This window comes from Anomaloglossus baeobatrachus, chromosome 4, assembly GCF_048569485.1.
Source record: "Anomaloglossus baeobatrachus isolate aAnoBae1 chromosome 4, aAnoBae1.hap1, whole genome shotgun sequence".
In the NCBI taxonomy this organism is placed as follows: domain Eukaryota; kingdom Metazoa; phylum Chordata; class Amphibia; order Anura; family Aromobatidae; genus Anomaloglossus; species Anomaloglossus baeobatrachus.
In genome coordinates, this window is record NC_134356.1 from 342232099 (window position 1) to 342376277 (window position 144179).

Here is a 144179-nt window from a genome sequence, read left to right on the forward strand (position 1 = left end):
AAATCAACAGTAGGGTAACATTTTAAACTAGACGTTTAGTAAACTTTTATTTTTAAAGTGTATAACACAACATTTTCATTCTGTAATTATTATCCCGTTATATATATTTTTTTTGCAATTAAAGGTTTTGTCCCAGTAACCAAGATGTCTTTAATCAATAGATTTTGAAATAAAAATATGTTTTACAACCAAATATGTTAAAAAAAAATGTTCCTGTGCTGAGATATTCTTATAAATGTGTCCCTGCTGTATACTGTTAGCCCTTGCGGGCAGGGACCTCTATCCTCCTGTACCTGTCTGTGCCTTGTATTGTTTATGATTATTGTACTTGTCCCTATTATGTATACCCCTTTAACATGTAAAGCGCCATGGAATAAATTGTGCTATAATAATAATTAATAATAATAATAATAATAATAATAATAATAATACTGTGTAATGGCCGTGTGTCATGACTCAGGACTTTGTTTGGTGAACTTTGTGCTGCATGGTCCATTAACTTACTTGCTGAGCCACTGCCTGGTCAATTCCCTGTCCAAAAGCTGATATTTATTTACTTTAACCCTTGCTTTTCTTCCTATGTTGTCTGGTTATCCCCTGTTTTCTATTGTTCATTGTCACTGGACTTTCACATTCCCGGAGGGGAAACTTATACTCTCCTTATCCAATCTTGTCTACTGGCTATATTCATTCATAAGTGGATTCTGCTAAGGAGAGCCAGCCCTGCTGCAAGAGATTTGCCTGTTAAGCTGGTGTCACACACAGCGACAACGACGTCGCTGCTACGTCACCATTTTCTGTGACGTTGCAGCGACGTCCCGTCGCTGTCGCTGTGTGTGACATCCAGCAACGACCTGGCCCCTGCTGTGAGGTCGCCGGTCGTTGCTGAATGTCCAGCTTCATTTTTTGGTCGTCACTCTCCCGCTGTGACACACACATCGCTGTGTGTGACAGCGAGAGAGCGACGAAATGAAGTGAGCAGGGAGCAGGAGCCGGCGTCTGGCAGCTGCGGTAAGCTGTAACCAGCGTAAACATCGGGTAACCAAGGGAAGACCTTTCCCTGGTTACCCGATATTTACCTTCGTTACCAGCCTCCGCCCTTGCTGCCAGTGCCGGCTCCTGCTCTGTGCACATGTGGCTGCAGTACACATCAGGTAATTAACCCGATGTATACTGTAGCAAGGAGAGCAAGGAGCCAGCGCTAAGCAGTGCGCGCGGATCCCTGCTCTCTGCACTGTGACATGTAGCTGCAGCACACATCGGGTTAATTAACCCAATGTGTACTGTACCTAGGAGAGCAAGGAGCCAGCACTAAGCGCGGCTCCCTGCTCTCTGCACATGTAGCACAGCGACGTTATGATCGCTGCTGCGTCGCTGTGTTTGACAGCTAAGCAGCGATCATAACAGCGACTAACAAAGTCGCTGTTACGTCACCGAAAATGGTGACGTAATAGCGACGTCGTTGTCGCTGCCGCTTAGTGTGAACCCAGCTTAAGACAGAGAACAGTTTTGCATTTTCACTGTGCTTTCTCGTTTATCTTACCTTCACCTTTCTTATGTTTTATGTTAACTGGTATGAGATTACTCTTGCTTTGCATTTATTATTTTCCTGTTCTTATTCGTGTATGTGTCGCCCTGGCCTATCAGGTCATCATAGGACATTGTGCAATCTGCCCTTCTGCATGGTGTCCATCTCGTCCTTGGTTACGGGTCCCTGGTCTTTGGTGTTGCTAAGAACAAGCCAATCGAAATCCTACACCACACCCACCAGACACACCAATGGGTAGCCTTAAAAGAATAGGGCCGCCTTCTTGGTGGGTTGGTTAGGGAGGGTCAGGAGTGTCAGGAGTAAGTCAGTCGAGTGGTGACTCTCGAGAGGAGAGGTCACAAGTAGTTGGAGGAGGTTAGGACCTGGGCTCCTCAAATACTAGGTAGTATACATTGGTCTGGGCCTGGTAGGAGCTGGAACCCCAGTCGCAGGGGATCATGTCAAGGGGCACGGAACTGCTGAGCAGGGCAGCCGGCAGCCTTGAGCCATCTCCGGGCAGGGGCCAGGGCACGGCGGGGTACATAGACCCTAGGCTGGGAAGTAGCTTCAAGCGTCCTGGTAATTTACCTGACGAGGGCAAAGACTTCCTGATTCATCCTCCACCCGCTCTAAAATCGGGATACTAGCGCAATGAGGGGGATAGGACTTTCTTATTACACAGTCCAAAAAAATCCCAAGCGTGAACCCTGAGAGCAAGCTCACTCCGTTAGCCATACGGGTGAGCGGGACCCAACTAGTTTTATACTACAGGGGCCAATCAGTAAAGAAAGTGCCAAGGAAAAGGTCACAGGCTAATAAGCAACACCATTGGGCATGGGAACCCAGCATGCTCCCTTGCTGCTACAGTGGTGCAAAGAATTCCAGTTTACAAGTTGTCGGTGTCAGCTTTATTGGACTGAGGGAGTATTCAGTGACCCTTTGCTACCTAACAGAGCTCCTCTCTCACCACCACCAAGCCCCGGGCACTCTCCCCCTACCCATGGAGGGGTTAAACACCTAGCTGCCATACCATCGCCACCAGGCGCTCTCCACAGCAGCGGTGGTATTACACCTTACCACACACCGTGGGTGGCGTCACGAACTCTAATGACAAAACCCCTTGTAAATACCCCCCTTTTATTTCGGGTGTCCGCGCGGCCCCTCCGGGGTCCGGAGATCCCTCGAGCCACCGCGGATACGGATCTGAGCAGCAGCCCGGCTGCTGGGGCGGTACATGTACATGTTTTATCTTTCCTCACGTTGGGTTCTTGCCTATCTCTACACACTTGCTTCATCTTTGGCACTGGGGTGGTACACCTCGAAATTTCTGCCGTCACGAACAGGATACGAGCAGGACCCACTTACCTGGGTGACGTGCGCCTTGAAGCCGAAGACCGTGAGTCAAAATTCCTCTTCCCGCTGATTCCGCTATTTTCCGCCATCTTTTCGTGCCAAAACACCATCTTCCCCGAGAAAGCGCACAAAGTTTAAGCCCTGCCCTTCGCCTTGTGTGTAAGGCCGGAAACGGAAGTTCCTAGAGGGCCACAGCACGCAAAAAAGTGCTGAGTGAAAACCAAGGGGGTGCGCGAAGATGTTGGCGCCAGATGATGGAAGTGTGGCGGGGTTGCCTCCACCCGACCAGGGTAACTCTGGTGCCGTGGACGCCGCTCCAGCTGCAGGAGCAGCGGCACCAGGACACAAAGCGTTTGTTAAAACAATGCCGATAACCTTGCCTATTTACCGGGCGCTGCCTGGCTTCCACAGTATGATGGCCTACCAGACGTGCTACAGGGATTCAAGATTAAAATTTGCAACGTTTTTGAGATGTACGCGTTTAACGGACGGCAGCGGGTGTCGGTGGTGCTCGGGCAGTTGACTGGCGCTGCCGAATTGTAAGTGGAGACATAGACTAAAGCGGATCAGACATCTATAGCCACCATTTTCAGGAGACTAGGAGCTGCGTTTGAGACCCACACTGAAACGGAACTGAGGATGAGATTTTACAGCTGCAAGCAACGGCCCCAGGACAGCATCAGAGATTACGCCTTAAAGCTGCAGCGCTGCGAACCCTAAGGCTGACTAATGATAACAGAGAGCTGGAAGGGAACATGATGCTGGTGGAGCAGTTCCTGGAAGGCCTGGGGTCAGTGGAGGACCGAAAACAGCTCCGGCTGTGGGCCCTAAACATCCTGCTTTGGACTTTGCTGTCCTGAAGGAACGGGCAATCAAGGCCCTGCAGCCCCCGAAGGCCCCCGACTCTCCACTCCCAACTTGGCAAGCGAGGATATCCCCAATGCAAGTGAAGCCCCCTGCTCTGGCACTGCTGAAACCTGTTCCTGAATTAACGTCCAGAACCGGAACAAGCGATTTGTCTACCCAAGTGCAACAATTAAGTAAAGATGTCACCCGGATTCTAGAGGTAATGCAGCTCAAGTCCAAGACTACTTCATCAAGGGAGATCCAACTGGCTGACTGCCTTGAGGACGTCCCCTGGATGAGAAAGTGGACCGCGGCATACAGAGGAAGGAGCAGCGACCGGTATGGGCCACCTGTCTGCTACAAGTGCAACAAGACCGGCCACTACGCAAGAAGCTGTCCTTTAAACGGGCAACCCCTTGGGGCCAAGGGACAATCCCCAGGAATAAATTGCCAAGGCCCAGTGGACTGGAGAGAGCGGTATGTAGGGGGACAGGGGATCGTTTCCATCACCTTGGATGGGATCCCGACCTCTGCGCTTCTTGATACCGGCTCCCAGGTAACGACTATTCCTTATATACTGTATAAGAAATTCTGGCATGATGATGATCTGACCCCACCGGATGACAGCCTGACCATCTATGCTGTCAACGGGTTACCAGTGACTCAAATTGGGTTCAAGGAGGTGACCATTAAGGTGGTCCGGGTAGAATTGCTGAGGCAAGGCCTCATAATAGTCCAAAATGACCCTAGTGATCGGAACCCGAAATCGTTTTAGGCACAAATGTTATTGAGAATTGTATGGGGGAAGTACTGTTTTTGCTTCAAAAGCTGTCTGAGACTGCAGGAGTGGGGCAACAGAGAGTCCTGAAATGTGAGATCCGAGCCCTCCTGCAGTGGCAACAGGTAAATCTCTCTGGAGGAGAGATAGGTGGTGTATGGGTAATGGATGTAGCCCCTCTGATAGTGCCCCCACGAAGTGAGATGTTGATATGGTGCAGGGCAGCTGTAGGATCCCGGGGACAGGATTACCAGGCAGTGGTAGAGCCCCTACCCTCAGAGCATTGGCCCACCGTGTTCACGGCCAGGGCAGTAGTTGATGTCCAGAAGGGGAGAGTGCCTGTGCGAGTACTAAACTGTGGGGAGCAGGAAGTTACACTTTCCAGATATGCCACCATAGCCAAGCTGTTCACAGTAAATGCAGATGACATCCATACAACAGGCTCTTCAGACAAACATAGCCAGTTTCCTAGGACTAGCACCCAAGGCCCGGTAGAAAAGTGGTGTCAGGAGTTACACATGGGCACCGACTCTACACCTACACATCACAAACAAGGGGTCTACAGGGTTGTCAGGGAGTACGAGAAGGTCTTTAGCAAACACCCATTGGACTTTGGGCGGATTAAAGGGGTACAACATCACATACCCAGAGGCACTCACCCACCTATCAAAGAGAGGTATAGGCCCATACCACCTGCCCATTACCAATGTGCTAAAGATATGCTCAGAAGCATGAAAGAAGCCGGAGTGATCCGTGATAGCTGCAGTCCCTGGGTCGCCCCACTGGTACTTGTAAGGAATAAGGATGGAACAATGAGGATGTGTGTAGACTACCAACAGATTAACAAAATCACACACAAAGACGCCTACCCTCTTCCCCGAATTGAAGAATCGCTGGCCGCTTTAAAGTCTGCTACTTACTTTTCCATCCTTGATCTCACCAGCGGATACTGGCAGGTGGCAGTCGCTGAGGAAGACCAGGAGAAGACCGTGTTCGCTACTCCGATGGGTCTATGTGAGTTTAATAGCATGCCATTCGGGCTGTGCAACGCACCCGGGACGTTCCAGAGGTTGATGGAGTGTTGCCTGGGCCATTGCAACTTTGAGACCATTTTGTTGTATCTGGACGACGTCATCGTCTACTCCAAGACCTATGAAGCACACCTGGAGCACCTGGCTGAGGTGTTTGACACTCTGTCTAAATACGGAATGAAGCTCAAGCCATCCAAGTGCCACTTACTGAAACCGAAGTTGCAGTACTTAGGGCATGTGGTGAGTGCTGAAGGTGTGGCACCGGACCCACGAAAAGATCACAGCCATACAGAATTGGCCGCGGCCCACTACTGTCAGAGAACTCTGGCAGTTCCTGGGCCTGATGGGGTACTACCGGAGGTTTGTCAAGGGGTACACCCAAATGGCAGCCCCCTTGCAGGACCTTCTGGTGGGTAAGACTGGACACGGCAAATCTTCAGGGCCCCCATTCAAATGGGGCCAGGAACAAGAAGACTCCTTTGAACGGATGAAGTCTGTCCTAACCGGGGACAAAACCTAGCTTATCCCGATTACGGTCTCCTGTTCGTGTTGTATACAGTTGCCAGTAATGTGGGATTGGGAGCCGTCTTGTCACAGGTGCAGAAGGGCAAGGAGAAGGGGATCACCTATGCCAGCCGTAAGTTAAGACCTACAGACAGGAACCCAGAAAATTATAGCTCCTTCAAGTTTGAGTTTCTGGCACTCGTCTGGGCTGTGACAGAAAGATTCATGCACTACCTTGCCACCGCCAAGTTCACGGTGTACACAGACAATAATCCATTGACTCACTTGGATAGGGCGAAGCTGGGAGCCCTGGAGCAATGATGGGTCGCATGGTTAGCCAATTATGATTTTATTATCAAATACAGGGCTGGCCGCTAGAACACTAACGCAGATGCACTGTCCAGGATGCCCCATTTGTTCAACGATGGGAGGGATGAAGATGACCTGGAAGAAGTGGAGCTACATGCGTTCCATCAGCCCCTGCCTGAAGAGCGGTCCAGAACCAGTGTTCACCAGCAGGAGATGACATGTAACCCGTTGCCTCATCATGGCTGGCAAGAAGCCCAGGATTGAGACTCTGCGATCAAATTGGTCAAAGTTTTGCTGGCCAGAGCTGATGCCAGTCTTGGACCAGGCGCCTCAGAGGAGGCCAGAACATTGTGACAAGACCGAAGTCGACTTTACCTGCACCAAGGCAAGCTATGCAGAAGCTTGACCAACCCCAAGACTCACAAGAGAATCTGCCATATCGTGGTTCCCAAGTCGTACGTCCCAGTGGTGCTAGAGGCAGATCATGATGGAGCCGGGCACTTTGGGTGGAAGAAGCTAGAGTTGTTGCTAAGGAGTCGCTTCTACTGGATAGGAATGAGAGACTCCATAGAGGCCTGGTTTAGGAATTGTGGCCCCTGTGCCTTGAGGAGGCAAGATGGCACTAGTCAACGAGCACCACTTGAGCCGATTGTCACCAAGCAGCCCCTGGAGATCGTGGCTCTGGACCATGTCAAGCTAACACCCAGCCGAAGAAGTGGGTACACGTATGCGCTCACGATGGTTGACCACTACTCATGCGCTCACGATGGTTGACCACTACTCACGGTTCCTGGTGGTGGTGCCTGTTAAAGATTTGACTGCCAGTACTGTGGCAAAAGTGTTCCAGGCCCACTTCTGTAGGTCGCATGGGTACCCCGACCGAGTTCTCATGCATCAGGGCCCTGCAATTAAAGCTGAGATCTTTCAGGAGTTCTGCAGTCTGTATGGTTGCAAGAAGATCCGCACTACACCCTACCATGCGCAGACGAAAGGGATGTGCGAGAAGATGAAACACCTGGTGATCAGCTGAGAACCCTTCCCCTGGAAGAGCGGAAACAGTGGCCTGAAAAACTGCCAGACCTGGTAGACATCTACAACAACATCCTGGTGGGATCCACCAAGTGTACCCCAGCCTACCTGATGAGAGCTCGACCTGGAAGTCTCCCAGTAGACTTAGAGATGGAGGTTGAATTGCCTGAAGCCTGCGCACCCGGAGAAGATTGGGACTCACGTCGCCAAGCTCAGTACAAGCAGATTCAGAAGTGTGTTGAGGAAAGTTTGAATCAAACCCGGGAACGGCAAGAAAGGAACTTTAACAAACAAGCGAAAGCAGCTCCCTTCGCCCCTGGTGAAATCGTGTTAAACAGAAAGAGTTAGCAACACAAGTTGGATGACCAGTGGGAGAAGGAGCCGTATATAATACAGCCGTCTAATTTCGACAATCAAAAGGCCTGCAAGGATCACGGGAGAACCACGGCTACGGTATCTCTGGATCATTTGATCATTTTTCCTTCTGTGAACATAGAGCTGATGTGCCCTGCCAAAAGTTCCATTTGTGTCTCATCTATCCATAGGACATTCTCCCAGAAACTTTGTGGCTTGTCAATATGTAGTTTGGCAAACTCCAGTCTGTTTTTTTATGATTTTTTTTTTCAACAATGGTGTCTTCCTTGGTCATCTCCCATGAAGCCCACTTTGGCTCAAACAATGACAGATGGTGCAATCTGACACTAATGTTCCTTGAGCTTGAAATTCACCTTTAATCTCTTTAGACGCTTTTCAGAGCTGTTTTGTTAACATTTATATTATCCATCTCTTTGATTTGTCATCGATTTTCCTCCTGCGGCCACATCCAGGGAGGTTGCCTACAGTCCCATGGATCTTAAATCTCTGAATAATATGTGCAACTTTAGTCACAAGAAGATCAAGCTGCTTGGAGATGGTCTTGTAACCTTTATCTTTAACATGCTTATCTATAATTTTCTTTCTAATCTCCTGAGACAACTCTTTCCTTTACTTCCTCTTGTCCATGTTGAGTGTAGTACACACCAGGTTACCAAACAGCATAGTGAGCATCTGTAGCCCTATAGACAGGCCCACTGACTGATTACAAGATTGTAGATACTTATGATGCTAATTAGTGGACACATCTTAATTTAACATGTCCCTCTTGTCACATTATTTTCAGAGGTACCATCATTTCTGTCCAGGCGTATCTCATGAGTTCTCTTTTCTTTTTTTTTTTTTTTTAAATTCTGGGGAAGCATGGTTGAAAAGCAATGTCTGAATTTCAGTTGTTCATATTCATAGATTTTTTATTTATTATTACTTTTGTCAGATTAAAGTTATTTCTGTGACCATTGTGTGTTTTTCTTTAAATGAGGGGTAAAAACAGTTTTGACCTTGTGTGCATATAAGATTATCTCGGAAAAAAATCTTCTTTTTTCTCTTCCATATAAGATTATCTCAGCACAGGAAAAAAAAATGAAAACATCTATTTGTCAAACCTATTTTTATTTTAAGAGCTATTATTTAAAAAGTACTTTGTTTGTGGGAAAAACCCCATAAGCAACAAAAAAACATAGAAACCTGCTTCTATGTGGTTCCCAGTTAAAAAAAAATAAATAACTTTTGCATATTTTCATGCTTCCCTGTCCCCAAATGACAATTATATTTTGGAATGCACTCTAATGTGCCCAATGAGCCAGGTAGTTAAAAAAATGTTTCTGAAGAATGTCCCAAATCATATTTGAATCACCAAATATTGTAAAAAATTTAGGTGATGTTTTTAGTGAAAAAAATATGTTACGAAAAGGGCTTGCATGAACGCAGAGATACAATTTACCTACACAGCCCCAATCAAAATCCACAAATAGCAAATGCCTTTTCAAAATTTTCCAATGAGCGCTAAAAGTTGGATCATACACTATAACTAATCTCCCCTAAAGATATGACTTACACATCTTAGGATACATTTACCATTGACTTCTTAGTAGCCAAAGTAACCAAAGAGAGTATAAAATGTCATATTATACTTGGATTATTTGAAGATTTATCAGCAAAGGGTTTAAGTGACATATAATGCTTATTTAATATCCGAAGAAAAGGATTATATGGTTTTCTAAGTAAATGTACAAGTTAAGAGAAAATTTGGTAACAGATCTATTTTAACCTTAAGATGTTGTTGACTTCATTTACATAAGTATGAGAAAAGGTTAATGTTACCTGCATTCATGTGAATACCAATAAGCTGAAAAATGGGCTAAATGACACTTTTCTATTGTTGGTGACCTAGAATCTTAATATTCTTAAATTTAAAAATCAGTTTCTTAAAGTCTGTTTTTACTGTTCCTCACTTTCAATATAAACTGCTATTGAAGCCAATGTGCTATGTGTCAAGCTTATCAAATTTCTCAGGGACCAAGAAAATGAATGTAATTGCTTCCTCCCCATGATATACGTCTCATAATTGGCTTTCCACAACAAAGCAGCTGGAATGTGTTTGCCATTTATAAAAGAAACTAATTTTAGCTTGTCAATCAGACAATGTACCATAGATCCTCTTTATGGAAAAACCATAGACTCTCATTAAAATATTTAAGCTTTTTTTCATGAATTTCTACAGAGTGTTATAGTCAGGTTAGTGTAGAGCGCTATTAGGAAAAAAAACCAAAACATCAAAAGTAATAAAGTTTCAGCTCACAGAATGAATAATATGACTCAGTAAATATAACAGGTCTTCTATCATCACCCACCTTTAATACTGGAATATGGCTCCGTCACTTTAGAATGAAAAACTATTGCACCCATGAGACATGAATTATGCTCGATTTATGGATGGATCCATCACTATACTTTTACTTATGAAGAATGTAGACGGTCTGGAAACAATATTAAAGGTTGTCTTTAATTTTGTATTCCTTTTCAGTAGGAGCTCATTAATGCAAATGGCTCTCTCATTATTCTGGAGACAGTCTGTTGGTTAATGTGCTTACATATTACCTTTTACAAGTATTACTAGATCTCTCTTACAATCCGCAAACCTGTAAGTCATTTACATATACATGAGAGATAATTTTTAGTGACTTCAGCAGCCCATGACTAAAATGAACATACAAAAATAATAATTTATTGGTAGGTTGGTAGGAACTTTGTCCTACTAACTGCGGTTCTCTGTACAGTTATGGGTTGAGAATGGTTAAGAAGCTGGTCAGACCCCCACAGTCAGCATGTGATAGCATTACCTAGCAATATGTCACTTACCGAAATGTGAAAACAGCCGAAATAATAGAAAGTACATTTATCAAAAAGCCTCTAAATGATGATAAAGTTTTGTGTGACACCGTTTTATTTACAGTTGAAACCTTTAGTTTACATCGACTATCTAAAAAGACACATTTCCATGTTTTTCTCACTATCTGAAATGAAATCAGAATAAACCTTTCCTGTTTTAGGTCAATTAGGAACCAAAATTATTTATATTTGTGAAATGCCAGAATAATGAGAGAGAGAATGTTTTAAGGCATTTGTATCACTTTCTGCAAATTCAAAGATATGCCTTTAAACAATATGGGACAGCCCATATGATGATGTTATGACTTTGGAAGCTTCTGACAGGTTTATCGGCAACATTTGAGTTATTAGAGGCACACCTGTGGATGCATTTTAATGCACTAAAACACACTGCTTCTTTGTGTAGCATCATGAGAAAGTCAAAATAAATCAGCCAAGATCTCAGGAAGAGAATTCTGGACTTGCACAAGTCTGGCTCATCTTTGGATGCAATGTCCAGATACCTGAAGGTGCCTCATTAATCTGTACAAACAATTATATTTAAGTACAAACAAGATGGAACTGTTCAGACATCATACAACTCAGGAAGGAGACAGATTCTGTGTATCAGAGATGAACGTGCTTTTGTCAGACATGTGCATATCAATCCAAAAGCAAAAGCAAAAGACCTTGTGAAAATGCTGGCGGAAGTTGGTAACATTATCCACAGTGAAACAAGTAATGTATCAATATGGGCTGAAAGGCCACTCTGTCAGGAAGAAGCCATTACTCCAAAACAAACAAATAAAGGTCAGAATAATGTTTACAAATGCACACAGGAACAAAGAGCTTAATTTTTGAAAATACGGCATGTTGTCTGACGAAAAAGAGAGAAGCTTTAAAGCCTAAGGACACCATCCCAACAGTGAAACACGGGGGTGGCAGCATCATGTTGTGGGGTTGTTTTGCTGCAGGAGGGACTGGTGCACTTCACAAAATAGATGGCATCATGAGGAAAGAAAATTATGTGGCAATACTGAAGCAACATCTCAAGACATCAGTGAGGAACTTAACGCTTTGGCAGAAATGGGTCTTCCAAATGGACAATGACCCAAAGCATACTGCCAAACTAGTTACAAAGTGACTTAAGGATAACAAAGTCAATGTTTTAGAGTGGCCATTACAAAGCCCTGATCTCAACCCTATTGAAAATTTATGAGCAAAGCTGAAAATGCCAATGCGAGCAAGGCAACCTACAAACATGTCTCAGGTACATCAGTTCTGTCAGGAGAAATGGGCCCAAATTCCTACCAACTATTGTGAGATGCTTGTGAAAGAATATCCAAAATGTTTCACCCAAGTCATACAATTTCAGGGCAATGGAACCAAATACTAAGGGAATGCATATAAACGTTTGACTTTGCAGAAATTAATAAAAATGCATTAAACATTCTCTCTTTCTTATTCTGGCATGTGGAAAATATGAATAATTTTGGTTCCTAATTGTCCTCAAACGGAAAAGGTTAATTCTGATTTCATGTAAAATAGTGAGGAAAAACATGCAGATGTGTCCTTTTACATAGTGTATGTAAACCTCTGGTTAAAACAAACTGTAGCTGCAGCAAGGTGGCCAAGACAATGCAGTGGTTTAACAAGACAAAGATGTGCTGCCACCATTGCTGCAGAGGTTAAAGGGGTGAGAGGGTCTATATTGTATTACTGAAAAACTTATATGCCTTTATGAAAAGCATGTGTTTAATTGGATTTCTCAGCGTAACATGTTCTTTTTATGGTGTCTGATGGGTTTCTATGTAGGAATGAATACATCGTATCCCGTAAATTCTGAGGAATGGGGGTGAGCCCCCATGGATTCTTTTTTTTTATCCTATTAGGCAAAGGATATAATATTTTTTTGTGTTGTTTTGACTAACAGTAATAGGGATTATAGATGAGCAGGTTTGAAGAAATTCGAATTTGCTAAATCTCTTTGATTTCAAAAATTCAATATGCAGAAAATGTATTCTTTTTTAATTAAAAGTCCTTTATTATGCTCTGTAGTCGGGAAATACCCCAAACATAATAAAGTTAAGCTGTTGAAAAAAACTACAACTAATACCCTTCTTACAGCTCACCTCTGATGTTCACTGTCCCTTTACAGTCCTCAGTGCTCACTGCCACCGGGCACTGCAGCTTCACACTAGGCCAGGATCTTGGACGATCCTGCATATGTGCTTGGTTGTCCCAGGCCTAGTCCCAGCTGGAAGTCTTGGTCTAGAGTTTCCTTCATAAGGTTGTGGTGCATGTCCTGGCGATGTGTCATGATATCACTATGACCTTCTGATGTGCATGCATAGAGACATCTCATGAGTGGTTCTGCACTCTAGGCATGACTTCCAGCTTCCAGGGTCATCCTGTGCCTTGTTGCAGCTGGATTTGTGGCCTAGTGTGAAGATGTATCATTCGGCAGCAGTGGCCAGAAAGGTGAGCTTTTGTGTTTTTTTAAACTTTTTTTGACACTCTATAGTTCAGTAAAATGGCAGTCAGCAGGTCAGCTATTACGCTTAATTTGTCCTGAGCAAATTACAAAAACTCAGCATTCTGAATAGAGATGAGTGGTGTTCGAATTGAACTGTTCGCCAATCTCAAATTCGACCTGTTTTAGGCGAACGCGAACAATTAGCTTCAAGTTCAATAGTTCGAGGTTATGTTCGATAATGGTTTGATCACCAAAAGCATAACTGGCTTTTCACAGTAATACTGTCATTCAATGTTAATACAGTTGAACCTTGGTTAACGAGAACAATAAGTTCTGGGAGTGTGTTTGTTAACCAAGTTACTCATTCAACAAAGCAAGATGTCCCATAGGAAATCATTGCAATGCAGGCAATTAGTTCCACAACTTATTAAATGTCCCATCCTGGTCCCAATTGTGCCATTCCACGAATGCACAAACACGCACAAACACGTACAAACACACACAAACACACACAAACATACATTGGCATCGGTCGCGATGGTTACCCAATACACATCCTGTAGCAGCGAACTACGTGTATCGGGTAACCATCGCAACGAGTGAGGAACCTTTGACGTCAGCGCTCTGGCAGTGGAAGTTCCTCCCTCGTCATGATGGTAACCCGATACACAGCCCGTACCGGAGAACAGCAAGTCCCAGGAGACCGGTGATGGAACGGAAGGTAAGGTGAGCATAATATGTGCGTGCGCGTGCGTGCTTGTGTGTTTGTGTGTGTTTGTTTGTGTATGTTTGTGTGTGTTTGTACATGTTTGTACGTGTTTGTGCATGTGTGGAATGACACAATAGGGGACCAGGATAGGAAATTTAACAAGTTGTGGAATGAATTGTCTGCATTGCAATGATTTCCTATGGTAAATCTTGCTTTGCTGAATGAGTAACTTGGTTAACAAGCACACTCCCAGAATGGATTGTTCTCATTAACCAAGGTTCCACTGTATTTGTTTGAAGGCATCTCATAGGAGACTGTGAGTTTTGCTAGACACAGCAGTTCTGTGATATAGCCGTATAGCGAAAGCTATAGTGATAGGGGTCTATGAGACCCTACCATCCTACTAATCCTATAAGTAAAAAGAAATAAACACAAACACAGAGAAAAATCCTTTATTTGGAATTAAATACAAAAAACACCCTCTTTCACCACTTTATTACCCCAAAACACCCTTGCAGGTCCAATGTAATCCACACAAGTTTCCACAATGATCCTAGCTCTGCTACATCTGAGTCACAGCACTTGGCCATTGAGCATGACTGTCCGCTGTGAGTGTAGACAGACAAAGACTGAGCCGCGGTGAGCAATCACGTCACTCAGGTGATTTGTGGTCACAGGTGGAGGTTTCCACCTGTAACCGCAAATAACCGGAGTGATATCTTTGCTCATTGTGGCTAAGTCATTGTCTGTTTGCACCCACAGCAGCCAGTAATGCTCTATGGCCGCTCACTGCGACTGAGCTGTAGCAGAGATAAATCACCGTGGAACCTTGTGTGGATTATGGCGAACCTGCAGGTATGTTTAGGGGGTTAATAAAGTGGTGTAAAGGGGTGTTTTTTGTATTTTATTCCAAATAAAGGATTTTTTTGATGTTGTGCTTATTTACTTTCATTTATAGGTTAGAGATGGGGGTGTCTCATAGATGCCTCCCATTACTAATGTTGGACTTAGTGGCAGCTCTGGGCTGCCATTAACTCCTTATTACCTCGATTGCCACTGCACCAAGGCAATCAGGAAGACCCTGGTAAAGCGCCGGCTTGTCACATCTAATAGATTTGACAATCTCGGGTGACTGCAGATTGCTTTTTTAGTCTGGAGGCGGCCAATAACCATGACCCTCCCCAGTCTGAGAATACTAGCCCCCAGCTGTCGGGATTTATTCTGGCTGGGTATCAAAATTGTGAGGGACCGCACGCCGTTTTTTTAAATTATTTATTTAATTTTTTTATTTATTTTTTTTTACAAAAAGCAGCATGTGGTTACTCTTATTTTGATACACAGCCAAGATGAGCGCAGAGCTGTGGGATTTATCTGTGTTGGGTATCATAATATGGGGGGACCCTATGTTAATTTATTTATTTATGTATTTTTCTGTACGGGTAGAGTCACACTGACATATGACTTGCACGAGTGCAATGCGAGAAAATCTCGCATTTCACTCGGCTCCATTTAAGACAATACAGCAGTTCACATCTTCAAGATTTTCCTCAGCCCTTATCAGACTGAGGAAAAAATTGTAGCAAGCTGCAATTGTCTGCGAGTCTTTTATCACTTGCACCCATACAAATCTATGGGTGTGAGAGAAACATTGGACTGCACTGGAATGACATCCAAGTGCAGTCCGATATAGGCAAAGGCTGACAATGGAGGAGATGGGGAGATTAATTTCTCCCTCTCCTCCACAGCTCCCGCCCTCTCCTCCGCACCTCATGCCCGCAGAAGAGCCTGAGCTGAGGTTCATTAGCATATTGCATCCGATGCTCTTGCATCGAATGCCTTACACCAGTGTGACCCCAGCCTACAATATAGATGCACATAGCGCCTGTGATTGGAATCAGTCAGCTTACTCACTGGCACTCAGATTGGGGGTGCACCTGACTGCAGCTAATCACAGGCGCTGGTGGGTGGAGAAAGCAGTGCATATTCAATGAAGGTAATGTACAGCCCAGGAAGTGAATGAGTGACCTGGAAGCAGCGTATAGCCATGCCAGAGCCTCTGTAAGTATAACGCACGCACTCCTATCCACCTATCCCTTCTACCAACATTATTAATCTCCAGATTCTGATACCAATAGACTTATATGGGGACCAGATTCTGGACCAGAACAGGGTTTTTTAAAAAAAGATAACACAGACCCGCTGGACACGGTTATCTGTGAGTCCGCTTATCACCAGCGGTGACTCTAAGCACAAAGCAATGGGGAGAGCTTGCACTAAGCATCTTGTGTGTGAAATTCATCCCAAGTGTGTGAAATCACACTTGGGATGAATCTAATATGAGTAACTTTCCAAGGTTTTACCACAATTTTTTAATTTTCTTTATTTAACAGGAACCAAGCATACATAGGATGCAATAATGGATCCTGAAGGCCCAACTGCACATACAATGTAACGCGACACATCAGACAATAAAAAGCAAAGCAATGTCATGTGAAGTTTGCAATTGTCCGATCTGTCTTATACCATCTAAATTATGGAGATTCCAACGAAATTTTGCCATGTTTTAGAAGTCAAGAAACAAAAGAGTATAGAATAAAAGAAATAGAAAGCAGAAGAGAGAGAGAGCGGTGAGAAAGAGCCCCTGCCAGCAAGAAAAGAGAATAGCAGAGGGGGGATGGGGATGGGGGGAGGTGGGATGTGAGAGAGACCACAGAGTTATTCCATTTTCGGAGGCTCAAATGTGCATGCCCACCATGTTTTACCAAAATTAATTGTGGTGGGAAAGGTGTTAGAGAGCAGCCTATGACTAGCCTATTTGAGTAAATGGCACTAAATGACAGTCGTAAATTAAACCTATGGTAGGAAGCTGTAAGGAAAGAAGCTGCAGCTGCTACAAGGACCTTAAAGAGGTGTTGCAGGATTATGACACCCTGGAATTCAAGTTGGTAAATGCCACAAGTGTGTTATATTGCCTGAGAATGGTTAGTATTTGATGTGAAGATTATACCTTTTTTGCAGTAAGCCTATAACTGTTGGCATGTAGCCTACATCAATGTTGATATAAAGCATTGACATTCTGTATGGTGAACTGTCATTAAAAGTACTGTGCCTCTCAACTGTTTTTCCAACGCCACTAAAGTTGCTTCAGAGTCAAACCTCCATACTGATTGCTCAGCTTAGTTCTCCATCCCAATCCCAGATTTCCTGAGATGTGCAGTCGCAATGCCTGTGGTCACTGGCGTCCTATGGTCACTGCTGTGCAGGGAATAGCCACATAGCTTCATTTAAGTCAATGAGGCAAGTACATTTCGTCTATATACCTTATATATCATGAACTACTAGTTGGTGAGGTGATGCATGGATTACTAAAGCTCATTGTCCTCATATTTTTAATCATAAAGAAAAGATGGATTTCATAACCCATCTATATTAATGGGTCAACTTCTCTTCTAGAAGCACAGAATCATCACTTTAAGTATTGTATGCATGTTTTGAAACACATAATTGCTGCACTAAAACCTTGTAATATATTGCTGAGAAACTACAAAGCTACACCTAAGGGTTCAATTTTATTTATAATACCATGGGAGATGAAATGCACTATGGCTCGAGCTGATAATTATAATTACAGTTTCCTGAAAACTTTATGAGTTTGCAATATATGTTCATCCTCCTTTTAAAGTTAAGGTACATACATGTATATTTATTGATAAACGTTGAAATAATGAAGAAATAAAATAAATTGTAACAGGAGCAAAATTAATGATATAATTTAAACTATTGTGCAAATAAATATATATATATATATATATATATGCACGAAATGACACATTATGTATACCGTTAATATGTTCAATGCTGGGCATAAATAAGTAAAATGCCAAGAGATTTGTCAGAAAACCTTTAGTTTCCTTTCAGAATCCACATTTTCTATGGAATGCTATATTATAAAATATTCCTTCAAATATAGTCAAATGGTTGCAAATGAGATTTATTTTGCACATCCAAAAAAGCAATTTTCCTAACATATTAGATCAAGACCATGTTGCAAAAATAAGTACAGCTCAATTAGCCCCTTCACATTCTAGGTCATATATATAAGTCCTAGGTCGCCTCCCCCCTGTTACTACGGGCTCCTGCGGTAAGCCCAAGGTCATCCCTTCACTTGTCCGCCGATCTGATCAGCAGACATGTGCAGCTAACAGGTGCAGGTGGATCCATGAAAAACGTATCTCCTAAAGACCATGTACAAAATAGAGCACCTGCAATTTAACAGAGCCTATGCTGAAAAAAGTAAGGCTACTGGGTACCAACTCTATTTTCTGGAGTCATGAGACCAAAATAAATGTTTTTGGAACTGATGGCTTCAAAACTGTATGATGCTGCAAAGGTGAACAGTACAAAAAAAATGCATGGTTCCTGCAGTGAAACATGGTGGTGGCAGTGTCCTTATCAGGGGCAGCATAAGTGCAGCTGGTGTCTGGAAGCTACAGATGGTATCATGATGACTTTGACTGTGCGAGTCTTGCATTGGTATCACCTGGCATGGCACACACTCTCCTTACAGGATCGGGTTGGCTGCATGCAATTCCATGCAGCTGAGGATCTCCTGTCAGGAGAGTGTGCGCCGTGCCGGGTGATACCGATGCGAGACTCACAGGAGTCATACACAAGCCTCAGCTATGCACTCGGGTGAAGTCTGACAGCTCTCAGATCAGTTTGTGTGAGTAGACCTGTGTTTGTCTTCTCGCACAGATGTAGCAGAGCCGAAGATGTTCGCCTGCCCTTGGACTACGTCGGAGGGGAATTTTTGGGGTAATAAATATGGAGTCCTAAATGTCTTCTGTTTTATTTTTAATAAAATATTTTTTTCTCTGTGTTGATGTTGTTTTATTTTACTGTTAAAATAACAGACAATCACAGATGCTGTCACAGAGTGGGCGTCTGTGATTGGATGCTGAGTAACCTGAAACCAGCCCATATATTCTAGAATATATGGGCAGATTCCAAGTTACTCCAACAGCCAATCACAGATGCCCATTCTGCGTGACAGCATCTGAGATTGGCGTTGGGTCCCTCACACCTATAAAGTAGTAGTGTAAAAATAAATAAATAATTAAACAAAATGGCGTAGCACTCCACGGTATTATTTATTCTCAGTGCAGATAAAGCGGATGGCTAAGGGCTGCCAACCCCATCTGTCTGGCTTTACCTTGGCTTGCAATCAAAATGCAGGGAAGCCCATTATTTTTTTTTAATTATTTAAAAAAATAAAAAAATGCATGGGCACCTGCTGTATTTTGATCACCAGTCAGGTAAAACCAGGCAGCTGGGGGCTGTGATTCTCTACAGCCTGAAGTGAATACCACCGGAAGTTAAAGTTCACGTTATCTCAGAACTAAAACTTTACAAAAGATCGGGCGAGTCTCCCGAACACGAACATCGGGGGGTTCGCCCATCACAAATTGTCATTCCATGCCTAGAAGACTTGATGCTGTCCTCAGAAGTCATGAAGGTCATACAAACTACTAGATGTAGTTTATGATTTGGGGTGTATTTATGCTTGCATTAACTAATTTGAGTAAAACTGAAGATTTTGCTATTAAAGAAAAAAAATGTTCTATGAAACTCTGTGAAACTGTTTTTGTGTCTATTGAGATATTGATTAAGATCTTACTTTTCTTTTAAAAGAGCTGTACTCATTTGTTATGAGCATATATATATATATATATATATATATATATACATCCCTGTGCGGGTGGCTGCCTCTCTGTGCAGGTGGCCGGATGGCTGCCTCTCTGTGTGGGTGGCCATCTGGCTGACTCTCTGTGTGGTTGGCCGGCTAGCTGCCTCTCTGTGCGGGCGGCTAGCTGTCTGTGCAGCCAGCTGTTTCTCTGTGTGGGTGGCCGGCTTCCTCTCTGTGTGGGCGGCTGGCTGCTTTTCTGTGCGGACAGCTGGCTGCCTCTCAGTGTGGGTGGCCGGCTGTCTGACTCTCTGTGTGGGCAGTTGGCTGGCTGCCTTTCTGTGGGTATGGCTAGCTGCCTCTCTGTGTGGGTGGCCGGCTGTCTGACTCTCTGTGTGGGCAGCTCTGTCTGTGCAGCGAGCCTTTTTTTCTGTGTGGGTGGCCGCTTGCCTCTCTGTGTTGGCGGCTGGCTGCCTTTCTGTGTGGACGGCTGGCTGCCTCTCCGTGTGCACGGCCGGCTGCCTCTCTGTGCAAGCGTACAGTTTTTTTCTCTGTCTGTCTGTGTGGCCTGCAATGGCTGTGTGGACCAGAGCTATGCGGCAGATGTTCCAGATGCTCTGGCTTTAAATGATGGTGTCCGAAGTTGGTGGGTGTGCAGATGGAGCTCTCAGCTCAAGATCTTGTCATTGAGCTAAGGGATCAATATGCGCACGTGTTTCTACGTGCGCCATTGCTTTGAAGTCCGTATCACCGACAGTGCATCTGGGAAACCTGCCACACTGGCTTGCTCCACACAGCCAGCACAACTTCCGCTGCCAGCACAGCCGGACTGCTGCAAGACCCCACCGCTGCCAGCACAGCCCCCACCAGCACTGCCTCTGCCTCCTGTGACTCTGCTCCACCACCACTGCAGCCCCCCTCCAGAAAGACAACACTGGAGTATAAGACAGACCCCATTTTTTTTTACATTTTATTATCTCTAAATTTATATATATATACAGGGCCGTATTTACCATTAGGCACCCTTGGTCCCGTGCCTGGGGCGGCAGGATGCAGGGGGGCGGCACCTTCTAGCAGTAAAAAAAAAAAATTTTTTTTACACATTCATTAAATCCGCTGTATTTTCGGAGGGGGGAGGGGGGAGAGGCGCACCTTTATTTATTTGTATCCGCGTCAATTAAGACGCGAATGCAGACAAACTGCAGTGGCCGTGCACAGAGAGCTGATTGACCCCGGAACTGCCGGCGCCTGCACTTCCGGGGTCACAGGCGCGCCAGTCAGCTCCTTCCTCTGTGCTGCGTCCAATGCTGTGTGGATTTCACATGCAGAGCTCACAGCAGGATGCCGCAGGGGACGCCGCGATGGAAGCCGGCGTCAGAAGAGGATACTCACATGAGCCAGGAAGAAGAAGCGGGCCCTAGAGCAGGTAAGTGCTCGCAGAGCTGAAGATTCATAAGGAGCGTGGGGGTGTCTCTAATGCAGACTGGAGATCTGCGTATGGGGTGGGAGGAGAGAGGCTGATACTGGGGCAGACTTGGGGGAAGAGAAGCTGATAATGGGGGAGGCTGGGAGGAGAGAGTCTGATGCTGGGGGAGGCTGGGGGGAGAGAGGCTGATGCTGGGGGAGGCTGATGCTGGGGGAGGCTGGGAGGAGAGAGGCTGATGCTGGGGGAGGCTGGGGGGAGAGAGGCTGAAGCTGGGGGAGGCTGGGGGGAGAGAGGCTGATGCTGGGGGATGCTGGGGGAAGAGAGGTTGATGCTGGGGGGGCTGGGGGGAGAGAGGCTGATGCTGGGGGAGAGGCTGCTGGTGAAGGCAGGGGAGAGCAGCTGCTGCTGGGGGAATGGGAGAGAGGGGCCAATCCTAGAGACAGAGGACAAGGGTTGAGGGATAGTGCAATGACAAAATCGATGGGGGGGGAGTGTAAGGACTCAGAATGAGAGGGGGCAGCATTGGGAGCTCATTATGGAGAAGGGGCAGCATGTGTGGGCTCAGTATGGAGTGGAGAAATGTAGGGGAGTCAATATCAAGAGTGGGGTAGTGTGTGTGTGTGGGAGGGGTGTCTCAGCATAAGCATTAGTGTGGTGGTCTTAGTATGATGAATGGGGCAGCATGGAGGTGTCATTATGGAAAAGAGGAAGGCAGCATTAGGAGCTCATGGAGAGGGGCAGCATGCATGGTACATTGTGAGGAGGGAACAGCATGCATGGGAAACTGTGAGGAGGGAGCAGCATGCATGGGATACTGTGAGGAGGGGTCAGCATGCATGGGACATTGTGAGGAGGGGGAAGCATGCATGGGACATTGTGAGGAGGGAGCAGCATGCATGGGACACTGTGAGGAGGGGGAAGCATGCATGGGACACTGTGAGGAGGGGGAAGCATGCATGGGACATTGTGAGGGGGCAGCATGCATGGGACATTTTGAGGAGGGGGCAGCATGCATGGGACACTGTGAGGAGGGGGCAGCATGCATGGGACATTGGGAGGAGGGGGCAGCATGCATGGGACATTGTGAGGAAGGGGAAGCATGCATGGGACATTGTAAGGAGGGGGAAGCATGAATGGGACATTGTGAGGAGGGGGCAGCATGCATGGGACATTGTGAGGATGGGGAAGCATGCATGGGACATTGTGAGGAGGGGAAGCATGCATGGGACATTGTGAGGAGGGGGCAGCATGCATGGGACATTGTGAGGAGGGGGCAGCACACATGGGACATTCTGAGGAGGGGGCAGCATGCATGGGACATTGTGAGGATGGGGCAGCATGCATGGGAAACTGTGAGGAGGGAGCAGCATGCATGGGACATTGGGAGGAGGGGCAGCATGCATGGGACATTGTGAGGAGGAGGCAGCATGCATGGGACATTGTGAGGAGGGTGCAGCATGCATGGGACATTGTGAGGAGGGGGCAGCATCATATTTCATAATTGAGGAAGGTGTGGTCGGTATAATTTATAAGGGAGGGCAGTGTGTAGTTTATTAGGGGCAGTGTGACAGTCGCAGTATATAATGGGGGGATGGTGTGGTGGGAATATTTCATACTCATGCTATGTTTTGATGTGCCCGTGGTGATCCCCATTGGGGGGGGTTAGTGCCCTTCGTTTCTCATTGATACTTTTTCAAGTGTTTTACAGAGTAGATCTGCCTTAAACAGATGTCGTGTGCGAAAACTCAGTGTTACATTGTCACTAAGGGGCGCGACCACTTAAAGTGCCTAGGGCAGCATGAAGGCAAAATACAGCCCTGTATATATATATATATATATATATATATATATATATATAAAATTGTACTTGCCATTCTACTTGTATACAAATATATAGTTTTAAAATGTCAAGCTGTGTATGATACATCAATGTTACATGTAGTTCTTTCGCTTATTTATTTCACTATATACTGTGTTCATGTAGATTTTAAGATGGTATACTTATGCCACTTCTGCACAAATAGGCTTCATGTTAAATCTCTATCATCTGCCATTAGATTGTGCTCTTTGGATAGAGTGAAGGTGATAAAACACTTTCTATTGAAATCAGTCAGCTTAGTAACTGCGTTTTTGTCTGCAATGCATGGACTTTTTAGAGTAATTGTACCAAAATATGAATTAATCATCTACTTAAAAGATAGGCTTCATTTATCTGCTGTGTTTAACCCATCTTTCCAGCCAGTATCAATGGTATATACAGGGTGGTCCAAAAGTACGTGGACAGAATGTGTAATTGGGTTATGAAGGGGGAGATATATCAAACATGGTGTAAAGTGAAACTGACTCAGTTGCCCTTAGCAACCAATCAGATTCTACTTTTCATTCTTCACAGACTCTTTGGAAAATGAAAGGTGGAATCTGATTGATTGGTTGCTAAAGGCAACTGAGTCAGTTTCACAGATCCAGTTTTCACAGATAAATCTCCCCCAAATCTGTTTTCTTTTCAGATAGTTCAGATAACCCATAGTAGCAAATAATTTAAATACAGATCAAAGAAAATGGATTTTAAGAGTATTGGACATCTCAAAATGCTGAAACCGTTAGAGAAAATTGGGTTTAAACATTTGGTGCTCAAGCCCCAAAGAGACAAACCATTTACTGCATTCATGGCAAAGTCAATGCCACTAACTCAATCCTTAAAACCTTAATGCTCCAAAATTTGGTCGACCCAAAACTGCCTGTGCAGAAAATAATAAACAACTTGTTGCTGAAACATTTGTTCAGAGTCCAAAAAAGTCCACCAGAAGAGTCTCTTTAGAATTGGGAATTTCCCAAGCTTCTATCATGCGAATCCTGATATCTATAAGGGGGAAAGCTTATCATCTAATTCATGGCTTATTGGAGGATGATCCAGACAGGCGGCTATATTTTAGTGAGATTATGCTGAACGAAATTGAAGAAAATCCAGTCATTTTAGATAACATTATGTGGAGTGATGAAGCTTCTTTCAAATTATCTGTCCATATTAATAGACATAATTGTATTTACTGGTATAATGAGAACATGCATTTAACATTAGAGCGACAACTAAATGAGCCTGGTGTCAATGTTTGGGGTTGGTATTTCAAGTTTTGGTGTTTTAGGACCAATATTTTTTGATGGAACAGTCACAGGAGATAAGTATCTCGAAATTCTAATGGATCAAATTGTTCCCCAGTTACAGCAACAGCCTAATTCAAATGACCTTTATTTCCAACAAGATGGGGCTCCTCCACATTATTCAAGAGTAGTCCGCGAGTATCTTGATGAAACATTTCCTAATAAATGGATTGGCCGAAGAGGCACACTTGATTGGCCAGCACGCTCACCAGACTTGACCCCAATGGATTTTTTCTTTTGGGGAGGACTCAAGGACAAAGTTTATAGTCGAAAACCAAAAAGTGTCAGTGATTTTAAAAATTACATAAGAGATGCATTTCAAGAAATTAATACCCAAAGAGACTTTTGCAAAAATGTTTGTCGAGGCGTAAGGGGCAGACTTCAAAGCTGTGCAAATTGTAATGGAAAACTGTTTGAGCACCTGCATTGATAACATTTAAGGGCTTCTGTATTATTGTTCAGAATAAAATTTATGCTTGTGTTAGTAAATATAATTTTATATATAAATCAAAATAAATGTTATTATTTTCTGATCCACTACTTTTGGATCACCCTGTATTTTAATAATCTGCTGTAATTAAACCATCTTTCCAGCCTGAATCAATGGTATATCTTTCATTCAACTTACTGAGTTTGTTCCCTGATGTTTTAAAGTCATCATAACTTTTTAAAAGATTTTATGATCCCTATAGGCCTGCAAGCTTGTTTGCTGTGTTTGAACCTTATTGCCTCCTGCTGTCTTAAATTTGTTGATTGATTATTAACGAGTTAAATTAGACCTGGATCTAAGCGCATGCTCTGTGCACTCCATCAGTCCCTTTCTCCTCCCCTCACCTTTGTACTGCTGTCATGCTTTTTTTACATTCTTATATCACAAAGATCCATTTTCTCCCACCGTACAACTCAAGAGATGCTCTCACAAATCAATTAACCATCTGTCACAGCATTCAAAATAGTGGATATCATTAAAACATTAAATTTGCTTCACTGACTTGAAAAATCTGGAGTTTATATAAAATATAACTTTAATCAAAATTTTAAAATTATTTTTGAAAATTGTCCACCTATAGTACTCTATGTTGGACACCAATAATAAAGCTATGCCATGCATGCCTTTTCGTGACCTAGAATGCACATGAAATTCAGATGGTTAGTGACGATAGACCCCAACAAATAAAATATTGATTGTAAACAGTATAAAAAAACCAGTCAATTAATCTCTTGAGTGGTAGATATCTATCTCATCCCCTGTTGATATTGTTATATATCAGACCTCCCATCGCAAAATAGCTCAACCTCTACTCTGAGATAAGCCACCAGTGAAACAGATGACCTACACCCACAGCTCCTCACAAGTCACTCTCTTTGACCCCTAGTCCATCAATGTAGCTCAGCAACTCTCTAATCTCATCCTCATAGCCAAGTTGTCACTCCCAGAGACAAAGCCATTGGCCTATCTTTTAATCAGACTACATATATAATGTAAATTCCAACATAAACTGGAAACTCCACCTCATGTTACCAAAGCTCTTCTAGCCCACTTCTACCAGTATGGTGGTACACTGTATATAAGTCACTATGCTCCGTCCTGACAGCAAAACAAGGCTGTTATTTGATGCAGCTGGGAAAATGCACTTCCTTTCATTTGGATTGCCACCCAGAACTATATGTGGTCCATTCGTCTGCAGCTCAGTGAAGCAAGAACACATGTACATTGCAACAGGAACAATATACAGTGACAAGCAAAAGGGTAGCAATGTGACTTTCAGGCTCAATATCTCACCATCTACTACATCTTTAAGCATCAGACTACCTTTATTTTGTAATAAAACATCTTGGCTATCTCATTAATAAATTTGACTTTAAACTATTTAGCATATGATTAGTTATGGAGATTCTTGTCATGTTACTGCATTGTTACTGTTTTGTTTCTTGCGTTAGAATTTTTTTGTCTTCCTGTATACTACATATTACAACCTATTCTCCCATTCCCTAATAGCTCACTGTTTTTTAGGTTGACTCCCAAGTGAAAGGTAACTGGCTTGAATCAAGAAGCAGCCATGAAGATTTCCCAATAAAAGAGAAACAGCATCATCCAGCTCATAGATAGCCATGTCTCAGCCAAGAAAATTGCCAACCTGTATCATGTGAGTGCCATGAAACTTGGAAAGATATGAAATAAAATCCATCCAAAAATTCAAAAACCAAGAGGTGGATGACCAGGCAAAATATCAGAGTCAACACATCGGCTCATGACAAAGTCTATTAGTTGTACACACAAGTCTGGAATTGTGGCCTCAAAAAAGGTGAAGAAGCCTTGACTTCAGTATCATCATAAGAAGCATCGGCTCAAGTTTGCAAAGCAGTACAAAAAGTGAACAGTAGAAGATTGGAAACAGGTGATTTGGAGCAAAGAGACAAAAATGAATTAGACTAGCCTCTCATGGGTGCAAATGGGTCTGGAATAAACAAGGGAAAAGGGGCTAAAACATCTAGAAATTGAAGGAATTATCAAGTTAGTTGAAAGAAACCTCACCATGGGGGTTGTTTCTCAGTTAAAGGCATTGGATACTTGACTAGGATTGATGGTGGTCTCCATGTTGAGCTATATCTGAGTATCCTACAAAATGAGTTACTTCTTACACTCAAGTCATATGGGTATAAAAAGGACGATATAGTGTTCCAACAGGACAACAGCCCAAAGCATATGTCAAGATTGGTAAAGAAATGGTTCAATGACAATAAAGTAGAGTTGATGGATTGGCTCTCACAGTCCCAGACCTCAACCCAATCAAACGCTTTAAACACAGAAAAAAGTTGGCCATACAGAAATAGGTATATCGCCGGGGAATCGCTAAATAGCGATCCCTCGGTGGGTATATTCTTTGAATAACATGGAAAACCGGAGGAGGAAAGAACAAAACCAGGAGGAGAGGTAGTAATGTGATATAAATACTTTATTTATTATAGTGAGAACAGTTTTTTACATAAAAACATAGATCAGAAAAAAGAGAATGGGATAAAATATCAGGAAGTCAACTGCACAAATGACAATAATGATAAAAGGACCCCTCTCCTGCGTGGAGCGACCCGGTATATTGGGGACAAAGGTGGAAGGAAAACTGATGGGGGAGAGTAATGGTGTACTGGAGAACAAATGCGCTTTAATCTGGCAGTGGCTACAGTAAAGGAACACATGGGCCGGGAATCCAACCATCCACAATGCGGTAAAGAGAGAGGTTTCCTTGTTGAGCAGCTAGATTGCCAGTCCATGTGTTAAAAGTACCAGTGGGGACTGGGGCATAAACATGTAGACCGTGCAAATAAGCAGGATGTCTCCTCTGTACAAATGTCACCACTGCAGAGGGTAATGTACAAGTAAACCAAAATTAATAACAAAGGCGCTTTGATCTAGCAGTGGCTGCAGTAAAGGAGCACATGGGCCGGGAATCCAACCCACTACAATGCGGTATAAAGAAATGTTTGTCTATTAAGTGGTTAGATTGCCAGTCTATGCACTATCAATACCAATGGGGACTGAAGTATAAATATGCAGACCGTGCAAGTAAGCAGGATGTCCCCTCTGCATGAATGTCACCACTGCAGAAGATAACGCACAGGTAAACCAAAAATGAGTATCAGGGGTGTAAACCTCAGAGAAAATACCTGTCTGTAGATGGAGGGTCGCCAAGGGCAGGTGAGGGGTCCCCCTAACGATCGTTTCGCTATGGGAGCGCTTTTTCCAGGGGCAGTATACATGTGAAAGGGATAGTGCTACTTAAATAGTGTTGGCAAAAAGGAGGTAGATCACACAACTGCACACAGGTGCAGCGCACGCGCCGATCGCCGAGGGGCAGGGGGCGGGGAGGCCACAAGCGTCGTCACTCGGGCGCACGCCCAGGAGGCAGGGACGCGTCACCATAACTCCCAGGCACGCGCACACGGCGACGCAGGGCATCCCCACAGCCCACCCGTCGGCAGGTCCGCGCGCGCGCACTGATGTAAGCAGGAGATCTCCTTTGACAAGACATGTAAGCACTATGAGCACGAATGTAGAATAAATGAGGATACTAAGATGGGACACATAAATAAGAAACCAAGAAAAGGTACAATAGATGTAAAATTCCATATTTTAGTGTATTCCAAAAGAAGATCGGAAGAGGTAATTTAATGGAGACATGGATCCCAAGGCATAATTTCATATTCATAAAAACTCTTAAGGAAGGACCTAGAGAACAGAACAAGTAAAACAAAGGAGAAATTTTAATACAACATATATAAAGGTAAATAGATAATCAGTGTGTTTACCAACATCCAGTGATATGAATACATAATAAGCACAAAATTACATTATTAGCACAGGCTGTCAGAGTCTATGCATGATAGGAGCATGTCAAGAAGTGTATATTGCTCCAAAAAGGGAGGAAGTTCATGTATCACAAAGGTATAAATATACACTACGAATTAGTGAGTCATTAAAGAATAATGATTAATTGAGGGCGAGACTGCGAAGAACCATAGCAAAAATCTATGGCATATGGGGAACAGAGTAAGGTAAGGGACCCAGGGTGAGGAGCCAGCAATCGGCCACAAGAAAACCTCAAAGTTCCAATAGTAGAAAGATATATATCAGAAGGCGTTGAAAAAAGATTTCAGAATAGAGATAATATCTCAACAATTGTGGAAGAATAAGATGACAGAATCAAACGCTTGTGGGAAATTTGAAGAAAAAGCTGAATACATACCCAAGTGAGTCGACCAGTATGGACCAACATTGGAATCATGTAGAAGAGACCTGGGATCAAATTTTGGTCAAGACATGCTTTAATCTGCCCAGAAAAATTAAGGCAGAGTTGAAAATCAAAGGTGGATTTACAAAATACTAACAAAATAATAAACATAAAAATTTAGATTTTTAGGAGCAAAACTGTAACAATGCATAACTAATCTTATGTTAAATAGTTGCATGTCAAGTTTATGTATTAGCCATGAAGATTGTCTATAATATGAAAGTAGTCTCACTCTCAATGCTGTAGTGGATGGTGAGAAATAAAGTTCGAAATTTGAAAGTTCAAAACATTGTTATCTTTTTGCTAGGTCACTGAACAAATAAAACTAGAGCAGTTTCTAGGAAAACTTTAGTATTTTATGGGACATGCAATGAAAAAAGGTTACACAGCAGTCTATAACATGCAACCTATTGGGACTTCATTCATTAGGGACCAAACTAGCTTCCCACACTTAAGGGTGCTTTACACGCTGCAATAGCTAGCGATGTCGTGCGCGATAGCACCCACCCCTGTCGTTCATGCGACATTTGGTGATCGCTGCCGTAGCGAACATTATCGCTACGGCAGCGTCACACGCACATACCTTTTCAGTGACGTTGCTGTGACCGCCGAACAATCCCTCTTTCAAGGGGGAGGTGCGTTCGGCGTCATAGCAACATCACTGTGGCTTCACTAAGCGGCCGCCCAATAGCAGAGGAGGGGCAAAGATGCGCGGCCGGAACATGCCGCCCACCTTCTTCCTTCCTCATTGCCGGTGGACGCAGGTAAGCAGATGTTCGTCGTTCCTGCGGTGTCAGACATAGCAACGATATTATGAAAAGGAGCGACGTGTCAACGATCAATGATTTTTGACGTTTTTGCGATCGTTGATCGTCGCTCCTTGGTGTCACACGTTGTGATGTCGCTAGGGCGCTGGATGTTCAGCACAAACAACATGACCCTGACGATATATCATTAGCGATGTTGCAGCGTGTAAAGCACCCTTTACAGTTTATGCCTCTATTTGCCAGTACCCAGATCCATAATACACGAGCACGCTAAGAGATCAGCATAAAGACGTAATGTGGCTATCATAACTTTAAAGATTCTATAATCTTTCTAAATTTCAAGTCCAGGCAATGTGTTGTGTTTGTTTTGCTCATAATCATGGCCATAGGAATTTAATTTTTCATCATACTGCACATATCCACTCCCCATTAAAGTGAATGAGGCTGAAATGCAATACCAGATGAAGCCCATGAAGAGATGTTCTGTTTCTGAATTGAAAACATATGCCTTTTCTAATGCTGTAATAATACAAAAATAATAATCTGATTTAAAAAAAAACAAAACAAAAAAAACAAACTTGCACTAAAATTCTCCATTCTTAATACTATTTTAAGTATTTTTCTGCTGCATGTCTGATCTATGTTCGTGTCACCTTAATCATTTATTTCAGTCTATTTGAGAACTTACTATTTTCAGACAAGTGGAAACTTTGCAATCTGCAACGATTGTTAGACATCTTGTGTGGAGGTTGTTCTTCGTCCTGGCATGAATCATCGAAAAAATCTGAAAGATCATTTTTATAAGATGGTTATTTCTTTTTTCTCTCTTATTTATAATTTCACTTTCTCATTGTAAACATTTTTTTTTAAAGTTAAGAACCCACATACTTCTGTGTTAATTTGCTGTACATATGTCATATATTTAATACATTGTATACATTGCTATGCATAGTTTAATACACATTAATGTCAGATAAAAATGACGAAGGCCACGACAATAGCGAAAGATAACATGATAGCTTTACGCAGAACCTAAAAACTAGCAAAAGAAGGTCATGCAATTGTGGAAAGAATGCAAGAAACACTTTATAAATCTGTAATTCCAAATATTAAAAACCATGAAAATATATTATTACATTTTACCTAAAGTAATCGTAACACCTTAAGTACTGTCTAGACTTTACTTCTGACAATGACATGCCCTATCAGATCTAATGGATAATATTTCATGCCGGTGAGTGGGTTAATATCTCATGCGAAGCCAAATTCACATAACAATATGTAAAATTTCCCATTTTTTGTCCAGAATAAAACTGACGTTTTGTGTTTCATATTTCTGTATTTCATACCTGTTTCTTATGTCCATGTATGTGTGTAGATCTATATTGTACATGCGTATGGCATACAGTTTTTACATGAACAACTTAACAAGTAATAAAGGTTAAATAAAGTTTCCTATCTTAATTGTAAAAGATCCATGGAAAATACATGGTATGAGTATGGGATCCATATCTTTCACATCCATTGACTTAATGAGGAACATAGATCAAAGTAGTGCACACGCCTATGTTTTGCACCCAGATCATCAGTCCGACTACAACATTGACTCACATCAGTCTTTTTGTTGTTCGAATGCTACCTGTTTTGTGTAAGGACAGCACATGGACATTTAATTTGCTCATCTGAATGAGTTCTAATGGTAAATTAAACTGCTAGATGTTGAATTGCATAGTAATATTTTAGTATTTAGAGGGTATTCATTTATTTTATTCACTTGTATAGCACAATTTTTTCCACAGCGCTTTACATACATCAGCATCAATGTCCCCATTGGGGCTCACAGTCTAAATTCCCTATCAGTCTTTAGAGTATGGGAGGAAACTGGTTTCCCCAAAGGAAATCCATACAAGCACGGGGAAAACAAACACCTTGCAAATATTGTAATTGGTGGGATCTGAACCCATGACGCAGCACTGCAAGGCAACAGTGCAAACTACTGAGCCAACATGCTGTCCAGAGGGTACAAGTAGGTTATTGTTCTTGATAATGCAGGGATGTCCAACTCATAGCCTTACATGGTTTGCTGGCCCCTTGTGTGTTGCTCATGTCTTCTTGCTAGGTCAGTGCATTATAGCCAAAGAATAGAGACATACTAAAAAGAAAGAAGAAAAGCAATAAATAAAAAGAATGAACATAATAACTTATGGGTCCAATATTATGGAGACGTGTATGCATCTTAAACATGGAATGAACATGAAATATATGTAGATAACACAGGAATGAACACATATCCAATATAGACAGGTGAATATAATATTCCCTGTGCTTCTTAGATAGGGAATGAACATAGAATATACACTGTGTGCAGAATTATTAGGCAAGTTGTATTTTAGAGGATTTTTTTATCATTGATCAACAACTATGTTCTCAATCAACCCAAAAGACATAAATATCAAAGTTTAATATTTATGGAAGTTGGAGTGTTTTTTTTTTAGTTTTGGCTGTCTTAGGAGGATATCTGTTTGTGCAGGTAACTATTACTGTGCAGAATTATTAGGCAACTTAATAAAAAAACATATTTCCATCTCACTTGTTTATTTTCACCAGGTAAAGCAATATAACTGCACAAAGTTTAGAAATAAACATTTCTGACATGCAAAAACAAACCCAAAAAAAAATAGTGACCACTATAGCCACCTTTCTTTATGATGACACTCAACAGCCTACCATCCATAGATTCTGTCAGTTGCTTGATCTGTTTACAATCAACATTGTGTGCAGCAGCCACCACAGCCTTCCAGACACTGTTCCGAGAGGTGTACTGTTTTCCCTCCCTGTAGATATCACATTTTATGAGGGACCAAAGGTTCTCTTTGGGGTTCAGATTAGGTGAACAAGGGAGTCATGTCATTATTTTTTCATCTTTTAGACTGTTACTGGCCAGCTACGCTGCGGAGTAGTTGAATGCATGTGATGGAGCATTGTCCTGCATGAAAATCATGTTTTTCTTGAACGATACCGACTTTTTTCTGTACCACTGCTTGAAGAAGTTGTCTTCCAGAAACTGGCAGTAGGTCTGGGAGTTGAGCTTCACTCCGTCCTCAACCCAAAAAGGTCCCACAAGTTCATCTTTGATGATACCAGCCCATACCAGTACCCCACCTCCACCTTGCAGGCGTCTAAGTCGGAGTTGAGCTCTCTGCCCTTTACTGATTCAGCCTCTGGCCCATCAATCTGGCCCATCAAGAGTCACTCTCATTTCATCAGTCCATAAAACCCTTGAAAAATCAGTCTTAAGATATTTTTTGGCCCAGTCTTGACTTTTATCTTATGTTTCTTGTTCAAAGATGGTCATTTTTCAGCCTTCCTTACCTTGGCCATGTCCCTGAGTACGGTATACCTTGTGCTGTTTGATACACCAGTAACGTTGCAGCTCTGAAATATGGCCAAACTGGTGTCAATTGGCATCTTGGCAGCTTCACGCTTGATTTTCCTCAATTGATGGGCAGTTATTTTGAGCCTTTTTTACCCAACACGCTTCTTGCAAAACTGTTGGCTATTTGCCATGAAATGCTTGATTGTTCGGTGATCACGCTTTAAAAGTTTGGCAATTTCAAGACTGCTGCATCCCTCTGCAAGACATCTCACAATTTTGGACTTTTCAGAGCCTGTCAAATCTCTCTTTTGACCCATTTTGCCAAAGGAAAGGAAGTTGCCTAATAATTAAGCACACCTTATATAGGTGTGACGCCCTGGACTAGCCAGGTAGTCACAGGTAGGCCCTTGCATAACACCCATCCCCCTAAAAAGGTAACAGCAGCCAACCACACTAAAACCCTAGTCACCTCCCTCAGAGCTTGATGGACACACCTGGAGGCGGAGCCAGGCAGTTGGCTACGCCCACCGAGGAGTTCAGAGGGCCTGAGGCAGGAAACTGTAAGGCAGTTGTTAGTTGTCAGTGAAGTGAAGTGGAGTAGAGAGGAGTGTGCAGCAGGCCTGTGGTGACAGGTCTGCAGCGGAAACTGACAGGTGCCAGGGTCATAGCCCTGGTACCTTGGCTAGGAGGTAGGCGGTGGCCTGGCCTGCAGGAGCCGGGAAGACGGCCTGGTGGAACCATAAGGGACCGGGACAGGGTAGTAGCCCGCCGGTACCGAACCAGGGAACCGACTGGAAACCGGAGAGCACAAGGGGGGTACTAAGACCCAGAACGAGGCCCAGAAACCACTGGACCACTTCAAATTCCCTGATTGAGGTCTGGACCTTAGGTCCTTTCCCATCCCAAGACCCAAAAGAAGGCAACAGCCCACCGAGGGGGATAGAAAGCCACCGCACAGGCAGAGAGATCCCACAGGCCAGTGCCTGCGGGCAAACGGACTCCACCGGTACATACACAGCCGGGGAGCAGACTCCCACTGCTAAGGCACAGGCAGTCTACACAAACATAACAAGGTGCAGGAAGAAGGCCAGGACCATAAACTCAGGTGGAGACAAGACGCAGCCAGCTGCGGGCACCGACCACCATCAACTTTGTTCATCAGAGACTTGTGTGTGTCAGTAATCGTGAGTACAACAGTGCCATCCGGCCACGCACCGCCCTGCACCGTCCAATCGCCAATCTCCACAAGCGGGTCCCGGGGCCACCATCCCTGCCCATGGAGGGGTTAACATCTTGCTGCACTACCATCTCCCCCGGGTGCCCCGTAACTTCAGCGGTAGTGTCTACCTTCACCACATCCCGTGGGTGACGTCACGAACTCAAACATGGCTCTGGCCGTACACCTACCTAACCACCCCCATTGAGATCGCCAGCATCCCCTTGCAGAGTGACGTGACCCTCGGGTCTGGAGGCGCTCGAGCCACCCATCAAACGAGCCCGGACCCGAGCGGCTCGGCTGCAGCTGAGCACGGGGCAGTACATAGGGTGTTGATGTCATTACACCACACTCCTCCTCATTACAGAGATGCACATCACCTTATTTACTTAATTGGTAGTTGGCTCTCAAGCCTGTACAGCTTGGAGTTGGACAACATATATAAAAATTACCATGTGATCAAAATACTCATTTGTCTAATAATTCTGCACACAGTGCATGTAGATAATAGGGAAATTAACACATATCCCAAATAAACAGGTAAAAATAATATTCCCTGTGCTTCCTAGGTGGGGAATGAACATATATAATATATGTAGATAATAGGGACATAACCACACATCCCATATAAACAGGTGTATATTGTATTTCCTGTGCTTCTTAGGTGGGGAATAAATAAGAATTATATAGAGATAATAGGGAAATTAACACATGTACCATATAAAAACGTGTATAGTATATTCACTTTGCTTCTAAGGTGGAAAATGAAAAATCCTAGACTATTAACATAAGAAATATTGAGATGGATGAATGACAGGTATAGACCTGGCGGGTTTGGGGCCCTGATACTTTATGCACAAGCGCAAACTGCTTTACTGCTAAGCCACACTAAGGTGGCTGCAATAATAGCTTCATAGACATTTACTGATAGACACATTTAAGGATAGTAAGAGAGCTAGATGAGTGAAAATTAGCTGCATGCCTGCCAGTCTTGGAGTCTTACTGCTGCAGGCCACACACAACAAGAAAACCCAACTACAAGTCCCCATCCCCATTTCCAAAAATTTGTTTCATCAATTGCCCGCCCCAGAGTACCCAAAGTGTTTTTTTGGCCACGCAGTGAGGCATTGGCCATGCACCAGACAGGGTCTGTCCCAGAATTTACAGCTTTCAAATGAAGATATGGATAAATGACAAGTGTAGGCCTGTTCCTATGAGCCTCCAGTCACTACAGACAAGACATAACTTGGACATCAAACAAGTAGTCACCAAATTTTCAAAAATTAGGTGCAAAAATGAGGACAGCGGTAGCCCCAGACTACCCATAGTGAGGCCCAGCAGTGAGGCATGTGAGGCATGGGCCATGCACCAGATATGGTCTGGCCCAGAATTTACAGCTTTCAAATGAAGAGGTGGAGGAGTGCATGAGTTGGCCTGTTCCTCTGAGACTCCAGCCGCTACAGACAAGAAATAATTTGGACACCCAACTTTCAGTCTCCACATTTCCAAAAATTAGGGGCAGACACAAGGGCTGTGGCATCAATTGCCCCACAGTACCCATAGTGAATTTGCATAAAAGTGAGTCATGGGTAGAGTTGAGCGCGGTTCGCGGTTCTCCAGTTCGCGGTTCGAGTGATTTTGGGGGCTGTTCTAGATCGAACTAGAACTCGAGCTTTTTGCTAAAGTTCGATAGTTCTAGTTCCGTTCGAGAACGGTTCTAGCATCAAAAAGCAGGGCTTTTTACAGCTACAGTGTGCAGGGAGCCATCGCTGGCAGCCTGCCAGAAGCTGGTAACCAAGATAAACATCGGGTATCCAAGCAAAGCGCTTTGGTTAGTAATCCGATATTTATCCTAGTTACGTGTACAGGGAGCCGACACTTCCCCGCTCAGCTCGCTCCGCCCCCTCCTGCACGCGGCATGCACACACACACACACACACACACACACTCACACTCACCTGTCCCAAGCCATGCAGTCCATGACACTGACGTCCTCAGCGCCACATGACCCCGCTAGGCTCCACCCACTTCACACTCCGCCGCCCGCACACATGGCCTGCTAGGTTCCACCCACTTCGCACTCCGCCGCCAGCACGGCATGGCCCTGCTAGGCTCCGCCCACCTGGCACTCTGCACACATGGTCCTGTTAGGCTCCACCCAACTGACACTCTGCACACATGGTCCCGCTAGGCTCCGCCCACCTGACACTCTGCACACATGGCGCTGCTAGGCTCTGCCCACCTAGCACTCTGCACACATGGTCCCGCTAGGCTCCGCCCACCTGGCACTCTGCACACATGGTCCCGCTAGACTCCGCCCACCTGGCACTCTGCACACATTACCCCGCTAGTCTCCGCCCACCTGGCACTCTGCACACATTACCCCGCTAGGCTTCGCCCTCCTGGCACTCTGCACACATGGTCCCGCTAGGCTCCGCCCACTTAGCACTCTGCACACATGGTCCCGCTAGGCTCCGCCCACTTGGAACTGTGCACACATTACCCCGCTAGGCTCCACCCACCTGGCACTCTGCACACGTGGTCCCACTAGGCTCCACCCACCTGGCACTCTCCACATATTACCCCGCTAGGCTCCACCCACCTGGCACTCTGCACACATTACCCCGCTAGGCTCCGCCCACCTGTCACTCTGCACACGTTACCCCGCTAGGCTCCGCCCACCTGGCACTCTGCACACATGGTCCCGCTAGGCTCCGCCCACCTGGCACTCTGCACACATTACCCCGCTAGGCTCCGCCCACCTGGCACTCTGCACACATGGTCCCACTAGGCTCTGCCCACCTGCACTCTGCACACATGGTCCCGCTAGGCTCCACCCACCTGGCACTCCGCACACATGGCCCCGCTCGGCTTACCTACGGTGATGAAGTCCCGACCTCCCGACCTCAGCGCTGTCACTGTCCTCCATGGCCGCTTGTCACACCACCTTCTCTCGCTTCCGACCCGAGACTGACTAGCGGTGACATCACGGCCCGCTTGCGATACTTAGCTGTGAAGGCGGCGGTCATTGAAGTCAGTGACAGGTGCTGTCAGCAGTGCAGGAGATCAGCGCAGGTAATGTACCTCGCTCCTGACAGCAGCACTTGTCATCCCCTGCAGTGACCTGGGCTGACCCATTGATGTTAGCTCAGGTCACTGCATTCCTCTCCCAGACAATGGAGAACATCCTGCTCTTCATTGACTGGGACAGTGTGGAGGGAATGTATTGGGGAGTGTTTTTTCAAATAAAAATGTGTTTGTCGTCTATTTTTTTTATTACTGACTGGGTTGGTGATGTCAGGTATCTGATAGACGCCTGACCTCACCAACCCCAGGGCTTGATGCCAGGTGACATTACACATCTGGTATTAACCCCATATATTATCCCGTTTGCCACTGCACCAGGGCACGGGATGAGCTGGGGCGAAGCACCAGGATTGGCGCATCTAATGGATGCGCCACTTCTGGGGCGGCTGCGGCCTGCTATTTTTAGGCTGGGGAGAGTCCAATAAACATGGACCTCCCTAGTCTGAGAATATCAGACCCCAGCTGTCTGCTTTACCTTGGCTGGTGATCCATTTTTGGGGGGACTCCCACGTGGTTTTTTTTTTAAATTATTTATCTAATTTAAAATAACAGCGTGGGGTGCCCTCAGTTTTGGATTACCAGCCAAGGTGAAGCTGCCAGCTGTGGTCTGCAGGCTGCAGCCGTCTGCTTTACCCTAGCTGGCTACAAAAATAGGGGGAACCCCACGCCATTTTTTTTTCATTTTGTTGGCTAAATACAAAGCTAAGCACCCCTTAGTGCCACATGAAAGGCACCAAAGGGTGCACTAGAAAATCACCAGAGCGCTCTACGCTGTGAAAAGCAGTAGAAAATGGCACTGGAGTGAACATGTGACTGCCTCATGTAGGTTGAAGCTATGGATCCTGGGTAAATTTATTTATTTTCCCTCCTTCAGTTTTTTTGCAGTACGCAAAAAAACGGAAGGCACATGGATGACAAACAGATGACATACGGACCGTCTACAGAACGGAAACGGATGCCACATGGATGCACCCGTGAAAAAAACGGACTGTTTTTTGCAGACCGCAATGGATCGGTCGTGTTAATGTAGCCTTATTCTGATCTGCCGTTTATAAACAGCAGGCAGAAATAAGTGAATAGCGCCCCTCAGTGTCAGAAAATCTCCGGGGTTTTAGGAGTAGCTGAGACCCTGGAGATCATGATTCAGGATGTTTTTTCCGGTCCACGCTCACGTGATCACAGGTATACACCATATACCGATGATCACATTATAGTAAATGACAGCGTCGGTAAAAAATTATTTATCTCCTATCTGGCATGAACAAACATGATAAATCTCCTCCCCGGTCCCCTCCGGTCCCCCGGTGTCGCCAAAGTGCCCCCCCTGAGCCCCTCCCAGAAATCCAAGATGGCCGCGTGCACAGCAGCGCGCCGGCCGCATTCACCCTACTCCTCTGATTTCTGTCGCATGTGCCATGACACATGCGACAGATAACTCCTCCCCAGGCCCTGCCAGGTCACCCCCTATAACCCCACCGGTGTTCCCCGGTGTCCCACGGTACCTGTGCAGCGTTGATCCCCCGCGGCCCTCTCCTTCACAATAGACGCTGCCACATGCACAGAGCGGCTGTCAGCTCAGCTTCCTGTGTTCAGACATAGTGAGTGGTGGTTATGCATCTGTAAACTAAATGGGCGACATGGTGGCTCATTGGTTAGCACTGCAGTCTTGCAGTGCTGAGGTCCTGGGTTCAATTCCCACCAAGGACACCATCTGCAAGGAGTTTGTATGTTCCACCTGTGTTTGCGTGGGTTTCCTCCGGGTACTCTGGTTTCCTCCCACACTCCAAAGACATACAGATAGGGAATTTAGATTGTGAGCCCCAATAGGGACAGTGTTCCCAATGTATGCAAAGCGCTATGGAATTAATAACGCTATATAAATGAATAAATTATTATTATTACTGCAATGCCCTGCTCATGAGGTAAGGAACATAATTGATCAGGAGAGCTATATACTACATTTCCAAATGGCGGGATTTGCTTTAATAGTTTCCCTGCTGAACGACTACCAAACATGAGAGTCCGTTATACGCCACAAGAAAACACATCTAAATAGCGAGCTCTGTTGTTAAGTATTCATTTAGCTGGATAACTGGACTTAAAGGGGTATTTCCATCTCCAAGATCCTATCCCCAATATATAGTAGGTGGAATAGAAATAATATCAGCAAATACAGTGGTACCTTGCTTAACGAGAACAATCCGTTCTGGGACTGTGCTTGTTAAACAAGGTTCTCGTTCAGCAAAGCAAGATTTCCCATAGGAAATCATTGCAGTGCTGACGATCCGTTCCACAACGGGTTAAATGTCCCATCCTGGTCCCCTATTCTGTCATTCCACACATGCACAAACACACACAAACATGTACAAACACACACAAACTCACACAAACACACATGCACACACGCACATACTACATGCTCACCTTACATTCCGCTCCATCGCCGGTCTCCTGGGACTTGCTGTTCACCAGTTCGGGGCCGGGCCGTGTATCGCGTTTCCATAACGACGAGGCAGGAACTTCCCTGCTAGAGCGCTGACATCAAGGCAGAGCTGCTTGCCTCTGATTGGCCAGCGCTCTGCCATTCAGCAGCAGTGACAGGAAGTTCCTCCCTCGTCGCTATGGAGGCAGAATCCCAGCATGGAACGGAGTGGAGCGGCGCACTACAGCACCCAGGAGGCCGGCGATAAAACGTAAGGTACACTATGTTATATGCTCACCTTACCTTCCGTTCCACCGCCGGCCTCCTGGGTCTTGTAGTTCACCGCGAGGATGACGCGATGCACCCGGGAACTACAAGATCCATGAGACCGGCGGTGGAACGGAAGGTAAGGTGAGCATAAGACTGTATGTGAGTGCATGCGTGTGTGTTTGTGCGTACATGTGTGTGCTTGTGTGGACTGCAAGTGCGGGTCAGAGTGTGGTGGATGGACGAAACCGGAAGTGTGTGAGGTGAGAATTTCGCTCGTACAGCAAAGCTTTCTCGTAAAGCGAGTTACAAATTTACAGAAAGCTTTGCTTGTATAGCGAAAATCTCGTTATGTGGGTTACTCGTTAAGCGAGGTACCACTGTACCAATATTTGGAAATGTAGAATAGTTCTCCTGATTAGGCAAGTCCTTACCTCATGAGCAGGGCATTGCAGCTTTGGTATCAACCGTTACGACATGGACTCTGCTGCTGTGGACCCGGGGAGAGTGAGTGCAGATTCATTGCACCCACACTCCTCACATGAAGGGTCTGTACTCCTAGAAAATGGGGGATACGTTCCCTGAGTGTCTCCCCCCATATTCTAGATGGTCCAGAGTCGTCGTGAGACCCCTTTATTTTTTTCCTTACAATACATTGGTGAAAGAGGGAATGTTTTGGGGACTGTTTTTTTCAAATATTTTTTTTTTGTCGATTTTTTTTGTTTGTACTGACAGTTTATGATGTTGGGTATCTAATAGACGCCATGACATCACAAACTGCGGGGCTTGATGTCTGGTGACTTTACAGCAAGTATCAACCCGATTTATTACCCCATTTGCCACTGCACCAGGGCAGGGATGAGCTGGGGTGAAGCGCCAGGATTGGCACATCTAGTGGATGCGCCACGTCTGGGGTGCCTGCGGCCTGCTATTTTTAGGCTGTGAAGGCCCAATAACTATGGACCTTCCCACCTTGAGAATACCAGACCACAGCTGTCCGCTTTACCTTGGCTGGTGATCCAATTTGGGGGGACCCTACTTTTTTTTGTAATTATTAATATTTATAAAATAATTATAAAAAAGGAGCCTGGGGTGACCTCCACATTGGATCCCCAACCACGGTAAAGCTGCCAGCTGTGGTTTTCAGGCTAAAGTGGTCTGCTTTACCCTAGCTGGCTATCAAAAATGGGGGGACGCAAAGTCATTTTTTTTTAACTATTTTTTAGTTCCCTGTATTTTGATTGTCAGCCAAGGTAACGCCAGGCGGATGGGGGTGGCAACCCGTAGCTGTCTGCTTTATCTGCACTGAGAAACAAAAATACCGCGGAGCGCTACGTCATTTTTTTTAAAGATTTATTTTTACAGCACTGTGATGTCCAGCAATTAAAATACAGGGAAGCCCATTTTGTTTTTAGTTATTTAAATAAATAATTAAAAAAAATATATATATGGGCTCCCGCTGCATTTTTTGTATTGCTAGCTAAGGGTAATCCAAACAGCTACTGGCTGCTAACCCCCACTGCTTGGTGTTACCTTCACTGGCAATGGAAAATCCAGGGAAGCATTTTTTATCTTTTTTGTCAAAAAACTACAAAAAAAAGGACGTGACCTTCGCCATATTTTTGTATGCTAGCCGGGTACAGCAGGCAGGTACGGGCTGCCCCCAACCCCCAGCTGCCTATTTGTACCCGGCTGGGAACTAAAAATATAGGGAAGCCCTTTTTTTAATTATTTCATGAATTTCATGAAATAATTAAAAAAAAAAAAATGATGTAAGCTTCGCCCCATTTTTGTGTCTAGCCGGGTACAACTAGGCAGCTGGGGATTGGATCCGCAGCACAGATTAGCCCGAGCTTTCTGGGCCCCTCTGCTGCGAATTGCAGTCCGCAGTCGCCCCAGAAAATGGCGCTCTCCTGGAAGCGCCATCATCTGGCGCTGTATCCAACTCTTCCAGCTGCCCTGATGCCGGTGGCTCGCTAGGTATTAATAATTTCACCCTTCACCAGGTCAGCTGGAAGAGTTGGATACAGCGCCAGAATATGGCGCTTCTATGAAAGTGCCATTTTCGAAAGGCGGCTGCAGACTGCATTTCGCAGCAGAGGGGCCCAGAAAGCTCAGGCCAACCTGTGCTGCGGATTCCAATCCCCAGCTGCCTAGTTGTACCTGGCTGGACACAAAAATGGGGCGAAGTCTACGTCATTTGTTTTCTAATTATTTCATGAAATTCATGAAATAATAGAAAAAGGACTTCCCTTTATTTTTGGTTCCCAGCCGGGTACAAATAGGCAGCTGGGGGTTGGGGGTAGCCCGTAGCTGCCTGCTGTACCTGGCTAGCATACAAAAAATATGGTGAAGCCACCATTATTTTTTCAGGGGGCAAAATACTCCTGCACACAGTCCTGGATGGAGTATGCTGAGCCTTGTAGTTCTGCAGCTGCTGTCTGTCTGTATGGAGGAGAGCATACAGCAGCTGCAGAACGACAGTGCTCAGAATGCTCCATTCACTAGTGTATGCAGGAGAGCAGACAGCAGCTGCAGAACTACAAGGCTCAGCATACTCCATACAGGACTGTATGCAGGAGTTTTTTTGCCCACCAAAAAAATGACGTGGGCTTCGCCATATTTTTGTGTGCTAGCCAGGTACAGCAGGCAGGTACGGCTGCCCCCAACCCCCAGTTGCCTATTTGTACCCGGCTGGGAACCAAAAATATAGGGAAGCCCGTTTTTTTTAATTATTTCACTTAGTTCATGAAATAATTAAAAAACAAATGATGTGGGCTTTGCCCCATTTTTGTGTCCAGCCAGGTACAACTAGGCAGCTGGGGATTGCACAGGTTAGCCTGAGTTTTTTGGGCGCCTCTGCTGTGAATTGCAGTCCGCAGCCGCCCCAGAAAATGGCGCTTTCAAGAAGCGCCATTATCTGGCGCTGTATCCAACTCTTTCAACAGCCCTGGTGACGGTGGCTTTGCTGGGTAATAATGAGTTAATACTGGCTTTGTTTTACTAGCTAGTATTAAGCCAGAGATTCTTAATGTCAGGCACGTTTGACCCGGCCATTAGGAATCTCCAATAAATGGTTAAAAAAAAGACACCGCACAGAGAAAAAATACTTTAATAGAAAGAAATACACAGACACATTAGAGACTCCATGTTTATTACTCACTGTCAGCCCTCCACGATCTATGGTCTGCTGTCTTTCTCGTTCAACAAATGCAGCTCTGCTCCATCACTGCTGCACGGGGGAAGACGCTGCTTCCCGTGCAGCCTTCACTCTGTGAGTGATCAGTGCTGCTGGCTGTTAGCGGTAACAGCGGTAATGCTGACAGACGCGTTACCATAGCAACGATCATGTGATTCCCAGAGCCACGGTTAGCGGTGACGTCACCGCTAACTGCGTTGCTATGGCAACAGTGATCTCCGTTAATGACCGGCTGTGTCAGCCGGTCCCTAACGGAACGGGGAATCAGGACGGGGAGTCGACTGTGTGCTAGAGCATGTCGCCGGTACACGACGATACACAAACATGCACCGTGTACCGGAGAGTGCAATGACAGGACCTAGGACAGGACATGACGTCAAAGCCATGAGACCAGTCTGTAGCCAATGAGATAATAGCCATGTGACTGGTCACATGGCTATTTTGACGACGTCACGGAAGGTCCTGTCAGTGCTGGTTATCGGGAGGACGCAGCGATCATCGGAAGGAATAGTGACAGGAGACAGAGTGCAGGACGCATCGCGGGCACCAGTAAGTGTTATGGCAATGTTTATTAACTGTATGTGTACATTTATAATGCGTTTTTATGTGTTTGTGATTGCCTCCCATTGTTTCCTATTGGTTCGAGTGGTTCGCTGAATCGGTTCGCCGAACCGAACTCAAACGGGACCTCGATTCGGCAAACCGAGCTCGAGCCGAACCGCGGCTGGTTCGCTCATCTCTAGTCATGGTCAATGCACTAGACAAGGCTTGTCATGTCTCAGGAGGAAGGAAAAGGAGGAGGATTAGGAGGAATATCACGTGCTTCATACATATCAAAAAGCCAAATTGTAAATGTAACAGATGTCGACACACTGTTTGACTGTTGCACCACCAAAACATTTGTTAGTAACATCATCAGCAGTAGCAGCTACACAAGCCACAAGAAAGGGGTCACATATTGAAATACTGTAATGTGAGATCAATGCAGCACTCTGAAAACTACTCCATCGCCTATTCTGCACAGTCTGCGACGACTGAAGTGGAAAAGTCATTGGAGATCCATGACTTGTACATCTTCATGAAAATTAGACAATCTACACTTTCAGGGGATATCCGGGTGAGTTTACCTGTCAGGACACCACCAGCAGCACTCAAGACACGTTCTTAGAGATCGCTTGCTACCATTCATGACAAAACCTCAAAGGAGTGACTGGTGAGCTCAGGCCACTCTTCCATTTTTGAAGACCAAAACATAAAAGGATCGAACTCCACGATGTCATCAATATTGAGGTCTAGATACTCCAGCACCATCTTATTCAGTGGTTCACTATGTGCTAGACTTGTACTATGTTCTGCTGGTGCACAGGATTGTCTAAAATATATGTGCCACAACTCACAGAAATTGCTTCTGCCACTTAAACTGCTGCTAATGTTTCTGCGATGATGACATGACGTTCCTGGGTTTGTAAGTCTAGAAAAGTGATGCACACTTGGTATCTAATTGCTGTCTTAAAGAAAACCACTCTTAAGATTGTGTGTAAATTGTTTTCGATACTGCAGCATGTGCGTGTCCCTTTACAGGAGGAAAAGCATCTGGCAAAATTTACTCTTGTACCATGGATCTAACAGAGTGTCAACCGAGTAGTCAGCAATATTCCTAATCCTAACAATTCGGGAATCATGTTGCAGATAGTGCAGCAAGAAGGCACTCATGTGTTGCACACTTCCATGAAGTCCAAGTCCATGGCGTGTTGCTGGCGGGGTAACACCCAAATTTGCTTCCTCCATCCCTCCCCAGCAACCACAGACAACAGAGAGGAGATCAATATATTCTTCATCCTCTGAGTGTTGCATGCCCGTCACCTCTTCCTCCTTGTCCCCCACCATCTGTTCCTTAGCTCCTGCATCTTCACTAACAGTTTGTCTGGTAATATGAGCCCCCCTCGCTTGCTGTACTCCACTCTCCCATGTTATCTGCCTTTGTGACGACAGTCTGGACCTAAGAGATATTAATATCCCTTTCTCATCTTCCTCTGCTTCCTTCTATTTCGTTGGGACCACCACCTCCTCCACACAGACTATTTAAAGTCTGCTCCAGCATGTAGATCACCGGAATAGTGATGCTGATTATTCCATCATCAGCACTAAGCATCTTAGTTAGTGCAAAACTCTGAAGAAGGTTGCAGTGGTCATCCGTGCCTATTACATGTGTGAGTTGCCAGACTGCATTGGCCCAGGCTTTGCATCATGATATATTGCAACAGGGATCGTCACCGCTGACACAGTTGCTGCAACATGTGCAGAATGAACTTTCCCTGTGTTGGCACATCGCATATCAACCAGTTAACAAGGAGACCGAATTACAGTACCTCTGTAACATTGCAGATCGATTAGTCGAGTTGTACAAAGGGTGGAAGTGAGCACGCTTGTCTCTCATTCACTTTAATATTTCTTATAGTATATCAACCGTCTAGGAATTTAATGGCTATGCCAAAACAGTGGGGCTGCAATGTAAAACATATTTCTGCTGTTTTGGAAGCTTTTTCACCCCCCTAAAGGTGTTTTCTCTGCCTTAGGTTTGGCCTCCCATTGAATTCAATAGCGTTCAAAAGGGTTCGTCAAACAGTTCAGTAAATACAGTGTTTGTTTGGTAAGGCTCGGCGAACCAAACTTTGAAAGGTTCGCTCAGCTCTATTCTGCACCATTCCATAGGGTCTCCCACACCTTTCACTGTTTTATAATATCTACGACACTGCGTTTTTCATGTTTCCTAAAGCCTGCACCACTCCATAATATTCCCCACATTCTTCACCACTCCATAATGTCTCCATCATCCTGCTCCACTTCATAATGTCCCCCACACCCTGCTCCTCTCTTTATGCACGAATAATTTCTGTCAAAACGTGTTGGTTTAGACCCACTGTGTCTGTATCTTATTTGTGTAACTATCTGTGTACCTGCTTTTAGGGATGAAGAATTAAAGTTGATGTTTTTAATTACCTACTGTCGTGTTCCTTGGATGCTGGAGATTTTTTTCTTTTCTTCTGCAAGACTCCAACCTGAACCTTGGAGGCTCAATGCACCGGCTGTGTAATCCTCTTGTTCTACTAAATGTGAGTGAGCTGATAGCAATTTTTTCTTTTGACTCCATAATGGTGCAAACACCCTACCTGCTCCGTAATGATACCTCACACCCTGCACCATTTTATATTTTCCCCACACCCTGCATTGTTTTATAATGTTCCTACACACCCTGTTACACTCCACAATGTCTTTCATACCCTGATGTGAGATTACTTGAGAGCTTGGGCATGGAGGATCCTACCCTCCGGGGACAAAGACTCTTTACCACCCTCAGGAACAAAAGCACTAAGATGCCACCGCCGATGGGTGATGTGTCGGCGGTGGATATCTTTGAGGAATTGGTGATTAGAGATCTCAAGAGGTTAGCTCAAAAAAAATAATTTTTTAAGATTTAATCTTAGAAAATTGGAAATTACGGCACTAGGGGATCTGGAAAATGACAACCACATTGTCATAAAACCCTCTGATAAGCATGGCAATGTGGTTGTCATGGACACTGTACAATATGTAGATATGTGTCTGGGGTTAGTAGAGGACCGTGGAGGCTAGGAAGTTTTCCCTAATAACCCAACAAAAATATACTTCCAAGAACTTAAGTAGATTCTGAATGATGGCTTATCAGCACAGGTCATATGTAAATCAGAATATGATTTTTTTTGTACCAAAAGGATGCCGTGATGGCAACATTTTACTTTCTCCCAAAAGTGCAAAGCGCCTCCATCTTTTGAAGGGGAGGCCCATTGTATCAAGGATCAACAGTCTAGCAAAAGAGGGGGATGAGGGCACCACGACTGAATAAATGGGATCTAGCCGAAAGTACACACCTGTGATACAAGTCGAGACAAGAAAAAAGAGAGGGTGTGTAACTAATGGGATCACCAAATGCTCTTTAATGAAATGAAAAAATATTTTATTGACAAAAAACACCAACATACATTATTAAAAACAATTAAAAACACTCAAAGAATGGACATACATACTGGAGTCTGCATATAATAAGCAAAATAAATCCCAGAGTTCCTCCTTTAGAGGTGAATATTGCTCATAGGAAAGCCCCTGACTCCATCAGAGAGAAGGCTGAGATAACAAGCACAACAACATACAAAAAAAAGCCTGTAAATAAACAGAGATGTAGCACAGCAATTAAAGTTGTGTATACTGCAACTTGCACTGAATAAACGCTGGAGCAGCAAGTGCCATAATCAGAGCAGACATGAAAGATTAAATGCACAGAACCGATGCAAAGCAGTAATATTAAATCAATACAAACCAGATGTAAGAAATGACGGTCCTGGAGAAAAACTTAGGAGTGCAGCAAAATAACTGACCTAAGGAGGAACCTAGACCTGGGCTGGTGGGAGGAGATGCAGGTTTTCACACGAGTTGGAAGAAGTGACACAAAACTTTGAGTTCTGGGCCCACTACATACAGTAGATGACATCCTGGTGGTGTGGAATGGTTTCAAGGAGGAATTGTCAAACTATGTAGTGTGCCTGTAACATAACAATATACTGTAGGTCTTAACTTCACGTCACTGATGGAAGAGAACTTTTTGCCCTTCCTGGATGTTTAGATTCAGTAGTATGCTAGTGGGGGGTTACAGACAAGAACCTATCAAAAACCCACGGCTTCAAACTCCCTGCTATGCTGGGAAAGCAGTCACCCTGTGCACCTTAAAAGAGGGATCCCAAAAGGACAGTTCCTCCGCATTAGGAGGAACTGTTCCAAGAATGCCAACTTTGAGCTACAGGCAAGTGAATTACGGGATAAGTTCCGGGATCAGGGCTATCCTTCTGGTGTCCTTAAAAGGGCGCATAAGGAAGCAAAAAATCTGTGAAGGTTAGAATTATTAGTCTCAAAGGCAAAATCACAAACATTAGATGGAATGACTAGCTTTATTACCATCTTTAATAACGGGGCAAGAGAGGTATGCCGCATCCTGGAACAATATTGGTCTATATTGAGGATAGACAGAGACTTGGGCTCTTTCCTTCCTGTACGACCCTTGATTACTTATAGAAAGGAGAGATCTTTGTCTTTGGCTGATCGCCTAGTGCACAGCTATTTTGTAAGACCACAGAAGGGCATTTGGTTATCAAGAGAAATCAAGGGTTGTTTTAGGTGCTCAGGATTAGAGATGAGCGAACCGGTCGCGGTTCGGCTCGAGCTCGGTTCGCCAAACCGAGGTCTGGTTCTAATTCGGTTAGCCGAACCGGTTCGGTGAACCACTCAAACCCATAGGAATCAATGGGAGGCAATCACAAACACATAAAAACACATTATAAATGTACACATACAGTTAATAAACATTGCCATAACACTTACCGGTGCCCGCGATGCGTCCAGCACTCTCTCTCCTGTCGCTATTCCTTCCGATGATCGCTGCGTCCTCCCGATAACCAGCACTGACAGGACCTTCCGTGACGTCGTCAAAATAGCCATGTGACCAGTCACGTGTCTGTTATCTCATTGGCTACAGACTGGTCCCATGGCTAGACGTCATGTCCTGTCCTAGGTCCTGTCACTGCATCTCTCCAGTATGCGGTGATCGTTTGTGTATCGCTATGTACCGGCGACATGCTCAAGCACACGGTCGACTCCCCATTCTGCTTCCCAGTTCCATTAGGGACCGGCTGACACAGCCGGTCCATAACGGAGATCACCATTGCCATAGCTAACTGCGGCTCCGGGAATCACATGATCGGAGCACCGTTGCTATGGTAACGCGTCTGTCAGCGGTAATGTTATCGCTAACAGCCAGCAGCACTGATCACTCACGGAGTGAAGTATTTTTTCTCTGTGTGGTTTTTTTTTAACCCTTTATTGCAGATTCTTAATGGCCGGGTCAAACTTGCCTGACATTAAGAATCTCTAAATTAATACTAGCTAGTAAAACAAAGCCAGAATTAACTCATTATTACCCAGCAAAGCCACCATCACCAGGGCTGTTGGAAGAGTTGGACACAGCGCCAGATGATGGCGCTTCTATGAATGCGCCATTTTCTGGGGCGGCTGCGGACTGCAATTCGCAGCAAAGGGGCCCAGAAAGCTCGGGCTAACCTGTGCTGCGGATCCAATCCTCAGCTGCCTAGTTGTACCCGGCTAGACACAAAAATGGGGCGAAGCCTACATCGTTTTTTATTTTTTAATTATTTCATGAAATTCATGAAATAATTAAAAAAAGGCCTTCCCTAAATTTGTAGTTCCCAGCTGGGTACAAATAGGCAGCTGGGGTTTGGGGGCAGTTCGTAGGTGCCTGCTGTACCTGGCTAGCATACAAAAATATGGCGAAGCTCACGTCATTTTTTTTGTCGTTTTTTGGCAAAAAAAATAAAAAATGCTTCCCTGGATTTTCCATGCCAGTGAAGGTAACACCAAGCAGTGGGGGTTAGCAGCCAGTAGCTGTTTGGATTACCCTTAGTTAGCAATACAAAAAATGCAGCGGGAGCCCATATATATATATATATTTTTAATTATTTATTTAAATAACTAAAAACAAAAAGGGCTTCCCTGTATTTTGATTGCTGGACATCACAGTGCTGTAAAAATTACGTAAAAATGACGTAGCTCTCCGCGGTATTTTTGATTCTCAGCGCAGATAAAGCAGACAGCTACGGGTTGCCACCCCCATCTGCCTGGCGTTACCTTGGCTGGCAATCAAAATACAGGGAAGCCCATTAATTTTTTTTATTTAAAAAAATAGTTAAAAAAAAATGACGTTGGGTCCTCCCATTTTTGATTGCTAGCTAGGGTAAAGCAGAAGGCTGTAGCCTGAAAACCACAGCTGGCAGCTTTACCGTGGTTGGGGATCCAATGTGGAGGTCACCATAGGCTCTTTTTTTATAATTATTTTATAAATATTAATAATTATAAAAAAAAAGTAGGGTCCCCCCCAAATTGGATCACCAGCCAAGGTAAAGCGGACAGCTGTGGTCTGGTATTCTCAGGGTGGGAAGGTCCATAGTTATTGGTCCTTCACAGCCTTAAAATAGCAGGCTGCAGGCACCCCAGAAGTGGCGCATCCACTAGATGCGTCAATCCTGGCGCTTCACCCCAGCTCATCCCGTGCCCTGGTGCGGTGGCAAAAGGGGTAACAAATGGGGTTGATACTAGCTGTAAAGTCACCTGACATCAAGCCCAGCAGTTTGTGATGTCATAGCGTCTATCAGATATCCGACATCACAAACTGTCAGCACTAACAAAACAAATAGACGGAAAAAAAATGTATTTGAAAAAACACTCCCCAAAACATTCCCTCTTTCACCAATTTATTGTACGGAAAAAAATAAGGGGGTCCCACGATGACTCTGGACCATCTAGAATATGGGGGGACACTCTAAGGGAACATATCCCCCATTTTCTAGGAGTGAGTGCAGACCCTCCATGTGAGGAGTATGGGTGCAATGAATCTGCACCCACTCTCCCGGGTCCACAGCAGCAGAGTCCAAGTCGTAACTGTTGCTACCAAAGCTGCAATGTCCTGCTCATGAGGTAAGGGCATGCCTAATCAGGAGAACTATTCTACATTTCCAAATATTGGTATTTGCTGATATTATTGCTATTCCACCTACTATATATTGGGGATAGGATCATGGAGATGGAATACCCCTTTAAGTCCAGTTATCCAGCTGAATGAATACTAAACAGAGCTCGCTATTTAGACATGTTATCTTGTGGCGTATAATGGACTCTCATGTTTGGTAGTCGTTTAGCAGGGCAGCAGAAATAGCAAATCCCTCCATTTGTAAATGTAGTATAGCTCTCCTCATCAACTATGTTCCTTACCTCATGAGCAGGGCATTGCAGTAGCTTACAGATGCATGGTTACCTCCACTCACTGTGTCTGAACACAGGAAGCTGAGCTGACAGCCGCTCTGTGCATGTGGCAGCATCTATTGTGAAGGAGGGGGCAGCGGGGGATCAACGCTGCACAGGTACCTTGGGACACCGGGGAACACCGGTAGGGTTATAGGGGGTGACCTGGCAGGGCCTGGAGAGGAGTTTTCTGTCGCATGTGTCATGGCACATGCGACAGAAATCAGAGGAGTAGGGTGAATGCGGCCGGCGCGCTACTGTGTGCGTGTTCATCTTGGATTTTCGGGAGGGGGTTGGGGGGGCACTTTGGCGACACCGGGGGACTGGGGAGGAGATTTATCTCCCATCTGACATGTTTGTTAATGCCAGATGAGAGATAAATAATTTTTTACCGGCGCTGTCATTTACTGTAATATGATCACTAGTGATGAGCGAGTATGCTTGTCACTACTCGGTAATCGCACAAGTATCACTGTACTCGGGCTACTCAGCGGGTACCGAGTAATTTCGCGATACTCGTGCTGTACTCGTGGTCTTCATCCCTGCATGTTGGCGCTCTTTTGAGAGCCAGCCCTCATGCAGGGATTGGCTGGCAGACCACTGCAATGCCACAGCCCTGTTAGTTGTGGAATTGCAGTGATTGGCCGGCGCGCACAGCGTGACCAAGCCTTTATACCGGCGGGTGCGCTGTGCTCTGCACACAGCCATCTCATATTCCCTGCTTTCCCCGCCCACAGGCGCCTATGATTGGTTGCAGTGAGACACGCCCCCACACTGAGTGACAGGTGTCTCACTGCACCCAATCACAGCAGCCGGTGGGTGTGTCTATACTGTGCAGTAAAATAAATAAATAAATAATTTTAAAAAACCGGCGTGCGGTCCCCCCAATTTTAATACCAGCCAGATAAAGCCATACAGCTGAAGGCTGGTATTCTCAGGATGGGGAGCCCCACGTTATGGGGAGCCCCCCAGCCTAACAATATCAGTCAGCAGCCGCCCAGAATTGCCGCATACATTATATGCGACAGTTCTGGGACTGTACCCAGCTCTTCCCGATTTACCCTAGTGCGTTGGCAAATCGGGGTAAAAAGGAGTTAATGGCAGCCCATAGCTGCCAATAAGTCCTAGATTAATCATGTCAGTTGTCTCCCCGAGATACCTTCCATGATTAATCTGTAAATTACAGTTAAAAAACACACACACCCGAAAAATCCTTTATTAGAAACAAAAACAATAACAAAGTCCCACATCACCAATTTATTAACCCTGACAAAGCCCTCCATGTCCGGCGTAATCCACGGACCTCCAGCTTTGCGTCCAGCTGTGCTGCATGCAGGTGACAGGAGCTGCAGAATACACCGCCGCTCCTGTCAGCTTCACACAGCAACTGAGGTGAGTCAGTCAGGTAACTCACGGCCACCGCTGGATCCAGCGGTGTCCGCGATTAACCTCAGTGACAGCTCAGCTGATCGCGATACTCACCTCAGTTGCTGCGTGGAGCTCACCGGAGCGGCGGTGAGTAGCGCGATCAGCTGAGCTGTCACTGAGGTTACCCGCGGCCACCGCTGCATCCACCGCTGGATCCAGGTAACCTCAGTGACAGCTCAGCTGATCGCGATACTCACCTCAGTTGCTGCGTGGAGCTGACTGGTGCGGCGGGGAGTAGCGCGATCAGCTGAGCTGTCACTGAGGTTACCCGTGGCCACCGCTGCATCCACCACTGGATCCAGGTAACCTCAGTGACAGCTCAGCTGATCACGCGGCTGTCTTCAGTTGCTGTGTGAAGCTGACAGGAGCGGCGGTGTATTCTGCAGCTCCTGTCACCTGCATGCAGCAAAGCTGGATGCGACGCTGGAGGACTGTGGATTATGCCGGACATGGAGGGTTTGTTGGGTTCTATCTCATTATTGGGTATGCGCCCTTAACATTTCCGCCATGAAAATTCATTTTGGTGTCATTTTGAAAGGTTTTCTGGTGATCCCGTAAAAATGGCGTAAAACTCGGACAAAATTGTTCACAGTTGTGACTTTTGAGTGATAAATGCTTCAAGGGGTCTTCCCCATGCTGTTGCCATGTCATTTGAGCACTCTTCTGAGACTTTTGTGACATTTTTAGGGTTTCTACATGCTGCCGGGGGTCATTTCAGAAAAATACTCGGGTCTCCCATAGGATAACATTGGGCTCGGTGCTCGGGCCGAGTACACGAGTATCTTGGGATGCTCGGCCCAAGCCTCGAGCACCCGAGCTTTTTGGTACTCGCTCATCACTAATGATCACTGGTATACAGTGTATTCTGGTAATCGCGTGAACGGGGATCGGAAAAACCGACCTGAATCATGATCTCCAGGGTCTCAGCAACCCCTAAAACCCCAGAGATTTTCTGACGCTGGTGGGCACTGTTCACTTATTTCTGCCTGCTGTTTATAAACGGCAATATTAGAAGAAGGCTACATTCAGACGACCGATCCGTTTTTGCGGTACGCAAAAAAACGGTCTGTTTTTTTCACGGGTGCACCCGTGCGGCATCCGTTTCTGTTCCGTATTGTTAGGTCCGGGTGGTGGATCCACTGGGTCGTGCACCCCACCGGAGGCCTGGGTATATGGTAGCCAGAGCACTAGCGTGGCAGGGACTGCGTCCCACAGGGGATGGGTAGAACAGTCACTGGGGCTTCAGAGTTCCTGGACACAGTGCAGGAATCTGGCACAGGTGCCGGGTAGGAATGTCAGGCAATAGTATTGATCACAACACACGGCACAAGGGGGACCTGAGCACCTAGCTTTCAAGACAAGGCTTACAAGACACGTTGATCAGGCCCCACCCACATGGTAAGGCCAGTCTTATATACCCAGCACAGCCTCATGTCATATGCTGCTGCAGCAGTGCTGGGCCCATAAGACCAGGTGAGTGGGCGCGGCCCGACCCTATACAGAAGCATGAGTCAGACACATGAGACTGGGGACAGGACACAGGAAAGCACGAGCGGGTGTGGCAGCCATGACCGGTGGACACGTGGACCGGATCAGTGGGTAAGGAGCGGTGCTGTGCAGGTGCGACCGGATCAGTGGGTAAGGAGCGGTGCCGGGAGCGTGACACGTATACGGTCCGTATGTCATCCGTTTGTCATCCGTGCGCCTTCCGTTTTTTTGGCGTACTGCCAGAAAACTGAAGGAGGGAAAATACATAAATTTGTACACTTCATATCAGTCTTTTCTGTCATTATAATGGCAGAAAGACACATAATGTCCCACTATCCTGCATTTTGTAATTTTGCACCCTTTGGTGCCTTTCATGTGGCACTAAAGGGTGCTTAGCCTTGTATTTACCAAAAAAAAAAAAAATTTAAAAAAAAAATGACGTGGGGTTCCCCCTATTTTTGTAGCCAGCTAGGGTAAAGCAGACAGCTGCAGCCTGCAGACCACAGCAGGCAGCTTCACCTTGGCTGGTAATCCAAAACTGAGGGCACCCCACGCTGTTATTTTAAATTAAATAAATAATAAAAAAAAAATACGTTGGGGTCCCCCCAAAATTGGATTACCAGCCAAGCTAAAGCGGACAGCTGGGGTCTGGTATTCTCAGACTAGGGAGGTCCATGGTTATTGGACTCTCCCCAGCCTAAAAATAGCAGGCCGCAGCCTCCCCAGAAGTGGCGCATCCATTAGATGCGCAAATCCTGGTGCTTTGCCCCAGCTCATCCCGTGCGCTGGTGCGGTGGCAAACGGGGTAATATATGGGGTTAATACCAGATGTGTAATGTCACCTGGCATCAAGCCCTGGGGTTGGTGAGGTCAGGCGTCTATCAGATACCCAACATCACCAACCCAGTCAGTAATGAAAAAAAAAATAGACGACAAACACATTTTTATTAGAAAACACACTCCCCACGTTCCCTCTTTTATCAATTTATTAGAAAGAAAAACAAATCCAGGTCTGCTGTAATCCAAGGGGTTACCATGACAATCCATCCCAGTCCATGAAGAACAGAATGTTCCCCATTGGCTGGGAGAGCAATGCAGTGACCAGAGCTAACATCAATAGGTCAGCCCAGGTCACTGCAGGGCATGACAAGTGCTGCTGTCAGGAGCGAGGTACATTACCTGCAGTGACGATCTCCTGCACTGCTGACAGCAGACCTGTCACTGAGTTCAATGACCTTCACAGCCAAGTATCGCGAGAGCCTGTGACGTCACCGCTAGTGACAGTCTCGGGCCACAGTGACAGATGTGAAGCGGCGGCCATGGAGGACAGTGTCAGCGCTGAGGTCAGGAGGGCGGGACTTTATCACCGGAGGTAAGCCGAGCGGGGCCATGTGTGCGGAGTGCCAGGTGGGCGGAGCCTAGCGGGGCCATGTGTGCAGAGTGCCAGGTGGGCGGAGCCTAGTGGGACCATGTGTGCAGAGTGCCAAGTGGGCGGAGCTTAGCTGGGCCACGTGTGCAGAGTGCCAGGTGGGCGGAGCATAGTGGGGCCATGTGTGCAGAGTGCCAGGTGGGCGGAGCCTAGCGGGCCATGTGTGCAGAGTGCCAGGTGGGCGGAGCCTAGCGGGGCTATGTGTGCAGAGTACCAGGTGGGCGGAGCCTAGCGGGGTAATGTGTGCAGAGTGCCAGGTGGGCAGAGCCTAGCGGGGCCATGTGTGCAGAGTGCCATGTGTGCGGGCGGTGGAGTGCGAAGTGGGTGGAGCCTAGCGGGACCATGTGGCGCTGAGGACATCAGTGTCGTGGACTGCATGGCTGGGGACAGGTGAGTGTGAGTGTGTGTGTGAGTGTGTGTACATGCCGCGTGCAGGAGGGGGCGGAGCGAGCTGAGCGGGGAAGTGTCGGCTCCCTGCACACGTAACTAGGATAAATATCAGGTTACTAACCAAAGCACTTTGCTTGGATACCCAATGTTTATCTTGGTTACCAGCTTACCGCAGGCTGCCAGTGATGGCTCCCTGCACACTGTAGCTGTAAAAAGCCACGCTTTTGCTGATAGAACCGTTTTTAAACGTAACTCGAACTGTCGAGCTTTTAGCAAAAAGCACGAGTTCGAGTTCTAACTAGAACACCCCCCAAAATCACTACAACCGCGAACTGGAGAACCGCAAACCGCGCTCAACTCTACTCAGGATGCTTTGCATGTCCTTATATACAAAATACTAAGATCTTTAGGAGTAATGTCACTAATACAAAGTATAAAATACAGCATTTTGAGAATTGGCGCACCCAAGGGGTGATCTACAAAGTGATCTGTGAATGCGGTTAAGAGTATGTTGGAAAGATCATTCGGGAATTCAGAAGGAGAGTGGGAGAGCACCTGAGTGACGTTGATCATCAGAGGGACACCACCGTGGCAAGCCATGTGGTCGAGAAACACTGTGGTGACGTGAAGGGTCTGCACTTTACGGGCATTGAAGTTGTCCCAAAACCAAAGAGGGGAAGAAATTGGGATGAACTAGTGAAATAGAGAGAGACTAAAGGCCCCTTTATACACAGCGACATCGCTAGTGAAAGCACCCGCCCCCGTTGGTTGTGCGTCATGAGCAAATCGCTGCCCATGGCGCACAACATCTATAACACCCATCACACATACTTACCTTCCTAGCGATGTTGCTGTGGCCGGCAAACTGCCTCCTTTCTAAGGGGGACGGTTTGTGCGGCATCACTAAGCGACCGACCAATAGAAGCGGAGGGGCGGAGATGAGCGGCTGTAACATCCCGCCCACCTCCTTCTTTCCTCATTGGTGGCGGCCGCAGGTACGATGTTGTTCCTCGCTCCTGCGGTGTCACACATTGCAATGTGTGCTGCCGCAGGAATGACGAACAACCTGCGTCCAAAAGCAGCAATGATATTTGAGATTAGAATGACGTGTCAACGATCAACGATATGGTAAGTATTTTTGATCGTTAACGGTCGTTCCTGCGTTTCACACGCAATGACGTCGCTAACGAGGCCGGATGTGTGTCACGAATTCCGTGACCTCAACGACATCTCGTTAGCGTTGTCGTTGCGTGTAAAGTCGCCTTTAGTGTATATTTATATTAGAAACATTGTCACCTCTAGGACTTAACAAACAGCTACTAATCAATAGCTTCACTTAAAGTCTGTATAGATATAGAGTAAAGCGGGCTTTACACACAGCGACATCGCTAGCAATATCGCTGGTGAAAGCACCCGCCACCGTCGGTTGTGCGTCATGGGCAAATCGCTGCCCGTGGCATACAACATCGTTAACACCCATCACACGTACTTACCTGCTTAGCGACGTCGCTGTTGCCAGCAAACCGCCTCCTTTCTAAGGGGGCAGTTTGTTCAGCGTCACAGCGGCGTCACTAAGCGACCGCCCAATAGAAGCGGAGGGGCGGAGATGAGCGGGCCGAACATCCCGCCCACCTTCTTCCTTCCTCATTGCGGGTGGCCGCAGGTACGGTGATGTTCCTCGTTCCTGCGGTGTCACACATAGCATTGTGTGCTGCCGCAGGAACAACGAATAACCTGCGTCCTGCAACAGCAACGATAATCGGGATTACAATGACTGGACAACGATCAACGATATGGTGAGTATTTTTAATCGTTAACGGACGTTTGTGTGTTTCACACGCAACGACGTCGCTAACGAGGCCGGATGTGCGTCACGAATTCCGTGACCCCAACGACATCTCGTTAGCGATGTTGTTGTGTGTAAAGCCCGCTTAACCCTTGCTGTAGAGTTATATCTCTTATTTGATGTAATATCTTAGTTTACATATATGAAATGGAACCATTGTTACGGTCATGCGGACCATTTTGGTAATTTGGATGTGTGAGGACCTATGTTGAGATTTTTTAAGCTCCTTGTATCATATGGGTCCGCAGTATTTATATATACTTTTTGTAATGCAACAAACGTATGGACCCTTTTTAAATTAGTAAACAGTGCCAAGTGTATAATTCATATATTTATTCCCTATATTTAGTTCAGGACATTATATTTGTCTCCTGTAACACTAATGTCATGTACTGATCCCCCATATATGGGATATTATGGGACTCTGGAGCCATTGCCCTCATGAGCTTAATCGCATCTCACATATGATACTATAATTCATTGGTTCAGATGGATGATTTGGAACACATATGCGATATTTCTTTTTATGCACTATATATGCGCTGAAATATGTGTATTAGTCCCTCTATTTGGATCCCTTGATTGCGCTAGGGCACAACCCCCTGTGGATGACGAATGCGCAACCAGTCTATGTCATGATCCCACCCCTAAACATGGTGATGCCCTGTGAATGCTTCCATGGATTTTGAGCATGGGCCCTGTGGAGCACATGCTTTATGCGTTCCAGGAAGGGAGATCTGGATGACACATGAGGTACTTCCAGTGTTGCAGGCAGATGTTAGCACTCAGTATTGTGGAACGTACGCTATGCGCTCCAGAAGGCTCACCGGCAGGGGATGGGATGCATGCCACTGGCTTTGTATCGAATGAAAGCCTGATGACTCATCAGGTATTTCCTGTGTTTGGGGGTGTATGCTTATATCGATATGTGTGGAACTCACGCTGTGCTCTCCATGGAACCTGCATCTGATTGTTTAGTGCATGAAAGATTAGAGAATGAATGGGATTGGCTCTAATGATCACCCTCAGGTGAGTTTACTCCTGGGGGTGTGGTTCTAATTATGTTGGATAGCATTTATTACCCCACTCTGGACTTGTCAGGCTCCCTAGTAGTATGGCTGTGGGTTAGCTTGGACAGTGGACCTTATTCCCTGGAAGACAATATGTCCCCTGAAGAGTCCCCTAGGATGAAACGCGTCGGGGGAGATTTAGGGTCATTGTAGGGGTTAGTCTAGGAGAGCCTAGTTGTGGACCGGCCTTGTCAGGATGAGAGTCTATCGGTGGTAGTAAAGTGTGTAAAATTCTCAAGATAGATTAGGATCAGCTCCATCTTTTGTATCCAGTGGACCCTGTCTGGTGGGAATATCCATGCACCCTGGCTCATATGGATCTGGTGAGACAGTTCCACTTTTACTCAAATTATTTTATACACTCCCTGACAGAAGTTGTGTTACTTATCCATGTTATGTAAATAAAAGCTTATAACCTGACTTTAAATTCATCCATTGGCTTTATAAATTACTCTTTTGAAACTTGAAACCCTCCCAAATTTGGTTTAAGTTGTGAAAAAAAAGTTGCTGCAAAGCTGAAATATTGACCATTTAATGAACACAGAAAGGTCAGATTTTGGCAAGACAGAAGTTTTGTCGCCTTGTCATATAATGTACCCAGTCCTCACCTGTGATCACTAAATGATCGGTTAATTAGTAGGTGTGTATAAAAAGAAACCCAGCACCCCAGACCTTCACTTGAACTGCAACTTGACCTCTGACAACATGCCAAAAATCCACTATGCGACCAAAGCCTTGATTATCAAGAGGCTGAAGACCAGATCTACTGCAGAGGTGGCTGGCACCTTTAATGTCTCTCAGCGTCAAGTACAAAGAATTAAAAAAAGATTTGAAGAGACTGGAGATGTTTTTGACAAGCCCAGGTCCGGCAGACCCCGCAAGACAACTGCTCAGGAGGAACGTTTGTTGGTTAGAAAATCCAAAGCCAGCCCCTTTTCCACTGCAGCAGAGCTCCAACAGGCCTGGTCACCTCAAGTCCCTGTATCAATGAGAACAGTTTGTAGGATTCTGTCTCGAAATGGCCTCCATGGTCAAATCAGTGCCCCGAAGCCAGCACTAAACAAAAGGCAATTAAAAAACTGTGTGGCATTTGCCAAGTCCCACAGCCTGCTAAACAGATGGATGCTGGAAAAGTGGCAGAAGGTGGATTCCTCTGATGAATCTTCAGTTGAATTACACCACAGCCACCGCAAATACTGCAGGAGACCTACTGGAGCCCATATGGATCCAAAAAACACCAAGAAAACAGTTAAGTTTGGTGGTGGAAAGATCATGGTCTGGGGTTACATTCAGTATGGGGGTGTGCAAAACATTTGCAAGGTTGAAGGCAATATCAATAGTAGAGTTGAGCGCGGTTCGAGGTTCGAGGTTCTCCAGTTCTAAGCTCGAGTGATTTTGGGGGCTGTTCGAGATCGTACTAGAACTCGAGCTTTTTGCAAAAGCTCGATAGTTCTAGATACGTTCGAGAACGGTTCTAGCAGCAAAAAGCAGGGCTTTTTACAGCTACAGTCTGCAGGAGCCATCGCTGGCAGCCTGCCAGAAGCTGGTAACCAAGATAAACATCGGGTATCCAACCAAAGCGCTTTGGTTAGTAACCCGATGTTTATCCTAGTTACGTGCAGGAAGCCCACACTTCCCCACTCAGCTCGCTCCGCCCCCTCCTGCCCGCAGCATGTATTGTACACACACACACACACACACACACACACACACACACACCCCTACGTGTTTTTATTTTAATTATTTATTTAATTTAAAATAACAGCGTGGGGTGCCCTCAGTTTTGGATTACCAGCCAAGGTGAGGTTGCCAGCTGTGGTCTGCAGGCTGCAGCCGTCTGCTTTACCCTAGCTGGCTACAAAACTAGGGGGAACCCTACGTCATTTTTTTTTCATTTTTTTGGCTAAATACAAAGCTAAGCACCCCTTAGTGCCACATGAAAGGCACCAAAGGGTGCTCCACTTTTTCTCCACTTTCTCTCCATTTTTTCTCCACTTTTTCTACATTTTTTCTCCACTTTTTGTACATTTTTTTCTCCATTTTTTCTCCACTTTTTCTCCACTTTTTCTCCACTTTTTCTCCATTTTTTTTCTCCACTTTTTCTCCACTTTTTCTCCATTTTTTTCTCCACTTTTTCTCCACTTTTTCTCCACTTTTTCTCCATTTTTTTCTCCACTTTTTCTCCACTTTTCTCCACTTTTTCTCCACTTTTTCTCCATTTTTTTCTCCACTTTTTCTCCACTTTTTCTCCACTTTTTCTCCATTTTTTTCTCCACTTTTTCTCTACTTTTTCTCCACTTTTTCTCCATTTTTTTCTCCACTTTTTCTCCACTTTTTCTCCATTTTTTTCTCCACTTTTTCTCCACTTTTCTCCACTTTTTCTCCACTTTTTCTCCATTTTTTTATCCACTTTTTCTCCACTTTTTCTCCACTTTTTCTCCATTTTTTCTCCACTTTTTCTCCACTTTTTCTCCACTTTTTCTCCACTTTTTCTACATTTTTTCTCCACTTTTTCTACATTTTTTTCTACATTTTTTCTCCACTTTTTCTCCACTTTTTCTCCACTTTTTCTCCACTTTTTCTCCATTTTTTTCTACACTTTTTCTCCACTTTTTCTCCACTTTTTCTCCATTTTTTTCTCCATTTTTTCTCCACTTTTTCTCCACTTTTTCTCCACTTTTTCTCCATTTTTTTCTCCACTTTTTCTCCACTTTTTCTCCACTTTTTCTCCATTTTTTTCTCCACTTTTTCTCCACTTTTTCTCCACTTTTTCTCCACTTTTTCTCCATTTTTTTCTCCACTTGTTCTCCACTTTTTCTCCACTTTTTCTCCACTTTTTCTCCATTTTTTCTCCACTTTTTCTCCACTTTTTCTCCATTTTTTCTCCACTTTTTCTCCACTTTTTCTCCACTTTTTCTCCACTTTTTCTCCACTTGTTCTCCACTTGTTCTCCACTTTTTCTCCACTTTTTCTCCACTTTTTCTCCACTTTTTTCTCCACTTTTTCTCCACTTTTTCTCCATTTTTTCTCCATTTTTTTCTCCACTTTTTCTCCACTTTTTCTCCACTTTTTCTCCACTTTTTCTCCACTTTTTCTCCATTTTTTCTCCACTTTTTCTCCACTTTTTCTCCATTTTTTCTCCACTTTTTCTCCACTTTTTCTCCACTTTCTCTCCACTTTTTCTCCACTTTTTCTCCATTTTTTTCTCCACTTGTTCTCCACTTTTTCTCCACTTTTTCTCCACTTTTTCTCCACTTTTTTCTCCACTTTTTCTCCACTTTTTCTCCATTTTTTCTCCATTTTTTTCTCCATTTTTTCTCCACTTTTTCTCCACTTTTTCTCCATTTTTTTCTCCACTTGTTCTCCACTTGTTCTCCACTTTTTCTCCATTTTTTTCTCCACTTGTTCTCCACTTGTTCTCCACTTTTTCTCCACTTTTTCTCCATTTTTTCTCCACTTTTTCTCCACTTTTTCTCCACTTTTTCTCCACTTTTTCTCCATTTTTTTCTCCACTTTTTCTCCACTTTTTCTTTACTTTTTCTCCACTTTTTCTCCACTTTCTCTCCACTTTTTCTCCGTTCTTTTTCTATGGTCGGTCTACCCATTAGCTCTGCCATGCATACTGTACCTCTACACCTACTGCACATGTTACTTTATGTTTGACATCTCTTTCGTACCAGAGCTGTCTAAGTCTACTCTGACCCCATATTTGTCATTACTATATTGTCCTTGTACTGTATTATGACATTTGTATCATGTGTTTCATTTCTTGCTGTGTTGCAATTTTTTTGCTGCATCCCAATTGTACCTCTACATTGTTCGAGTTTATGTCATTGTTCTCTCACTCTTATGTGATACTGATTATTGTCATTTTTCATGATTACATGCAGATAAGTCCAATCTGACGAAGGCTTAGGCCGAAACGTCATTTGTAACTTGTTTTGGACAAAAACATATATGCTTATGAAAAAAATTTTTTCTTAATACGGACCAATAAAGAGTGATTTTGCATTACTATCCGTTGTGACTTACTGACTTAGTCTGGGAGATTTAGAGTGCCGAGGTTACTCACTAATTTTATCTATTATTACCTCTGAGCACCTATATACCAGTGAGCAGAGCTTCCTCTACAGTAGTTCTCCTGATTAGGCATGCCCTTACCTCATGAGCAGGGCATTGCAGCTTTGGTAGCAACCATTACGACATGGACTCTGCTGCTGTGGACCTGAGAAGAGTGAGTGCAGATTCATTGCACCCACACTCCTCACATGAAGGGTCCGCACTCCTAGAAAATGGGGGATACGTTCCCTGAGTTTCTCCCCCCCATATTCTAGACGGTCCAGAGTCGTCGTCTGACCCCTTTATTTTTTTTCTTACAATAAATTGGTGAAAGAGGAAATGTTTTGGGGACTGTTTTTTCAAATAAATTTCTTTTGTCGATTTTTTTTTTTGTTAGTACTGACAGTTTATGATGTTGGGTATCTAATAGACGCCATGACATCACAAACTGCTGGGCTTGATCTCAGGTTACTTTACAGCTAGTATCAACCCGATTTATTACCCCGTTTGCCACTGCACCAGGGCACGGGATGAGCTGGGGTGAAGCGCCAGGATTGGCGCATCTAGTGGATGCGCCACGTCTGGGGTGCCTGCGGCCTGCTATTGTTAGGCTGTGAAGGCCCAATAACTATGGACCTTCCCACCCTGAGAATACCAGACCACAGCTGTCCGCTTTACCTTGGCTGGTGATCCAATTTGGGGGGACCCTACTTTTATTGTGTAATTATTAATATTTATAAAATAATTATAAAAAAGAGCCTGAGGGGACCTCCACATTGGATCCCCAACCACGGTAAAGCTGCCAGCTGTGGTTTTCAGGCTACAGCCATCTGCTTTACCCTAGCTGGCTATCAAAAATGGGGGGACCCAACGTAATTTTTTTTTTTAACTATTTTTTAAATAGAAAAAATTAATGGGCTTCCCTGTATTTTGATTGCCAACCAAGGTAACGGCAGGCAGATGGGGGTGGCAACCCATAGCTGTCTGCTTTATCTGCGCTGAGAATCAAAAATACCGCGGAGCGCTACGTCATTTTTTTAAAGATTTATTTTTACAGCACTGTGATGTCCAGCAATCAAAATACAGGGAAGCCCATTTTATTTTTAGTTATTTAAATAAATAATTAAAAAAATATATATGGGCTCCCGCTGTATTTTTTGTATTGCTAGCTAAGGGTAATCCAAGCAGCTACTGGCTGCTAACCCCCACTGCTTGGTGTTACCTTCACTGGCAATGGAAAATCCAGGGAAGCATTTTTTATTTTTTTTGCCAATAAACTACAAAAAAAGGACGTGAGCTTCGCCATATTTTTGTATGCTAGCCAGGTATAGCAGGCAGGTGCTGGAAGAGTTGGATACAGCGCCAGAAGATGGCGCTTCTATGAAAATGCCATTTTCTGAGGCGGCTGCAGACTGCAATTCGCAGCAGTGGGGCCCAGAAAGCTCAGGCCAACCTGTGCTGCGGATTCCAATCCCCAGCTGCCTAGTTGTACCTGGCTGGACACAAAAATGGGGTGAAGCCTACGTCATTTGTTTTCTAATTATTTCATGAAATTCATGAAATAATGAAAAAAGGGCTTCACTTTATTTTTGGTTCCCAGCCGGGTATTCTGAGCCTTGTAGTTCTGCAGCTGCTGTCTGTCTGTATGGAGAAGAGCAGACAGCAGCTGCAGAACTACAAGGCTCAGCATACTCCATCCAGGACTGATGAAGAAAGATATTCCAGCAACTTGAGTCCAAACAGGAAATTCTTTAAAACGTTGATTCTTTATTATTTACATATTAAAAATCCATGTTGGGGTGAAACAAACCCAAGACAGAGAGGACGCGTTTAAAACACTTGGTTCTTAGTCAATCTCTAAAGCATGTGTTCACAGGACTTGTTTAAAAAGGAGGGAGTAAAGACCCAAACATGTGTTTAATCAAATGGAAAGAGCTTTTCACTAAAGCATTAACCCTGTGAGGGGAACATTTTTTATGCAGGTATTCACACATGGTAACATAGAAGTGAATGTCAGACAAAAAAAAAAAAAAAACAACAGCATTAGTAAGCAAACAGTATTTCATTTCTTTTATTCAAACCTGTGGGAGTTCTGGTACCCATTAGAAAAATCCACTTAATTTCCCTCTGAAAAAGAATATCCTTTAAATTTCCTCCTCTCTTAGGAAGTTTTACTTTCTCAATAGCACAAACTGTCATGCCATCAAAACTACCGGCATGTATATCACGAAAGTGCTGGGAGGCACTAGACAACTTCCTAGATGTAACATTATTCACATCATAGATGTGTTCGGATATTCTTTTTCTTAGCGAGCATGAAGTGCTGCCAATATACTGTAGTTGGCACATCGTGCAAGAAATCAAATAAACCACATGGTCTGAACCACAGTTAATCATAGAAGTAATTTGGTACGTTTTTTTATCAGCATATGAAGAAAAATTTTTTGCATTCAACATATAATGACAAAGTCCACATTTCTTGTGTCCACACTTGTATGATCCTGTGGTAGGTAACCAATTACGGGCAGTTTTTACATCCTCAATAGAATCGCATCTGCTAGTGTGATCACTTGGTGATAGGATGGAACTTAAAGTCGTGTTTCTCTTGGAAACAAACTTCACTCCATCCCTTAATATATGATGTAAAGTGTCATCTGTAGACAAAATTGGAAGATATTTCTTAACAATTCTGATCACATCATAGTAGTTGCTGCTGTATTTTGTAGAAAAAACTACCGGTAATTTGTTCTGAAGGTTACCTTTATTTTTATCCTTATTGTTCATTTCAAGATATTGGGATCTGTTTTTAGTATTCGCTTTGATTTTTGCCCTCTGAAGATTTTGAAAATTATACCCTCTGGCCAAGAACCTCCTATCAATACTACTACACTCTGCCTCAAAACTTTCCTGACTGCTGCAGCACCTCTTTGCACGTATATATTCACCTGTGGGGATATTCTCCACCACATGCTTGGGGTGACAACTTTTAGCATGTAGTAGAGAATTGCCTGATATGGGTTTACGATATAAACTACAGTCAATTTTGCCACTATCAATATTTCCATGGAGTGACGTATCCAAAAAATTTATTTTCGTTTGATCATGAAAAAAAGTGAATACTAAATTGTGGGCATTGTTATTAATATAGGAAATAAATTCCTCTACTTTCTGTTCTGGTTTTTGCCACACAATTAGTATATCATCTATGTACCGAAGGTATATGATGATATTAGATGAAAAAGGGTTATTTTGACTGAAGATGAATTGCTCCTCCCACCAGAACATAAAGACCCCAATTATTCTGATGATCTGCAGAATTTTTTATTAGAAGTCACTTTTTTCTTATTGAAAAATAATTTTTTCACCTTCCTAGACAGAAAGTATGTTCAGCTGCGGGGCTGCTCTATGGGTGCTCGCTTCTCCCCCTCATTAGCTGGGGTCTTTATGTTCTGGTGGGAGGAGCAATTCATCTTCAGTCAAAATAACCCTTTTTCATCTAATATCATCATATACCTTCGGTACATAGATGATATACTAATTGTGTGGCAAAAACCAGAACAGAAAGTAGAGGAATTTATTTCCTATATTAATAACAATGCCCACAATTTAGTATTCACTTTTTTTCATGATCAAACGAAAATAAATTTTTTGGATATGTCACTCCATGGAAATATTGATAGTGGCAAAATTGACTGTAGTTTATATCGTAAACCCATATCAGGCAATTCTCTACTACATGCTAAAAGTTGTCACCCCAAGCATGTGGTGGAGAATATCCTCACAGGTGAATATATACGTGCAAAGAGGTGCTGCAGCAGTCAGGAAAGTTTTGAGGCAGAGTGTAGTAGTATTGATAGGAGGTTCTTGGCCAGAGGGTATAATTTTCAAAATCTTCAGAGGGCAAAAATCAAAGCGAATACTAAAAACAGATCCCAATATCTTGAAATGAACAATAAGGATAAAAATAAAGGTAACCTTCAGAACAAATTACCGGTAGTTTTTTCTACAAAATACAGCAGCAACTACTATGATGTGATCAGAATTGTTAAGAAATATCTTCCAATTTTGTCTACAGATGACACTTTACATCATATATTAAGGGATGGAGTGAAGTTTGTTTCCAAGAGAAACACGACTTTAAGTTCCATCCTATCACCAAGTGATCACACTAGCAGATGCGATTCTATTGAGGATGTAAAAACTGCCTGTAATTGGTTACCTACCACAGGATCATACAAGTGTGGACACAAGAAATGTGGACTTTGTCATTATATGTTGAATGCAAAAAATTTTTCTTCATATGCTGATAAAAAAACGTACCAAATTACTTCTATGATTAACTGTGGTTCAGACCATGTGGTTTATTTGATTTCTTGCACGATGTGCCAACTGCAGTATATTGGCAGCACTTCATGCTCGCTAAGAAAAAGAATATCCGAACACATCTATGATGTGAATAATGTTACATCTAGGAAGTTGTCTAGTGCCTCCCAGCACTTTCGTGATATACATGCCGGTAGTTTTGATGGCATGAAAGTTTGTGCTATTGAGAAAGTAAAACTTCCTAAGAGAGGAGGAAATTTAAAGGATATTCTTTTTCAGAGGGAAATTAAGTGGATTTTTCTAATGGGTACCAGAACTCCCACAGGTTTGAATAAAAGAAATGAAATACTGTTTTCTTACTAATGCTGTTGTTTTTTTTTTTTTTTTGTCTGACATTCACTTCTATGTTACCATGTGTGAATACCTGCATAAAAAATGTTCCCCTCACAGGGTTAATGCTTTAGTGAAAAGCTCTTTCCATTTGATTAAACACATGTTTGGGTCTTTACTCCCTCCTTTTTAAACAAGTCCTGTGAACACATGCTTTAGAGATTGACTAAGAACCAAGTGTTTGAAACGCGTCCTCTCTGTCTTGGGTTTGTTTCACCCCAACATGGACTTTTTAATATGTAAATAATAAAGAATCAACGTTTTAAAGAATTTCCTGTTTGGACTCAAGTTGCTGGAATATCTTTCTTCATCATTACCAAAGAATTGCCGACTTTTTTCCTTGCACGGTCCACAGGTCTCGGTCTCCTATCAAGCAGGTGAGCTGGGTAAAACCTTCATTCCTTTTCCATCCAGGACTGTATGCAGAATTTTTTTGCCCACCAAAAAAATGACGTGGGCTTCGCCATATTTTTGTATGCTAGCCAGGTACAGCAGGCAGCCACGGGCTGCCTCCAACCCCCAGTTGCCTATTTGTACCCGGCTGGGAACCAAAAATATAGGGAAGCCCGTTTTTTTTTAATTATTTCACTTATTTCATGAAATAATTAAAAAACAAATGACGTGGGCTTCGCCCAATTTTTGTGTCCAGCCGGGTACAACTAGGCAGCTGGGGATTGGAATCCGCAGCACAGGTTAGCCCGAGGTTTCTGGGCGCCTCTGCTGCGGATTTCAGTCCGCAGCCGTCCCAGAAAATGGCGCTGTCATAGAAGCGCCATCATCTGGCGCTGTATCCAACTCTTCCAACAGCCCTGGAGCCGGGTGGCTTGTTGGGTAATCATGAGTTAATACTGGCTTTGTTTTACTAGCCAGTATTAAGCCAGAGATTCTTAATGTCAGGCACGTTTGACCCGGCCATTAAGAATCTCCAATAAAGGGTTAAAAAAAAACACCACACAGAGAAAAAATACTTTAATAGAAATAAATACACAGACACATTAGAGACTCCATCTTTATTACCCCCTGTCAGCCCTCCACGATCCTGCTCTTCTGTCTTCTTTCTTTCTAGTGTAGTAGTAGTGAGGATGAGGTTCACCAGTTCATCACTTGGGGCTGGGGAACCTCATCCTCACTACAATCCTCACTACAATCGGGAAGCAGCATGCAGCCTTCACTCCGTGAGTGATCAGTGCTGGCTGTCAGCGGTAACAGCGGTAACGCTGATAGACGCGTTACCATACCAACGGTGCTCCCGGAGCCGCGGTTAGCGGTGACGTCACCGCTAACTGCATTGCTATGGCAACGGTGATCTCCGTTAATGACCGGCTGTGTCAGCCGGTCCCTAACGGAACGGGGAGTCGACCGTGTGCTAGAGCATGTCGCCGGTACACGGCGATACACATATGTGCACCGTGTACCGGAGAGATGCACTCGCAGGTCCTACATGACGCGTCATAGTCATGTGACCAGTCTGTAGCCAATGAGATAATAGCCACGTGACTGGTCACATGGCTATTTTGACGTCACGATAGGTCCTGCATCTCTGCTGGCAGTGCCGTCACCGGGAGGATTCAGCGATCATCGGATGGAATAGCGGCAGGAGACAGAGTGCAGAAGGGATCGCGAGGATCGGTAAGTGTTATGGCAATGTTTATTAACTGTTTGTGTACATTTATAATGCATTTTTATGTGTTTGTGATTGCCTCCCATTATAGCCTATTGGTTCGAGTTCGGTTCGTCGAACGTTCGACGAACCGAACTCGAACGGGACCCCCCGTTCGGCGAACCGACCTCGAGCCGAACTGCGACCGGTTCGCTCATCTCTAATCAATAGCCTAAAATATCAAGAAGTATTAGCTACCTGTTACATTCCCAATCATAAAAGGGGTCAAATTCTGCAGCAGGATGGTGCTCCATCTCATACGTCCATCTCTACAATAAAGATCCTCTTGGCAAAGAAGATCAAGGTGCTTAAGGACTGGCCAGCCCAGTCACCAGACATAAACATCATTGAGCATGTTTGGGGTAGGATGAAAGAGGAAGCTTGGAAGACAAAACCAAAGAATCTAGATGAACTCTGGGAGGCATGTAAGACTACATTCTTTGCTATTCCTGATGACTTCTTCAATAAATTGTATGAATCATTTTTGAACCGAATGGATGCAGTCCTTCAAGCTCATGGAAGCCACACAAAATATTAAATATGGCTCTAATAGCACCACAACTTCATTCACCAATGTTATGCAACATATCTTTGTATTAGAAGTTAATTATTTGTTTGAATTTCACATTACTTTCTGTGGGCGACAAAACTTTTGTCTTGCCAAAATATGACCTTTCTGTCAATATTTCAGCTTTGCAGCAACTTTATTTTCATAACCTATACCAAATTTGGGAGGATTTCAGCTTTCAAAAGAGTAATTTATGAAACCAATGGATGAATTTAAAGTCAGCTTATAACTTTTATTTACATAACATGGATAAACGACAGAACTTCTGTCAGGGAGTGTAGTTGCTCACTGTCACTGCTAAAGAGTATTTTCAGTTGAATATATTATGTTTTTGTCTCTTTTCCTTTTTTTTGGATGAGGGAGGACCACTGTCTATCCCCTAAGACAGAAATAACACATTTTTTGTTTACTGTTTATGTTCTGTTTGTTGTGTTTTTTTTAATTCGTGGCATCCTAGGTAGTTTTTGGCCAAGTTTGGTGTGGCCTTTACTAACAAATTATGGTTATCATAGTGAATCTTTCAACCATTACCTCCCTAGGGGCTTTATGGTATATGTGTGTCCGCTGTGACATTTAATATTTTATCAGAAAATATTAAAAGTTAAATTTTAGTCATTTGCTGAGTTTTTTCTATTTTATATAACTTTTGAATATACCTATTGGTTTCTGTGCTGTATCTATTACCCTGCACCACTCCATAATGTCCCCCACAACATAGCCCACTCAATAATGTTCTCAAAACCTTACACCACTCCATAATGTCACCCACATCCTGCAATGCACCATAATGTTTGTCACACCCTGCACTGCTCCATAATGTTCTCCGCACTTTGCACCACTCTGTAATGTCCCCCACACCTTGCACTATTCCATAATGTCCACAGAATCTACACTGCTCCATAATACTCTGCTAAACCCTGCCCCGTTCCATAATGTTCCTCAATCACTGCACCTTCCCAATATGTTCCCCAAAACCTGAATCGCTCTTTATTGTTATTCACACCCAGCACTGTTCCCCCACACACTGCACCACTCCATAATGTTCCCCCACAGCCTGCACTGCTCTGTAATGTCCCCTACACCCTGCTTTGCTCCATAATGTTCTCCCATGCCCTACACCTCCCCATAATGTTTCCCATATCCTGTACTCCTCCAAAATATTACCCCACACGCTGAATCGTTCAATATAGTTACCCTAAACACTGCACCACCCCATAACATCCCCCACAAACTGTAACATTTTATAATGTTTACCCATGCTCTGCACCTCTCCTTTTTGTACCTTGCACCCCGCTTCACTCTATAATGCTCCCCCACACCCTACACCTATTCAAAAAGTCTCCCACACCACCCCCTTTATATTTTTCCTCCAAATTCTGCACTGCTCCATAGTTTTCCCCCACACCTTGCACTACTTAATAATATCCCCAACTCCCTGCATCATTCCATGTTCCCATACCCACAGAATCACTCAATAATGTTCCTCCACATCCTGCACCTCTCCAAAATATGTCCCACATTGCCCCTCAGCATACTGGTTCCTCCTCAATAATCCCCCCAGCCCCATTAGATGTTCTCATAGCAGCACTAATCCTCTTCTTACCGCTTATAATGTTATTTATAATCTTCAGCTCCTCCTGGAGAGCTTACTATTTCCCACCAAATTCTTTACTCCTCTGTTTTGCAATGTCAGCTATAGAAAAAGTTTGATGAGGTAATCTGCTGCATATTGGGATAGGGGATCACTGCTCTGCTCTGACCCTGTCCTTAAACTCAAATATGGAACTGTATTCGTGGGTGAAAGATGCACATACAGCTCAATATAGTAAGATAAGGATCAGAGCCTCCTGGTTCTCTTCATGCTGCACAAAATCCTTCTACAGGCACATGCAAATTGTGGGCTGTATGTTTTGCTGGCCTGGTCTACTTGGAATGTGGACAGAAGTATACAAACTGCATATTTGTGGTCACATGACCACCAGCTCCTGGCACCGGTGACTCGCCCACCCCAGGGCTTTGGGACACCCGGTGTTGGGCCAGACTAGTCCGGGGGTAGTCAGTGGTGGTGGGGCCCGACTCCATGACCCTGGCGGGGTCAACTAATATGGCAGTTGTGGGGGTGGTAACTTTAATTAAAGTTTGTGGAAATATTCGTGACGCCACCTGTGGATTGCGACTAAGGAGCCGCCGCTGCTGGATGAGACCTCCGGGGCTGATGGATTAGGAGCTGGGATGGTTCTGCTCCCCACAGGTGGAGTGGTACCCCAGGGCAGCTGTTGGCGCTTATTAAAGTCTATGGTACTTTGGAAATGGTGCAGGGCTAATCAGGACAAAATAAAGGAAGCAACACCAGGGGGTGCAGTTTCAAGGTCTTTTACTCACTGTTCAGTTGCTGCAGACAACTGGTTGCCCACTGGTGTGCTGGGATCTCCTGTCAGGGACCTCCGCCGATCCCGGGTAATTCTTAAAGTAAATGCCGCTGCACCCTTGTTTGTGTCTCCTTCCTAGGCTGACTTCAAAGCCTTGACCTTTATAGATAAACTCGTCTCGGCCTCCACCATAGGGTCTGGTCAAGAAGGCTTGCCTGGATGGAATCTTGCCCTCTTCCCAGGGGATCTACGGTGTTCTATTACCCAAAGTTTCTAGAGACTGTCCCTGGATGCAGCCTGATCCCTCCACCCGATGTTCTAGTGGAACAGGCCACGAGCTTGAAAGCCTTCTGTGGCCCTGGAATCCTTTCTTTACTGTCTGTGGTGTCACCTGGGCCTAGTTGAGCCCCAGGGTCTCCACCAGGAATCTTCACTCTCTGTCACTTTTTTGAGGTATCAACCTCTCTCTCTTTCCAACTCCTCACTCTTCAACTCTCCACTTCTCACTCCTCTCAACTAACTCCTCTCAACAACTGACCTTGAACTTCCTGTTCCTACTCTTTCTTTCTGTTGGCTCCTCCCACTTTCCCCATTGCTAGGCCCCACCCTATGGGAGAAGAGATGGGTCTTACGCCCCCCCAGCATGCAGCATGGGGGTAGCTGCCACTATCTCCGGTCCCAATATATGCCTAACAATAGGTGTAGTGTGAATTTGCCTGTGAACCGGCGTTTACCCTAGTCCTTACCCAGGATGGGACATCACACCTCTGGCTGGGGTGCAATGTCTCTGTGGCAACGGAAGCCTCAGGGGCGCCACACTGGCACTGGACAATCCTTATAAAAAGTATAATATTCTCAAATGAACAGTGCACCACTATTGGCATTTCAGTATACAAGTAAAGTGATCAAAACAAGATTATTAAAACAATATATAATAGTTTTGTAAATTAATTATATACATTATACTGTATATGTCATATATACATTACAAATAGTATAAATATGATCATGTCGATATCAGTTCAACTAATTTACTGCTGACTATTAGACTGAGTTTTACCAGTCTAGAAAAGTAATTTTACTTTCATAAAAAGTGATGTTTCCTCATCCTGCATGAATTTATACTTTTCCAAGAAATGTAAACATTATTTCGTCTATTGAATGTACAGAACATGGATCTATTGTTATTAAAACTTCTCAAAATTATGGAAATGTTAGGGGTCATTTAAAAGGACACTCAAGTCTTTCACGTTGCCTTTACAAACTTTAACACTGTCCTGTTCTGGGTGAACCTTTTTCATTTCCACTTCAGTAACATGATGTGACAGATACACCCTTATGTGACACATCACAGTGTAACTCTTCAACCAGGAAATTTAAATGGACAACAGCTCAGAAACCGCTCTAGGGGGAAGCAAAAAAAATAAATATATATTTATTTTTTTTTTGCAAAAGGAGAGAAACTCTGTAGAGCATGAATGTGATCTTGTGCTAAATAATTTTAGAATATTTAATTCTAGGAGTGTTTTATTTGCTTCTTTGACACTTTCAGTATAGTATGACTTTGGTTATAAGAAGTGTTGTAAAGTCAGTTTAAATAATTTTACTATACTACCATGGCTTTAATACAAGAAATGGGAATGATTCTACTCTGAAAGATGATCTAATAAATTGTAAAGGTGAATCGCGGGAAGAACTGTTATGTGTAAAGTATATTGCAACCTTCTAATTATCTAAAAGGATTAAGAATTGTTTAAAATGCTATTCAGACTGTGCATTAACAAATGTATGGTTTTTGAAACATTCTTATTAAACCTAGACAAGTCCCACTGTGTTGCAGATTCTTCACCTCTGTAGTGTATCAATACAAGAGCACTTATTCTACTGTAGACATAACACATGTGTTACGCTTGTCAGGTTGCAAGCGGGAGTGGACGCACTGGACTACAGGGGGATCCTGGATTCCTCAGATGTGGGAGGGGCTTAACTAAGCACCTACAGGCTATTCACTAGAGCCCCAGATAGTGAGGATGGGCTTGGGTGGCGGTACACACCAGGTGCCACTCCCAGGGCAGTGTCCGGGACTGTGGAAGCTGATACTCAGAGTAGGAAAGGGTATGGAAAGGTACAGTATCTGGTGAAAGCAAAGGCAGTTGGGATGGCTGACGTAGACAGGACATTTGGTACAGGCAGGTACGGAGGTAAGGCAGGTATAGACAGATATGGGATAGCAGGTACAATTATAAGTAATGGAAACAGGGTACACAGGACCTGACAACAAGCTATCAAGACAGTCATGAAACTAACTAAAGATGTTGCTTAGGCACCTCCCCTAAGATGAGGATGCCTTAAGTACCTAGTGGGTAATAATATGCTGGACCTTTAAGAGGGAAGGTATGAGCCCTAAGCACATTCCTGAGAGTCTTGTGGGGAGTACACAGTCCCCAGGAGTAGAAGGAAAGTACATGGATATCTACAGAGAGGTGGGCACAGTTCAGGCGCCGTGGTGAGTATTTCGGCATCTCTTCAGGGACACCAACCTTACACTATCCCCCTTACGCACCCTCTTCTCTAGGTATGAAAGGAACTTTTTCTCCAGAATAATGTCCTTGGAGTTGATAAGTGTAGTAGTAATGGCTGGTAGAATGGGTGAGCTATATGGCTGCTGCTTGGGAGATTTTTACCCAGCATGGCAGACGGAACCAGTCTCCAGAGTCAGCATCTCAGAGGATTCAGGGACACATTGGGAATCTTGTCTCCTTTTCTCAAAGTCAACAAAAGCAGGCTGACAGACAGGAAGCACAACCAGATGGTAAGGTGGTACCTTCAAAGAACTGGACTAATGAGCACTAATGAGCAACTTTATGTGGCAATTCTGCCTCCAAAGAAACACTGCTCCAGATCTCCAAGAAAAACAAAAGAATACCAGCTCACTGTTCACAATGTTGTCCAGGTTGCAGTCCCAGTTTTGGATCACGTATTCCCCACATGGAAGTGGGGGAGAACGCCACAATGTAATCCAAGAAAGGAGAGAGGAGAGTTTTCCAGTGAGGAAAAAAATGTCCAAAAAAATATTAAAACATTTCTTTATTAATTTGCTTTAAAACGTTATAGAAAAACCAGCATAGGAGTATGAGACCTTTTTGTCTTAATATTTTCAACTTTTTCCTCGCTGGAAAACCCTTGTCTCTCCTCTCCAGATTTCTAGCCCAGAACAGGCACATGAGTATGGAACCAAGACAGACCCAGCAGAAGTAGACAATACAGGTTTGAAAGCAACAGAAAATAGATTTTATATTAATGCAAATCTCCCCCATGTAGTTCCAGTAGCTCAGAAACAAAGTGTATGGGTTCAGACAAGGGTACTCCATCTATAGATGACAATGTCTTGGGATACTGAAGGCGTCGGATGGGAATCTGGTATCAATCCACCACAGCCCGTTGCATGAACGTTCCAGCAGATCCGTAATCTAGGTGGACTGTCTCAGAGAACTTAGTTCCTCCATACGATATGGACATATACAGGATCAATGGAGAAGAGGGATTTTTTTTTATTCTTTGGTAGCTCCTCCTACTGACTCAAGGCAACGGAGTCCCATCCTCATGGGACAAGCATGGATGAAGTGTTCTGCTCCTCTGCAGTAGAAACACAGACCCATGGCTCGATAATGTTCTCGTCATTGCTCGGACATCTTGATACAGCCAAATGCATAAGTTCAGGAGCTGGAGCGGAAACTAGAAACTGGAAAACCATTGACCTCTGGAGGGAGGAAGCTAGGCGCATACATTTACTTTCATGTGTCACCTTCTTGAATCGTTCCTTTAACACTAGAAGTCCCAGAAATCTCAAGCTCCCCCTGAAGTAAAGGTAGAAATGCTAAATGACCCCTCTCTGGGACTTCTAGTGTTAACCTATGATCAACCCAGGTAAACAAGAAAATAAGATCATCCAGCTTAGTGGTAATATCACTGACTGCCAGTTCAACCTTAATACTGCCAAAAAGACCTTCCCTTAAAACGAACACTAGCATCTGATTATTCCATTCTATTCTGAGGAGTGGGTGTGGAATTGAACCACATACAGTCTGAACTCTTGACGCAAATGCAGAAGAGAAGACACAGCAGAAACGACATGGCGTGGCTCATCAAAACTTTCCAGAAGGCCCCCAGGAAGTCCAGGATGTCAGAGGTAAGCCAGTCTCTTCTCCCCCACATGGGGTTGAACAGGATAAGAGCCTCCCCTGAGCTGCGACATCAGAAATGCCACTTTAGCTCGATCTAAAGAAAACTGGTGGACCAATACCTGAAAGTGCAGAGTGCACTGGCTGATGAGCCCTCAGCATTGCCTTGGGTCGCCATCGAAACATGATGGAGCAGACAGATGAGGCTGAGATGGGGTCGGTTCTGGAGCTGCTGTTGGGAAGATACAGATGAGCTATCAGGACCCAAGTTGCTCAAATGAGTGTTCATGCTTGAAAGTTTTTGAATTTTTGAGAATTCTTCATATTTCTGACATAAAACTAAAAATTTTCAGAAACTTTCTAAAACCAGATAAAGAGAACTAAATAAAACAAAAAAGACAAAAATATTAGACCTTATTTTTATAAAATAGTAAAATGATTTGACGGCCCTAATTGATAGGAAAACTTTTTTCTGATAGTGATTGACAAGCAAATAGTTATCTTGTGATTGTTCATACAAGCTCATTGTTACACAAGCAAATGTTCGCTTGAAAGATTGCTGTTGCATTCGATGGAAAGTTGCTAGTCATTCCTAAAAGCATGCATTACACCTTAGGATCAGGTGGTAGCGACTTATTATTATTAAACAATGACATTTTATGCCGACAAGCGATAATTTTTTAGCAAGTTGAAGGATCTGGTTTTGCGAGAATCAAATGATATTATGCTCACTAGTAGCTATTACATACTGCAAATATCGCTCTGTTTAGAATGATATTGTGATTTTCCACTCAATTTTTGCCCTTTCTAATAAGGGTTTTACTGGCTTTAGGATTAGCAGATAAATTTGAGGTGAAACTCGAGAAGTGGGCGAGTAACAAAGGTCAGTCCAAGAGCAAAGAGTATATTAGTCCATAAGGTCACAAAGGAACCCAAGATAACCTCAAATCAACCATAGGATACTCATGTCAGCTAATGTTAATGTGTATGAGTCCACCATCAGGATGGATGAACAACAATGGTGTTTATGTCAGGATTGCAAGAAGAAAGATACTATTCTCCAAAAAGAACATTCTTGCCAGTCAAAAGGCCCAGTCACACTAAACAACTTACCAGCGATCCCAACAACAATCCAACCTGATAGGGATCGCTGGTAAGTTGCTAGGAGGTTGCTGGTGAGATGTCACACTGCGACGCTCCAGCGATCCCACCAGCAACCTGACCTGGCAGGGATCGCTGGAGCGTGGCTACACGAGTTGCTGGTGAGCTCACCAGCAACCAGTGACCAGCCCCCAGCCAGCAGCGCCGCGTGGAAGCGATGCTGCGCTTGGTAACTAAGGTAAATATCGGGTAACCAACCCGATATTTACCTTGGTTACCAGCGCACACCGCTTAGCGCTGGCTCCCTGCTCTCCTAGCTACAGTACACATGGGGTTAATTACCCAATGTGTACTGCAGCTCCATGTGCAGAGAGCAGGGAGCCGCGCACACTGCTTAGCGCTGGCTCCCTGCTCTCCTAGCTACAGTACATATGGGGTTAATTACCCGATGTGTACTGCAGCTACATGTGCACAGAGCAGGAGCCGGCACTGACAGCGAGAGCGGTGGAGGCTGGTAACGAAGGTAAATATCGGGTAACCAAGGTAAGGGCTTCTTGGTTACCCGATGTTTACTGTGGTTACCAGCCTCCGCAGAAGCCGGCTCCTGCTGCCTGCACATTTAAATGTTGCTCTGTCGCTGTCACACACAGCGATGTGCGCTTCACAGCGGGAGAGCAACAACTAAAAAATGGCCCAGGACATTCAGCAACAACCAACGACCTCACAGCAGGGGCCAGGTTGTTGCTGGATGTCACACACAGCAACATCACTAGCAACATCGCTGCTACATCACAAAAGTTGTTCGTTAGCAGCGATTTTGCTAGCGATGTTGCTAGCGATGTTGCTAGTGACTCGCCCACCCCAGGGCTATGGGACACTCGGTGCCGGGCCGGACTAGTCCGGTGGTAGTCAGTGGTGGCTGGGCCCGGCTCCGTGGCCCTGGTGGGTGTCAGTTGAATATGTGGCTGATGAGTTGAAGTTAATGTTCGTGACGCCACCTGTGGTATGCGGCTATTAAGCCGCCGCTGCTATGGGAGAACTCCGGGGTGATGTTATGGCAGCTATGATGTTACTGCTCCCCACAGGTGGAGCGATGCCCCGGGATACAGTTGGTGCCCGTGAAAGTCTATGGTGTTGTGTGGCTAACACGGTGCAGGGCCGACAGGCGAGGAAAGAACCAGGCACAAACAACAGTCTCTTTACCTTCTCCTCTTTTACTCTGGGAACAGTCCAGTCCTGGGAGACCGTTACAGGTGGTGATGGGGATCCGGTCGGCCTGGAAGTACTTGGGATGATCTTTCTGGCCAGCTGAGTATGAGGCCTACTCCTGTACTTTGCTTTGTGATGATAGGACCCTGCTTCTCTGAATCCAGCAATGGCCCTCTTTGCTGCTGGGACCGATGGCACGTCCCTTCTTTCTGTAGGTGGCTGCGCAGACCCTCTCTCTGGTGCTTCTCCGCTGGAGTCCACACCGGGCCCTGATGCTGCAGCTGTACCTTGGATCTTTCTGGGCCAGGGGCTTGCAGCTCTCCTGCCCTTCGGACTCGGCTACCAGGGACGGATTTTATACCCTGGCAACCACAGACTCCGATGTCTGAGTCTCTCTGCTGCCTCTCAGCTATTCCTGCTTCTCTGGGCCAAGCTGCTCCAGCTCTAGGCCCCAGATTCACAGGACAGCTCACTCTGCGTCTGTTCACTTTCACTACTCCCTTCAGACTGACCCCACTTCCTCCCTCTGGTCAGGTAGAGGAAGGCTCCCTGGAATTCCAGGTTCAGAGCTCCCCCTGCTGGCCGGAGGGAGAACTGTGTTGGGTGTTAAACCTGCTGGCCAATGGATCTCCCAATTACCTCCAGGCTCAGCATTAACCCTTTGGGAGGGCAATGCTGTTGTGGCGACCAGGTCCTAGGGCGCCACACTCCCCCTTAGTTAAATTCAGTACTCCCGGACTGTGGAAACAAAACATAACATATCATACATTTCATCCCAATATGGGAGGCACATTCTCTTTAACGTTACAAATTCAAACAGTACTATAAGAGTCCAGTGTGGCTCCCTGCCGGGTGTCCATTACACTGCTCCATGGGGGACCCGCCGCGATAAAACCCCCAACGTAGGCTCTGGGCGTGCGTCAGAGCATTGATGACCCCACTCTATGCACGCCGGACGGGTTTTTCTTCAGGGGTGTCGAGCACACTGGTGCTAACTATGAACAATTTAGGTGTTGGCCACCCATAGTCCAGTGGCCCAATTGTCCATTTTCACAATCAAAGAAAAAGAAAAACATTTTGTACACAACATTACAGACATTTCACATAACTATTTACATTCCAATAAATACTCTTTCTTTCTCCTTTATACATTTGATTCCCTATACCTTAGAGGGGGTTGTCCCCGAGTGCTGCGTTGGGACCTGCGTAGCTCTGGTGTTTGTCCCTGACTACTTAGTGTGTCTCCTATCTCAGCACTACCGGTAGGCCTAACCCCAATAGGTATGCATGATGATCGCCCATGTGGTCTAAGAGTCGCCAAGGGTATGACAGGTTCACCACTGACAGGGGGTTGATCCTCCTGTTCCACTGCTGGCGTGTCACCTCGTGTCGGGGCGGACGGTTCTTTGGGTGAATCCGGAACCTGTTCTGTTTCTGGCTCGACCAACTGTGGGAACGTCAGGACCGGTACCACTACGGCACCATTTATGCGGGTCCAAGTCTTGGGGAATTTGCCGAGGATTGTTTGTATCATCTCTTCCCCTTCTTCTCGAACTTCCTCCACTTCCCTTTGAACTTTGCACCGCTCAGGGCACGTCTTCAGGCGGTCTCTGGATATCGCTTGACAAGTCTTGCCTTCGTCCTTGCTTATGAGGCACACCTTACTGTTGTCAAAGTTGGAGGGGATAATGGTGTAGGGCTCGTTCTCCCACTGATCATCCAATTTATGCGTCCTCCGCTTCTTCTTGAGGACTTGTTCTCCAGGTGCTAAGGGAGTTGCTGGGGCCGTTTGATTGTACTGCTGCTCTTGTCTTGTTCTGGCTTGAGACAGGCTCCTCTCTACGCATTCCTGGACCTTACGGTACTGCTGCTGCCGTTCTGTATCCCAATCCTCTATTTCTTGAACCGCCTCAGGCGACACAGTCCCCATCTCAAAGTCTACAGGCAACCTGCCAGGTCTGGCTCGCATCAGGTAAGCGGGGCTGCAGTTGGTCGAATTTACTGGGATATGGTTGTACAGGTCGACCAGATCTGGCAGCTTCTCTGGCCATTGGTTCCTTTCTTCCAGAGGTAGAGTCTTCAGCATATCAATAACCACATGGTTCATTTTCTCGCACAGTCCATTGGTTTGGGGGTGGTACGGTGTTGTTCTGATTTTCTTACAACCGTACATGTTACAAAACTCTTGGAACACCTCCGCCTCGAACGCAGGGCCTTGATCGGTCAGTACCCTTTCCGGATAACCGTGAGGCCGGCAAAAGGATGCCTGGAACGCTTTAGCTGCTGTTCTGGCTGTCTGGTCCTTCACAGGCACTACTACCAGGAAACGAGAGTAATGGTCCACAATTGTGAGGGCGTACACATAGCCTGACCGGCTTGGTGTTAACTTCACGTGGTCCAGGGCCACCAACTCCAGGGGCTGCTTCGTAACAATTGGCTGTAGGGGAGACCTTTGGCTGGCATCATCCTTCCGCCTCAGGTTACACGGGCCACAGTCTCGGCACCACTTCTCGATCACCTTTCTCATGTGCACCCAATAGAACCGATCACGGAGTAGGGCCTCCAACTTCTTCCACCCAAAGTGGCCTGCGTTATCATGATAAGCTGCTAGGACCATTGGAGCATCCCTCTGCGGAACCACGATCTGCCAGACAAGTTCATTTGTTCGCCAGTTGACGTGTCTCTTGCAGAGCTTGCCTTGGTAAGTGAACAGTCGTCCCCTCTCTTTCCACAACTGCTGGGCTTCCTCTGGAGCATCTGGACCAAGATGAGTCTCAGCTTGTGCTAGCTTTTCTTTGACCAATCGCACCGCCGGGTCACCGTTCTGTGTCTCTTCCCAATTATGGTGGAGTAATGGGTTAACCGGGACCTCGTGTTGGCTCGAGCGCTTCACTCCCACAGCATGCTCACACTGGGAAACGCCCTGATGATGGAAAGCCGGTAACTCTATCTCTTCGAGTTCATCCAGGTCTTCTCCAGATTCGGGTAAGTGAGGCATTCTGGACAGCGCATCAGCATTGTTATTCTTCTTGCCAGCCCGGTACTTGATGGTAAAGTCAAAGTTAGACAGCCGGGCCATCCATCGCTGTTCCAACGCCCCTAACTTGGCTGTTGCCAGGTGTGTCAACGGATTGTTGTCCGTGAAGATGGTGAACTTGGCCGACGCCAGATAGTGTTTGAAGCGTTCAGTCACTGCCCAAACAATAGCGAGGAACTCCAGCTTGAAGGAACTGTAATTTTCTGGATTCCTTTCTGTGGGCCGAAGCTTCCTACTGGCGTACGCTATCACCTTCTCCCTGCCTCCCTGCACCTGGGACAAAACGGCTCCCAGGCCCACGTTGCTGGCGTCTGTATACAGTACAAACGGCTGGCTGTAGTCAGGGTAGGCCAGAATTTCTTCTCCCGTGAGAGCCCCTTTCAGCTGGACAAAGGAGGTTTCTAGTTGGCTGCTCCATTCAAATGGAGGGCTCTGCTTCTTAGCCTGCTTTGGCTGGCCCACCAGGAGATCTTGAAGGGGCGCTGCTATCTTGGTGAAACCATCAATGAACCTTCGGTAGTAGCCCACCAGCCCAAGGAACTGCCGCACCTCCTTTACCGTGGTGGGTCTTGGCCAGTCCTTGATTACGGTGACTTTCTCCGGATCAGGTGCCACACCTTCTGCGCTGACCACATGACCCAGGTACTGTACCTTTGGCTTCAAGAGGTGACATTTGGACGGCTTGATCTTCAGGCCATATTTTGACAAAGACTCGAACACTTCTGCTAAGTGCTTCAGGTGGTCTTCATAAGTCTTGGAGTAGACTATGACGTCATCCAGGTACAACAGCACGGTTTCGAAGTTGTGGTGGCCCAAGCAGCACTCCATCAACCGTTGGAATGTCCCTGGGGCGTTGCAGAGCCCGAATGGCATGCAGTTGAACTCGCAGAGGCCCATCGGCGTCGTGAATGCAGTCTTCTCCTTGTCCGCCTCTGCCACGGGAACCTGCCAATACCCACTGGTGAGATCCAAGGTGGAGAAATAGTTAGCTGACTTTAAGGCTGTTAGTGACTCCTCTATTCTGGGTAGGGGATAAGCATCTTTATGTGTAATGCGGTTAATTTGCCTGTAATCTACACACATTCTCATTGTACCATCCTTTTTCTTTACGAGCACTAGTGGAGCTGCCCAGGGGCTACAACTATCTCTGATAACCCCAGCCTCCTTCATTTCCCGTAACATTTCTTTGGCACGCTGATACTGTGCGGGGGGTACAGGGCGGTATCTCTCTTTAACGGGAGGATGATCACCCGTGGGGATTTGATGTTTAACCCCTTTCACCTGCCCAAAATCTAGGGGGTGTTTGCTGAAGACCCGCTCGTACTCCTGTACCACCCGGTAAACCCCATTCTTTTGGTGTGAGGGGGTGGAGTCGGTGCCCACATGTAAGTTTTGGCACCAGTCTTCCAGCTGCCCCTTGGAGCCCTTGTCTTCCGCCTGGTCGGACGGGATCAAGGGTTCCACTGCTTTGATGGTGTTGTTGCTGACAGTGTACAGTTTTGCTACAGTGGCGTACCGGGGCAATTTGGCTTCCTCCTCCCCACAATTCAGGACACGGATGGGCACTCTCCCCTTGCGGACGTCTGCTACCCCTCTGGCTATCAGGACTCCAGGCCTACTGTCTGAATACACCGGTTCTACCAAGGCATGGTAATCCTGACCCTTGAGGCCTATTGCTGCCCGACACCATATCAACATTTCACTTCTTGGGGGTATTGCAATGGGTAGGGGGTCACTTACCCTCACACTGCCAATTTCTCCTCCGGCCAGCTCCACCTGCTGCCTCCTCATCAGGGCTCTGATCTCCCTCTGTAGGGCACGCTGCTGCCCGGAGCTGGCAGTTTCAGACGCCTGCTGCAACAAAATTATCACTTCGGCAATACAATTTTCTATCACATTTGTACCAATGGTTACCAGCGGGTCAGATTCTTTGCGATCAATATCTACAATTATCATCCCCTGACATGGCAATTCCACCCGCCCCACTTTAATGGTTACTTCTTTATACCCAATTTGAGGTAAGGGCTGACCATTACTGGCCACAATTGTTAAATCATCATCTGGGCCATGGTCAATGTCTGAATCAGCCCAATATCTTTTGTACAGTTTATAGGGGATGGTCGTTACCTGGGACCCAGTATCCAGGAGGGCATTCAAAGGGATCCCATCCAGCACAATAGGAAGGACCGGTCGTCCTCCCACATACTTGCTGCGGCTGGGGGTTGAGCCGGGCTTCCTTACACCTGGGGGTCGGCTCCTGGCCCCAGGCTCGGCCCATTTAAAGGACAGTATCGTGCAATGTGGCCCGCCTGGCTGCAGCGGCGGCAGATCGGTTGTCCTGTTGAATCATACCGGTCTGTGTCTCTGCCTCGGGTCGGCGGAATCCTCCTCTGTCGCATCCATGGGACGTCATCTGGGCTGGAGGCCAACTCGATTTTTGCAGGCGATGGGGTCACTTGTAGGGACTGCACGATCTTGGCAAGGGCAGCTACAGTCTTGGTCAGCTCCTGGAACTGCTGTCTGAGCTCTGCAGTGGGATCCTTATCCAGGGACTGCGCCTCAGCCCCTGCAGTGGCTCGTGTTGCAGGCACCACCCCGGGGTACGTGATAGCAAGAGGCCGGAGGGGCACTGGGTCATTCGGTGTAGATTCTCTCAGTACCCGGATGGCCTGGTCCTTAAACTTTGCAAAGTCCAGAGCAGGGTTCTGCAGGACCATGATACGCAGCTGGGTCCTGTGGGCATCTGACAGGAGCCCCTCTATGAACTGCTCAGTTAGGAGTTTGTGTTCTTCACGTACACTCTCTGGGTCCACTTGTTTAACCGCTTTCAGGGCCTCCTGCAGGTTTAAGGCATAGTCCCTTATGCTGTCTGTGGCCCGCTGCTTGCACCCAAAGAATCTCATCTTTATCTCTGCTGCGGTGCGGGTGTCAAAAGTACTCTTTAGCTTGGCCAGTATCTGGGTTACTGTCCCTTTATCTGTATCAGGCCAGGACTTCACTTCACGCTGGGCTGCGCCGGCTAGCTGTCCCATTAATATGCCCACCTTCTGGCTCTCAGTCAGCGGATACACCCGGAATAAGCTGTGCAGGCTTTCTCTGAAGTCGCTCAAGGTATGGGACTCCCCGGAATACTGCGGCAGCCATTCTGCGCCCGGTATGTACGGCATGGTGATCGGCATTACCGGCGCTACAGCGGGGGATGGGGCGACGGCGACAGGGATCGCTTCGGCGGGCGCTGCGGCGTCTCGGGCTATGGCAGCCACCTGCCCTCCCTCTGCGTCGGACATCTTCCTCCCCCTTAGTGAACCTTACCAGGCTCCGTTCACTTTTCAAATTTCCTTCCGGGTCGCGCGGGGTTAACAGCGCTCTGCTCTGATGGCGCGCTCCCTTCGCGCTCTTTGTCAGGCACGCCCCCCTTCTTCCTGCGCTCAGTGAGGATAATGGCGGCGGCAGTTTTCAAACAGTGAAACACGCAGTAATACAGTCTTTAAAGCGCAATTATTCAGGCGCACAGTACCCGGTGGAACCGGGCACGAAATCCTGTTCGTGACGCCAAAGTTGACTCGCCCACCCCAGGGCTATGGGACACTCGGTGCCGGGCCGGACTAGTCCGGTGGTAGTCAGTGGTGGCTGGGCCCGGCTCCGTGGCCCTGGTGGGTGTCAGTTGAATATGTGGCTGATGAGTTGAAGTTAATGTTCGTGACGCCACCTGTGGTATGCGGCTATTAAGCCGCCGCTGCTATGGGAGAACTCCGGGGTGATGTTATGGCAGCTATGATGTTACTGCTCCCCACAGGTGGAGCGATGCCCCGGGATACAGTTGGTGCCCGTGAAAGTCTATGGTGTTGTGTGGCTAACACGGTGCAGGGCCGACAGGCGAGGAAAGAACCAGGCACAAACAACAGTCTCTTTACCTTCTCCTCTTTTACTCTGGGAACAGTCCAGTCCTGGGAGACCGTTACAGGTGGTGATGGGGATCCGGTCGGCCTGGAAGTACTTGGGATGATCTTTCTGGCCAGCTGAGTATGAGGCCTACTCCTGTACTTTGCTTTGTGATGATAGGACCCTGCTTCTCTGAATCCAGCAATGGCCCTCTTTGCTGCTGGGACCGATGGCACGTCCCTTCTTTCTGTAGGTGGCTGCGCAGACCCTCTCTCTGGTGCTTCTCCGCTGGAGTCCACACCGGGCCCTGATGCTGCAGCTGTACCTTGGATCTTTCTGGGCCAGGGGCTTGCAGCTCTCCTGCCCTTCGGACTCGGCTACCAGGGACGGATTTTATACCCTGGCAACCACAGACTCCGATGTCTGAGTCTCTCTGCTGCCTCTCAGCTATTCCTGCTTCTCTGGGCCAAGCTGCTCCAGCTCTAGGCCCCAGATTCACAGGACAGCTCACTCTGCGTCTGTTCACTTTCACTACTCCCTTCAGACTGACCCCACTTCCTCCCTCTGGTCAGGTAGAGGAAGGCTCCCTGGAATTCCAGGTTCAGAGCTCCCCCTGCTGGCCGGAGGGAGAACTGTGTTGGGTGTTAAACCTGCTGGCCAATGGATCTCCCAATTACCTCCAGGCTCAGCATTAACCCTTTGGGAGGGCAATGCTGTTGTGGCGACCAGGTCCTAGGGCGCCACACTAGCGATGTTGTTTAGTGTGACTGGGCCTAAAGACTTGCTAAAGATTTCTAGGACATGCCAGGTTATTGTAACCATGTTTTGTGGATAAATGAGATCAAAATAGTGATTTTTAGTTTAAATTACAATTACACTGCATTAAAGTATAAAACCCTCATACCATCTGTGAAACACAGTGATGGTAGCATCATAGTTTGGGTCTGTTTTGCTCTATATGAGCCTAGCCAGTTTGGATTATTGATGGAATGAATCTCAAGAGAACATGGATAAAGCAGCAAAAACAATGACTCAAAGCAAACATGTTTAACAAGAGAATGGTTAAAGAAGAATAAAGTTTAATTTTTGTAATGGCCAAGTCAAAGTCTTGACCTAATATTATAGAAATCTTATGGAAGTACATGAAGCAAACAGTTTAAGTGAGAAAACCAACCAACATAACAGAATTGAAGCAGTTATGAAGGATAAAGCTAATATGTTGAATTAATTAATAATTATCGGAAATTCTTAGACGCAATATTAATATCATTAATTAATATCATCAGTATCACCTACTTTTGCCACTCAGAAAGATTATATTAGATCATTTGCCACGTTTAAAAATCACAAAGTTTAATGTTTGACTAATTTGATCGATTTAGTTTCCTATACCTATTGTTAGCACTTAAAGCTTTAGTTCAAACTTATGCAGAAATACGGAAAATTCAAAAAAGTTCACAGCCTTTCAGGCACTGCTGTGAGTCATCAATATGAGATTTGTGTAATACCTGCCCCCTCCCCATTGATCAGATGTTTCTACCTCCTAAAGCAGCCAGATGTAAATAGTGTATGGGGCTGGAACAGCACAGCCTTGTTTGCTATGTATTGGCTACTGCTGGGTACAATTTCTGTTGAAGAGCATACATGATGAACTACCATACCTGGCACCAGAAGAAATCAAACAGTGTACAGAACTGTGGTGTTCTGCTCCATACACTGTTTACATTTGTCTTTCACTAAAAGTGATAACAATACTTGGCACTCATAAGAGTCCTAGGTGTAAAGGCCACGTCTCACTAGGCGACATCGCTAGCGACATCGCTGCTGAGTCACGTTTTTTTTGTAACGCAACAGCGATCTTGCTAGCGATGCGACTGTGTGTGAAATCCAGCAATGACCTGGCCCCTGTTGTGAGGTCGCCGGTCGTTGCTGAATGTCCTGGACCATTTTTTGGTCATTGCTCTCCCGCTGTGAAGCACACATCACTGTGTTTGACAGCGAGAGAGCAACGATCTGAATGTGCAGGGAGCAGGGAGCCGGCTTCTGCGGACGCTGGTAACCAAGGTACACATCGGGTATCCAAGCAAAGCACTTTGCTTGGTTACCCGATATTTACCTTGGTTACAAGCGTCTGAAGCTTCTAGAAGCCGGCTCCCTGCTCCCTGCACACGTAGCCAAGGCACACATCAGGTAACTATAAGCAAAGCGCTTTGCTTAGTAACCCGATGTGTACTATGGTTACCAAGCACAGCGTCGTTACATGGGTCGCTGATGGCTGGGGGCTGATCTCTGATCGCTGTGGAGATCTGCCTGATTTACAGCTCACCAGCGATCATGTAGTGATGCTCCAGCGATCCCTGCCAGGTCAGAACGCTCGTGAGATCGCTGGAGTGTCGCTAAGTGTGACGGTACCTTTAGACCTCCATTGATCTTAAATTGATCACTATTCTAACAGTAGATTATAAAGAAAAAATTAGTGGACAACCCTTTTAAATCTCATCAATCTAAAATTACATATTATACCATATACACTGATGAGTAAAAGGGTAACACTGTTTTGAACTTTTGGCTTTCAGGCTCCATATCTCACCATCCACTATAGCATTGAACATGAGACTACCTTCATTTTATAGACAATCTCTTGGCTATCTCATACATAAAGTTTATTGCTACTATTTAGCATATGATTACTTATGCAGATTATTGTGATATCTCTGCATTTTTATAATGTTGCTCCTAAAAATTATTAATTTTTATTATTTTATTAGTATTTTGTAAATCCATCTTTGGCTTTCAACACTGCGTGAGTCCTTCTGGGCATGCTCTTGAATAGATTAAAGCATGTCTCCGCTGAAATCTGATCCTAGGTCTCTTCTACACATTCCCATTGTTGGTCCATACTAGTCGACTCACTTGATAAGTATACACCTTTTTCTCAAAATCTACCCACAAGCAGTCAATTGGGTTAATGTCTAGGGAATGTGGGACCAATCGAGCACCTCTACTTCATTGTATTAACACTAGAAGTCCCAGAAATTTTCGAGCTCCCCCCTGAAGTCCCAAAAGAGGGTCAAATGACCCTTAGTCCAAACTGAATAGAACTAACTGGAAACTAAATGGCTAAACTCAATGGAAAACAACAACCTCCTGTGGTGCGACAGTAATTGCCTTAATTACAGAACAAAAGACGGTGATTATAGGATGTTAGCTAAAATCCTTCAGGTCATTCGACCCGTCTCTGGGTTCCAAAGGTAGAAATGTTAAATGACCCCTCTCTGGGACTTCTAGTGTTAAACCATTTCTTCACCAATTTCAATGTATGCTTCTGATCATTGTCCTGGAACACTATGTCATCTGTGCTGCCCCCGTGTCAGCAGCCAGGCTGCTCGGATTCGGATCCGCGGTGGCTCGAGGGACGTCTGGACCCGCGGGGGCTGTGTGGCCACTCGAATTGAAGGGGGCTATGTACAGGGGACAGTGTTGAAAGTTTGTGATGCCACCCGTGGTATGTGGTAAGGGTAGAGTACCACCGCTGCGGCTGGGAGTACCCGGTGGCGATGGTGTGGGCAGCCAGGTGTTTAACCCCTCCACGGGTAGGGGGATGCCCCAGGACTCGGTGATGGTGTCGGGGAGGTGCCGTCGGGCCGGTAAGGGTTAATCACATACTCACTCAGTCTAATAATGCTGACGTTGACAACCAAGGTAAACCAAAGTTATTGATGCCACCACAGCAGGGAGGGAGCACACCTGGATCCCGTGCCCATTGGTGTTGCTTGTTGAACTGTGACCTTGACCTTGGCACCTCTTTCTACAATTAGTCCTTTTCAGCTTGAAACTAAAACGGGTCCCGCTCACCCGTATGGCTAACGAAGTGAGCTTGCTCTCAAGGTTCACGCTTGGGATTTTCTGGACTAGGCACTGGGAAAGTCCTATCCCCCTCGTTGCGCTAGTACCCCGATTTTGGAGCGGGTGGAGAACAGATCTGAAAGGCTCTGTCCTCGTCGGGTGAATTACCAGGATGCCTGAAGCTACTTCCTGGCCTGGGGTCCACGTACCCCGTCGTGTCCTGGCCCCTGCTCGATGATGGCACAAGACCGCTGGCTGTCCTCCTCGACAGTCCGTGCCCCTTGTCACGATCCCCTGCGACCGGGGTCCAGCTTCTATCAGGCCCAGACCAGCGTCTGCCACCTAGTATACAAGGAGCCCAGCTCCTGACCTCCTCTCACTTTCCAACACTACACTGCCTGTCTCCTAACACTCCTGACCTCCCCTTAATCAACCCCCCAAGTGGCCAGCCCTATTCCCTTCAGGCTGTCCACTGGCGTGTCTGGTGGTTGTGGTGCAGAGTGTTCCTAGGGTTTTGATTAGCTTGTTCTTAGAAACACCAAAGGTCAGGGACCCGTAACCAAGGAGGAGGTGGATATCATGCAGTAGGGCAGATTGCACGATACCCTGTGATGACCTGATAGGCCAGGGCGTCACATCATCCTTTTCATACCAATGGTACTCGAGTATATAAAGTCACTCATCTTGTGGGATACTCACATATAGCTCAGCATAGAGACCACCATTTATCCTGGTCAAGTATCCAATGCCTTTGGCTGTGAAACAACCCCAAATCATCAAGCTTCCAAACTTGACTGTTATATCAATTTCTCAATCTGTTAGCCCCTTTTCCCCTTGATTCTGACAAACAAATTATGCACTCTTCAATGCCTAGTGTATTGACTTTAATCTCATTGCTTCAAATCACCCATTTCCAATCTTCTACTTTTCACTTTTTGAATATGTTTGCAAACTCGAGAAGATGCTTTTAATGATGATATTTAGGCCCCTTTCACACGTCAGTGATTCTGGTACGTTTGTGCTTTTTTCTATACGTACCAGAATCACTGACATACGCAGACCCATTCTAATCAATGGGTCTGCTCACACATCAGTGATTTTTCACCCTTGGCCGTGATTCTGCATGGAGACATGTCAGTTTTTGTCTGGCATCTCTGATGACCCACGGACCACACTATGGTGTGATCCGTGTGTGATCAGTGAAACACGTACAAGAAAATCACGGACATATTAAATATTAAAAATTTTCAACTTATCTTGCCTGCGATTCGCCCTGCAGCCTCTGCTTTCGGCAGCTCCTGCCTGGCTCATGAATATTCATGAAAGCAGGAACTTTCAACCAGGAAGTAGGTGCTGAGAGGCGGACGCTGCAGAGCCAGAGACTTCAGCACCATGGACAGCAGCAGTGAAGGCAGGTGAGTAATGTCCATATACAATCACGGGATCACGGATCATGGATTGCACATGGACAACCCATGTGTGCCATGAATCACGGAACACGGAGGGACATGTGCGTGTTTTACACGTCAGTGAAGAACATCAGTGTTTTTCACTGACGTGTAAAACGGGCCTTAAGTTGAGGAATCGTCACCATTTTTTGGGCCACCATTCCAGAATTCTGTAACTTGCATCGAATGATGCTTGCATGGACATCTGGAATCTCAAAATTATGAAGCATATGAGCCACCTTCACAAACTGCTCTTTGACATTCCATTTTTTCCTCCTTGGTGTGAATGGAGTTCTATGTATTTTCTGTGTTAAGATTAACTTTTTCCCTTTTGGACCCAGCAGATATCTTGGCAGTTCAGCTGCATGTACTTATCTCCTCTTCCTGTGTCCAATCCATATATTTCTACATTCCCACTTGGTTTATTGAAAATAATAGTTTCTTCTAAGCTGTCCACTTTGCAAGCAGTTGGCTTGTAATCTCCTGTGGAAACTTGTTGTGTGTTGATGTCTTCCTCCCAAAATCATCTTGGAGATAAGTGTCCTTTTTGCATTAGTGGTTCCCATTGAAGCACAACTTGTACAACAGAATTGTTTTCGATTTCCAGAACAATTGGGTAAGTCTCAGTCTCCTGTAGTGTGTAAGCTCTTCTGATCCCTCGGGTCCTATCTCTCTTCTGTTGTGTATATTCTCTTATTGTCAGCTTGGTCCTCTGTCTCTCCTATAGAGTTTAAACTCATGATTTATTGGGTTCTCACCACATTCATAATAAGAGTTTCTCCTCTCCTCCATGTGTATTTTCTGAACAATTACAAGCCATCCAGTGTTGAGATTTGCACAAGTGTATTAGCTGCAAATCACATTTTGAGGGAAAATGAAAAAAAAAAATGATGAATTTGAATTTCAAAAGGTCCTTTCATCTCTAACACCTAACTAAAGGCCGCTTTACACGCAACGACATCACTAATGAGATATCGCTGGGGTCATGGAATTTGTGACGCACATCCGGCCTCGTTAGCGACATCGTTGCGTGTGACACCTACGAACGACCGCTAACGATCCGAAAACGACAAAAATCATTGATTGTTGACACGTCGTTCCTTTCCCAAATATCGTTGCTCATTTTGGACGCAGGTTGTTCGTCGTTCCTGAGGCAGCACACATCGCTACGTGTGACACCCCGGGAACGACGAACAACAGCGTTTCTGCGTCCTCCAGCAACGAGGTTGGAGTGACGTTAACGGGGCTGCTCTCTGCCCCTCCGCTTCTATTGGTGGCTTACTGTGCGATGTCGCTGTGACGCCGCATGAACCTCCCCCTTAAAAAAGAGTTTGCTCGCTGGCCACAGCGACGTCGTTAAGAAGGTATGTGCGTGTGACGCGTACTAGCGATATTGTTCACCACGGGCAGCAATTTGCCCGTGACGCATGCACGGCGGGGGCGGGTGTGATTGCTAGCGACATCGCTAGCAATGTTGCAGCATGTAAAGCGGCCTTAACTCCCAAACATTTGCAGGTAAGCAAGAGTAGGTATTATTCTATCAAATACGGTTTGTTATCCATTTCATATGGTCTGTTCCACCAAAGTGCATGAAATGAATAGGATTCAATATGTAAAACAACTCATTATTACTTCAAGCACTGAAAATGTCATGCAGTCTGATCAAGTTTATAAATAATGATTGTAAATATTCCAAGCACATTAAATTAACAATATAAATGGAGCAGTAATTAGAGGAAATATGCCTTCAATTAGGGAAACAGCAGTAATCATTTTTAAATGAACTTTATTTTACATTAGGGATGCTATATTGTTCTGCTTAGTTTGACTTGAATATAGCTTTAAGAATAAAAGGATGAAAAATCAAAATTATGGGAAACAATTTATACAACCGTTTGTTTTCATATCAATCTGAATAAAATCAAAAAGATTTCCAAGGAATAGTAAGTAGACCTTTTAGAAATACCTGGATTTTTGTATTGATTAAATTTGTTGATTTTTATTAGTTACCCTAAAGTTCAAGGTTCGTACTGGACACCTAGTGTCTGAAGCAGAACCCCAACTATGGATTTCCAACCGGACATCTGTATTGCTGTTCAGGGTCACCAGCCGAATAAAGTTTGTTAAAAGGCTGCAGGGCAGCCAATCAAAAAGCTTTTAAGCTGTGGGTACTTCTGAGGCGATCAAGTATTGGCATGGCTGTGTATGGCACGCGCAACATGTGAATCGGCCTGTATAAAGTCGCATCACAGGTTGCACCAGCTGTATAAACAGCGCTAATACAAACTGGTACAAACAGCTTGAATAGCACATGATGCAAACAACTTAAATAACGCCTACTGCAAACAGCTCTAATACCGACTGGCTTAATCAGCTCTAATACCACCTGGTGTAAACTGCTCAAATATAGCCTAATGCAATACTGCTCTAATACCGCCTGTTGTAAACAGCTCTAATACTGCCTGGCGCAAATAGCTCTAATACAGTCTGGTTTAATGTGCTCTGAAACTGGGAGGTGCAAACAGCTCAATTAACGCCTGCTGCAAGCAACTATAATACCGCCTGGTGCAAACAGCTTTAATATAGCCTAATGCAACACTGCTCTAATACTGTCTGGTGTAAACATCTCTGTTATAGGCTGGTGCAATTCTGCTCTAACACCTCGTGCAAACAGCTACAATAACAGCTGGTTTAATCTGCTTTAATACCACCTGGTGGAAACATCTCTAATACTGCCTGGTAGACACAGCACTAATATACCCTGGAATACTGCATGCATGGTGCAAACAGCTTAAATAACACCTGCTGCAAACAGCTCTAAGGCTATGTCCGCACGTTGCTTTTTACCTGCTTTTTACCTGCTTTTTTGCTGCTTTTTCAACTGCAGCGTTTAATGCCAAAATGGTTGTGTTCTGCTTTTCAAGCAAAGTCTATGGGAATTTGGGTTTCTTGTCCGCACTATGCAGTTCAAACTGCAGCCTTTTTGGTGCAGAACTTTGGTCAAAAACTCAGCTTTGCAGTGCAAAACCCAAATGGCAAAAACAACTGACATGTGAATTGTTTTTGCCATTTGGGTTTTGCACTGCAAAGCTGAGTTTTTGACCAAAGTTCTGCACCAAAAAGGCAGCATTTTGAACAACATAGTGTGAACAAGAAACCCAAATTCCCATAGACTTTGCTTGAATAGAAGAACACATCCATTTTGGCATTAAACAGCGCAGAAGAAAAAGCAGCAAAAAAGCAGGTAAAAAGCAGGTAAAAAGCAACGTGCGCACATACCCTAAGGGTATGTGCGCACGTTGCTTTTTACCTGCTTTTTACCTGCTTTTTCTTCTGCGCTGTTTAATGCCAAAATGGATGTGTTCTTCTATTCAAGCAAAGTCTATGGGAATTTGGGTTTCTTGTTCACACTATGTTGTTCAAAATGCTGCCTTTTTGAGGCAGAACTTTGGTCAAAAACTCAGCTTTGCAGTGCAAAACCCAAATGGCAAAAACAATTGACATGTTGCTTCTTTGAAAAGCTGAGTTTTTGACCAAAGTTCTGCCTCAAAAAGGCAGCATTTTGAACAACATAGTGTGAACAAGAAACCCAAATTCCCATAGACTTTGCTTGAATAGAAGAACACATCCATTTTGGCATTAAACAGCGCAGAAGAAAAAGCAGCAAAAAAGCAGGTAAAAAGCAACGTGCGCACATACCCTAAGGCTGTGTGCGCACATTATGTGTTTACGCAGAGTTTTAACCTCATAATGACAACTGTATGACTTAAAGTGTCGGAAAAACAGGGTACTTATTCTGTTTCGATGCTTTAAGACGTCAGGCCGAAAAAAGCCTGTAGCGCCCCCCAATGACCGAAAATCTCGGGGGTTTAAGCTACTGGGGGTAGCTGAGACCCCCAGATTATGAATCGGGGTGGTTTTTTTGGACCCCGATAATGTGATCGCCGATATGCACCGTATACCGACGATCACATAAAAAAAAAAGAAATGGCTGGTAAAACGGATTTCTTTTTCATCTGACGTGATCAAACATGTCAGATGAGAAATAAATGTAAACCCCTAGTGCCCCCAAGGCCCCCGGTACCGGAGAATCCCCCCCACCCCTACCCCACCTCCAGAACATTCAAAATGGCGCCGAAGCGCACCGAAAACCGCCGCCGCCGCCGGCTCTGCATTAATTTCCCTCCAATCTGAAATGATCAAACATTTCAGATCTGAGGGAAATGTCCTCCCCCTGAGCCCTCCTCCGGTACACCAGAGCTCTCTGTTTCCCCGGAGCCCCCTCCGGTTCTCCAGAGCCCCCCACTGCGGAGCATGCAAGATGGCGGCGGGCATAGTAGCGCGCGGCCGCATTCATCCTGCTCTCATTTCTGTCGCATGTGACACGTCACATGCGACAGAAAAGTCGTCTCCAGGTCCTGCCAGGTCTCCTGCCGTAACCCCCGTCAGCCCCCGGTTTTCCCCGGTACCTGGCTGCTGCTCCGGTCCCCGCGATCACTCCGCCTCCTTCTGGAAAGCTGGTGACTTATGTGCAGACAGCGGCTGTTCGCCAGCTCCTTGCAAGCAGGGACGCTGACCTCACTGCTGCTCATGCTGCTGTACTGTGGACCGGGGGAGCATGAGTGCAGTAATCTGCAGCCACACTCCTCACATGGAGGGCCTGCTGTTCTAGAAAATAGGGGGTACATTCTCTTAGTCTGCCCCTCATATTCTGGAATGAGGTTACTGTAGGTCACTCTGTCCTAGGTTGGACCGGGGCAGTGTGAGTGCAGTATTCTCAGATTACGGCACCCACACTACTCACATGAAGAGCTTGCTCTTCCGGAAAATGGGGGATACGTTCCCTCAGCGTGCCCCCCATATTCTAGAAGGTCCAGAGTAGTCGTAGGACCTCCAAAATGGATTACAGCGGACCGGAATTTGTTTATTTTCAATAAATTGGTGAAATAGGAAATGTGTTGGGGAGCATTTTTTCAAATACATTTTTTTTGTATTTATTTTTTTCTATTACTCACTGGGTTAGTGATGTCGGGTATCTGTTTAGATGCCATGACATCTATAACCTCTAGGCTTGATGCCAGGTGACATTACAGCTGGTGTAAACCCGTTTGCCACCGCACCAGGGATTGGAATGAGCTGGGGCGAAGCACAAGGATTGGCACATCTAATGGATGCGCCACTTCTGGGGTAGCTGCGGCCTGCTATTTTTAGGCTGGGAAAGGCAAAATAACCATGGCCCTTCCCACCCTGATAATACCAGACCACAGCTGTCCACTTTACCTTGGCTGGTAATCCAATTTGAGGGGGACTTCACATTTTTTTTATTATTATTTCTAAATAATTTTAAAAAACAACCTGAGGTGACCTCTAAATTGGATCACCAGCCAAGGTGAAGCTACCAGCTGTGGTCTACAGGCTGCAAACGTCTGCTTTACTCTAGCTGGATATCAAAAATGGGGGGAACCCCACATCGTTTTTTTTTAATTATATTATATATTATTATTTTTTTAATTATATTTGGGCTAAATACAAGGCACAACACAATGAAAGTCACTAACGGGCACCAGCTTAGAATATGCAGGGGGTGAGACATTATATATGTGTTAGACATCTATCCATCCATCCATCCTAGCTCTTTAGGCTATGCGCCCACAATCAGGATTTGCAGTCAAATGGCGCTCCTTTCCTTCCGAGCCCTGCCATGCACCTAAACAGTTGATTTCCACCACATATGAGATATCGGTGTACTCAGGAGCAATTGCGCAATAAATTTTATGGTGCAATTTTTTCCTGTTACCTCTGTGAAAAAAAAGCTACCTGGTTGAAGTAACAATTTTGTGGTAATTTTTTTTTTTATTTTCATGACTCAATGTTTTAAAATTCTGTGAAGCACCCAGGGGTTCAGGGTGCTCACTAAACATCTAGATAAATTCCTTGAGGGGTCTATTTTTTTAAAATATGGCCACAAGTTTGGGAGCTTCACTGTATAGGCACCTCAGGGGCTCTCCAAACACAACATGGCATCTTCTATTGATTCCAGCCAATTTTGCAGTCAAATGGCACTCCTTCCCTTCCGAACCCTGCCGTGCGCCCAAACAGTTGATTTCCACCACTTATAAAGTATTGCCAAACTCAGGAGGAATTGCACAATAAATTCATGATGATTTTATTTCCTTTTACCTTTGTGAGAAAAAAAGCTACCTGGTTGAAATAACAATTTTGTGGTAACATTTTATTTTTTTATTTTCATGGCTCAACGTTATAAAATTCTGTGAAGCACCTGGGGGTTCAGCGTAACACTAAACATCTAGATAAATTCCTTGAGGGGCCTAGTTTCCAAAATGGGGTCACTTGTCGGGGGTTTCTGCTATTTACGTACCTTAGGGGCCCTACAAATGCGACATGGTGCCCACACTTTTTCAGCCAAACTTCCTTTCCAAACTTAAAATATTGCTCCTTCCAATCCAAGCCCTCCCAATTGTCCACATATGAGGTATCCCCACGCTTATAAGAAAATGGGTAACAAACGGTGGGTCCAAATTTTTGAACTACGTCTTGAAAAACGGAGAAAATTTATGCTAAAACAACATTTTTGAGAGAAAAAATGAAAATTTTCAATATGACAACGTAATGTTATCAAAATCTGTGAAGTACCTGTGGGTCCAAAATGCTCACTATACCCCTATAAGCCCTAGATAGAAGCCTTGAGAGGTCTAGTTTCCAAAATGGCATCACTTGTGGGGGTTTCTGCTGTTTAGGTACCTTAGCGGACCTGTAAATGCAACATGGTGCCCGCAATCTATTTCAGCCATTTTCAGCCAAATTTGCTTTCCAAAATTCAAATATTGCTCCTTCTGTTCTGGGCCCTCCCATTTTTCCAAACAGAGGTTTCTTACCACATGTGGGGTATTGGCGCACTCATAAGAAAGTGGGTAACAAGTTTTGAGGTCCATTTTGTTGTGTTATTTCTTCTAAATGTGAGTACATTTGGAGCAGGGCAACATTTTAAGGTAAAATTTTTTTTTTGCTTTTTTTCATTCCACATTGCTTTAGTTCCTGTGAAGCACCTGAAGAGTTAATAAACTTCTTGGATGTGGTTTTGAGTACTTTGGGGGTGCAGTTTTTAGAATGGGAACACTTTTGGGTATTTTCTGTCACCTAGGCCTCTCAAAGTCACTTCAAATATGATGTGCTCACTAAAAAAAATGGTTTTGTAAATTTTGATGTAACAATGAGAAATTGCTCATAAACTTTGAACTCCTCTAACTTCCTAACAAAAAAAAAATTGTTTCTAAAATCATGCTGATGTAAAGTAGACAAGTGAGAAATATTATTAATTAACTATTTTGTGTCACAGAACTCTCTGGTTTACCGGTATAAAAATTCAAAAGTTGAAAATTGCAAATTTTTCAAAATTTTTTGCCAAAATTCCATTTTTTTTATAAATAAACGCAAAAAATATTGTCCAAAATTTTGTACTATCATGAAGTCCAATATGTAATGAAAAAACAATCTCAGAATCACCGGGATCCGATGAAGCGTTCCAGAGTTATAACCTCATGAAGTGACACTGGTCAGAATTGTAAAATTTGGTCTGGTCATTAAGGTGAAAATTAGCTCCATCACTAGGGGGTTAAACTGCAGCGCAAATGCATGCATTGTGCGTCCCCAGCAAAGTCTAAAGGGGGCTTTACACGCTGCGACATCGCTAATGCGGAGTCGTTGGGGTCACGGAATTTGTGACGCACATCCGGCTGCATTAGCGATGCCGTTGCGTGTGACACCGATAAGCGATTTTGCATCGTTGCAAAAACGTGCAAAATCGCTAATCGGCGACATGGGGGTCCATTCTTAAAAATCGTTACTGCAGCAGTAACGAAGTTGTTCCTCGTTCCTGCGGCAGCACACATCGCTGCGTGTGACGCCGCAGGAACGAGGAAGCTCCCCTTACCTGCCTCCCGGCTGCTATGCGGAAGGAAGGAGGTGGGCGGGATGTTGCGTCCCGCTCATCTCCGCTCCTCTGCTGCTATTGGGCGGCGGTTCAGTGACGCTTCAGTGATGTCGCTGTGACGCCACACGGACCGCCCCCTTAGAAAGGAGGCGATTCGCCGGTCACAGCGACGTCGCCGGACAGGTAAGTATGTGTGACGGCTCTGGGCGATGTTGTGCGGCACGGGCAGCGATATGCCCGTGTCGTGCAACAGATGGGGGCGGGTACCCACACTAGCGATATCGGGACCGATATCGCAGTGTGTAAAGTAGCCTTATGACAATTAAGCAATTTCCATGTGCACGTTGCTTTTTTAAACACAGCGTTTTGGATGCCAAATTTTTTACAAAATTGATGCGTTATAAAAAGCAACATGTCACTTCTTTTGTGCGTTTTGGATACTTTTCCCTCTGTGTCTATGGGAGAGGCAGCATCCAGAACGCATCCAATCTGCATTCAAAATGCATCTCACCTAGTTTAGTCAGCTCTTATACCACCTGATGGAAACAGCTCTAATACAATACTGCTCTTATATCTCCTGGAGCAAACAGCTATAATTTAGCCTGGTGCAATACTGCTCTAATACTGCATGGTGCAGACAGCTCTAATACGACCTGGTGCAAACTGCTCTAATAAATCCTGGTGTAAGGCTGCTCTTAACAAACACATTGAACAAACCCCTTGAACAAACAGCTCTAATATAGCAGGGTACTATATTGTTCTAATACTGCCTGGTGCAATACTGCTCTAATACTGCCTGGTGTACTACTACTCTAATACTGGCTGGTGCAGACAGCTCTAATACCACCTGGTGAATACAGCTCTAATATAACCTGGTGCAAACTGCTCTAATAAATCCTGGTGTAATGCTGCTCTTATACCGCCTTGAACAAACAGATCTAATACCCCCTGGTGCAATCAGCTGTATTATAGCCTGGTGTAATTCTTCTCTAACACTGGCTGGTTTAATCAGCTCTAATACCGCCTGGTGCAAACAGCTCTAATGCTGTCTGGTAAAAAAAACACTAATATACCCTGGTGTAATACAGCTCTAATTCTGCGTGGTTCAAACAGCACTCAATAGCGAAACGATAAGGAAAAAATACACAATTATTCCAATATAAAATTAATATATTTTATTTATTACATTTAAAACCAACCACAAGTTAGACTTATTTTAAACAGACAAGGGATCTAGAATAAGGACCTTATTTTACTCCAGATATAAATTATTAATAGAAAATAAATTAAATACAGCACCAAAATTTCATTAAGCAATGTACAAATTATAATTAGCAGTAAAATATATAAGTACAATACTAAAGAATTAATAATAAATAATCAACTTCCGCGCAATTTCAATAAATAAATAAATATTGGGTATTGAATATTAGGGTATTAATAATTTATGTGCACATATTGATGGATAATCAAATTAAAGTGGCATCTGCTTTAGTGCACTTGAATACAATAATAAATATTCAAGTACCTTCAGTTTATGTTCATTTAAAAAATAAATAAAAAAACTCATTAATCTGTCATCAACTTAATTACAATAAATATGCTAATAAATAATTGTTAAGATGCTGCTGGTTGTTCTGTATATACAATTGGGTCCATATACTGTATATTTGGACACTGACACACATTTTGTTTTTTTGCCTGTTTACTGAAACATATTCAAGTTACAGTTATACAATGGACATAAAGTCCTGACGTTTAGCTTTCATTTGAGGGTATCCATATTAAAATTAGAGTTTTTAAAAGATGCAAAAGTAATTGGACAATTGACTCAAAGGCTGTTTCATGGGCATGAGTGGGCAATTTGTTTGCTATTTTATTCTCAATTAAGTCCATAAAAGGCCTGGAGTTGATTTAAAGTGTGGTGCTTGCATTTTTACATTTTTGCTGAGACGTAAACATGTGGTAAAAGGAGCTCTCCATGCAGGTGAAACAAGCTATTCTTTATTTGTGATAACACAACAAAAATCTGAGAAATTGCTACAATATTAGGAGTGCTTAAATCTACAGTTTGGTACATCCTGAGAAAGAAAAAAAAGCACTGGTGACCTCAACAATGCAAAATGACCTGGATGCCCACAGAAGACAATAGTAGTGGATGATCGCAGAAAAATTACCATGGTGAAGAGAAACCTCTTCACAACATCCAACCAGACGAACAACACTCCCCTGTATGTAGGAATATCAATATCCAAATCTACCATAAGAGAAAACTGCATGAAAGGAAATACAGAGCACTGCACGAGGCAAGCTACCGATAAGCCTCAAGAATAAGAAGGCTAGATTGGACTTTGCTAAAAAAAAATCTTAAAACACTGCAGAGTTGTGGAAGAACATTCTTTGGACAAATGAAACCAAGATCAAACTCTGCCAGAATGATGGGAAGAAAAAAGTATGGCAAAGGCATGGCGGCCAGTGGCACTGGGTACCTAATGCTTATTAATGGTGTGACACAGGTCAGAAGCAGTCAGATTAATTTGGCTGAATTTGGCTGATGGTTTTCAGAGACACACTGTGAGCTCAAATCCAGGCAAATGCAGCCTAATTGATTGGTCGCCATTTCATAATACAGATGGACAATGACCCAAAACATAAAGCCAAAGCACCCAGGAGTTTAATAAAGCAAAGAAGTGGAATATTCTTGAATGGACAAGTCGATCTCCTGATCTTAACCAGATAGAACATGTATTTCACTTGCTAAAGACTAAACTTCAGACAGAAAAGCCCACAAACAAACAACTTAAAACCACTACAGTAAAGGCCTGGACAGCATTAAAATAGAGAAAATGCAATATCTGGTGATGTCCATGAGGGCAAGACTTCAGTCAGTCATTGCCAACAAAGGGTGTTCAACCAAGTATTAGAAATTAACATTTCATTTCCAAAAATGTAATTTGTCCAATTACTTTTGAGCCCCTGAAATGAAGGGATTGAATTTAAAAAATGCTTTGGTCAAAACCCATTGTGGTAATGTGCACAATTAAAATGTGAAAAATGGTGTTTCTGTCCAAATATATATGGACTTAAAAGTAAATAGATGAAACTAAATATTACTAGTCACATTAATTATGTCTATAGTAAATTTTATGAGTATACTACTTAATTAATCTGCAGAATATCATCAGTAGTGAATGTTGCTGGTCAAGTCATCTACACTATAAATAATGTATCCATCATCCAAAAACAGACAGAAAGGGTCGCACTCCACAAGGATCTGGATGAAGGTAAGTCTTTAATCCATGCTCAGATCAGGGATACAGGTGGTGGGGGAGGGTGAGGGTGTGCAGCGCCAGATGACGGCGGGCCGTTTCGCAAACAAATTGCTTCTACGGGTCCAGTGAAATCAGGGACATTGCATCCGCCCTTTTATACAAGGTGATGCGAGAAGCAACGTCACTGAGTGAGTAAAATACATTTAAAACAACAACCAGTTGCAATTACATCAAGCGGACATAGAACAATATAATAAGCAAATAGCAAAAGCATTATAATCATCACATCAAGAGTGTAACAAGAGTCAGAAAAAATATATTATACATTCCATTTAGACATATTTTAATAATTTTTTTTATAATTTTTATATGATTTCTTCATCATACATTTAGCGAATAATGTATAGTAGAAGAGGGAAGAATCAGTAAGTAGAAAGCTACAAAAAGACCGACAAGTCGTTTTTGTCATTCAAGCCTAAGGGGCCAAGAGCATTCAGATCTATAAATAATTTATAATTTCCGTAGATATATTGTGCATACGGCTTTAATACAGGCTGGTTTAATGAGCTGTAAAAGCACCTAGTGCAAACAACTCGATTAATGCCTGGTGCTAACAGCTCATATACCAAGAGTGCAATACTACTCTAATACTACAAACAGCTGTAATATAGTCTGGAGCAATAGTGCTCTAATACCATCTGGTGCAATACTGCTATAGTACTGCTTGTGCAATCAGCTCATAGACCACCTCGTGGTAACAGCTCTATCATAGCCTGGTGCAATACTGCACTAACACCACCGAGTGCAAACAGCTCTAATATCACCTGGTGCAGTACTGCTCTAATTCCATCTAGTGCAAACAGCTCTAATATCACCTGGTGCAGTACTGCTCTAATTCCATCTAGTGCAGACAGGTCTAATATCACCTGGTGCAGTACTGCTCTAATTCCATCTAGTGCAGACAGGTCTAATATAGCCAGGTGCAATACTGCTGTAATACTGTGTAGTGCGTACAGCTAGCCTGGTGCATACTACGCTAATACAGCATGTTGCATACAGCTATAATCTAGCATTGTTCAAACAGCTCTAATTCATCCTTTTCTCTACTTTGAATTTTTTTGTGAGGTAAGCCCATGAGACGAGCATTAAACAGGGGATGTGGACGTGGCTTTAGTGCTACTGGTTGTGGTGATGGAGCTGCTGCAGCTAGATGTCATGGTTGATCTGTGGCTGCTATGCTACCAAATATAACACCTTCATCTTGTGCAAGCAGTCACAGGACATTCATCAGAATGCCCCATCATCCAGCAATACCCTTTGATATGCACTTTATTAGCAGGAGCAGGAGGCAGCATTTGAGCAACATGTACTGAATGATGGGTCTTCCACATTTATTTCCAGTTCCATCACTTCTTCTTCCACTGCCTCCCCTCATAATTATTGTCCCAGTATCGACAATAAACAAAATAGAAATGAAGTCATATTCTATTATTCGTAACTGCAGTATTCAGCTGTGGCTGGCTGCTTTAAACAGTACTTTTTTCAAACTAAACGCTTGACACTCAGTCAACAGCATCAGGAAGGCACACAAAGGCAAAGTGACTCAGTCTGGCGCTAGCATGGCCAGCTTGTAGACCATCAGCTCGATCCAAAATCCAACTACGAACTATTTCACTGGTGCCACTGTAATGTGCACTAATGGAATTGAAATTTAGAATCTGTGGGGGAACTGTAAAAACAGGCTATTTAGGGGTCTTTTTGACAATTGTTGCTCTGTCGGGGTCTCTAACAATCTTGACTGTGTGGGTGAAATAGTGAACAGGCTCTGTTAGGGCCTTTTTGAGAATTGTTGCTCTGTGGAGGAACTCCAACAATCTTGGCTGTGCGGATAAACTCTGAAAAAAGGCTGAGTAGGAGCATTATTGAGAATTGTTGCTCTCTGAGGGCACTCCAAAAACTTGACTGTTGCTGAACTGGGAAAAAAAGCTTTATTGGGGCGCTTTTGAGAAATTGTTGCTCTGTAGGTAAACTCCAAAAATCTTGACTGTGTGGGTGAACTGGAAAAAGAGGCTCTGTTGGGGCCTTTTTGAGTCTTATCTGTGGGGGGAACTCTAACAATCTTGACTGTGGGTTAACTGGGAAACAGGCTCTGTACAGACCTTTTTAATAGTGATGAGCGAGTATGCTTGTTACTACTCGGTACTCGCACGAGTATCACTGTACTCGGGCTACTCGGCGGGTACCGAGTAATTTTGCAATACTCGTGCTGTACTCGTGGTCTTCATCCCTGCATGTTGGCGCTCTTTTGAGAGCCAGCCCTCATGCAGGGATTGGCTGGCAGACCACTGCAATGCCACAGCCCTGTTAGTTGTGGAATTGCAGTGATTGGCCGGCCCGCACAGCGTGACCGAGCCTTTATACCGGCGGGCGCGCTGTGCTCTGCACACAGCCATCTCATATTCCCTGCTATCCCCGCCCACAGGCGCCTATGATTGGTTGCAGTGAGACACGCCCCCCACGCTGAGTGACAGGTGTCTCACTGCACCCAATCACAGCAGCCGGTGGGCGTGTCTATACTGTGCAGTAAAATAAATAAATAAATAATTAAAAAAACCGGCGTGCGGTCCCCCCCAATTTTAATACCAGCCAGATAAAGCCATACGGCTGAAGGCTGGTATTCTCAGGATGGGGAGCTCCACGTTATGGGGAGCCCCCCACCCTAACAATGTCAGTCAGCAGCCGCCCAGAATTGCCGCATACATTATATGCGACAGATCTGGGACTGTACCCGGCTCTTCCCGATTTACCCTAGTGCGTTGGCAAATCGGGGTAATAAGGAGTTAATGGCAGCCCATAGCTGCCACTAAATCCTAGATTAATCATGTCAGGCGTCTCCCCGAGATTCCTTCCATGATTAATCTGTAAATTACAGTTAAAAAACACACACCCGAAAATTCCTTTATTAGAAATAAAAAACACTAACAAAGTCCCTCATCACCAATTTATTAACCCCGACAAACCCTCCTTGTCCGGCGTAATCCACGGTCCTCCAGCGTCGCTTCCAGGTCTGCTACATTCAGGTGACAGGAGCTGCAGAATACACCGCCGCTCCGGTCACCTCCACGCAGCTAATGAGGTGAGTATAGCGATCAGCTGAGCTGTCACTGAGGTTACCTGGATGCAGCGGTGGATGCAGCGGTGGCCGCGGGTAACCTCAGTGACAGCTCAGCTGATCGCGCTACTCACCGCCGCTCCAGTCAGCTCCATGCAGCAATTGAGGCGAGTATAGCGATCAGCTGCTGTCAGTCAGGTAACTCACGGCCACCGCTGGATCCAGCGGTGCCGCGATTAACCGCAGTGACAGCAGCTGATCGCTATACTCACCTCATTAGCTGCGTGGAGGTGACCGGAGCGGCGGTGAGTAGCGCGATCAGCTGAGCTGTCACTGAGGTTACCCGCGGCCACCGCTGCATCCACCGCTGCATCCAGGTAACCTCAGTGACAGCTCAGCTGACCGCTATACTCACCTCATTAGCTGCGTGGAGGTGACCGGAGCGGCGGTGTATTCTGCAGCTCCTGTCACCTTCATGCAGCACAGCTGGACGCGACGCTGGAGGACCGTGGATTACGCCGGACAAGGAGGGTTTGTCGGGGTTAATAAATTGGTGATGAGGGACTTTGTTAGTGTTTTTTATTTCTAATAAAGGATTTTTCGGGTGTGTGTGTTTTTTAACTGTAATTTACAGATTAATCATGGAAGGAATCTCGGGGAGACGCCTGACATGATTAATCTAGGATTTAGTGGCAGCTATGGGCTGCCATTAACTCCTTATTACCCCGATTTGCCAACGCACTAGGGTAAATCGGGAAGAGCCGGGTACAGTCCCAGATCTGTCGCATATAATGTATGCGGCAATTCTGGGCGGCTGCTGACTGATATTGTTAGGGTGGGGGGCTCCCCATAACGTGGAGCTCCCCATCCTGAGAATACCAGCCTTCAGCCATATGGCTTTATCTGGCTGGTATTAAAATTGGGGGGACCGCACGCCGTTTTTTTAAATTATTTAATTATTTATTTCACTGCACAGTATACACACACACACCGGCTGCTGTGTTTGGGTGCAGTGAGACACCTGTCACTCAGCGTGGGGGGCGTGTCTCACTGCAACCAATCATAGGCGCCGAAAAGCAGGAAAACAGGGATTACGAGATTGTTTAATGAGCGGCCGGCTTTTTCAAAAGAGGAAAAGCCGCCGGAGTTTAGTGAACAGCCGTGCAGCGCCGCAGCAGTGATCGGGGAACGGTAAGTAAGAGAGAGGGGGGAGAATGACCGACAGACTGTGAGAGGGGGACAGACAATACAGAGAGAGACAGACAGAGCGAGACCGACCGACGGGAGAAAAAAAAATGACCGACATCGTTAGTAAAAAGCACAAAACGTGCGTTTTGGACATCGGAGTGCCACACAATGTTTTACGTAAAATCTTTCATGTATTAATCTCAAAAAGTAACATACACCAGCTCTATCTCACTATTGGGTATGTGCCCTTAACATTTCCGCCATGAAAATTCATTTTGGTGTCATTTTGGAAGGTTTTTTGGTGAGTCCGTAAAAATGGCGTAAAACGCGGACAAAATTGTTCAGAGCTGTGACTTTTGAGTGATAAATGCTTCAATGGGTCTTCCCCATGCTGTTGCCATGTCATTTGAGCACTCTTCTGAGACTTTTGTGACATTTTTAGGGTTTCTACATGCTGCCGGGGGTCATTTCAGAAAAATACTCGGGTCTCCCATAGGATAACATTGGGCTCGGTGCTCGGGCCGAGTACACGAGTATCTTGGGATGCTCGGCCCGAGCCTCGAGCACCCGAGCTTTTTAGTACTCGCTCATCACTACTTTTTAAGAATTGTTGCTCTGTGGGTGAACTCCAACAATCTTGACTGTTTGGGTGAACTGAGAAAACAGACTCTGTTGGGGCCTTTTGGATAATTGTTGCTTGGTGGAGGAACTTTAACAATCTTGGCTGTGTGGGTAAACTCTGAAAACAGGCTATGTGGGGGAATTTTTGAAAAGTGTTGCTATGTTGGGGAACTCTAACAATTTTGACGTTTTGGTTAAACAAGTAAAACAGGCTCTGCAGGGGCTTTTTGCTAATTATTCCTCTGTGAGGGAAATCTAACAACCTTGACTGTGTGGATTAACTGGGAAAACAGGCTATGCCAGGTGTTATGATCTGGTAACTGTGGACAATCACAAAAAATCCCATTAATCAGAAAAAAACAAAACCACAAGAGTAGTTGGAAACTAAGCTGACCGCAATACCCTATCTATCAGACAACACTAGAAGTAGCAGTGGGATGTTCCTAACACACCTAGTCACTGCCTGAGAAACTTGCTACACCTCAAAGATAGAAATGAGGAATCCTAACTTGCCTCGGAGCAGTCCCCAAAGAAATAGCAAATGCAACAACGGTGATGTAAGAAAACACAATACACAGCTGGAAATATAGATCAGCAAAGGTGAGGCCCGACTTACTAGATAGAACCAAACAGGACAGATAACTAATTGTGGCCATCAAAAAACCCTACAAAAAATACCAATCTCCTGATAATAAAAATTACTGAGACCACACAGACTTTCCCTCTACTATATCAGGTACTCTTGTGCTAGACACTTTTAACAGAACTGCAGATATAATGGGAAGAAACAAAATCACAGAACAAATAATATTCTAAAGTGCAAATAATCCAAACATGAACAGAGAGCAAGCTCCCTTTCTTGCTGGAAGAACTGCCCTGCTCACAAAAGCAGAAAGACAGATCCTCACATACAAGAAACCAAACACAGAACCAAATGGAATATGCAGAAACACTCTTAAGTGCAAATCCAGCAATTAAGCACAGAAACAGTAAACTTATCTAGAGTAGATTCAGGCACCAAATAAATGGGAAAAACAGAAGGGAAAACTCCCAGCCATCTTCAGAAGCAGGCAGGAATATTTATCACCGGCAACCGCCAGGCACAAAATGCTCTCCTAAATACACTAGGCTGATCTGCAATAGGATTTCCTGGATTCCCAATTGATTCCATCACTTGTTTGAGTCACAGATTCAGACTCAGCTTCATTACCATTCCTGGCCACCAGAGGGAGCTCCACCCCAGCACCAGGGCCTTTTTGTGAATGGTTGCTCTGTGGGGGAACTCTCACAATCTTGGCTTTCTGGATAAACTGGGAAAACAGGCTGAATATGGGCAATTTTGAGAATAGTTATTCTGTGGGAGAACTCTAACAATCTTGACTGTGTGGGTAAACAAGGAAAACAGGCTTTGTAGGTTTTTTTTGAGAGTGGTTGCACTGTGGGAAACTCTAGCAATCTTTCTTTTGTGGGTAAATTTTGTAAACAGGCTATGTAGGAGCCTTTTTGAGGATGTTGCTTTGTTGGAGAACTCTAGCAATCTTGGCTGTGTAGGTAAACTCTGAAAAAAAGCTCTGTATTAGCACTTTTAAACTGGGAAAACAGGCTTTGTAGGGACATTTTTAGAGTGGCTGCTCTGTGGTGAAACTCTAACAGCAATCTTTGCTGTATGGGTACATTTTGAAAATAGGTTATGTAGGGAACTTTTTGAGAATTGATGCTTTGCAAGGGAACTCTAGCAATCCTGGCTGTGTGAATAAACACTAAAAGCAGGCTATGTAGGAGCACTTTTGAAATTGTTGGTCTGTAGGAGAACTGTTATAATCTTGACTGTGTGGGTGAATTGGACAAACAGGCTCTGTAAGGGCCTTTTTTAGAATTGCTGCTCTGTGGGAGAACGTTAACAATCTTCACTATGTGTGTGAACTGGGAAACTAGACTCTATTGGAGCCTTTTTGAAAATGATTACTCTGTGGGGGGAATAGCAATCTTGACTGTGTGGGTGAACTGGTAAAACAGGCTCTGGATGAGACCTTTTGAGAATTGTTGCAATGTGGGGCAACTGTGAAATTAGTCTCTGTGGGGTATTAAAAAAATATTTTTTAAATTTACTTCCTATGTAACCATGATTGCTTTGGTGACACAACTAATTTAAGTAATTTCCATATCCACATTTGTTGGCAGTGCAATTGTCCTGCTCTTACCCCAATTTTGATTCCTTTTGCAGTCCCATAGCCCTTACTATGATCATTTTACAACCATTTTACAACACACAAGTTCAGGTCTCCATTGACTTATACAGTATGTGTCAAGTTCAGGTTCTGAACTAATCTCTTTGTTAAAGTCTTTTTTAAACCCTGCGAACCCGAACAGCCATTCAACGTCGACTCATCACTAATGGTGATGTAACTCACAATTATAGACAACACAGTCTAACAAAACTAATAATAAACAGTTGTTGTGTTTTTGTATTTAATTTGTGCACAGCACAGGCAGAAAAAGTACTGTAAGTGAATCTCTGTAAATTAATTCTCAAAGACGTAATTGATAAAAGGTCTTTCAATTAAGGAGATGAGCTTTTCCCAATAAATAAAGGCACTCAAAGCCTGAATATTGACAAATTTGTTTTGCTCAGGAAAGATTTGTACATGGGACGTATGCCGCTGGGGAAACATCTTTCAGAAGATCCCAGATGAGATATTATAGAGACACATTAAGCTAGAAAAAGCTACTAAAGCATTGCTAATGACCTTGGACTTACATGAATTCACAATTAGGTAGTGTCTGCAAATGAAGAAAATTCAGGACTTTTGGTACTCTCCATTAGACTACTCATCCTGTTATCATCAATCCAGAGCTCAACAAGCAATCTTGAAAGAGATGATACAAAGCATAATAGAAAAATATCTGCTGAAAAGTCTATGCAATGCAAAAACGTTTCTTCATCTATCTACTGTTAGAAAAACACTGGATAAAAATGTTGTTTAAAGAATAACACCAAAAAGGAAGCTGCTGCTTTCTAATAAAAATCATTATGTCTTATCTAAAGTTTGGCCAAGCCACTGTGATGTTCCATAATGCCTATGACAAAATGTCCCCTGAACACACAAAAAATTGAGACTTTCTAACATAAATGCTATTGTTACCGACTTATTTGTTAATGTGAATTCTCTATGATTAATGACAGGTTGAGCAGCACACACTGATGGCAATAGCCTAGAATATAGGATATGCTGAACATCACATGCATTATCAATAATTCGGACATCAGGGTATGCAAGATGGCAAGCAAAGAAGCAGAGATGAAAACACCAGAACACACCAAGCTAAGAGTGTAGAGACTGATAGATAAAGTAGATGTCAGTCCAAGACTTGTAGCAAACAAATGACTAATACCAAATCTGAAAGCTATCATCAGACAGATGGATATTATTATTATTATTTATTATTATAACGCCATCAATTCCATGGCGCTTTACATGAGAAAGGGGTGTGCATAATAGGGACAAGTACAATAATCATAAACAATACAAGATACAGACAGGTACAGGAGGATAGAGGTCCCTGCCCGCGAAGGCTCACAGTCTACAAGGGATAGCTGAGGATACGGTAGGTGTGTTGATTGTGCGGTGCTGTATCAGACTGAGGGTTACGGCAGGCTGTAGGCTTGTCGGAAGAGGTGGATCTTCAGGTTCCTTTTGAAGCTTGTCAAGGTAGGCGAGAGTCTGATGTGTTGAGGCAGAGCATTCCAGAGTATGGGGGAGGCACGGGAGAAATCTTGGATGCGATGATGGGAAGAGGAGATGAGAGGGGAGTAGAGAAGGAGGTCTTGTGAGGATCGAAGGTTACGTGCAGGTAAGTACCGGGAGACTAGGTCAGAGATGTAGGGAGGAGACAGGTTGTGGATTGCTTTGTATGTCATGGTTAGTGTTTTGAACTGGAGTCGTTGGGCAATGGGAAGCCAGTGAAGGGATTGGCAGAGAGGAGAGGCTGGGGAGTAACGGGGGGACAGGTGAATGAGTCGGGCAGCATAGTTTAGAATAGATTTTAGGGGTGTGAGACTGTTTGAAGGGAGACCACAGAGAAGCAGGTTGCAATAATCCAGGCAGGAGATAATAAGGGCATGTACTAGGGTTTTTGCAGCTTCTTGGGAAAGGAATGTACGGATCAAGGAAATATTTTTGAGTTGGAGGCGGCAGGAGGTGAAGAGGGCTTGGATGTGTGGCTTGAAAGAGAGATCAGAGTCTAGGATTACTCCCAGGCAGCGAGCACGTGGCACTGGGGAAAGTGAGCAGCCATTGATATTGATGGATATGTCAGGTGGGGGGGTTGAGTGAGGAGGAGAAAAGACAATGAATTCAGTTTTGTCCATGTTCAGTTTTAGGGATCAAGTGAGACATACACAATCAGAAGATAAAAATTTTAACTGCCAGCTAAAGTGATAAGCAGTAAAAACTGGATACTAGTTCTCATAAAAGATTACACACTGTTACAGCAGTGTTGTGTAAATAGAACAAGTATAGCATAGAAAAGTTTCATATACCTACAGCAGACAAATGTTTATCCATAGGTTAGCAATGATGATCAGACAATTGACCATCTGCTTGGAGATGATTTTAATAGACTGTTGCGGCAGTTTTGAACTGTGAACAGCAATAGTGTGACCAAGGGAGAGTTTCTTATGCCTAAAGCTGACAAATGGTTAAACAGTAACTAAACCTTTGTTTTTTAATAATTTGGTCGAGCAAATTTGGCAGTTTTCTAAAAAAAGAAAATTGCATGCAAGTGGTTTACACACCCCTGCTTTCCCCAGTCTATTGCCTATCTGCAGCCTTGTTAATATCAGAAGAAACTCATTTTTAGTACAGATGTTAGCAGTAAAAGGGTCATCACCGCTTTCCTCCTCTGAATGGTGTGCTTATCAGAACAAGTTTCTGCAGCAGGCATATTCCCAGAACTGAGACACAGGTGCAAAGCTGACCCTTCCACTGCCAGAATCTGAACTCTAAATAAATATGTTCTAAAATCAATGCAGGTAATAGCGGGCAAAAAGAGCAGAGAAAAGCAGGGTTAAGAAGCCACTTACATACATTTGAATTAAATCACCTAACAAAATGGTTTGCAAAGCTTCATAACTTTCCATGCTAGACAAAATTGTTATAAAACCCTTTACTACTGATGAGCTTGGGTGCTTGTTACTCGAATAAAGAACATAGGACTGCTTGGGTGCTCAATTCGAGTAACACGTATAATGGAAGTCAATGGAGAACGGGGGGGAGGGGGGCAAACAAATTGCTGAAATGGATCGAAACAGCATTCAGCTGTGATTAAGGCAATGAATAATCTTAGTCAGAAGGGAAAGAATCCTTAACCTTTTCATCATCAAATGAAAGTAAATTCACCCCAATACAAGATGTCACTCATGACAGTACCCCTCTTCTACGAGTGGCCTCTGGATCTTCAGGGCCAGTTTTGTGTGCATGAAATGCATGAAAGGAATGCACCAACTTACTTATATTAACGTTTTATGCTGGCACCCACATCCTATCTTCTCAACCATAAGTCTTACAGTGTACCAAGTATTGGAGACGACAAAACAGGAATCAGCAATCCTAGCCACCTGAATTTCTAAGTTACTGTCAACAATCACGGAAGACGGCAGAAAAGAGGATGGTTCAGATTATGCAATCTAGTTCGTAAGCAACAACATATAGAATATATTATGGATTTTAAATGCTTGAGGTAACTCAACGCAAAAAACCACAGGGTTAATGATTAGAATTGAGCGCGGTTCGTGGTCCGTGGTTCTCCAGTTCGCGGTTCGAGTGATTTTGGGGGGTGTTCTAGATAGAACTAGAACTCGAGCTTTTTGCTAAAAGTTCGTTACCTCGAGTTACGTTTGAGAACAGTTCTATCAGCAAGAAGCCTAGCTAATTACTAGCTGGCTTTTCACTGTAATAGTGTGAGTCACTCTGTGACTCACACTATTATCAAATTTCAGCGTATAGTGTGCCGGGGCTGCGCGTTCAGATCACTGCTGCTGGGATAATGGCGATCGCCAATTTATTTATTTTTTCTTCCTTCCCTAAGCGCGCGTGTAGTGGGGCGGGCAAGCATGTCAGCCAATCCCAGACACACACACGGCTAAGTGTACTTTTGGCCAGAGAAGCAAGGGCATGTGTCATAGGCTGCCCATGTCACATGTCCTTGCATTATAAAAACGGACATTTTCCTCCAGCACGCCATTATCTGCCTTCTGCTTCTGGGTGTCAGTCACCGCTCACGCAGCTCCTGTCGCCGATCATGCTGTGTACGCTATACACACAGCGTTCTACAGATTAGGGACAGAAGTTTATTTCAGCCCTTTTAAGGGCTAATTACAGCTGGATCAGAGCCATAGGTGACAGTCAGGTCCATGGAAACACTTTTTATAGCTTCAGATAACAGCATCTGTGTAGCTAAGATCAGGGAATTCCTTGCTGCATTTCACCATTAGGAGGGATAGAAAGTGAGGCTTCCTTTCCTCTACAGTGACCCACAACCCGGCCACTGTACCCTCCTGCCCTTTTTTGCAAAGCCATTTTAATTGCAGAGTTCTGCCAGTTATTGCCATCCAAAGAGTGGCTGCTGTCCTCCATTAATGTGCCACTTGTGCCAAGCAAGTCCCACCACCTCTGCATTCTCCCCTCCTGCACATTTTTGCAAAGCCATTTTAATTTAAAAGAGTGCTGCCAGTTAGTGGCATCCAAAAAGGGGCTGTTGGACTCCATTATTGTGCCACTTATGCCAAGCAAGTCCCACCAACTCTGCATTCTCCCCTCCTGCACATTTTTGCAAAGCCATTTTAATTTAAAAGAGTGCTGCCAGTTAGTGGCAACTAAAAAGTGGCTGTTGGACTCCATTATTGTGCCACTTGTGCCAAGCAAGTCCCACCACCTCTGCATTCTCCCCTCCTGCACATTTTTGCAAAGCCATTTTAATTTAAAAGAGTGCTGCCAGTTAGTGGCATCCAAAAAGTGGCTGTTGTACTCCATTAGTGTCCCACTGGTGCCAAGCAATTTCCAGCACTTCTGCATTACACCCTCCTGCTGATTTTTAATAATCTATTATAATAGCAAAAAATGCTGAAACTTAGTGGCATCCTAAAAGTGGCTGTTGTACTCCATTAGTGTCCCACTGGTGCCAAGCAATTTCCAGCACCTCTGCATTACACCCTCCTGCTCATTTTTAATAAGCTATTATAATAGCAAAAAATGCTGAAACTTAGTGGCATCCAAAAAGTGGCTGTTGTACTCCATTTTTGTCCCACTGGTGACAAGCAATTTCCAGCACCTCTGCATGACACCCTCCTGCTCATTTTTAATAAGCTCTTATAATAGCAAAAAATGCTGAAACTTAGTGGTATCCTAAAAGTGGCTGTTGTACTCCATTTGTGTCTCACTGGTGACAAGCAATTTCCAGCACCTCTGCATTACACCTCCTGCTCATTTTTATTAAGCTATTATAATAGCAAAAAATGCTGAAACTTAGTGGTATCCTAAAAGTGGCTGTTGTACTCCATTTGTGTCTCACTGGTGACAAGCAATTTCCAGCACCTCTGCATTACACCCTCCTGCTAATTTTTAATAAGCTATTATAATAGCAAAAAATGCTGAAACTTAGTGGCATCCTAAAAGTGGCTGTTGTACTCCATTAGTGTCCCACTGGTGCCAAGCAATTTCCAGCACCTCTGCATTACACCTCCTGCTCATTTTTAATAAGCTCTTATAATAGCAAAAAATGCTGAAACTTAGTGGCATCCAAAAAGTGGCTGTTGTACTCCATTTGTGTCCCACTGGTGAGAAGCAATTTACAGCACCTCTGCATTACACCTCCTGCTCATTTTTAATAATCTCTTATAATAGCAAAAAATGCTGAAACTTAGTGGCATCCTAAAAGTGTCTGTTGTACTTTTTTTGTGTCCCACTGGTGACAAGCAATTTCCAGCACCTCTGTATTACACCCTCCTGCTCATTTTTTATAAGCTCTTATAATAGCAAAAAATGATAGCAAAAACTGTGGAAAGAAAGCGCATATAGGGTTTTAACCGATAGAGATAGGTGCAGGGAATAGGACAGGTACTCTCCTGCTTCAGTTGTGACAGGCACAACTCCTTGTCAGCACGGAAAATGGTAAATGAATACAAAAGTGGTCAGCTGCAGCCCCGATATTGCAACAAGATGAGGGATGATCAAAATAAATCGGGATAAATGCTGCGCTAAAAACCACAATCCAAAGATATATTGTGAATTCCTTTTCTTTATTTTCATAGGTCAACGCCTTTCAAAGGCATCTCCGCCTTTTTCATCAGGACAAAAGTCAGAAAAGAACAGCATAACAACTGCTGCATGCAGAGCATTTTTGCAAAGCCATTTTAATTTAAAAGAGTGCTGCCAGTTAGTGGCATCCAAAGAGTGGCTGCTGTACTCCATTATTGTGCCATTGGGGCCAAGCAAGTCCCACCACTTCTGAATTCTGCCCTCCTGCACATTTTGCTACGCAAATTTTATAGCAAACTCAGGGAATTCCTTGCTGCATTTAATCATTAGGAGAGATAGAAAGTGAGGCTTCCTTTACTGTTCTGGTACCCACAGAACACGGCCACTGTACCCACCTGCCCACTTTTGCCACGCTATTTAATTTGCCCAAAGTGCTGACTCTTTTTCTGCCATCCTAAAAGTGTCTGGAATACTAAGTTAGTGTTCCTTTGATGCCAAGCAAGGTACAACACCTGTGCATTCTACACTCCTTTCCATTTATGGAACGCAATTATTAACTGCAGGTAGTCCAGCCAATCTGTGACGAAGGTGCAGGCGTGGATATAATGTTGCCTTCATCCAATGGTGGTTCTCTCGCTGTCTGACAGCTCAACAATACCATCTGTTTCCAGTTCCAAAACAAGTGACGACCTGCCAATCACACTCCCGCTTACGGGTAAAGGGGTGGAAGTTCAGTGTGAAAAAGCATGTGTGACTGCTGTCCCCACAGTCAAAGAGGAGGAAGAGCATGCAGATGCACGTGATGGGGCAGGCGGTGGTTGCACAGCCCCGCTAGGCCGCATTGTAGCACAGTGAAATTCCCATTGCGACTTATGCTTCATTTTAAGCCTTGTACTTGGTGGGCTCCCCAGTATGCAGCAAAATCACGCAACAGGAAAAGCACTCTAGGCAGTTGGGTTGATAAATGATTGTTTAACTTTCCCAAAACAAACAATAAGAACCATGCATAAAATTGAAATAATAGAACAATCTATTCAGTTGCCTACTACCTGCTAATCCCTCTGCGTAGCAGCAGTAATTGTGTGTTTGTGCGTGTGTGTATGTGTGTGTGCGAACACGCCTTACCTGTGGCGCATCACAAGAGCTTCAAAGTTATCTACCTAAACATAGACAAAACACATTACCCCCACTGAATACCCTTGTTAGCTGAAGTCTCACAGATAAGGCAGTTGATAACAGTGTGAATGCAAACCACACAGCTCTGAAACACAGTCATGGAAATCTTGAAAAGCAACAGTCAATGCAAACATGCCTCGCTGTCCCTCTATGATTTAAACTGTACGTGACAATTTGACAGTGCAGAGGCAGAAAGTCTGATTGTCTATATAGTCGGCTACCCAGAACAGATATGTGTTTTGATAATAAAACAAAGTGTTGCGTGCACGCATTACTGTCTGGGCACAGCCTACCGTACCCGGATACTGTGATGTCCAGTTGCCATAAATAAAGACATTACGCTTCTCTCATGGTAAACAGTATAGACAGCACCGGAAGAATGTTGGTCTGTGGCACAGGATGCTGCTCACTGGCGTTACGGTACTCCTCACCAAACTCCAAAACGACTCCCCTCACAATTGAACAAAGTGTTTCCGCGGTGGATCCTTGCTGTAACACACACCTTTAGCTTTTCATTCTGTTCATAGACAGCATATCCAAGTCCACACCCGAAGATCGTTTTGCTATTGCTATAGTGACCAAACAGACAAAGGCAGCTCCAAAAAAACAGCAGCCTCTTGTGTGTAGTCTGAAACAATGCATGCAATGAACGGCAAATAAGCATGTTGCATTGACAGTGACTAAAGCTGAGCAATGCATCCTCATGCTATCAATTCATATACATGTGACACTTCATGGTGGAAGTACTCAAAGTTGTGATTTTTTGCCTTCTACTTAGAGATTGTTACAGATTACATGACTTGGGTGATCATTTGGTATGTCCAAAAAATTCCCAGGCTAGGCAAGGCTTATGTGGTGCCCTGGACAAGCCAGGACGTCACAGGTACTGCAACAACACACCGCACACCTCGGCTAGGAACACCAAAGTCAGACACAAATCCTTGTTGCCTCCCTCCAGGGGCTGATGTCCACACCAGGTGGGGTGGAGCCAGGTGGTTGGCTCCACCCACCGAGGAGTTCACAGTCCTGGAGGCAGAAAAGGAAGGCAGTTGAGTTTAGAGTTCGGTTTGGAGAGTGGAGGAAGTGGTAGTGGAGGAGCTGACTGGCCGTGTCCAGGTACGTGGCCCGGGCACAGAAACAGCAAGGTTGGCAGACGGTGGTGACCGTCTGCAGACGAGGCCGATTGACGCACAATCGTAAGGACCGGGGATGGGTGGTGGCCCACCAGTACCGGACCGGGGAGCGAAGAGAGGCCAGCACCATTCGGCAGGGCCTTCGGACCCCGAACAGGCTTGGAGTCGCCGTTAAACCGGTCAAATCCGTCAGCGACGGGAACCTCCGGGGGTTTCCCAGCAGTAAAGACCCGACTAAAGGCAACCGCTCAACCGTGAAGGGAAATACAGCTACCGCCACAGCTAGAGTTCCCAGGGCCAGCGCCTGCGGGCAAAAGGGGCTCCTCTGGCAAATATACCGCTGGGGAGCGGGTTACCGGAAGCCATCGGGGCCGAGAACATAACCCCGGTGCAGGGAGAGACAGTTACCGCCAACCTACCGGGAGTGACCGCCGCAGAAGTCTGTGGGACTCGTCCATCCAGCCGTTTGTTTTACCAGAGACTCCGTGTCCGTTACTGGCTGAGTAAGTACCACCGTGCAGCCTGGCACTGCGCTGCCCCTGTGACCCTGCACCCGGCCAAGTCCCATCATCCATCTTACAGCCAACAACTCCGGGCCCCGGGACTACCAAAATCCCCCTACCCACGGAGGGGAGAGAAAACATCCCAGCTGCTCCCTGTCATCGCTCCCGGGATCCCCGTACAGAGCAGCAGTGGTGCCCCAACCTCACCACACACCGTGGGTGGCGTCACAAACCGACATCCCAAACCCCAACAGACCACCCCTTTCACTCACGGGCGAAGAGGGCCGCTCGAGTCCCCGGATCCGGCCCACCGCTCGAGCCACCGAGCAGCAGCAGCAGCAGCCGGACCCGAGCTGCAAGCGCAGGCGAGCAGCGCACCCCCTGCCCGCGACAACTTGGCGTCACGAGTAGGATCTTACCATTCTACCACCTGATAGAAGTGCGCCTTGTGTCCCGCCGGAGGTGTTCGGCCGAAAATTTTCAGAAGCCGCCATCTTGGGCGCGAAAAGTTCCCCACTCCAGCGTCTTCCCGAGCAGTGGAGGCGCGAAAGCCGAAGCTCCGCCCCTGAAGAGGAGGTGCCGGAAAGAAACCAAGGGGGCATGGATGGCATCTGACCGCATGTAGACCGCGGCTATAAAAGCAGTGACGCCAGGACCCTGTGGCCATCTTTTGGTTCCTGGAAGAGGCCGCCGCAGCGATGCACCGTACGACCAGCAACACCGTAGCCCCCACGCCTGGCACCGCGGCGTGGGTGGAAGTCCGGACCGCTCAGCTGCATAGCCGACTGCAGATCCGAGTGCAGCTCCTCTTGGAGGAGTGGGAGGCCGACATGGCGGATGTGGTGGCGGCCATATGGAGACGCGAGGTGGAGGAAGTTTCAGAAGAGCGGGTAAGTGACCCACGCCCCTTTATCCCTATAGGGTCGGCCATCGTGGCTGAGGAGCCCGGTCTGCACCCGCTCGCCCTGCTGCCTCCTCCGCTGCCCGTATTGCCCCGCCACTAGGCCCGCTACCACCGCAACCGGTAGCAGTACCCTGCCAATCCGCCCAGGCGGACCGACCTGCAGCCGAGGCCCGTGACCGTCCGGCACCGCTCCCTTGGAAGATACCAAAAGCCGAGCCATTAGCGGAGATGTCCCGGAGGCACACCCTGTGACCGTGCCTAGGCCCGAACCGACTACGGCAGCTTGCCCCGTGCAGGAAGAGACGGGGGTCAAGCGGGAGAAGCTTCCTGTACCCATGTACCCATCCCCCACGCCTCGGCTGAGGCTGCGCCGGGTCGTTGCTGCGAGGCAGCACCCCAGGCCATGACACCGCGGGACCTCACACCCCGAACGCCAGTCATGGGCAGCGTTAAAGATGTCTCGCGGAGCCCGACCCGTGCGCAGGGGCCCGCAATAGCCCCTTACTGGGACAGAGAGCTGAAACCACTGGGCCAAAAAATCGTGGCGAGGGAGAAGAGGAAGGCGGAGCTGGTGGCACGCACAATAAGGGAGAAGGAGAACCTCCACAGGGCCACTTTCCGAGTGCGGGACCCGAGGTATGAGGGGCAAGTGAGGAGGTTCGTCGTCCGTAGGGGATACGGCTTCATTTTCGAACCGGGTCTGGAGGCCGAAGTTTTTATAGCCTGGAGGGACGTAAATAACCACCTGCCGGAGGATCACCCAAGCCGCAACTTGCTTCCTGGCGACCTTGTCACCTATACCCGGCACTTGGGGGAGAGGGGCTGGTTTGCCCTGGACGCTAGGCTGAGCGGAGGCCAAGAGCCTCAAGCACAGACCCAGCCCCCTCCCCCGCCAGGTAGAGTGGATCTAGAGTGATGGCAGCGGTCCTCTGCCGCAAGTGTCCCCGTTGGGACCACCAACACCATTGTGATGTTTTTGTATGTTGTTGAACATAACCGAATGATAAGAAGAAGTAATCAACTGAACTGTGACCAGATTAGCACCGAGATTGAACCGGCCGTTGCCGGCAACTAGTCCCCGTTGGGACCCCTTGCACCGTGTGTAAGGAACTACTTACGGACAAGCCCGAGAACTTCCAGGGCAACCACAAACTAGTGGCATGTAAATAAAAATGTTGGCTTTTACCATTACCGCCTCCGGAGAGGCTGATTTGGGAGGATTGGCCTGGAGGAAAGGGATGGTCCAGGCCCGCCACTACCGTAACCGTGGCAATCCTCCGGGGGTCACGGGCCCCCCCATGGACGCGGGGTCCCCTGAAAGGGACCGTACCCGCTCGGGCAATTTGGTTCTGGACTGGGGCAAGGGGTGCTACCCACTTCTTAGGGGCAGCATCAGGGCCAGGTTGTTTGGGCGGGGGGAGAGCGGAAGCCGTTTGTTCAATAAAATTGACTACCGTTTAGTAACATTAAAGTACCGTGCCTCCCGTTATGGGAAGTTTTATAAAGAAATGCATATGTTGATGTTTATGTGTTTTCTACTTTTTGCAGTTTAAAAAAAAAAAGAAAAGAAAACCGGTGATGGACGAGCAGCCCGCGGACGGTCTACGTTTAACCAAGGGGGAATGTGTGGCGCCCTGGACAAGCCAGGACGTCACAGGTACTGCAACAACACACCCCACACCCCGGTTAGGAACACCAAAGTCAGACACAAATCTTTGTTGCCTCCCTCCAGGGGCTGATGTCCACACCAGGTGGGGTGGAGCCAGGCGGTTGGCTCCACCCACCAAGGAGTTCACAGTCCTGGAGGCGGAAAAAGGAAGACAGTTGAGTTTAGAGTTCGGTTTGGAGAGTGGAGGAAGTGGTAGTGGAGGAGCGGACTGTCCGTGTCCGGGTACGTGGCCCGGGCACAGAAACAGCAAGATTGGCAGACGGTGGTGACCGTCTGCAGGCGAGGCCGATTGACGCACAACTGTAAGGACTGGGGACGGGCGATGGCCTGCCGGTACCGGACCGGGGAGCGAAGAGAGGCCAGCACCATTCGGCAGGGCCTACGGACCCCGACCAGGCTTGGAGTTGCCGTTAAACCGGTCAAATCCATCAGCGATGGGAACCTCCGGGGTTTCCCAGCAGTAAAGACCCGACTAAAGGCAACCACTCAACTGTGAAGGGAAATACAGCTACCGCCACAGCTAGAGTTCCCAGGGCCAGCGCCTGCGGGCAAAAGGGGCTCCTCCGGCAAATATACCGCTGGGGAGCGGGTTACCGGTGGGAAGCCATCGGGGCCGAGAACACAACACCGGTGCAGGGAGAGACAGTTACCGCCAACCTACCGGGAGTGACCGCCGCAGCAGTCTGTGGGACTCGTCCATCCAGCCGTTTGTTTTACCAGAGACTCCGTGTCAGTTACTGGCTGAGTAAGTACCACCATGCCGCCTGGCACTGCGCTGCCCCTGCGACCCTGCACCCAGCCAAGCCCCGCCATCCACCTTACAGCTAACACTCCGGGCCCCGGGACTACCAAAATCCCCCTACCCACGGAGGGGAGAGAAAACATCCCAGCTGCTTCCTGTCATTGCTCCCAGGATCCCCGTACAGAGCAGCGGTGGTGCCCCAACCTCACCACACACCGTGGGTGGCATCACAAACCGACATCCCAAACCCCAACACACCACCCCTTTCACTCATAGGCGAGGAGCGCCGCTCGAGTCCCCAGATCCGGCCCACCGCTTGAGCCACCGAGCAGCAGCAGCATCCGGACCCGAGCCGCAAGCGCGGTCGAGCAGCGCACCCCCCGCCCGCGACACTTACAGCCCATGCGACCTGCATAGCCAACATGACTTATGCTCATAGGCAGAGTTGTGGCCGAGGATTCAGTTGTTGACATGCTTCCAGTACTTTGTCTCTGTCCAGGAAGACACAACGTAAACTCGTCGTCAGTATTATCCTCCTACACCTCCTCTGCTGACGTCATCAACTGGCTGACTTTGGTTTGACAGTAAGTGGTGTCTCCAACCTCATCATCACCCTGTGTGTTTTCATTCCCCTCGTCCTAAGTCCTCCGTGACAACCTCTTCCTGCCCTGACCGAATAGCAAAGTTGACGTTACAATCAGGTATCTGAGTCTCCTCATCATGTTACCCATTGTCTCCACCAGGATGATGTACGGTTTGGAAATGAGGGTGTATATTATGCTCAGCACCTTCTTCATCGGGGCCTGGATCTGACTCACAAACCTTCTGGCCATCTGTGCAGATCATTTCCCCTGTCTCCTGGAACTCGCTGCCTCAACACATCAGATTATCTGCTACACCCGCAAGCTTTAAACGGAACCTGAAAACTCATCTGTTCAGAAATGACTATAACCGTGAATGACCCCACCACCGTGCGGAGCTGCCACCCAATCTACACCCACCCCACCTACTGTCTCTTCCCCAAAATACTTTACAATGTAATCCCGCAAGGGCTGGGCCCTCTTCCCTCTGTACCAGTCTGTCTATTGGTACTTGTATATGTATTGTGTATGTAACCCCCTTCTCATGTACAGCACCATGGAATCAATGGTGCTCTTTAAATAAATAATAATAATAATACTAATAATAATAACTTCTTTGTCTGTACTCACTGCAGCTTTTGAGCAGACCTCTGATTCCCAGGCTATAGTGTGACTGAACAGCTCTGCAGACTCAACCATCTCTGTTACCCCATACTCAGCAGGGCTGGTGGAAACTTGAGAGCAGTTATGAAGCAAGTGCGATTGGGTTTACACCACAGTGGATTGGAGTATTTGTGATATTGAACTTGAGGTGGACGAGAGCCCAATTTATGGCGCACTTGACATCCATTGAAGCAGCTGCTGTTTTGGTGCCTCATCTACTTTTGTTAGCGATGGTCATGTCCATGAAAAAAAGATCATATCAGATTATCTACGGGAAGAAGTACACCTGTTATTTTAGCTGTTATTTGTTGTTACGAATTGGTGCTGCCGTAAATGCAAGCAACCTGCTGCGGTTCCAGTTGCGCCCAGGCGTCAGCTGCCATTTAGGGCTGTGCCTCGGGTTGTCCAGCTGACTGCTTTCTCCTCCACGTTGTTATGGTTAATATTTTATATTAAGTTTGATTATCATTTAAGCAATTTATATATCTATATATCTTTGATAATTTTGTACTTTTATATTAGCTTCATAAGTGTTATTCATAAAAGCAATAACACAGGGTGTACTCTTTGTTATAAGGATGCTTTTGTCTCAAATGTCTTTGTTAATGAAGGTCCAGAAAACTGGACAGAACTAGATTTTTAGGAATGCAGCAGGATCCATAATTTACGATTTTGTTATTTTCAACTTTCATTCCATTTTTGGTCATGTACTAAGCCGTCCCCTTTTCTTTTGTGGTGTTAATAAACTACTGTCTGGGCATCTGAGATTCAGACAAAGCCTGGTACACGGACATTAACTGTGTGTTCGTGTGTTTGTCTCCGATGCATCGCTATTAATTGGACCAACACTGGCAGATCTGGAGATCACTTTGTATCTCACCCTAAATTAGCTCTCCCAAGAAAGTGGTTTCCACAACAGAACATGGTGCAGAAACCTGGGATGGTTAACTGGACCTCTCTGTGACCCGACTACAAAGACCTTCCCAGGAACCACTGAACAAAATCCGCGGTGAGTAACCCATTGTGTTACAAATGTTTCAGTGCTTTCTGGAGGTCTGAGACGGGTACGTAGTGGTCCAACAAGACCATTCTTATCAAACCTCTGCCAGTGTTTGGATTTTGTGTGTATGATTGAAATAATAGAGATATGCCATCTGTGATCTGTTATATGTATCAATGTGTTTTTAAATGTGCGAATGATTGTTGAAGGAAATTGAATGAAGAGTATATCATCTCAGCAGTTGAAAGATTATATGTTGTCCTGTGTTTTCTATATGACTGTTATGTCTGGAATTATATTTTAAGCTATGAGGATCTTTTAATGTGGGACTGATTGATGTTTGAGTGACGGATGTATTGTAAAAATCTGATAAACCATTGTGCTGGTGTTTATGTTCTCTTCAATTTGCATTTAAGATGGGAATTGGCTTAATAGGAGGTGTAGTTTGTAATCATCCAGTTTATCCAGACAAAGAAACATATAGCCATTAGCCAGAGAGGGAAAACTTATTGAAGATTTTATTTTTGGAGCTGCGCCCTCTACAGGACAAGAAAGGGAACTTGTTTGAGTAGTTGAAATCTGATATGCTCTGGTCTGGATACACTGTCTCTTTTGTGTTTGATGTAATCTGTTTGAGTCAGAGGTAGATGGAGATTTTGTAGGAAATTAGCTTAGTCTCCCATGATATATTATATTGAGAAGTAGAAGTAATCCCAATAACTGTTGGTAGTAGAGTTTATGAATTGTTATTTGTTTGGTTCTGTATCAGAATTGTACGGGTACAGAGGGCTGGTAACCTGATGCTTCCTAGAAATTCTTCTCTTGCGAGAACAGTGGTTCTGGGAGTAGAAATCCTTCTCTTGCGAGCAAATTGGTGCTGGGAGAAGAGTAGAGTCTTCTGCGGTTAAGACTCTATGGCCCATTTCAGTTCTACGGTTAACTGCGGGCATTGAAGTTGCAGTCAGAGGACTGGCAGCTATAGGATGTAATCAGCCTCAGAGGTACCACCCATGTCCCTACAAAGGATATAGAAGAAAGACGAAAAGGGAATGAAGCAATGGATTGATGCGAAATGTTATTGGAATTTTTTTGTTTTGGGAGATGTTTTTTTTCTGCAAATGTGAAGACTGTTTGAAAGATAAAAACAAACAGGTTAGAATGTGGTAAAGTATCCAAGCGTCTCTCACTGAGTGACCATAAATCAGATTAAACCATTCATGGTGGTGTATATGTAATCTGTGATAGTATAAAGGCCCAGGGAATGCTGCAGTCTCTATAACTGATGTAAAACCTGTGCTGCCTCCCCCCTTCAGCACCCCTGCCATATGCAGGATCATTGGGATAGACCTGCATACACTGTGGCCAACACAGTCCCTCTGGAGCTAATATTGCGTGTCCTGTGTTTCCCCATGCCCAGGCATATTGTCCTTGCTACCTAGATCCTGAATCTCCTGTAAAATTACCCTTACATTTAGAACATATCTCCAGGGTATTCAGGAGGTATATCTGGCCACATAGGAAAACCTAATCTTGGTAACTTTCCAGAGAATGGAGTTTAACAGAGGATTAGACACTGGTTTTAGGCAGAATAAGCGACAAGATTTGTTGCAGATTGTAGCATAGGACCATACTCAGTTTTGGGTATGAACATAATGATAAGATTCATGGACTATTGCTGCGGTGTGTTATAAATGCCCATAGACCTGCAGTCCAGGGCACTGTACCAGTCTCCCAAAGTGGAGCAATATTAAATGGATGTATTTGAGGGAAATATCCCCTGGGTAGCTGAACTAGAAAGGAAAGCGTTAATTTGGCCCCCCTGCAGCCAAGTAGAAGAAAAGGGAGGGGTAGAGGGGGAATCCACCACAAGAAGGAGATAAGAGACTAAACTACAGGAATGCACAAAAGAGTGAGGAAAAAAAAAATAGCCTATATGTAACCATTATGGAGGAGAAATAACACAATCATGTTTATTGATAACAAGTAAAATGGTGCAGTGGGTACAACCAAGAAAGGGCAGCATCACAACAATCAAAATATGTAAAAGGAATATTTATAATGTTGGATTATAATGGAATGTTTATAATGATGACCACAAGCAGCAATGTGAATAGACCCGTATTGACCTATAATGATACAAAAAACAGTATGCGTTATAAAAAGTAACATGCTGCGTGTGTATGTAAGGCAATGAGTTTATAGAACAGAATGGAATGATGGTGAAGTATATTACAGCAGCAATGTTAAATGTGTCAGCTAAAAAGACTGAAGGTATGTCAGCCATGCTGCATAGGAAGATAGCACAATGTGTGAGAGGATGGTGCCTCGCTACGGACATCTTGTTGGTGTGTGATGTCCAGAACCAATGTGTGGTTTTGTGATTAGTGTCACCTTCATCAGGGTGTGGAGTTGTCACAGCCGTAGAGGCTTTAAGGGCTTAGACTACAGCAATGTAAAAGGTTGGGCTTGTGGGCAAAAAGGTTTTTTTGTTTTTTTGAGGGGACAAATGTCCCAAAAATGCAACAACTACTATCGTGACCCCCACCACCATAGGAAACTGACAATTCAGACGTCTCCCACAACCCCATTGTCATCCCCCGGGGACTATATTCATTGTTCCTATTTTGTGACCCAGGTTTTAGTTTTCTCATATTCACTTATTAATTTAAGGACAGACGTGTTGCAGAAAATTGGGACCTGCATATAATTTACCCTAATTGGGCCCAAGGTGACCACCCCCCCCTTAAAAGAAGGCACTCTGTGTAGTCTCCGAATCCTGACTGACAATTCCCAAAGCTAGTTGTTTGACTTGAGAATAAATCCAGACAGTTGTGTTCACATAAGCAAAATAGACGTGGGAAAAACCTTTAACTCTTTACCGCCACAAGCAGGTTGGACATATAGCCGGCGTCCTCACCCAAGAACACGGTGGCAGACAGCACCCTCCAGAGTATTACTCTGGGATACTACATTCAGTTATTACAGTGACCCCTGCTTGTGTAAGAGCTGGGCAGCTGTTTCAGGACTCTATTAGAAAGACAGAGGACATAGTGTTAAGCTGCCCCTTCACTCCAAGCTCCTCATGCTGTATCTGAAAGACTCCAACAGGCTCAAACCCACCATCTTTCAGTATAAAGGCCGGACAAATATTAAGCTTTTCCCTCTTTACATTCCCCCATAATGCTCTCAAACTGTAATGGTCTAAATCCAGCTGCATGATTAACAGTGGATTGTAGAAAAGGGAGGAGAATATTTGGATGGGGAAGTGGGAGGGACCGTGAGCCAAGACCTGTCCCTGTGGGAGGGACCATGAGACAAGACCTGTCCCTGTGGGAGGGACCATGAGACAAGACCTGCCCCTGAGGGAGGGACCGTGAGACAAGACCGGCCCCTGTGGGAGAGACCGTGAGACAAGACTTGCCCCTGTTTTTCAAACTAGCAGATGAAGTTCAGTTTGATATGACACGTGACTGTCAGGCATTGGTGGAGGCAGAAACAGAGGACTTGACAAATATCACTGATGTACCACTCACTAACCCCTCTGCTGAGTATTTTATAGATGGTTCCAGAGCTTTGGACAATGATCAAGGACTGTTCACAATGTCCACAATGGTAAGGCAGTAAGAACCATTCCCTTCGAGCTACTCTGCGCAAGAGGTTTGAGTTGAAGGCATTCGCTGTAATGTGCAGTCTGGGAAAAGGTAAGAAGAGCAATGTATTTTCTGACTCACAATATGCTTTTGGGGTAGCACACGACTTTGGCGCCATTTGGCGAAGCCGTAATTTCCTGACCTCTGCTGGCAAACCCATAAAGAATGCGCAGGCGGTAGAGCAGCTACTGACAGCACTCACCCTTCCCCGAAGGGCAGCCATAGTCAAAGTATCGGCACACACACGGGAACAAACTCCCCTTGCAGTAGGGAATGCACTGGCCGACAAGGCGGCTAAAGAAGCAGCAAGACTACCTCTGACAGACATACTGGCCATAACAGACATAGCCCTCTCAGGGAGCTTAGTGACCGATAGTGCGGGGTGCCCCCTTACAGCAAAGGAGGCTGGCACCGTACCGGCCCCAGTGGCTGTTGATCGTGAACTATTGCAGGTCTTCCAGACCCAGGCCCCCTCAAACGAACAGAATGCGTGGGTCAAAGTGGGCGCTGTACGGTCAGAGTCAGGGGTATGGCAGGTAAACACCCGGATTTGCCTCCCACACTGCCTGTTCCCCATGATGGCTGCCCTGACACATTCTCCGGTGCAAAGGTGTGACGTGTGCGGTAGTGCTGCAAAACTGATGTGCCCCAGGGTTCCCGAATATGGCTGCAAAGTATGTCTTGTTTGTGCAAAACACAGCCCCGGTAGGCCTATTTGAGTTCCGCAGAAATTCAGCACCAAAACCAGATTACTCATTTCAGAGACTGCAGGTGGACTACATACTGCTGCCTAAGGTGGGTACTTATGAATATGTCCTGGTATGTCTGAAGCTTAGACCGTGATGAAAGATAACACAAAGACCACAATTACCATCAAGAAAGTAATAAGTAAGGTGGTTTGCAGATATGGGTTTCCCAAAACTATAGAAAGTAACAGAGGTGCTTACTTCAATGGAGAATTAAATGAAACAGATCATGGCTACTTTGGGATTAGAACAAGCTTTCCACGTTCCCTTTGACCCACAAAGTAGTGGGAAGGTGGAACGCTTTAACGGTACTCTTAAATTAAAGTGCATGGAGGAAACACACTTGTCCTGGGTAGATTGCTTGCCCACCACATTGCTTTCAGTGAGAACTGCCCAAAGAGGTATAAAGAAACTGTCCCCATATGAATTAATGTTTGGTAGTGTTCCTGAGACAGAATTATATTTCCCACAGCAATTGCAGGCCTCGTATGCTTTTCTCACTGAATATGTCCCTGAGTTGCACAAACATCTGACTGTTACTCATAACTGTGTTCTTTCCTCCATCCCAGACCCCAAGTTTATAAGCGGCACACACACACCGGCACCAGGCGACTGGATCGTGGTCAAGAGACACATAAAGAGACCATTGGAGCCTAGATCCAGGGAACCATTCTAAGTGATGCTAACCACTGCCACTTCTGTCAAGATCCAAGGCAAAGATACAAAGATAACCACTCTGCCTTTTGGATTATGCTGATGGCAACTGTACCTCTTGTCCTATCAATGAGGCACTAAAAGAGGACTGTGATAACAAACTGATAAAGCATCACCAAGTTCTGTTCCAAGATATGGACTCTAAAGCACTAAGAACTGTTGGATATGCACTCCGAGCCCAATATCTTCTAATTCTACGCCATATCTTGCAGATCCCCTGACCCTATATGAGGACTATAAGTTACGCCTGTGATGCTCCCACTCTTAGGACTGGAAAAACTGTGAGAGTACTTCAATTACTCGTGATTATTTGTAATCATAGTTGTTTCCAGAAAAGTGACCATGGATGTTTTGGAGCAATAGTGAACTGTGGTTTACACATTCTGTGTAGACTTGTGAACAACTTTACCAATTTAACTAACATTTTGAGTCTAAGACATCCTGAAGGAATGAGGTCTGTCTCAAAAAAAAACTGCTGAAATTTGTGTGCCAAACCTTCGAGGCAAAGGACGTTTGACTGATATGTGTTGTGTTGGGAGAACCACTGACATAATACACTGCATAATTCCTAAGGATTTATATCTAGTATGTGGTCACCAGGCCTATAAATGACTTCCCCGGGGAGCAGAGGGGATCGACACCTCTGCACGCCTTATGCCGCTACCTTCATATTTCCTCATGGTGTTCTAGATATAAGTGCTTTACCTAAACATTCCCTATATAACCGAGCTGCAGACAAATGTCTCTGACAATTTGGTTCTCAGGTATCACTGGGTGGCTGATGGGCATTCTACAGATGGGAATGTTGATACTACTAGTGTATGTAGCTGCAAGAATTGGTATATTTGTTGTGACAACATTATGTAAAGAGACTCGTAAGATCAAACATCACAGGCCGTCAGTTAACACATCTGCAAAACATCTCAGTGCTCCCTTAGTAAATATATATGATGAAGTTTACAAACAAGATATCTATCGGTGAACGGGGTTGGCCCCTTCATGCTGTCACAGCATGGGGATATAGCTGATGGATAAATTGTCTGTAAATAATAAAAAGGGAGGAATTGTTATGGTTAATATTTTATATTAAGTTTGATTATCATTTAAGCAATTTATATATCTATATATCTTTGATAATTTTGTACTTTTATATTAGCTTCATAAGTGTTATTCATAAAAGCAATAACACAGGGTGTACTCTTTGTTATAAGGATGCTTTTGTCTCAAATGTCTTTGTTAATGAAGGTCCAGAAAACTGGACAGAACTAGATTTTTAGGAATGCAGCAGGATCCATAATTTACGATTTTGTTATTTTCAACTTTCATTCCATTTTTGGTCATGTACTAAGCCGTCCCCTTTTCTTTTGTGGTGTTAATAAACTACTGTCTGGGCATCTGAGATTCAGACAAAGCCTGGTACACGGACATTAACTGTGTGTTCGTGTGTTTGTCTCCGATGCATCGCTATTAATTGGACCAACACTGGCAGATCTGGAGATCACTTTGTATCTCACCCTAAATTAGCTCTCCCAAGAAAGTGGTTTCCACGACAACGTCTAAGTGTGGAGAGGCGGCTAGTGCGCATGCGTGTGCCAATTTACCCCAGCCGCAGTCTAACGCCAGTGTTTTGCCTACTGAGTATGCTCAGCCTGACTGTGTCATTCCTGAGGCTAAGTCTTCATTTTGGGCTACAGCGCATGCTCGTTTGGACTGTGCCTGTGTCATTCTGTGACCTGCGGTTCCACATACTTACACAGGGCCCTGGGGCTTGCCTCACTCTCGGGAGGCCACTACAACTAACTGCACCCAACATCAGCCCCAGGTGTCTCCTTACACTGCAGTAGCAGTCCCCACTGACCGCAATACCAAGAGTGGCGTCACAAAACTACATATAAAGAAGCAACCTACCTGTGACCAGACTGTTCCTCCACGTGGAGTCCCTGAAGGTAATGCACCGACACAACACCTGTGGGGCTTCACACTGACTGCAAAAAGCCTCTTTGCACAGGTACTTGCACTCCGTGCCGGGTCTTAATCCTGTGTTGTGCCTAAATAGCATGCTGAAGCGGATAGTCTTTTTTTCGGAGAGTGTATTTCATGCTACTGAGCATGCTCAGGAACTTACTGCATCAGAGGCTAGGTCCGGTAATGAACTCTTTGGCCCTGCCCCTGATGTGGGGGGTCCAAATAGACCACAGGGCATCAGGTGTCCTGACGATGTGGCCAGGCCACTCCCAACTGGCTTGCAGAGGCTCACCCCTATGACTTGTCACCTCATTATTGTTGGTCAGACGATGACTGGTGAGGTGTTTGGGTCGTGGCAGCCATGAGGTCATCATTGAAGTGGCGGTTCCGAATAGGACGCTAGTTATGCCACTCATGATGTGTCACTCTGCTTTTGTCTCCAGGTGGTGCATTGTAGTCCACCCTGGTTTGTGGCGGACCCAGGTTATAAAAGGGGCTGGAGCCAACAAGTAGGTGCACAGTCTTCTATTATACTTCGAAAGAGCACACCTCCATGTGTTGCACCCATTGCGTCTTTAGGCCAGAGGTAGGCAGGGATAGGGCGTCGATGCAGGCCGCCACCACAGTTGGTAATGCAGAACGGTTAAGACCAGCTCCTGTCCTACCAGTCCTGCTAGTGCAGCCCAGAGGCATTAACAAGCCTGCTGCTGCTAATGCGCCTACTGTCCCCAGGTGTGGCCCCTACGCACACGGACAGCGTACCCAATGTCCCCTGTGTTGTTAACAGGGATTTCCTGGGCTGTTTGGGCGTGTGGACCCTGTGACGTTAACAGGTCCCCCAGTCTCCAGATCGGAGTGGCGTCTAACTCGGTTCAGGTCTACTATTAGTTTCTTAGCCACTCAGCTCTGTATCCTCCACCTAACCTTCCATTTGCCAGCCTCTCCTTTTCCATCTGGGAGCACGGTGGACACCGACTGGCGATGGGGATATATACCTTTTTCTTTCTTTTCTTCTTAATTTTTTTATATAGCGGTAACATAGTATATACTACCTTATACAAATCTGCCATTCCCACCATAACAGATGTTGTTTGTTCAGCTAATGTTACTGTTGCTTAACCACCAAATCGACGGACACAAACTTTTTTCACCTTTCCAACACACCTGTTCCCCTTTCCACCAGCATCTGTCCTTTTTCAACTCATTTTGTATATGACCAAAAGTGCAACTCTGCGGGGACACCATACTCAACGCCGTCTCAGCACAGCATCCAGCCCTCAGTCCCTCAGATGTGGACAAGTAAAAGACCATTTCCTCCTATCCTAGACAAAGCATTGAGATTCACTCTGTGCAGCACAGGTGTTTATTGGAAAAGCAAATCTAATATTGCGTACCACCTTCTGCTGATACTCCTGCATACATGCGTCCCTTTCTATGGCAGGAATTATTTTGCAAAATTTTGTGTTGTACCGGGGATCTAACAGTGTGGCAACCCAGTAGTCAGCATTACTTTGAATTCGTACAATCCGAGGGTCATGTTGTAGGTAGTCCAGCAAGAAGGCGCTCATGTGTCTTGTGCATCCAGGAGGACCAAGTCCTTGGTGTGTTGGTGGCGGAGAGGTGAGAATCGTGCCTCCTTCCTTTGCCCTCTCCCCCCAACCTCGCAAAACTGAAATGTGAGCAAGCTCTCACTCATCTGCTGAGTCTTCCATGCCCATCGTCAGTTCATCCTCCATTTCATCATGGGCTCCTGCACCTTCCTCAACAGTTTTGCTGATTCTATGCGCCCTTGTTAATATCTCTCCCCCACCGTCCCATGACTGCCGCCTAGGTGCCACTGACCATCTGGACCTTGTAGATCTTGTTATCCCTTCCGCATATGACTCCTCCTGTACTTCCTTCCCTTCCTCTTGTCCCAACACCTGATTCCGAATAATGCTTACAGTGTGCTCCATCATGTAGATGACCAGAATTGTCACGCTGAGAATGGCATCGCTAGTGCTAAACATCTTCGTCGACATTTGTAAACTGTGCAGAAGGGTGCATAGGTCCTTGATCTGACACCACTCCAGCAGCGTGATCTGCACCACCTCTGGATCAAGTTAGCCCAGGGTATATGTCATAACGTATTTCAGCAGGGCTCGGCGGTGCTGCCACAGACGCTGCAACATGTGCAGATTCAAATTCCTGCGTGTCGGCACATCGCATTTTAGGCTTTTAACCACCAGACCAAAAGACTACTGGAGCGATGACAGTTGTTGAGCTGCTTTGTGCGAACGATGGAAGTGAGCACATAGCGAGCGTGGCCGCTGCACAAGGCCATGTAGGCCAGGATGGTGTTTTAAAAATTGCTGGAGAATCAGATTCCACATGTGAGCCATACAAGGCACGTGTGTCACATTGCCCTGAAGAAGGGCCGCAGACTGGTTTGCATCATTGTCGCACCCGGCCTTCCCTGGCAGCTGGTTGAGTGGAGACAACCATTGATGAAACTCGGTCTCACTCTCCAGAGCTTACCGTCCTTAACTCCTCAGCGGTGTGACTCACATTTCCCAAACATTTCTAAGTAAAGAGTCGACTGCATCATGCTGTTGAGCTCTGCTGCCAGCATAGTAAGGAGGTGTGTGGGATTCCTTTGGCGCAGTTACAAGGAAGGGTGGCCTGACCACACAGAGTTTGGGACGAGGTGCAGGACCAACACGGGGTTGAGGAGGCAGAAGCAGTGGAAGAACTTGTACATACAGAGGAAGGATTGACACACAACTCATGGGGATGGAAAGACTTGTAGAGCAGACCCTTCTCCATCTCTCACTATAGTTATCCAGTGCCCAGTCAGAAACATGTAACTCCCCTGTCCATGCTTACTGGTCCAAGTATCTGTGGGGAAATGCACCCTGTCACACACAGAGTTTATCAAGGAATCGATGATGTTGTGGGCGACCTGCTTTGGTAGCGCGGGCACCACTTTTTTGGAGAAGGAGTGGTGAATGGCCATTGGCTCTTGGGGCACTGCAATGGGCATAAGGTCTCGAAAATCCTCGGTCCCAAAAGGGTATAAAGGCATCCTTTCTGTAGCCAACATGTTTGAGATGCTGAAACTAAACATCTTAGGCATGTCATGCCCTTCGAAAATCATGTAAAACACAGCGAGGGGACTCCAACCACAGTCTCCCTCGTTTCCACTAATTGGGCCACACACACCCCCCACTTGACTGGCATCAGTTGACCCCACTTTTCAAAATGAAAAAGATGCTTTGCATGAAGCACTCTCAAAAATACGTGTGCCTTTCCCCTCCCCTGGATGACCCAGGGGAAGAAAAGTCCTCTGAGAGCTATGACTTGTTCATCTTTGTTCTTTGAGAAACACATCAAGGGGACTCCAACCACAGTCTCCCTCGTTTCCACTAATTGGGCCACACACACACCCCACTTGACTGGCATCAGTTGACCCCCCTTTTCAAAATGAAAAAGATGCTTTGCATGAAGCACTCTCAAAAATACGTGTGCCTTTCACCTCCCCTGGATGACCCAGGGGAAGAAAAGTCCTCTGAGAGCCATGGCTTGTTCATCTTGGTTCTTTGAGAAACACATCAAGGGGACTCCAACCACAGTCTCCCTCATTTCCACTAATTGGGCCACGCCCCCCACACTTGACTGGCATCAGTTGACCCCCCTTTTCAAAATGAAAAAGATGCTTTGCATGAAGCACTCTCAAAAATACGCGTGCCTTTCGCCTCCCCTGGATGACCCAGGGGAAGAAAAGTCCTCTGAGAGCCATGTCCACATTGTCAGTGGACAGACGCGTGTGCTTATCTGTCAGCACACCCCCAGCAGCACTGAAGACAGGTTCCGAGAGAACGCTAGCTGCAGGACACTACAAGATCCCCAAGGCGTACGTGGTGAGCTCAGGCAATTTATCCAGATTGGAAGCCTAAAATGAGCAAGGCTCAAGTTGCACAGTAATGGCATCGATGTTCCCTTGCATATACTCATATATCTGTGTCTCCTCCTCTTTTTCCTTGTCCAGCTCTTTTGTTTTCGCATGACTATATGTCCTTGTCACTTTCCCATGTGTTTGTGTTGTGTTGTGAGTTGTTTTTCACCTTTTGGACACCTTCAAGGCTGTTTTCTAGGTGTTTTTATGTTTGTGATTGCCTCCCATTGTTTCCTATGGGGTTCGAGTGGTTCGCCGAACCGAACTCGAACGTGACCTCCATTTGGCGAACCAGGCTCGAGCCGAACCGCGACCGGTTCGCTCATCTCTATTAATGATGGTGATAACTTTGTAAGAACCAATAAACCCAGTTTCCAGGAAGGAACATTTGACCTTTCTTTTAGGCAACCACACAAAGTCATTCACACACAGGTCTGGATCCGGCAAATGTTTTTTATAACCCATGCATTTCAAATTTATTAGAGACTTGAATGGATGAGTATGTGGAGTTCTAGAACATACACAAATTTTGCAAATGAACACAAAATCAGTCTCATCCTGATGTAACCCTGGCCACCAAAAATGACAAGAAAGGTGATCTAAAATTACTTTACTTGAATTACTTGGAAGAACTGATTTATGATGTTCACCTCAGGTTTTAAGATGCAAACTTACAGGCACAAACAATTTACCTGTAGGACAGGCAACAGGGGCCTCCCCCTGAACCTTGACAGCAAGGGGAGTTCCTCCCAACCTTGGCAGTAGGGGCATCCCCTTGAACACTGGCAGATGAGGCATCCCCCCAAACCTTTAACAACTCACCAACAGGATCAGAGCACACAGTGGAAAAGACTACCCTCTAGTGCAGGCTTTATGGGGGGTCTATCCAGAAATTTGTTTTTGAAGCTTAGTATGCAGTTTATTATTTTGTAATATCTGCAATACCTTTCTGATGTGTACCTAAATGACTCAAATTTGGGTGAGTAATTCAAAATATCATCAAGATAAACCATTACAGACCTGCCCAACAAATAGCTAAAAGTGTAATTGACAAAATGTTTCAAAATGGCGAGAGCACTGGTCAGACCAGATGGCATGTCCAGATTTTCATAATGCCCTTCACGAGTATTAAAGGCCATTTCTCACTCATGGCTTTCTTTGAATCTGATTATGTTATAAGCCCCCCTAAAGTCTAATTTGGAGAACCAGTTAGCACCAACAATTAGATTAATTAAATCAGGAATGAGTGTAAGGCCTCTGTCACACGTTCGTGCCTCCGGTACGTGTTTGACAGTTTTCTCACGTACTGGAGACACGTACACACGTGGACCTACGTATTCCTAATGGTTTGAACACACGTAAGTATTTTGGAACGGAACGTGTGTCCGTTTTGTACTTACCTGTGTCCGTGTGTTTCTCGCACTGACATGTCCGTTTTTCTCCGGCATCACGAGTGTCACACGGCCCGCACCCGTACCACACAGATGTAGTGTGGATGCGGACCCGTGTGACACGCGCCGGAGAAAACTCAGGTGTCAGAGAAAAAATAACAAATCTTTACTCACCTTCTCCTGCCCTCCTGTCTCTGCCGCTGCTGTCACTTGCTGACGACCGGCGCTCATTATGCTCATTTAATATTCACTTCACTGCGGCCGGAAGCAGCAGCAGCGGCGAGTCGGCCATGCTGGAGACCGAAGATCAGTACCCTGGACAGCAGCAAGGACCACGTCAGTATGCAAATTACCAGTTCTCCGTGTGTTATCGCGGATAGCACACTTAGAACACACGTGGGCCGCACGTACCGGAGACACATACTTACCAAACGCAACACGTAGGGAAAATACGTGTCTCGCGGCACGTGCGTGATTTTCACATATGTGTGACAGAGGCCTAAGGGAGTAAGGGTCCCAGATGGTTATCTGATTTATATGAGAAAAGTTTAAACAAGGATATAAGCCTTCATTTTTCTTGTAAACAAACAACCCTGCAGCCACGGGAGAGGAGGTGGATCTAATATGTCCCTTAACATGGCTTTCAGGGATACAATCTTTCATAGCCTGTCTTTTCGGGCTAGAAATATTGTATGATCTGGTTTTGGGTAGTTTGCTTCCAGGAACAAGTTAATGGGGCAATCATAAGTGCAATGGATGGATAAATCTTGACACCCTTCTTCTGCAAATACATCCTCAAAACTGTAAAGAAAAGAGCTTAGGGTCCTGGTGGAGAGCGGAGTATAAAGATAGTTATTTTTACAAAAATCATTCCACCTAATAATCTCTATGGACTGCCAATCACCCAATGGATAGTGCCTAACCAGCTGGGAGTAGGCCAGTACTATAGAGGTAGAAAGGCATTCAAGAGCATGACACATAAGTTCATTATGAAGGACCCCTAAGGTTCAAGTTATGGACAACTTGCATCAAACACCCCTGTCCAAGAGGTGCAGATGCGACAATTCTGGGCAGATGCGGGCTGGTATTTTTACGCTGCGGTGGGGTAATATCCATATGGCGTCTCCCATCCTGATAATACCAGCTCTCACCTGTCTGCTTTACAGTGGCTGTATGTAAAAAATGGGGGGACCCTACATCTTCCCCCGCTTTATTTTTATATTTAGCCACTGTAAAGCTCACAGGTTAATGCCTTCAGCCTGCGACTGAAATTTTACCAGCACTGGCTATCGACATAGGCCATGGGATTATGTACTTTTAAAAAAAAATATTTACTTATTTCTTTTATACTAGCATACAGCAAAGTGTCTGAAACACAAGGTGGGGTGCATGTATAGCAGTCTGCAAACAATCACAGACTGCTATACACAGAGTGTGAGCAGGGGATGCAGTGAATATTTTTGAAGCTTAATCAGCAGGCCCAGAAGAGAGTCTGACTACAGTGATTTCAATAGCCAATCACAGCCAAATCAATATTTGACATGGCTATAATGGGGACAGAAGTACCCACATCAGTAAAGCTTGCTGATAATTTGCAGTGCAGCCATTCAGCAAGCTTTATTCGGAACAGGAACCGGACATACACCTAAAAGTCTGTGTTCAGGTCCGGGACACAGACAGCTGGTGTTCAGAACGGAACCTGAACTTTATAGTTTGGGTTTGCTCATCCCTAGTGATGACTAAAGGTATAAAAACAGTACCATGACTCATAAAATAAATGCTATTTAAAAGACTAAAAGAAACCAAAATATTTTAAAAAATGAGTAAAAGTTGTATTGAAAAATATATGGTATCACTAAAAATGTTACGTTGTCCTGCAAAGAAGGCAGCCCCCAAATTAAATTTTCTTCTGTGCAGCACATATACCCAGCAGAGTTTGAGACCCTTGACTACTGACTCAGGCTATGTTCACACATAGCATTCTTTCAAAAACACAGCAGTGTGCAATAGATTTATGAAACCTCATAGCTTTTGCTGGTACTGTAAAAATCAGCTGGTACTTTGCATAAAATTAATTAAAAACGCTGCTAAAAATACAACATATGAACAAAGCCTTAATAGCCGGACTACCAGATGGCAACAGCGGAACATAAAGCTAAATCAAAAGTTCCTTTTTTTCTGGTATATTCTCATGCCCTCCTTTCCACCCAAAAAAGCATATGTGGTTCATGGTTTCTTCTTTTTCTTCCTCTTCTTCTTCTCCTCCTCCTCCTTCACCACCATATCAACATGGTAATCATGTAGCCCTTGACCCAAATATTTGAAGCCTCAATCATAAATTTTAGAGGTTATCACTCATAATTTATATATCCCATAGAGTTGAGCCAAATGTACTGTATCCCCGCTTGAGTTAAATTCGTAGGATTTTAGTACCGCCAGGGCCATAATAATTAATAGACGCATCCACTTTTCAACTGTAATGCTGAAAGGCAAACTTTCCTCAAAATGAAAAATGCCTGCATTGGGTCAGACTTCTCAACCCTTCCACATAACAGCAGGAGAACATAAGGCCAAATCAAATGTCCCTCACTCATAATTAATATAGGGCCATCAGGTTACCATTTTGGAAGGCCTTCACTCGGCCCTCACTCATACATTTTGGAAGGCCATCATACAGCTCTCACACACTCATGACAATTTTTTTTACAGTCTATATATTTTGTTTTAAAAAATAAAACTATAAAGTTTGCAGGAGAGAGCACAAAAAAACACACTCATCCACAAAACCTAGCTTCCTGTCCCAGTTTTCAGGAAAGCATGGGCCAAAGCTCTTGAAGAGTCGACAGTGCAAACAGGTGGTCGGTTGGAAGGCAGATAATGCTTCCAGTCTGTTTCCCTGTACCACCTTTTCTTCCACGCGATCCAATCTCACTAGCCAGGGGTCTGGAAGAAATAATCCTCACCCTGATCCTCCTTCCTCCCACCATTGTAAATCTCAGGAGACAAGTCATTCCACACACAGACACTCCAAGGAGCTTTTTACATTTCCATTTATTGATTCTTCTTGTCCTACATGTTTCAAGAGGGACATGATGAAGTATTTAAGCAGCAATGGTTTAAAGAGGATCACGGTAGAGAATTGCAATTTTGTCCCAAGAGGTTGACAATCATGAGACACAGTTGCCAAGTGATGTTCTTAAGTCAACAAGTAAGGAGAAGGACCAGAGTGCAGAAGTGGAAGACAAGGTAGTGGACAATGAAGGCACTTACCAAACCAGGCAAGGTGCCATGCAAATGTGGCGCCCTGGACAAGCCAGGTCGTCACAGGTACTGTAACAACACACCCCACACCCCAGTTAGGCACATCAGCCGCACACACAAAATCCTTGTTGCCTCCCTCCAGGGGCTGATGTCCACACCAGGTGGGGTGGAGCCAGGCGGTTGGCTCCTTCCACCGAGGAGTTCACAGTCCGGAAGGCGGGAAAAGAGTTCAGTTGAGTTTGGGGAGTGGAAGTTCCGTGAGGGAAGTGGAAGGAGTAGTGGAGGAGCTGACTGACCGTGTCCGGGTACGTGGCCCGGGCACCTACGAGCAAGTTTGGCAGACGGTGGTGACCATCTGCAGGCAAGGCCGATTGATGCACAACCGTAAGAACCGGGGACGGGCGGTGGCCCGTAAGAACCGGGGACGGGCGGTGGTACCAGACCGGGGAGCGAAGAGAGGCCAGAACCATACGGCAGGGCCTACGGACCCCGACCAGGCTTGGAGTCGCCGTTAAACCGGTCAAATCCGTCAGCGACGGGAATCTCCGGGGTTTCCCAGCAGCAAAGACCTGACTGAAGGCAACCGCTCAACCGTGAAGGGAAATACAGCTACCACCACAGCTAGAGTTCCCAGGGCCAGCGCCTGCGGGCAAAAAGGGGCTCCTCCGGCAAATATACCACCGGGGAGCGGGTTACCGGTGGGAAGCCATCGGGGCCAAGATCACAACACCGGTGCAGAGAGAGACAGTTACTGCCAACCTACCGGGAGTGACCGTCGCAGCCGTCTGTGGGACTCGTCCATCCAGCCGTTTGTTTTACCAGAGACTCCGTGTACGCTACTGGCTGAGTAAGTACCACCATGCCGTCTGGCACAGCGCTGCCCCCGTGACCCTGCACCTGGCCAAGCCCCGCAATTCACCCTACAGTCAACAACTCCGGGCCCCGGGACTACCAAAATCCCCCTACCCACGGAGGGGAGAGAAACATCCCAACTGCTCCCTTTCATCGCTCCCGGGATCCCCGTACAGAGCAGCGGTGGTGCCCCAACCTCACCACACACCGTGGATGGCGTCACAAACCGACATCCCAAACCCCAACAGACCACCCCTTTCACTCACGGGCGAGGAGCGCCACTCGAGGTCCCGGGATCCGGCCCACCGCTTGAGCCACCGAGCAGCAGCAGCAGCCGGACCCGAGCCGCAAGCGCGGAGTCGAGCAGCGCACCCCCCGCCCACGACACAAAGCGAGGCCAGAAACACAGAGGGAGAGGGATCTGCAGCACCACAGCATGCAGAAAGAGGCAGTGGGGTGGCCAAATGAAGAATACGGGCAACTGTTCCCCAGACTAACCGTAGGAGGCAAGCTCCAAGGCCAAGATTTAGGTGTTCTCCAGTCTTGTTCTATTTTAAAAAAAAAGTGGGGATGATAAAAGAACGATCATTTGCAACCTGTGCTGTACCAAGTTGAGCAGGGGACAGACCACTAACAGCCTGACCACCACCATCATGCTCAGGCACGTCATCAAAGCACAAAGCACCATACTAGGTTAGCCGAATGCCTGGATTCACAATCAGTGCCTGCAGGTGACACAACTGCCTTTTCCCTGGTGTTACATGCTTGCCAATTACCTGTCTAGGATATAACAGACAAGGGCAGAATATTTGACCATTATTTCCCTATCAAGGGGCTAAACCCAATACAGACATAGCATTAAACAAGAAGAAAAATTTTGGGAATCATAGCCCAGAATAACCACTATGTAAACCAATATCTTGCAAAAGCATCAAAAGCATTTTATTATTACAAATTTTATAGCAAGACAGAAATCAATTCATCATTAGTTTTTATACAAATTATCCATAAATCACAGGTAGACAGGGGGAATCCTGACACAAGTATCACCAGGGTCCAATAACCAGCATGGGGGTAAATTTTAAAGGTCCAACACAATGGAATCTCAAGTTGTTTAATGAGGTATACTGCAGAGTATTATTCAGCAATAATATCAACCATCAATATATTTGTGGCTATATATAAAGTTTTTAACTATACCCAGTATACTTCCATCATGATGTATATAAGTATTGGAAATACACAATTTAGATAACTTAGCTACCGCAAGGAGGAGACGTCAGGCATTGAATCGCCGACTATATTCCATAAATGGTTAAATCCCCATCTCTATACTTCCATCGCATTACTGGTAGCGCACTTACCCATGCTGGGGTGGATGCTAGAGTGGAGAACGTGCCCCGACGCGCACGTTTCGTTAGCTTCCTCAGGGGGCCGTGATGTATTGTGTGTGTGTTAGTGAGCAGGTTTAAATCCATGTCTGCGAGGTACGTGGCGGAAACCGATTGGGCGCATGGGGGGCGTGATCCCAAACAGATGTGCACGTCATTGGGCATTCCCGGAAATGACGCGGGTGTTTCCTGTGTCGTCACACAGACATCCGTGCCATGCCGGACGGAAGCCGGCAGACGTGGACATGTACAGGTAACACCGCGCATGCGCTCCACCGCCGCAGATCTCGTATTCATTGGAGAAGAAGATAATATTTATTACCACAATTTGAAAAAAAGAGAACATATTTCAGCCACTCGATAAAGATCCCCATCCAATTAGTGCCCTTCAAGAGCTCGGCGCAGCAATAACACAGGACAATTATTAGTATACCATCCCATATCATGCGGCGCCGAGAGTCATGAAAGACACTCATAATATCAAGTATGTCATGTCGGACACCAATGCAACACTGTCAGCGCATTCCATGAAACAGCGCCACCCGCATCACTAGAACATCAACATACACACATGTATATGAGAAATAGTAGTAATACCCATGGCACCGCACTCACGGGGCGCACTGAACATCTTTTTAATGACTAATGAGAATAATAAATAGATTTTGTTCATGTCCTCCCTGGATACCGCACAGCCCTTATTCATAACATCATTTGATTATATCATCCAGTGCAGCACTAAAAAATCCCACGGAGGACATAACCAACATTGGGGCCCACTTAGCACTGTGTATAACACAATGTCACTCATCCCATGGGGCGGTGCCACCCGCATCACCAGGTCATCGACATACACACATGTATATGAAGACTATCAGCAATATCAAGGGCACCGCAATCACGGGATGCACTGAACCTCCCTTGATGACCAATAGGGATAATGATTAGGTCCAATTCATGTCCTCCCTGGATATACCCCAGCCACCACATATAACATCATCAAATTTCATCACCTGGTGCTGAGCTGAAAATCACACGGAGGACATGTCCAATATTAGAACCAATTTAATAAACAAAACGGTTCTATCCGCGCATCCCATGAGTGCAGCGCCAGTTAAACATCAAATCCTAAACACAGGTATGCATACTAATACCCGTGGCCCCGCAGTCATGAGATGCATAACCAAATCACCATGGGTTGAAGAACAAACATGAAATATCAATTTATATGACATCAAATGCTAGATCATTTCATACAATAAACATATATCCCGACGTTGATACATCATGATCTCAAGAATAGAGAGGAAAACACTCTACAGTTGGAGGTATAGCCGTAGGATCCCAATCCATTATGATATATTCTTCCAAAGAGGTTCTGACAAGGAGTGGTGAAGTAGCTCATTTCAAGCAAAATTAGAAGTATTAATTCCAAATTCTCCAATGAAAACCAGATATAAGGATAAGATGAACCAAAAAGTGAAAAAATATAAAAACCTAAAAAAACACACAAAACATATAATTAAAATGAAACCATGGCAACCTATGCAATCATTTGCTTATGGCCAACACTCCATCAAATCTGGAGACGAGAAAATGGCGGATCATAGGAAAGAAGAGAAAGACAGTTGTTCATTCAATCCACTAGGTGACATAGTCCCTAATGTGACTATCCACCTACATTCCAGGCGTGCCAAGGCTTGCTTAAAATTGCCACCCCTTGCACCCATGTGAAGTTTGTCAATGCCCCTAACCTTAAGAGAAGATGGGTCACAATTGTGATATATTTTGAAGTGTCGTGGGATGGTCTTGAGAGAGTCGAGACTGACAACACCCCTTGCAGCTATAATATCACGTACGTGCTCACGAGTACGTATACGGAGCTGTCTTGATGTTAAACCAGTATATGCTAGGTTACACCCACATCTGGCTAAATAGATTACGTGATCAGTGCTGCAAGAAATGTAATGTCTAATCTCATACTCTCTCAGACCATCATCCGACATAAAAACACGAGCCCTTTCAATATTGCTACATGACAGACACGACCCGCAAGGGAAGCAACCCCATCTTGGTTTCCCTATATTAAAGGGAAGAGTGTCACGATGAATGTAGTGACTGTGAACCAAGATGTCTCTCAGGTTTTTGCTCCTCCTTGCCGTCATGAGAGGTTGATCTGAAAGGATTCCTCCCAAAGAGGGCTCCGTACGTAAAACAGGCCAATGCTTAGTAAGGATACGTCTTATTTCCCCCCACTGATTATTAAACGTGGATATAAACCTGATAGGTGAAGTTCTAGGTTTTGGGGTAGTAGATGAAATTAGTAGTTGGCTCCTGGGGGTGGATCTGGCTCGGGCATGGCCCTGTTTGATGTTCCACCAGCTATATCCCCTATTCCTGAACCGCTGGGAGAGATCATCTGCCTGAACATCAAAGGTCCGGTCGGAGGAGCATACCCTTTTTAGTCTCAAAAATTGTCCTGTTGGAATAGCCCTGATGGTGGAAGGTGGGTGAGATGATGTTGCATGTAATAGACTATTGACTGATGTTTCCTTCCTAAATATATCAGTTTGGATAGCTCCATCCGACTGAACAAGAATCCTGATGTCCAGGAAGTCCATGACCTCACTGTCGCTCCTGAAAGTCAACCTGACATTACGGTTGTTGGAATTTAAATCGGTAAA